Source organism: Camarhynchus parvulus, chromosome 3 (genome assembly GCF_901933205.1).
Source record: "Camarhynchus parvulus chromosome 3, STF_HiC, whole genome shotgun sequence".
NCBI classification, from domain to species: Eukaryota; Metazoa; Chordata; class Aves; order Passeriformes; family Thraupidae; genus Camarhynchus; species Camarhynchus parvulus.
The window spans coordinates 77,656,250-77,800,428 of NC_044573.1; the positions used below are offsets into that span (position 1 = coordinate 77,656,250).

General features: G+C 43.6%; 1 protein-coding gene across 3 annotated transcripts; it reads right to left on the minus strand.

Moving 5' to 3' along the window:
- Positions 1 to 9,741: 9,741 nt before the first annotated feature.
- HPCAL1 (hippocalcin like 1) lies at positions 9,742 to 74,606 on the minus strand. Of its 3 annotated transcripts, XM_030945778.1 has the most exons (5): positions 74,392 to 74,606; positions 58,694 to 58,740; positions 15,176 to 15,578; positions 13,955 to 14,060; positions 9,742 to 10,943 (listed from the first exon to the last, which is right to left on the minus strand). In XM_030945778.1, exons 3-5 carry the CDS (start codon positions 15,551 to 15,553, stop codon positions 10,846 to 10,848), a joined length of 582 nt encoding a protein of 193 aa, XP_030801638.1. In that variant the 5' UTR covers positions 15,554 to 15,578; positions 58,694 to 58,740; positions 74,392 to 74,606; the 3' UTR covers positions 9,742 to 10,845. The 3 variants fall into 3 exon arrangements, with proteins under 3 accessions (XP_030801638.1, XP_030801639.1, XP_030801640.1); XM_030945779.1 differs by lacking the exon at positions 58,694 to 58,740; XM_030945780.1 differs by lacking the exons at positions 58,694 to 58,740; positions 74,392 to 74,606 and adding an exon at positions 51,636 to 51,717.
- Between the last annotated feature and the right edge of the window lie 69,573 nt (positions 74,607 to 144,179).

The window sequence follows — 144,179 nt, forward strand, 5'->3', positions numbered from 1 at the left end:
ACATTGTATGTGATTTAGCCAGGTACCAGCTGCCATGTAGAGAGTTTAAATCGTCAAGCAAAGAGCTAAAGGCACGGAAACATGGGCATGAAGGCTGCACAGGGGGGGACATGCTGTGTCAGAGCAGGGGTGGCAGGTCCTAAAGGCCAGTGTAACCCCCATATGACAAATGCAATGCCCAGGGAACCATTTTACCCAGGTCAGTAACATCCTAAACTGTAAGGCTCTCCAAAAGCTTCTTTGTCTTGTAAGGTGAGCACTGATTTGATATTTTCAGACCTCTAGCCAAAGTAATCCCAATACCATTTAAATTTTGAATTTAAAGTGTATGAATAGTTACAACTACCGTTTTTAGAGACTTTTTTTCTTTTACTTAATATTAGGTAACTTAATTAAGCTTTAGTTAACGGGTAGTAGCTTTGCTGCCTCGGAATCAATATGGAGAAAAACTTCTGCAATATTTTGCCTAATCTCTAATGACCCTAAACAATCTTGTATCACCAGTAAACTTCTTTATATTTATCTATCTATCCATTCTTCCCTTTTCAGACCATTTAGGAATGTGTTACCTCTTCATTCCTGTAGAGATCACAGATTTATCAGGCACAACTTCCATTTTTATGAGCTCATTCTATCTCTTCCCTTTATATATCACATTTATCTAGCATCTGCAATGTCTGTACTTTGCTATAGTTTCTACTGATTTTTTCTGGTCCAGACATGAGGCTTACTGATTTGGAGTTCCTTAGACCATGCCCTGGAGTGACTAAAAGAAACTCCAGCTAATAATTTGGTATCATGTTTGCTGGAGGCTGATTTTAGAAAGATGTTACACTCTCATCCTTCTGTTCTTTGGGTGCACTCAGGTGGCTACCACCTGATCCAAGCAATTTCTTTCTGTTCATTTTAGCAGGCTGTTGGAAAGCTTTTCCTGTGGCATTTCAGGTGGCAGTAGCTCTCTGCCTGGATCACTGTCACCCATAGCAGTGGCTGCAACTTTGCTTAAGGGAAAGAAATGAAATAGCTTGGCTTTTTACCACCATGCTGGTGGCATAAAGAGTAAAATATCACTACTCTGGGATGAAAAAAAACCAAAACCGTGTTATTTTAAGATACATGGAAAAAGTTAAAAACCTGCCTGGGTCAAATGCATTTACTTCAGCTCTTCTCACCTGTATGATACTCCAGCTTACCCAGGTACTCACTGTCCAACTCCATCCTCTCTTCCAGGACACAACAGAGCATGTCTAAAGGCTCCAACTCCTTGTAAATCACTAATTAGTCATCCAAGATGGCCAGCCAGCCTGCTAAGGCTGTGGTCAATTCTCTGAAGTACCAATAAGTCTCCCAATCCCATGGGCAGAGCAAGTGAACTTTGAGCTTTGTTTCCAGAGGCAAGCCCACCAACCCCTGAAGCTGAGTCTTAACACCTCCCCAACATCACTCTTTGTCGTATTAAAAAAAAATTTCCCCTATTTTTAAGGAAAAGGCATGACCTGGAAGCAAGCTGGAGGGTAAATCTCATTGCTGTTCAACAATACAGGTGGCTACATACCACCAGTGGAATAGAGTCCCTCACCTTTCAGAGCTTGATTAAGCACTGACTTTCAGGGTGTGCTGGGCCACCCAGAAAAATCTATGCACTGTGGCAATGAGCTTCTGGTGCAGGTGAAGAGAGCACGCAGGCAGGAGTGACTACAGTGCTCCAGTAGCACCCCCTACAGCACTCAGAAACCCTTTCCTTCTGCATCATTGTCATGCACAACATGAGAATGTGCTATTTTTCCTGCTTGTGCCCTTTTCCTTCATACACCCACAGCAGAGAAACCAACTGATCCAAGCTTGGCAGCCACTTCTCAAAAACCCACTCTAAATTGAACCCATTTCCTAGAAGCAGGTTTCTCTTATTTATGCTGCTAATTTGTCCTTATTGCCACAAGGTGAGGAAATGACTAGTGATTGAAGAGTGATTTAAATCACATTACTGAGGAAGGAATCAACTTCAGCAGTCTATCTTCAGAAAAAGACTTTGAGACAGAGCTGTGGTGCTGATGGAGATGAAAATTTTGAAATTACTCAGACTTCAAGACAGAGGTGGAATTGCTCATTCTAGGGAAGAACAAGGCAACCCCAGAGGCAGGACATTTAGCCTTGTCCTTAGGAAAGTGCTTAAAGCAGTGCAGTAAGGAGCAACACTGTCAGTGCCATCAGCTTTGTGCACTGCCGGTGGCATAAGCTGATGGACATTTTCAAGAAAGTCCCCTTGCCACCAGTGCCTGCTGCCTGCCCACAAGTTCAGCTGTGAGGTGGCTTGCTGGGATTTGTGGGACACCCAAAGCAAGCAAGCATGGGCTGCTGGGGGAGGTACCATCAATTGGTGCTGGCTCAAGCATAAAAAGGAAGTTTAAAAACACGTGCCACATAAGAGCACTGAAACTTGTAGCTGGGTGGAAGGAGCGTAACAAAGGCAGCTGGTATTGAAGAAAATAAAATTAGAAAAATGATGGTACAAATGCAAGGAACAGCACAAACCTTGCTGGTTGATGGTAGAATCACAGAATATGCTGAGTTGGAAGGGACCCACAAGGATCCTCGAGTCCAGCTCCCAGCCTTGCAGAGGACAATTCCCAAGACTCACACCATGTGTTCAGCAGCATTGTCCAAACACTTCTTGGACTCTGTTAGGCTTGGTGCTGTGAGCTTTGTTTTGAGAATCAGCTACCAGAATATGGAAATTCATCATAATTGTCCTTCACAGTCCTCTTTGTCCCTTTCCTTGTATTCTAGGTGATGCCAAATTCCACCAAAAATGCAGGGAAGTGCAAAGCACAAGTGCCTTGAGAGTAACTTTGCCAGACAATTGCTAGATCAGAGAAGAGAAAGAGAAGATTTGGGTCCCTTCCACTGCCTTGGTTGCCAGACCATCCCATGCATAGTTGCACTCGTGCTGCTGGGCAGGGATGTTTTATTCCTTTCAGGCATCCTGCCCAGTGTGGATGCTGTGAACTGTGCAGAGAATGTGAACATGAGGGGCTGCAAAGTCACCCAAAATAGAAAGTGGGGTTTCAAGCAAGGGGCTTTGCTTTGAAAGAGAGAAAAAATTAAACTCCTGGTTCATTTTTTATGTTTCCATAGCAACTGAGGTGTCCCTGGCCTCTGCTGTGTGGACAGCATCATCTGGATACCGTGTGGTGGGCACAGGAGGGGCCACATGGAGATGCAACCAGGGTGGCAAGCATCTCCCTCACAGGCACCCCAGGAAAGCATCACACTCAAAGGTAAAGAGGGGAAAGACCTTTCTTAGGGGTTTTTTTGTTTGTTTTTTTTTTTTTTTTCACAGTTTCTAGCAGCAGTGCTGGCAGTTACTAAAGATCTAAGCAGACTTGGAGTTGTTGAGTTTCCTCAAAAGAGTAGTCCTGAAGGTTTAACCAATGTTAATGCCTTGGTCCCAAAAGACATTGGGATCCTCATGGGACAGCTGGAGTCCCACAGGGGGCTGCCTGAGGAGCCCTGCTATTCGCTGCAGCTGTCAGCAGGTCCCACAGGGGACTCGTAGTGACATGCCTGAAGCACCAGCAGCTCAGTGAAAAGTGGATGTGGAATTCCCTGCCAAGTAATTCAGAAGGGTTCAACAGCTGCTTTTAAAGCTGACTTAAGCCATTCCTGATTAAAAGTGAAGTTCTTCTTTTACACACAGTTATCTTTAGCCCCCAGGGCTACCCAGGTGGGGCACAGCAAGGCTATGAAAGCCAGTTTCCCCAAAGATCACATTTCTCCAGAGTGGTCAGGGTGTCTGCCAGCAGCAGCTCCCCCAGACCTTGCTGCACATGATGCTGGTGAGATGGAGGATGGTGCAGTGTGGGGTAAACCCTGGCACCTGAAACCCATTTCAAGCACCAACACTGTGCACAGTGTGCAGGCAGCCCTCCTCCTCAGTGTCACCACACACATGCAATGGCACTGCCTGTGTCCTTTAGCAGCTTGTCGTGAGCTTCACATGTGTTAATAGTTCATAAGGAAATCAGCAAAGGAATAACCATGGCTGTGCAACACTATCATCTAAATTAGCTGAGTTTATTTTATTTTCTCCAAGGAAAATGTCTGTAATGTTTGTGTTTTGTTCCTGATCATTAATGGCATATTAAGGCACAGTCCATGCACCCACCTTCTCCCTGAGGAACCAGCTGCCAGCACTGTGCCTGCTGCCCGTGCATCCACTCAGCAGTGGAATTCACCCTGAAAAGGGTCCAGGAAAATATTAAAGAAAAAAACAAAGAGAAAAAACACAAGTGTTCAGTCATTGCTGCAGCCCCAGGAGTGGTGTGTTTGTTCACACCACCTGGGTCTGCTGGGAGGAGGGGTCTCTTCTCCCACCCCCATTTTGTGACTGAACCTTTGCACCAGAGCGAGGAGGCTGAAGCTCCCACACAGCAACCCAGAGGCAGCTGGAGATGGGAAGCCTGCTGCTCTTACAAGCTGCACCAAATGAGGGCTCAGTGTCCCCAAGAGGATGATGCTCCCAGCTCCATGCTGTGAGGCTCAGCACATGGCATTTCCCCAGACTTTAAAAACCATTCACAAAGACAGCTTGCTCCCAAAAAACCCAAATGAAAGACTAATTCAGGCAGAGGATTATCTGTACCAGCTCTGTTTCTCCCTAACTCAGTTCTGTTTCTCCATAAGAGGGGATGAGCTAATATTCTATGAGTTAGCTGGCACTCTCCTCTGAGCTGGCCATCTCAGTGTTTCTTCAAACAAGCCTGATTTGTCTTATTGCTCATTATTCATGTTTGGCTTAAGACCTGGCAAGGAACACCCCCAGCCCTGCTCTGCAGATCTCCAGCACAGTCTCATAACTATGTGTAGAAAGTGTGGGATGGGCTGTCCCTGCAGCCACCACCACTGCGAGGATGCAGTAAGAAAATTCAAAGATGCAGTAAAACAGTTCTTAGAAGCAGGAACAAGGGTCCTACAGAGGTGAAAAGGAGAGGCTGCCTGCCAGACACCTCCTTTGGAGCTCACAACTGCTGGTGCAGGCTCAGCACAGTACTGACTTAGGCTGGGCTACAACCCAAACCCCACATGGGAGGAACAAAGTGTTTCTCCTTGCATATACCCAAAATGGAGACACCGGGTGGAATAGCAGTTTGCATCTTCTTCTCGTGCAAACAAGTCTCAAGGAAGGATTAGAGGTGTTTTAATACATAGAAGAAATACATGGCTGCTCTTGTGAGTGAGGAAAGATTGGAGCAGAACCATGCACAGCCAGAGCCCAGAATTACACAATCATTTATGTTGGAAAAGACCTGTAAGGTCATAGAGTCCACCACTAAACCATGGCCACATCTACACATCCTTTGCATACCTCCAGGGATGATGATTCAATCACTTCCCTGGGCAGCCTGTTCCAATGCTTGATTACCTTTTCAGTGAAGAAATTTTTCCTTCTATTCCTAAGCCTCCCCTAGTGCAACTTGAGGCCATTTCCTCTCATCCTGTTACTTGTTAGTCACCCCCACCTGGTTACAACCTCCTCTCAGGTAGTTGTAGAAACCAATAAGGTCTTCTCTCAGGCTACTTTTCTCCACATGTTGCTGATGAAAATCTAGATTCAATCCTGTCTCAACGTATATATACCCACATTAGGCTTTAAGGATAGTACTTACTTGGAAACTAAAAAGCAAAATGCAAATAGTGACTGGAAGGTTGTCTGTGTCCTGACCTGGGAAAATCAATGAAAATTTATGTTGTGGGTGACTTTGACATGATGAGACCCTTAGGCAGGACTTGTCCCTGCTCCTGTTCTCTGCTGCAGAGAACCCATCCCCAGTGCTGGGAAAGAGAAGGTACAGCCAAGTGCCAGAGAAAAATGGGCTCCCTTGCTTACACCTCATTTCCTGAAGAATGGCCTGGGTAACACTGCAAATTTCACCCAGCATGTAATTTGTCATAATTGCTGTAATATATCTGTGACCATCTTGGATTTTAGAGTGTGACCCACCTTCTGCACTAAGTTCCCATACTGCTTTATGAACAGTTTATTTAAAGAAAAAAAAAATGTTAAGGAACCTACCAAAGTCCTGGGCAAAGGATTTGCATTGTTTTGGAAAGGTAAAAAAAAATGCTGGGGTGGGTGCCCTGGAAGCACAGCTGTGAACTGGCAGTGGTCAGAGGTTTAGTGACACAGCTCCCAGTGCCAGGTACAGGGTAGGGAAGACACTAAAGATGTGTTCAAAGCAACAGTCCACAGGCAGGAGGGTTTGAGGGAGCTGATCATGACCCACCCAGGCCCCAGCAACACCTAACACCAAGGTGTGGGAATGTGTGTAGAGAGGAGCAAGGAAGAGATCCTGCTTCTCACCTTCATGTAAGAGATAGGTCCCTCTAGTGACAGCTCAATCAATACAGATTTTGTTTGTGATAAATTGTTCCTCCATCAGGAAGAACCAGCTAGCTCTTAAAATAACCCACCCATCTGGTGGTGGTGACCTTGCCTGTCTGTCCCCACAGACACCAGGCTGCTGCCATGACACTTCCTTGCCTCCTTCTGGCGGTGGTTTCTGACTAGCGTGACATGGCTGAAAGCCTGGGATTAACCTGACCCTCTGGTGATGCACTGGCTGCCCTTTAGGCACAGTGAACATGAGTGTGTTCAGAAGTGTGTCTGCATCCAAACCACCACACTGGATACGTGTAGGCACCAGGTAAGTTCTGCTTGCAGGCACACTGCTCCCAGCAATGCAGGCACGTCTCCAAAGCTCCTACACAGAGATGCTCTGCTCTCCTCTCCCACCCTTTTCCTTCTTTTCAATAAAGCATCTCTCCTCCCAAAAGAGATAACAGCAATTATCAGGTTCATCAGCACTATATCTACCCTGGTGCAGCACAGGGAGCTCAAAATGCCAGTCTGCCCACTGGACCATTAAAGTTGATGGCTGTTCCTAACCTTTAAATATGAATAGAGCCCTGCATAATGGATCGAGGACTATCCATGGAGACCATCTGCCCCGTGCTTGCAGAAACGTTCACGTTGTTCTTCACAGGAGTTTATTACTCAGAGGCTATTGCTAAAAATACATTGCAAAGGGCCTGATGTAAAAACAAAGGGCCAATTGAAACTTGGCAAGAGACACCCAAAACTGAACCCAAGCACCTCTGCCAACCATGCTGGAGTTAGGCTGCAACCAGACAGACTTTATCCAAAAGGTAATGACATAATTCTGAATTAGCTTAACAAGACCTGCAATTCATACAGAAAAGCCTGAATTTATGTAGTAATTAGCCAGAGCTTTCAGTGTTCAATATCTCCATGGCAAGAAAATAATCACATAGGTTATTAAAGTGAGGCAAAAATGGACACAATTATGAGATTTTTTTGTACTGAACTACTTTTGCTAAGTTTGACTCCATTTTTCACTAAAAATACAATTCACAAAAACACTTAAACCACTTTACAAGTTGAAGTTTCCTATGAATCACCTGGACTTGATTTCCCAAATGTTTAACCCCTCTACACAACAGTCCCTCTATGAAAGACATTCCTGGGAGCCCAACAAGCAGTAAAGCTCTCTTATCTTTTCATTGATTTCTGAGCTGGTTTTGAACTTTGCCTGTATCAACATGCAAATGACATCCTGGAGAAGGAGCCTGGAAATTGTTCTGAGTCCTTGTTACCAGCCAGGAAAGCAGAGACATCCTCCAAGGAGCTGCTCAAGCACAGCCAAGATGACCAAAGTCACCCAATGACTGTGAATGCACCTGTGAAGCAAGTCTGACTTTAAAAGAGCTGCTTGGCAGCAGCAGATAAAACCCTTTCCAGTACTTAGTTGGCCTTTTAATTAAAAGGTCCCCCATATCAGAAGCCACCTTTGAAAAGCTCAGCCTGGTTGGGCTTCAGAGCATCTCTCATTTTCCCTGGGATGCCATGCATGTCCACCTTTCCTGGGCATCTTCCTTCACTTCTCCCTGGAAGGCAAGCTGGGAGCATCTTACTCACACAATTTCTGCCAGTCCCAGTCTGAAATGAAATCATCTTGCCCTGAAAAGAAGAAACTCCTTAATAGCCATGAAAACAGTGAGAGATAACTGGGAAAACTCCCAAATCTAGGCTTGGATAGTTTAAAGAGGCAAAGGGAAAGACAGAAGAAATTGGGTCCGATGAAGCAGGACACATTCCCAGTGTCTGCACAGGGCTGTGCAGGGGCTTGTCAGACTGTGGCAGGCAGCAAACTCCATCATGGATACCTTGGCACACATCAGAGAAAAAACCGTAACATCAAAGAAATGGGAACTTTCTAACCTCTAAAATTTAGGTTCTTTTACTTTCTTTCTGCAAAAACAAGGTAAGCTTATTTATCAAAATGAGCTTCTGTAAGGAGTTTTTTTTCTCCATATGAGAAGAGTTTGGGCTTTATTGAACAGTTACTTAAACTTGCTATTCACTACAGTCAGCAAAGGAAACCAGAAGAAGTGAGATTCCAGGAAAAGGCAGTAAAATTTCCACTTAGAGAAGCAAATGAAAATGAGCTGCTGCATTTATGAATGCTGCAGCAAAACAATTTTTAAATCTTTGGTACCCAAGATATCATGCAATGCTTGACTGATTATGCCTGACTCATTTTAAGAATACAGAAACAAGAGTCAAATGTTGTGGTCCACCTCAGAGGTACCATCCCAGCACAAGGTCAATGACATTTTTTCACACTCAGAACGATACAGAAATGATAAAGCCCAGTGGCCAGTTCACATCTAAACAGCTGTTTTTGGCCCCAATCCATGCAAGAAGAGTCATTAGTGTAAGAACATCTACAGCATATCTAACACTCCAGCATCTCCTGGCAGACAGACTGACAACATGAACACAAGCAGGCTGGAAACAGATGATCAGCTACTGTGGAATTAGATTTTTTTCAGTAGTTGGGCTTTTTTTCTGGGCTTGCCCTGGGAAAGCAGGCAGGCTTCTGATTAACATCCCTTTCAGGGCTGCCTCATCAGCAGGGTGTTGTGGTTGAAAGGACTGTTGGTTTAATTGCTCAAATTTGAATTTCCAGGGGAAAAAATGAACACACTCTTTTGCTGGCAGGACTGACACAAGTTTGTATTGCAGACCAAGTCTGATTATATGTATTTCCACTTGGATATTGCAAACATTTCTCTCTCTTTCTTTTAATAAAGTATTATCATGTACTAGAACATTCTAGTTCACCACTACTAGAACATTCTACACAGCAAAAATCCCTTCATTACATGCTCAACATTAACTTCAGGCCAAATAATTTTTGATACTTTATTTTGCAGAGAGGGCAGGCTTATGCAGCTACTGGCAGACCTGATGAATGTGGAGAAAATTGCTTCCCATGCTACCAATGTCAAATGTTAATCCAGCAAGTACCTGACACCTGACAGGAACTTTATTTTAAAAAGCTGTGGCCATGGTAGCCCAGCCAGCAGGGCCAGCAGCTTCTCCTTCATTGCCTTGAGTTGCTCTGCATCCAGCAGAAACTGAGTTGTCACCTTTCTGCAATCTTTACCCTGGATTCAGCTGGGATGGAGCTGGATCCCACAGGCACCAAGACCACTGTGTTAACCCAGCCACAACAGTCAGCTCCCAAAACCCCTATGCATTTAAAGGCACTGTTTCTCAGACAAGACTGAGAGGTTTTGTGCAGGGAGCCATCCTTGCGCTTCCCCAAATACCTGACACTAGGAACTTGGTGCATGGCTTAGATCAAGACAGGCAGCGACAAGAAAAGTAGTCTTTTATTTCAATTAATATTTCTTGGCATTAGGCAGATATTAAATAACACTGGAATGCACAAGACTATTAACATATCGACAGCAAAAGGGAGGAGGTGTAGCCAAGTTGAGAACAGCAGTGCCAGTCACGTCACCTCAGGGCACTCAAAAGCCATTTAACGCAGCAACCACCAGAAAGTAGGACTCCACTGAGAAATACAAAATGAGGATGAACTCCTTTCAGGTCTTTTGTCAATACAGTAATACCGGAATGACTGACAGTAAAAATGAACAAATATTTGCATTCAGGAATTAAACAGAGTGAAATATCCACAAACTGCTAGTCATGCATTTCTTTTGGAACAGCAATTTGCTAATGCATAAATATCACAAAAAAACAATCTCCAAGATTTGAATAAATCACAGACGACTAGAAGAAACAAAGCTTGAATTCTATTTTATGCCTTAAATAGATGACCTAAATATTTAAAATTTTACTTCACCATATATATATAATTTATATATATATTAAAAGAAAGTAAAGACCATTAGATAAGTGCAAGCAATTTTCCTCAAAAAGAAAATTGGAACCATGCCCAGGAAAGCTGCTTTTTTTTTTTCCTTTTTTCTTTTTTTTTTTAACTTTCTACTCCATTCAGTCCACTTTTTTTTTCTTTTTTTCCCCTCCAACATAGTAATTTCTGAAGCAAAATAAATTATCTACCATCTGCTATTTTGGGTAAAAGTCCTACCTAGCATCTTCTCGGGAACTATGGGAACATCACCTTTCTCACGGACTAAGTGAAGTGGTATTTCGCCAGCCATTGAACTCTCTCATAGTTGCATGTAAACAAACCTTTCGATTAATGTTTCAAATGTGCAGAGTGAATGGTAACGTTACAGGGAAGCAGAACCGGAGCTGCCACAGGAGAACTGCACTGGTGTTAGTGGGGGAGCGAGGGCTGGTTCGCTCGGACACATACGCACACACACAATCTGGCAACGGGGTCTTATCCGCGAAGTGTGGAGGGATGGTTGAGAAGGCATCCGTTTGCGAGCAAAGCTTGAAGGACACAAGCCGAGGTTCTCTGAGCACACTGTCCGCTTTCATCAGAATTGGCTCGCACTACTGGGGTCGCACTGTAACAACCGCACGATGGAGGGATCACTCTTGGCACCTTTGATGAACTCTTCCAGCGACAGTTTACCTGAAAGGGAGGACAACCAAAATGGAAATCGTTTTTTAAAAGTCAGTTGTTCCTGTCACCATTGCTGTAGCAGAGAATCCCTCCTCACCGAGGCAACGTAACATCTATTTAATCTACCACAAAGGCATCGAGGGGAATTTAGCGCAATGCACGGCAGCTAAATCCTACTCAAGCCTTTAAGCCCAAATGCATTTTTCTTTTGCAAACCAATCCAGCATAATAATTGCTATTTCTTTATTTAAAAAGACAGTCCGAAATCTAAAAACAACTCTTACAATAAATCTAAAAACAACTATTCCAGTACCATTTGGCAGCTTTTTGCTCAGAACCAGACTATATGAATAACATGACAAATGAACATAAGGTATGGTACCTAAACACATGTATGCTTTGAAATTATGCTTTTATTACTACAACACTTGAAACCAAAATATTCCAAATATCCCCACTTTGTCCTCTTGTTCTTGTGACATGTAGGGATGAGCAGTCATGGCTTCTCTAGCACCTACAAGGTTGGATTGGGGTTTGAGCAACCTGATCTAGTTCAAGATGTCCCTGCTCAATGCAGGGGTGTTGGGCTATATGACCTTCAAAGGCCCCTTCCAACCCAAATTATTCCATGATTCCATGACTTTGCAAGTCACTTGCTGTGCCCTGCTGGGTGTACAGGAATAGGATGGCTTTACAAGCAAAGCCAGCCCTGGGGCACACCTACTGCTATGTATTGTTCCTGAGCATTTCTGTTTTATACATCTTTAATTTAGGCCGGAGGAACTGACTTGGATGGACCTTGTAACAGTCTGAGAATCTGAAAATTGATCTCTGAAGGAGCAACCACCCCAGTATCCCCTGGCTCCAACAGTCCCATGGAATGTCTTGATACAGCAAGGAGGAAATACTCCATCTGCTCCTTCAGATCTCATGGTGAGGTGACCCAGCCCCCCACCAAGTAGCTAGCACCAATACTCCCCTGCTCCAGCGCCCAGAACCATGGCAGAAATAGGACATGGTAATATTAATGAAAAATGAAATTTTCCCTATGAAAAGGAGGCAACAAGCATATGCTGCACCCCAGACACCATGTCTAGTAATCTCCCATCTAGCTTGTGCACTCACCTACCCTACCCTCATACAACACTCCAGGGCTATCCTTACCCACCCCAAACTGCTATGCTCGAGACAGGAGCCACGTACAAACATCTTGCACTTGGGAGCTGCCTGCTGCCACTTTTGGCCACATGCACCCAAAGAGAGAGAGGCACCAGCTCATTGTGCCAGTCTGCACCAGCCCCAGGATGCTACCAGCCTGTTGTGGGGATGGAAGAGGAATGACCCTGGTGGCCAGCACCATAAACAGGCTGAACAGGGAGGAACTCCTCTCCCAAGTAACACGCCACAGGGCAAGAGGAAATGGCCTCAAGTTGCACCAAGGAAGGTTTAGATTGGATATTAGGAAATATTTCTTCACCAAAGGGGTTGTCAAGCATTGGAACAGACTGCCCAGGGCATTTAAAAGATGTGTAGATGTGGCACTTAGGGACATAACTCTATAATTCCATGAATGAGCAAGTCTTCCTCTTGTAGAAATTACAGAAGCTCAAAAACCCGTGGCACACTAATTTCTGGCTTTTAAGCTAATGTTCCCAAACTAAGTGTTTTTAACAAAAGCAGAGGCCTCCTAATTACCGGGATATTTCTTGGTTTGCCCTTTGCCTTGTATTACTTAAAAGCAAAGCCCAAATCAAAATCTATTTGCAATGACCAACAGTCAGATGGGGAAGAAACATTTTCAGTCACCAGACACACATGTGCAGATGTTATTCCTTGGCATTGCATGAATTGCAGGGCTGATATTTTACTGGGAATAGGATGATTTTATTTCGGCAACAAAGTGCAACAGATGGAGGATGCATTTATATGGCAGATTTTGAGACCACTACTCTGTTACACATCTGCACACATTGCTACTTTCCGCAGACCAAAAATATTTTAATCATGTTACTTTAGGGCCGTCCACATGTTAAGCCAGGGGATGAAGTGTTAGTTTTGATGAAGTCAAAGGTAAAATACTTGAGGACTTCAGCAAGGCCAGGAATTTGCCCTGGGGACTGCAGCAGCAGACACCAAAATGCAGCCATAAAATCCTCTTAAATAAAACTGTTTATGTACATAAAAGGGTATTTTTTCAGGTCTCCATATCTCAGTGCTAGAATCAAATCTTTGCTCTCACTGAACACATCAATAGGACACAGCTCCTGACTGATGTGGGCAGCTGCCACGTCAGGGTAATTCCCAGGCAAAAGCTCCACCTCAACTGGGAATAGAGGAAACATGTCATCAAGCTGATGAGAAGAGGAAATTGATCATTTTTTGCTGTATTTTTCAAACCCAAGGAAATGAGCCAGCACAGGTGGAGGGGTTGTGATGTGTACACTGTCAGATAATTTATCAACGAACTCCACAACCTGGCTTGGGAGCTGCTACATCTCCCTGATGCTCATAGTGCAGCAGAGGTGTGTGACCATGTGTTTATACATGCTATAAACACACACAGAAAATAAGTGTTACGGATTTGGGGAATTTTTGCTTTCAGGTGCTCAACCACATTCAGGACTCATGTTACTGATGACAAACCCAGGAGTGCAACCCTATCAAGGGCAGTGGGAACAAAATCTTGTGCCAGGTTTGTGCTGTGCCCAGAGAAAATAGCCCAAAGACAGGGGGATTTCAGAGGAGCCTTTGCAGAAGGGGATTAACTCACGAAATGCCAGGGAAGGACTGCTCCCCTATCAGCCCCCCAGCAGGAGAATTCACCCTCTGTTCACTGCTCACTTATTCACCCTATTTATGATTGGACCAGAGATGCTTAACAAGGCCAGGCAGAAACCAGAGGCACTACTGAGGACATTCCTACCCTTTCTCCCCTCTCCCAGAATTCTGCCATCTACCAAGGCTAGGCTAGAAAACCTCTATTTCTAGAGCTTAGGAAGGGGTGCCAAGGGCAATCCTACCGTCATTGTTTGTGTCCATCTGTCTGAAGATCTTGTCTGTTCGCTTCTCAGGAGTGGATTCATCCTCTGGCATTTTCATTACTGATGAAACCATTTTGTAAATTGCCTGAGTATTAAAAAAAAGTTTAAAAAAAGAGATATAAGAAAAACACAATCCAAATGATAAAGCATGGGACAGAGACAAAGAATTTAAGTCTGTAGCAACAAAAAAAGACAGCTGACCCTGGCAGGCAGCTGCAGGACTTTATAAACCAAAATGAATGGGAATTTCTGACTGCAGCTTTTTTATTTTTCTTCCCTGTATTCATTTGTGCTTCAGAAGAAGAGCTGGGTCACTTTGACTGAAAGTCAGAGTCTAGATTAATGTATGAGCAGGACTGAGCTGAAATAGAGGAGACAATGGTGCAGCAGGGCTAAGCCAGCACCTCTTTGTCTGGCTCTCACCCTCCACCCAGTTGTATGTATGCATGTGGGGTGCTACATGGATTATGGTGAATATGAATACACAGCAATAGGGGTTGTTTGCCTTTGGGGATGGGTAAGGAAATGCTTCTTCTGACTTACAAGAACATGAATAATGATAAGGCCTCTTTAGAGCTTCTGTTGTCCTAGACTTCCACCTAAATTATCCCACCCCAGCCACGAGGACCAGTGTCAGGGCACTGGCTGATACATGACTCCCTTGCACTGCACAGGACACACATCCCAACTGCACAGTGGGTGACAAGCAGCCACTGCCAAGGCCAAACCCCTGCCAGCATGTAAGGTAGGGGCACAGGGGACTGCACTGCCTGCCCCCACTATAGCCTGTGGTATACATGTCCTCTGCCTTTGGGACACAAAGGCATGCTACAGCCTTTCATCCAGAGTTCACACTGACTCAGATTTGAAGATTCAAATAATTAATTCTGAGATTAATCAGGTCAACAGAATTTGCATTTAGGGTTTTTGATCCTGTGAACATCACACTAAGAAACTCCCAGGGAGAGCTGCAGAATTTTGGCTGCAGGCCAGCTGCACAAGTGCCTTGTTCATATCTCAGGCCTTTCCTCATTTGCATCTTATAGATCCCATCATGGGTCCTACAAAACCATGGGCTCAGGAACCTCCCTGGGGCAGGAGTGACCCAGCTCAGCACATCCCTCATCTCCAGCTCCAGCTGTCTCATGGTGAAGAGGCTACAGCAACACCAATAAGATGTCCAATAGAGATAATGCTCACCTGCACTATTTCTAGCATTTCCCCACGGCTGATGTACCCGTTGCCATCCAGGTCATACATACTGAACGCCCACTTCAGCTTCTGCTCCAGCTTGCCCCGGGAGGTGACGCTCAGGGCGATGATGAATTCCCTGAAGTCGATCGTCCCGTCGCCGTTAGTGTCAAAGGTGCGGAAGACGTGCTCCGCAAACTTTGACGCGTCGCCATAGGGAAAAAAATTTGCATATATTTTTTTAAACTCTTCTACAGTCAAATGGCCCGTGGGGCAATCTTTTAGGAAGCCCTTGTACCACTCCTGCAGCTCGTGGTCTGTGAACTCAGTGTTCTCACGCAGGTCCTGGAGCACCTCGGGGCGCAGCTTGCTGTTCTGCTTCCCCATCCTCTTCTGGGTCTGGGTTCAGCAGCTGCAAAGCAAGAGAAAATCTGTCTGAGCTCCAGCCATGCTAGGCAGAGGGGGGCTGGGGAGAGGTAGAACCCTGCTAGAAACAGAGGGTCCCCTTGGGGCAAGGGGGAAAGAGGAGAAAAAGGATGCTATAAATCACCAGGAAAAGACCTCATTTAATTTGGCTTCCTTTCCTCTTCTCTAGGCTCTCTCAGTGATTAATATGCTGTGGAGGAGAAGGTAGTTCAGGAGGAAGTATTTGGGAAATATTAATTCTTATTATTAATCCTTATTATATGGTAAACAATAAAGCTCAGTATTTTAGTTCTGTGCTGCAATCCCACTCCTCCATCACACGGCTTGCAATGCCCAGCTCTGGATTCCTACACAGGCTGATCTGCTGCCATGACTGAGCGGGAGCAGGCAGGGACAGCAGCAGTGATGAAAAGACAAATCCATCTGTTCAAAAGTGAAAGTAAATGCAGCTGAACAAGAAGCAAGAAGGGCAGGTGGCTCCGTGCCTGTCATGTTTGCATTGTCCAGATGTTCTTTGAAACCCTTTGGCTTATACAGCTTCTCCTCCCTCCCTGCATCACTTGCCCCACAGCAATGGGAGCTTGGTCCTGTACGGTGGGGCTTGGTTGGTGCTCCTTGTGGCACCGGAGAGTCGCAGGGGGGTGCAGCAAGGGTAAGCTCAGCACAGCCCATGCTCAACAGTAGCACCCCAAAAGACTTCTCCCTCTTTTTCTCAGCCTTGAAGGCAGCATGAGCAGATGGATCACTGCTACAGCAGCACTAGCACAAGTGATTTCATCCCTTCCAGCCCTCCCAGCAAATCAGAGAATAAGGCTTTTTGAAGCAAAATGTTTGGCAAAGCAACTCTTTTCAAGTTTACTTGGGTTTATACTTTTAGAGAAGCTTATTCAGAGGGTTCAATATTCCCTCACCAGGGCCAAAGCACATTTAAATCCAGGATTTCATCAGGATATCAGGAGAGGGCTGGGTCTGTCCTCTCTCTTGACAATGCCCATGTTGTGCCACACAAGGTGAGACTGCCCAGCAATAGGAGAGCTCCTTCAGCAAAATGAAAGATGGTCAATCTGCACTTAGGCAACAACAGGAGAAAAACCAAAACCTTGATAATTTCTTACTTTTATCCCTTGCAGTTTTTCATGGCTACCTAGCAATATCAAACTGTGCTGCTGAGCTAGAGGTTAAGCTGCATGTCCTTCCTCATATTCAAGAAGTTTATTCACAAGTGTACACAAACCCCTGTGACTGGTTTGCATAAATGATGTTTCTCTGCACAAACTGTTGTGCCTGTTGGGTTTGCTCAGAGCCAATGCAGAAGACAGGTTAATAATAGGCCAACATTGCAGACTACCTGGAAACTGCAAGAGCTGAGCTGCAAAGCATGCCGAAACCAGGAAAAACAGGGGCTAAGCACTTCCCAGAGAGTAAAAATTCCAAGCGTGCATAACAACCCAAAAAAATTTAAAATGTTAAAGGTCAGCAAAAAATAAGCTGCTCTACAGCAGAATGTAAGCTTGTTTTATTTGTATTCCATTTAGTCTGTGCACTGCCTCAGCAATGTAAAAAATCCACATCCTGCTCTGTGGCTTAATGCTCAGAGACAAACAGCTGCTCGTTAGTTCCGTGCATTAACGGACAACTGTGTTGTCATTAGTGCTTCTCTTTTCCAGAAAAGCTGCCAATACTTCAACTCCAAAGCTTTATTTTTGTCCACTATATTACAGTTTTCTCCACATACCTGACATGCCTCTGCTTGCTCCCAACGTGCAGGGATGTTACAGCTCCTGGTCCCTGCCATTATCACCCTTAGGAGAGCATCAGGCTGCCCTCCAGTTAAACCACTAACTCTCAGCTACTGCCTTTCCATCTTCGAATCTTCTCTGCTCCAGATAGTCATCCTTGCAGTGCCGAGGGCAGAAAACACAATATTCCAGTCTGCTGAAGTCAAATTGCAGAAAAGAGCAGCTTGGAGCAAATAATGGATCAGATGTGATCCATTTTTTTAAAGAGCAGAAATTGTAATAGTATGTTCCTCTCCTTGGGTGAGGAGGTGCCTGCAGTTTCCAGCCTTCAGTGAGCCCTTCCACTTCATGATTCCCAGACGCTTTGTAACAACTAGCATCTGGAAAAGCAGTCCCTGCCTCATCAACCACTGCCTCAGAATTCCCTGGGAGAGGGGCAGGAGGAACAGCAGAGCCCACTTAACACATAAGCAGAAATTGCCTCAGCTTTATTGACGCTCAGGGTTAAGGACTGCAAATCTTTCAACTGGTAGTTAAAAGAGGTTTGAAAAGGTTTAATATAATTTCTCCCTATTCCTGTAATATCTTTATCATTCCCGTTCCCTTAAAAAATAGAGACCCCTAGACAACGGAGAGGTAAGGTAATCATTCTAGATTAATAGAATAAATAAATAAATCTAGAACTAGATTTCACTACTTCTCCTAGTGGTAGATATATCTTGTTATTTGAAGAGATGCTCATTAAATATCAGCTTCAAAAGCTTTATATTCAAGCAATCTTTGCATTCAAAAGATTACAGACCCTTTCAACACTTCCTCCTCTTTCACATCACTTTATATCAGAAGATGTGCAATGCTCTGAACACAACCTTTTTTTTGCATTTGAGCTTTCTGAAAGGCTTCATAACGTGTTCAGCCCAAATGCAATCCTGCAGTTGTAACCAATTTCATGTGAATAATTAAATAACCAACATTAACATTAATTTATTAAAGCCCATCTGAAAAAACAGCTTTGATGTAAATTGTGTTGCAGGTAGCTCCTTCAAAATGAAATGCCTAAATATCTCATTAATCATGACAGCAACCCCTGCTGCTGGCATCCAACTGACATTTCATTCGATTGCTATAAAATGCTTTCATCAACTCACTTTCCAGAGGCTCAGCAGCTGATTTAGCCACAAGACCACTCAGAGGATGGCTGCTAATGGAAATCACAGGGAGCAGGGCTGGGATGCTCTGGTCAGTCCTGTGATTAGGGCTGTGTTTTGTTGTTCTTTTTTAACAAGCCTTTACCAGCTAAATCACTTGTCGGTGTAGAAAGCAAAGCAGAAGAGACATCTTGCACCCAACATTGCCCCAGGCAGTTAGCAGAGACCTAACTCCAGCATATCTTGCCTTTCCCTCAATTCCCATCACACCAGGGTGAAATCCAGGGAAGAGATATCACATACACTGCAGCAAGGTCTGTCCCTGCTTTCCTTGATGAGCAAAAGCCCTCAGAGCATCTGGCACTATCACAGCAGCAAGAAAAACAATCGAAGGAATGCCCTTGAGGTGATCAGACAAGGAGCATCTTGGTTGTCTAAATGCAGAGCTGAGGCCTTAGCAAGTCAATCACTGCTTGTGAAAGAGACCCTGGACCATGTAAGGCTTAAACAGGGGGAAATGCAGATGCACTTTTGTTCCAGTTTCACACCAAAATTTTTGTTAAAATTATGTGGCACCTGTTCTAATTCTAATTAATTCTAGCCAGGCTCAAAACAAAACTGCCAGAGAACTCCCACCTGAATGTAACCTCTGTCCTTCTAGGCTTACAGAAAAATCAGCAATAATCTCATAGCAAAAGCCTAACAATGAGCAAAAAGGTCTTTTACTGAGGCCAAGACACACACTGGTGTCCTGGTTTCAGCTGGGGCAGTGTTCATTTTCTTCCTAGTTGCTAGCCCATGGCTGTGTTTTGGATTTGAGAATGAAAATAATGTTGATAGCATGCTGAAGTTTTAGTTGTTGCTGAGCTGTGCTCACCCAAGTCAAAGGCTTTTGCAGTTTCCTGTGCTCTGCCAGTGAGAAGGTGCACAAGAAATTTGGAGGGAGCACAGCCAGGACAGGTGACCTGAACTGAACAAGGGGATACTCCATGCTGTCATGGTCAGAATATAACTTGGGGGGGATTGTCAGGGCAGGGGGCTGATCACTGCTCAGGGATGCACTGGGCACTGGTCAGCAGGTGACGAGCAATTGCACTGGGCATCCCTTGTTTCTCTTGCATGTTACCTCTCTCTCTCTTTTTATTATCTCCCTTTTCACTACAATTGTTATTATCATTATTATAATAATGTTTTATTTCAGTTATTAAACTTTTCTTATCTCAACCCACAGATTTACCTTTCCCTCCTCCAGATCTCATCCTCGTCTCTCTGCGGGCTGGGGTTAAACCACAAGACTGGGTTGTGGAGTAACTGTAGCAAAGTCTGAAACAGCTAAAGTAGCAATTCTGTGTTTTTACCAACAGATGGACTGGCTGTCAGCTTCCACACACTAAAGTACTTGAAATACTTGTAACAAAGCTCAGTGCATCCCACTTTCACAAGAGCTCTCAGTCAACCACCAGTCACAGCCAGTAGAAGTGTGCTTCGACCATGCAACCCAGAAAGCCAGAGACCAAACCAGCTTTTTACTGCAAAGCTTGTGAAAGCAAAACCGCCTTGAAATGAGCTCATCATGGGATCCTCTCATTGAATCAGTTACGGCTGCAAAAGGAGGAATAACTCCTTAGAGAAGTATTTCCTTGTGCAAACCCCCTTGGATACTAATTTAGTGCTAATAAAAAGAGGAAAATTGATGAAATGCCTGTCTATAGGACAGAGGTGCTTTCCAGCTGAGAAAGGCAGTGCACAGAGAAACAGAACAAATACTCTTCATATTATCAGAGCTATCTGCTTTGCAGGGGGGAAGTGTAGCACCATTTCTCTTGCAGTGCTCACTTATAAAGCAGAATAAGTGTGTCAAATCTGTTACAGTCATGAAGCTGCTCCATGACTGCAGGAGCCCAAAGAAAATGAACAGCATAAGCCAGGCAGCAAACATTGCTCTGGGTTGGTCTGAAATTCAAGAACCATTTCAACAGGGGTGGAATATTTTTTTATTAAAATATCTAAAGCATCAGATTTGTCACTAAGGCTCTATCTTTAAAAGTTTGATCCTTGTACTAAAAAAAAAAAACAAAACAAAAAACAACAACAACAACAAACCCCCACAGAAATAAGCAAACAAAAGCCCCACAAGAAAACAACAAAACAAACCAACCAAACAAAACACCACAAAAAACTCCCCCCAGGCAGTCCAAAGGCAAGCCTGAGCCACTGAAGATGCATGTTGGCACAGTTCGGGAGCGAGCCCTTGAGAGTACATTTCCTGCACGGGTAGCAGCAGCTCACACCAGCTCAGCCACACACAGAGGTGCTCAGGAAGCCTCCAGCTCCCGCGGGCCAAGCTGTAAGAGGGAGATGGGCTCCCACACACCCCAGCCAGTGACAAATGTTTAGGTAAAAAATGATCAGGCAGCAACATGCTGCAAAACAGGATTATAACAACATCCTCTGGACCATGCTTTGCCGAGAGCTGCTCAGGAGCTCTGATCTGAGATGGGGATGGGGGGAAATGCGCAGTTACATGGGCTGGGACAGATAATGAACTCCAGAGTGAAGACCAGATTGTGTTACATGTTTTAATGTCAGTATCCTAAGCAACGAGCAAGGCACAGGATATACAAATACGTTGCTATAGATATCTGGTCCTGCCTGGTAAACTCGTGTGAACTTCTTTCCTGCCCTGCGGCAAAAGCCAACACCCACATACCAGCCACTGCTGCACCTGTCGCATTTTCCCAGGCTGCAGACACAGGCCCAAAAGTAACACCTTTTGATAAAGTCTGAATTGCAAAAACGAGTTTCTTCACCTCTTGAAAAGCTAATAATAGAAGCAGTGAGATAAAAGAAATACCTTAATCAATAATGCTGCAAAAAATTCAAAGCCTGCAGGGTTTGAGATGCAAAAGGCTCCTGTCAAGAGGGCCTGAAGCTGCTGAAACTGCTGCCTTCAGGGAAACAGAAAGAAAAACGAAACCTGACAAGTGAAGAAAAGACCAGTCTAAATAAATAAGTGGTCTTTTTAAATTTTTCACTTTCAGTGACTAATTCTGCTTTTATTTATATAAGAAACATTGCTTATTTGCAACTTATTTTCAAGTTCAATCCTTTTCAGAAGTTTATTAAAAACAGCGGGCGAGGGGGAAGGACCACTCAATGTACCACCCACATTTCAGTTTCAGAAAACTCAGTAACAATTCACGTATGCTCATTGAATGTCCTTCGAAAGGTAGAGTGAATTGGTAAAGAGACCTCAAGCCACCTCACTGTGTAAGTTTATCCATAAACACACACTCAGGAACTATATGGTCTTGAAAACCTGATTCCATGTCTGGGATGAAAATCCATTATAAATAACCAGCTAGCCCTCACCTTGCCAAAGAATGATATAATTACAAATACTCCAACCCTGCAAACGGCTGTGTGAGACAAAGGCTGGCATGGTCATTTCACGGAGTCAGCTGCAAAGGCTGAAACAGAATAAATTCGCTTACAGGTGTCTGGGTTGCTCCCATCTATTGAAGTCACTTTATTCAGGACTATATTCGTGATTTACAGGGAAAAATCAGTTAGTCACTGACATGGAGCATCAGTACATTAACCTGAGAACCATTTTACATTCGGATCACAAGTGTGTGGTGAAGAGGCGCTTGCAGATCCCTGTGGCAGGATCTTCCCAGGTGCTGGAGTCACAGAGAAGAACCTGGGGATGCTGACACCTGCTGCACCCATTGCTGCCCACTGTGTCCACCAACACTGACCCCTACCAGCAGAGGAGAGCTTGCCATGGATGGTATGGTTACAAGCTACTGAAAAGAAGCCAAAGAACCACAAACCACCTCCAAACATCCATGAGTTTTTGCTAGTGAGTAATAAATGAGACCCATGTTGGGACCAGAAACGTGGCAATTCTTTGGGGAACTCTCCATGATGTTCTCCATCTCAGGGAGAAGAGCTTATTACTGTAAAGGGCAAATATTCCCAATGCAGTAAGAAAAGCACAGAAATATTTCAAGTAAATTAGGAAATTGGGTTAATTTGGGTGGGAGCAGTTTGGACAGTAATGCAGCCTGGGATTGCAGACAGGAAAAGAAAATCTTGAGTGGATTTTCCTCATCTCCTCCCTTTGTCCTTTTTTTTTTAAACAAAACCAAGGGAGAAGCAGCCAGTTCTATTTTTTTCAGATGCTGCACGAAGTTGGCAAGGCTTAAAAAAATTACAGTTTGTTTACACAATATTGCAGATCAAGGGAAACATGTCTGCACAATGTCTTAGTGCACAAGGCCTTTTTCTGAGAAGGCTGGGTTGCATGAGGAAAAACCCACATCATGTTCACTGAATATAGTATTGTAATACATAATTTTTAATAAAACTCATTGAGTGCTGGCCTGCAGGATAGGGGAAGGTTCTTCATGGGAACTGGGAAATCAGAGAGAACACTTTTAGAAAAAGAGAAGAAAAGTGACAAAAATTAGCACAAGGCACTGTGTTGTTAATATTAAAACCACAGAAGTAGCACAGTTGGGCTGTTTTGTCATTAGGTTTTAGAAGTTTCCTATGATGCATTTATTTAATTGATGAAGGTAAATCACAGAAAAATTCTCTACAGAATAATCACAGCCCTGAGAGAAAGAAATCCAGATTAAATTTCAGAAGAATTAGTCAAACTCTGGCAGTAACAAGAGCCAGCCAATGGCACCTGAGCAAATTCCACAGCATCAGAGCCACTCCTGTGGAGAAGATGGAGAGTTTGGGGACAAGGACACCAGCTAACTAGACAATGACAGATGATACCCAGCCCTCAGGCATGGTCTGCAAGATCATCCTTGCCGCTAATGACGCTAAATAAAAAAACAAGGAAAAGATCTGACATCCTTTCCTTCCCCAGCTGCAGGTACTGTGCTAAGAGATGGGGCTTAGAGGAATCAAGGGCATTTCAGGGTAGCGACTTTGAAAAAGAGCAGGGAAGACAGTTGGGTTTGCTTTCAGAGAGTGAAAAGAAACCTTTTTATTTAACTAAAAAAGCTTTCTTTAGCAGGTGTATCCTTAGTGAAAATGATGCCTTGAGAGACTACCTAGAACACAGGCTAGACAGTGTTAAAGGAATAAAGTAGGTACTTATTTAAAAGGCCTTTGAAGCATACACCCTGGGCAGTACAAGAGCCCAGCTGAAGCTACACCCAAGATGGACTCCAAATCACGAGTTTTTACACTTTTATAAGTTTTGGTCCATTTACAGATCGGGGTTAATTGTCCAATTACAGATTTAGGTTATGAAGTCCCATCCTCCCAGTTTGCTCTCCTCAGTTCGCTCTTGTTTACACTTTTTGGGCCCATGCTCAATGGTGTCCTTGGTTCTTGGCTGGAAAAGGATTGTTTTGTCTGACTAAACTGTGAGGAGAACTTGCTAACACTTTATATGAAGTTCAGAGTTACACACTAATGCAGTACAGAATCTGGATAATATGAAAGCTAAAACTTAAGGCATCAAAAATATGCTACAACATGTGGCTTTGGAGATATGCCAACCAGTTAGCTGTAACAAAATTTCAACATTAACTAAAAGTATTAAGATATACTGGGGGAAAAAACCAACCAAAAGAGAAAGATTCTTTGTTACCAACATGTCCAACCTCCAAATTCACAGCTATGGCTAACAATTCTTACTACTAATACACAGGTTGTTTTTGTTCCAAAAATATGACATCTAATATATATGCACCCATTTATTTTATTAATCTAGGTTTCTAAAGTACCTTTTTTAAAAAATTCATCATCACTTCAAAATAGCACAAAAACCACTAGTTAAATTCCTTGTAAAACTAGTAAAACAAAATCTTTCTCAAAACAGTATTTTATTTCCCCTTCAGTGGTAAATAATAGTAATCAAATTGTTCCACAGCTTTATTTTCCTGTTTGTTGAATGAAAAAAACACTGAAGTTTCAAATCTAATAGTAAACCTAGAGTTTAACTTTCCTGGATTTTTCTCCTTACAGAGATGTGAATTAAAAACTGAGAGTGAAATAACTACATCAGAACAGCATCCCACTCATAAGGAAGGAACCTAGTTCTGCTGGATGCAGCAATTCAAGGAGCAGAAGACCAAATCTGCTGGTAGGAATCAGCCCAAGCTCTAGAATAGCTAAGGATTTTACTCAAGTTGGTGCATGTGACTGTGCCAATCTCACAGGGATTTTTAAAATTCATTTTTAGAATCAAGGAGCCAAAATTACAGTGACTACTATCCTGTGCAGGAAAGCCATGGACCCTGGACAAAGTGTCACACCAGGAACATGATGCAAGGTTTGTCTTCAGGTTATTATCAGGGCAGCCTTCATGCCTTGAGAACACAATGGCAAGCACCTTGTGTTGGATTATAGCAACATTTATGGTGGGATGTGGGCATCCAGCTGTCCTGCACTGTCCTGCTGTCCTCCCTGCATGGCAAGGACTGCCCATGCCAAGGCACACCCAGGCTGGTGGCTCCCCACAGGCAACGACCTGCAAGGGCACTCGTGGGCATTTGCCCAAGGCAGTGCCTTGATGGTGTGAACTCCAGACCAAATGATCACAGGGATGAGCATGGTGCTCCTGTGAGGTAGATCCTGAACACATGGGCCCTTTTGAGCAGCAATGATACAACAGACCCTCTTTCTGGCCATGCATGATGCTCAGGGATCTAATAATATCTTCTCTCACCTCTCACTTCAGCTTTCATCATTAAAAATGGGAGAGTTATCTCCAGATAACAGCAAACCATATGATTTTCTGACTAGTTCCTCTAAAATCCCTACAAAAATGGGCACCATCCCTTCACTGAGCTGTCAGAGAGCACTGACTGGACTCTCCCAGCTGTCAATACTAAAGCAAGAGGAGGCTGGTGCAGCAGCATGGCAGGACACCTCCAGTCCCAGCCCACACATTTAGTAGCTGCAACTTCCATTAATCCTGAACACTCAAGAGTTTGATTTGCTCTTAAGTGCATTCACTATAAATTATGCAGAAGAGCAATATGACTGTCTGTCTCCAAGAAAGGGAGTGCTCCACATTAGAGGAGAAAGAAGAGATGTTGATAATTTTAGGGGCACCAAGAACAGCCCTATGAAAATCCTTTCTCTCTTCTGGCATTCCTGTGTAGCGTTTAACACTTCAATGCAAATCATCTTGGAAGCCAATCATGCAATCTGCACTCAAGATATGACTTTTCTCATTAACCTCCACCACAGGGCTCCATCCCCAGCAATACCCACACCAAATGTGTTTTTCTGAGCACTGTGGGTGAGTGCTGCCTGGAGCTGAGCCTTTGTTAGCAGGCCGGGTAAGAAACAAATGAATTTTATATTTATATCTGAATTTTATATTTATAAAATGCTGAATTTTATATTTATATCTAATTTATGCCAGTAGTGGCCAAATGGGTGTCTTTTCTTCCCTAACTGGGTATGGTAACAGGAAGGAGATGTGATAGTTTTGAAGCAGGAAGCATCCCAACAGGCATGGGATGAGAAGAGCTGACCTGCACCTGAGACCACATATGGGGCACATCCTGTCCCACCGCCTTGGTGCCGCATTGGTGAAGGTCTCAATTGCAAAAACAGGAAACGTGTCTTCTCTCAACAGTGATGCTGAAGATGGACTTTCATGTTCACATGAGGAGAAGGGGATGAGGGAGAAAATCTGCTCCTGATATCCCCTTAAAATTGCTCTCTCAGGTGGAAGGATCTTCATGAACTTCATTTTAGCAAATGCAAAAAGAGCGCCTAATCCATAAGGTTTTAACATATCAGGCCATGGACAGATAAGCTTTCCTGGGTATGGCCACAGCAGGTGGTCAGGATACTGACCTCAGCCACTTTGTAACCTCTTAATTTATCATTCTGGTCTCTGAAAAGACCCTAAGATACACCAGGTATCAACTACTAGTCTGCTCCACTTCTAATGGGACTAAAAAAATCCTACTAAACCAAATTCTGCATCTTTTGCAAACCAAGTTGCACACTAGAGCCACACCAGGCTGGCATTTTTGGTTTGTTTTTGGTTTTTTTCTTAGTTTCCCTTCCCCAAGGATAACATTATCTATTTCCCTGGAAGCTTTCAGCAACTTTTCTACAGGAGGAGAAGGTATCCTGTGCGAGAAACCATGTCAACAAGATCTTTCCGTAAATGCAACATTTGCGTAAGATCAACACAATAATTTATCATTTATTTTTTCCTCTTGAAAGGAACAGGAAAAAAGTGTTTAAAGGCTGTGGCAGTGGTTAAAAGGAGGGCTCTGCTGGTGGAGGATGGTGCAGGAATCGAAAGTTTCTGAAGTGATGCCTTCTCCTGGGGGGTGCACACACATCTTTCAGCACACAACAGCAAGGCTGCTTCCCTTTGCCTTCAAGCCTGCTGACAGCTCTTTGTTGGCACTACATACGTTAAAAAAGGGAAGGCCAGCAAATGTACCACCCTCAGGGTCAGAGGAGTCAGTTCTACAACTGATATAGATGTTTGGAGTCACACAGGCATTGGGGGAGAGGTTCCTGCCAGAGGAAGATGAAGTTTTATTTGCTCAGCTGAAGCGAGTCTGGACTATGGAAGAACCAGGTAAATCCTCCAACTGACACTCTCCCCTAACTGAGCCTGTCATTCAGACTCTTCTTACCCTCCTGCAAATACAGGCATGATCCTGCTGCTGGACTTCTCTGAGATAAATACAGCATAACAGAAATAATCCCACATTTCCCCGCCCCTGTGCTGAAGAGAGTAAGCAGTAGTACATTAAAAGCATTTTAGGCTCTTGCATTCTTGTGGTTAACGTTAATTTTTTAGCTTCTTGACCCTCTATTGCAGAGATCATGACTTGTCAGACCTATTTTGAGACCTCCTTTAAGTTTCACAACTAAAAGTCAGTGGCAAGAATCAAATAGCCTCCCAAAGGAAGGTTGACCCCCGTATTTCCTCTGCAACTGACATTTCCAACTGCAGGAGGATGGTGGGGCAGAATAGACAGATGGACATTTATACATGCCAAAGCCCAGGACATTCAGCATTTGGTGCCCAAACTGTGTTTTAGAAAAGGAGAGGAGCTACAGCTAAGGATGACCCTGCTGAACAATAGCATACAGCTCTGGCTGCGTGCTGGGTTTTGGAGCAACTCCAAGCAGGGTGGGACTGTAAGAAAGTGGACAAAAGCTTTGGATAGAGATCTACAGGGAGGAAGCGCTTCCTACTTCCTCCACAGAAAGGACCAGGGCTTTAAATAAACCTCCTCCTGAGCTCTGCTGAAGACCAAAAAGAAAGCCCTGTCTGACTGGGACCCAGCTGAAGGCTGATGGGGCTCTCCTAGGGAATTCTGCTGTTCTGCTGCAGTTTCCAGCAGGCTGGTGGGAAGTGGGGGAGGGCTGCCCTCAGTCCCATTGTGACTGGCATCAATTAGACAAAAAAGCCTGTAAAACCTCTGACTGGGCTTTCAGCTCTGCCACCAAAGGTGCAGAGCCAGACTTGCCCATCAAGCACATATTTTGAAGAAAAAGGTTTATCAAAGTGTACATTTACAACCTTTCTTGTATGGCCTATGAGGCTGCAGCAGCACATTAATTCTGATGGACAGAGACATTCAATCTGCTCCATCCCCCTCAGCTCCTTTGCACCTTCCCCACCTCTGCAGCTACATGGGATCTTCCAGCCTTGCCTCTCTCCTTTCTCTCACATGGTCCCACTCACAGACTATAAACACAGGAACCAGGATTGGGAGTAATACTGATGAGAAAATGACTGACAAAAAAACATCCCCCTCCTAACAAATACCAATGGAATATTTACTTTGCTTGGGTGGAACAGAATCAGACTCTAAATACAGCAACACATACTTGCAATCCATCCAGATCTTTCCTCTGTACAGTACCACATCAATTATCTTATCCATCCATTTTAGGATACATATTAGTTGTAATAACCCCCATCTTCCCTGTTCTCCATCCTGAGCATCAGCCCACAGCAAGAAGCCTGTTTGTTGTTTTTCAACCTGTCCTTAGTCTGCTAGAGCATCCATTGATTATAACCCAAAAGAAGACTTATGCTGTGCCAAAATTGCTAAAATTTACATCTCAGACATTTTCAGTGGTGTGGAAGACTTAATAACAGAAAATAAGAGAGAGAAGGAAGGAAACCACAGGTCTGAAAAATATCAGCCTAGACAGATTACAAGGCAATGTGGAAAAAATATACTCCAAATTATATTCTCACAACAAAAACAAAGCTACAGGCAGGTCAGCAAATTTCACATTCCTGGAGGAAAACAATTATTTCATTAATGTCTTTGCACAAAGCAATCACCCAGCAGTTTGGAACAGACATCTGTGATACTGAGCTGCCGAGACAGCCATTGAAATTGTACTTGGTCCAAATTTGGGAGAGAAAGTTCTCAACTGCTGTCCTGCTTTACAAAGGAGCAAAAGAGTCAAAACTAATTCTTGTAGCAATTATCTGCTAGGCTCTGGGTTCACTGGACAGCAAACTGCTCTCAATAAATGTACTGTTCTTATAAAATTCCTGGATTTTCCCTGCTAATTCACATCCCATAGCAATCTGACTAGCACTCTGCTGGGGGGGGAGGGGGGTGGTGCCTGTTGGGCTGAAATAAGACAAAGTGCAGTAAGAAGCAGCCCATGCCAACACCAAACTTACAGCCGAGAGTAAGAGAGGCAGAACTGCTCAACTGCTAGCCCTGGAAAGGCATATCCACCACTGGCATGAACTGAAGCAAAGATGCTGATTGCCACTATTCCTGCAAATTCAACACGGCTATTATAGGTTATTTCTCTATTTCTTGTTGTTTCCAAGCTGTCCTAATGTCCTACTAGCTTTTGTTACTCAGCTTTGTCCTAATGGCTTCTGTACAGAGCTATGTCAGAGTGGCTGTATCTTAATATACTTTAATGCAGTCAATAATCATTATTTCCAATATTCCTGAAGACAAGCTGCTCCTCTCAGTAAAACTATGTTCAGGCCCTGATATGGCAGATATAGTGTCAGTCACTGGCTTTTTTCCTGAGCTTTATCCCAAAAGCCAGCCAGGCTTTGCTCCCACCACTCCAGTCAAGGCGTCATTCCTCTACTGGCTCAAAAATCAACTTCTAACTTGACCTCAAATGTATTCAGTGCTGGTAACCACATTTGCTCTGGTCCCAACACCGTCTTCTCTGGAACTTCCCCTCTGCTGCACACAGGGATAGAGAGCCATCACTCCCGCATCAGCCTTGGCTTTCCTGATTTAACTGAGCAGGTTCTTCTTGCCTCCTCTTGGACACAAAGCGTCCTTTCCCCATGTCACAGAAATCCTCCCCTGCACTTCGTGCAGTGACAGCCTCCTGACCCCTGGCACCGCACGCACCATCTCAACACCGAGTTTCCTTATCTGCACTGGGAACTCTTCCAAGAAGGGGATTTGCCTTTTGACCTTAGTGCCTTGGGTCAATCTGTGTTCAGCTCTGCCTGGGCTCTCCTCCACACTTCCAGTGAGCAGCTTCTCCCCTGTTCAGGGACAGACTATCCCTGTGTCTCATGCCTTTTCTGTTCCTGACATCCAAAGGGGTGCCCTGCTCTCTCAGAATGACATCCTGATTTTTTTCCAAGCTGATGGCAAATGACAGTGTCATGGCACCAGATACGTGGCCTGTGCACCCCTGAATGTGGAGCTTCAAAACCCATCTGCTGAGAAGGTCTAATGGATGAGATGTAAAGCTCAGAGGAAAAACAATGCCAAGATGTAAGTGATCCAGCACATCACTGGATCTCCACATGTAAAACCTAGTAGTGAGAGTCATACAAGGATTTTTCCAGTTTCTTCTCTAGCTCTCAGTGGCAGGTGAATGAGGAGGACCACTTTTATCACTCATCCAGTGCATGAACAGAGAATAATAGCCTATTTGTTTTGAAAACAAAACAGTAGGGCTGTATAAAGCCAACCAAAGAACCAAATGTAACCACACCCTCAACTAGGGGAGACCACAATCACTCTCCATTTGTTATTCAGAATCTGTGTATTACACATATATATTTCTATTTTATTCAAGATAAAGGTTTTTTTTTTCCTCATAAAGGAACATCTGAGGAATAGCTGAAACAAGCAGAAATTCCATCAGGCAGTTTGTCTGAAAATACAGTAAAAAAATCCCCACTCACTAAGCAGTGAAAAGGTGACTGAAAATACCCCTGAATGCTACAAGCAGGCTGTAGGACCCTTGGAGTGTGAGGAGTTTCAGGATCCACTGTAGGGGCAGTAGAAACAGTTCAGCAGATATTCATGCACACTTACAGATCCATGTTGCTTGTAGTCAATGAGAGATTTGCTGCTGAGAAAAGCACTTTTTCCCTTTTTAAAGAAATTTTACATCAAAAGAAATGTGTCTTTGTTGTCCTAACCCATGGGTGGGCCAACAGAGATCTAGCACAACTCTTCCCCTAGCTCCAAGCAGGATTTGTACCAGAGCAACACATGATCTTCTGCAAACCTGAAAGTACCTCTGGACTGGATCACTGTGCAAGCCAATGGATGGGGAGAAACTGTGCAAAAATACCCCAAGTTTGCCAGAGATTTGGGCTATGCCACAATGGCATTTGGATGTACACTGGGGCATGCAGGCATCTTTGGCCAGGCACAGCTCTGCTCAGCTGGGCACTTACTCTGATGGCCCATCACTGCTGATATGTGACTCATTAAAAATGTCTCAGCATGCCACTGAAGAAAATTTGTGTGTGCATAAAACTCCCCATATTGAATTTTCCTATGGAAGTGACTGCTTCTCTACCATGTGCTCTTTTCAGCAGGGAGTAAGCTGCAGCAGTACTTTCTTCGAGGCTGCACCACAAACTCACAGGGCCTGCTGGGAGCACCTCAGGAAAATCTCACAGAGCTCCTGAAAAACAGCACCACTCTCTGCCCACAAATAACCCCACTAAAACACATCCAATTTCTTGATGATGGTGATACTGCCAGGATTTCCAAGCCTGCAGCTTTCCCGGAGAAATCCATGGAAATGCATGCACACACTCCAGACCGCACCAGATTTGATAAGAGTAGCCCAGTTTCAAGCATCCATGCAAGCAGTGCATTTTTTCACTAAGATCATATCCTAGGCTAGTAAAAGTTAAAATTAACTAATGGCAAAACCTACTGCTCCAGCTCTGCAAGGGAGAACACCTGCCAGTCACTGCCCCAAAACAAAAGCAAGATGCTGAAGAGCTCCTGCTGCAATGCAGAGAAGTGGCAGCTGAGATCTTGCTTCTGCTGTGCCAGACACTATGTACTGGGCCAAATAGAGCCTGTTGCTGTGCCAAAAAGTGGGTAATTCAAGCTGAAAGGCAGCTGATAGGGCTTCCCTGCTTTGCCAGGCAGCTGGCTGCAGAAACACATTTTGCAGCAGCAAACATCACCCTGCACTGATGAGGTGGAGAGTCCTTTCAAGTCAGTCCTTAGCAGGTCTAAAGGTGGGCTAAAGATAGAAGAGCTGCCTGATAAATGGCAATGCTTGGCAAGCAATAAAAAAAAAAAAAGGTTATGGTCCTTTTTCCTATGCAGCCTCCCAGTCCATTAAATATCACTACATTTACCCCGACTGAAAATATTAGAGGTCACATGTCTTAAACTTGAAGAACAGTTTTTCCACTCAGAGGAATTTTGCTTACCTTCATCAAGCAGTAGTGCCAACACTTGTTAAAGTACAGTATAAATATTAGTCCTTGCCAGTAAACAGATGCAAATTTTGGCACCAGATCAGACTGAAATAATCACATAATCACAGAACAGTTTGAGTCAGAAGGGACCTTTAAAGATCATCCAGTTCAACCCCTTGCCATGGTCAGGGACTGCTTACACCAGAACAGGTTGCTCAAAGCTCCATCCAACCTGGCTGTGATACATGGGGTATCCACAACTCTGGGCAACCTGTTCCAGGTTCTCACCACCCTCACATTAAATTTGTTCCTTATGTCCAATCTAAACTTACTCTCTTTCAGTCTAAAATCATTGTCCTTTTCCTGTCACTACAGGCCCCTGAAAATACCCCATCTTTCTCCATGTTTTTTTATAAGTCCCTTCATATTGAAAGACTGCAATGAGGTCTCCTTGGACCCTTCTCCCGGCTGAACAACTCCAACTCTCTCTGCCTTTCCTCATAGGAGAGGAGCTCCATCCACCCGACCATCTTCATGACCCTCCTCTGGACTCACTGCAACAAGTCCATGCCCCTGCCTGTGTTGAAGGTTCCTGAGCTGGACACAGTGCTCCAGGTGAGGTCCCACCAAAGTAGAGGGTCAGGAACACCTCCCTCATACCTGTCAACACCTCACACAGAAAAGCCCAGCTGGGGAATACCAACACGGATTGAGCAAACCTGCCTGACAGATTGAAGAATATATGCACAGCTACACTGGGCCACAATAGTTAAAAACTCCATTTCCATGCTTTATTTATTTGTATTTAACAAACTAAAACCCTAAGTGCCAAACTGAAGGTTCAGTGACAACTCATACTAAACAAATTAGCCACTCAGATCATTAAAGCACTCGAGAGATGCTTTCCTTCCTTCTGTGTATGCTCTACTAATCTCCACACTTCCCTCAGTCTGATAAAGCAATTAAAAAAATCCATTTCACTTTCAGTTTCTGACCAGAGAAAGCACTACAGGTTCACAAGCTACCAGGATTTTTTTTTTAATGAAAAATGTTATTCTCCATATACTTTTAGTAAATAATCCCAGTGTATTTAGGCATGAAACAGATCCCCAAAACAAAATAGGCAAGAATGTAAACTTGGTGCCTCTGCCTCAAAACACTTCCAGCCTCACCTAAGGTGTGACTCGGCTGTAAAGCAATTTATTGGAGCAGAGAGGCTGAGTGATGCAGGAGCGCTGCAGGCACGGCAAGGAGGGCAGGGAGTGCAGTTCCTAAGGCAGTTATGCAAGCGGGGAAGCACGGGGTGAAAGGACAGGAGGGCTCTGCGGGACAGCCAGCCTCGCAAAGCCCATAAGGAGCTTTGGCAGCGCCTGGCTGCCCCACTGCCAGGCAGGTGACAGCAGCCAGCCTCCAGTGCCCTGGCAGCAGAGCCCATCCCACAGACACAGCCACAGCCACAGGTGACAGCAGCCAGCCTCCAGTGCCCTGGCAGCAGAGCCCAACCCACAGCCACAGCCACAGGTGACAGCAGCCAGCCTCCAGTGCCCTGGCAGCAGAGCCCATCCCACAGACACAGCCACAGGTGACAGCAGCCAGCCTCCAGTGCCCTGGCAGCAGAGCGCATCCCACAGCCACAGACACAGACACAGGTGACAGCAGCCAGGCTGCAGTGCCCTGGCAGCAGAGCCCAACCCACAGCCACAGCCACAGACACAGGTGACAGCAGCCAGGCTGCAGTGCCCTGGCAGCAGAGCCCAACCCACAGCCATAGACATAGTCACAGCAACAGGTGACAGCAGCCAGGCTGGCAGCAGGGCCCAGCCCAGAGTCACAGACACAGTCACAGGTGCTTTGCTGCTGGCCTTTGCCCTCATGGCCCACAGAGTGAAGCCTGTGCGATGCTGGGGAAAACAACAAAAGGGATTTGGTGCTTCCTTTGCCATGTATTTCAGGTTTAATGGTGGTTTTGCTATCCCCACCTCCCGGATTCGCTGCAGAAATGCTCGTGGACAATGAGACTATTAAGCATTTACTACAGCATGAGATTAGTTTGGGTTTCAGTTTCTGCTGAGCCAGCTCATTTCCTTCCACGCTCTTACAGGAACAGATGCTAAAATATAAAAGGGCAGTAAGCATCATAAAGGCAAAAAAGGAAAACCCTTCATGCAACAGCATGAAGTTAAAAATACTTTTTCACAGCTTTAGCCAGAGCCATTCAATAGTTTGCTCTGCTGTCTAATTACATTACATAAAAGAGGCAAGAGATTATTATTTTTTCTTAAGAACAAAAAAACCACAAACACATACACACCTCAAAATAACAAAACCCCAACCAAACACCCAACAACTAAACTGGCCAAACTGGCTGGATTAAAATAAGTGTTCAAAGAAGCTAAACAGAAAAATTAGTTTTGTCCCCTCCCACCATGCATGACTGCAGTGCTGCCTTCAGACACCAAATTCAATTGCTGCAGCAATTAGTCATAACATTCAAGGCAAGCTGAAACTGTCAGATGCTCCAAGAGCATCCCTGTGCTGGAATCAATTCTTCCCCCACAGAGGCAAACCAAACAGATGGACATCCTGCAGCTCATAAAAAGCCACAAGCCATCCATGGGCTGCAACAGCAGCAAGGATGAGGTGATGGCAAACAAACTCCTGGCCCTTGTGCCACAGCTCCAGTCAATGCAGGAGCACCTCTTCCCTTGGAGCATCTCTTCCCTGGGTGCTTTGGTGCTTGGTGGCCACAGCCCAGACCATCCCCAGAGGACCATGCAACAGAGAAGGAGCCACCAGGACTGGGATTTGCTTTGGGGAAAGAATAGGTGGAAAGAAACCCAGATTGCCCAATTGCACCACACCAGCCATGTTTCTCTCTCCACAAAGTTACATTAATCAATTTTATTCTTTTTCAGGAAAGTCCCAAGTATGGCAACATGCTTCTCCATGCAGCTCTGACATTCAGATGCTTTGCCAGCTAGATGGGCAACCTGCAACGCCTCCTGACACTGTCTAAAGTACCTTTTATATACAGACATAATATCCATTATCCTCTGATGCTTTTAAAATGCTTCTCATTAGCCACCCCAGATGTGCAACCCACTGCTCAACAAGCCCACACCTTCCTGGTGCCACTCCACCAGCCCACCGCTGAACCTGCCAGCACCATCTCCTCCAAGCTGTGGGAAAAATACATTGATATAGACCAGAAAACTGAGATCACAAAAGACCAAAGCCACTGATTACCCATCAGGTTGCTTGACTGCTTGATACAAATTTTTCCAGGAGGTTTCTAAACCTCTGAGAACTACCAAGCTATGAAGTATAAATATGCAATGTAAATACAGAGACATTGGTAGGACTAATGACATGAAATCACTGATAAAATTTAGGAGGATTTTCAGACAAATCTTTCCAAATCATTCTTCTAGATTTAAGACAAGTAAGCAACAGCAGCAAGGATGAGGTTCAAACAAGGTGGAGTAAAACAAATTTAGCTCACACAGATAACATAAATGTCTCTGCTGGCAGCCTGGACCAGAACCAGACTCCACAACACCTTACTGATGACAATCTTGGGGAATTTCAATCCTGCTTGTAAAGAGCAGAGAACAAGATACAAGTTCCTATTGCTTTTGTCAACTTATTCATAAACATCTTCATATTATGAACATTTTAATCACCTGTGCATTGCCTGCACAGTGTCATTAGGTTTTCTTTCAAAACAAACAAACAACCAAAATGTAGTAACCTTAATGGAAAAATAAACTCCCAGGGCAACTCTTGACAAACACAGCTGCACCATCCCTTCAGCCAGGGGATGCCTTTCTCCCTTCCCTGCAGCTCTCCCAGAACCGGCTCAGCAAACCAGCCCAGCACACACTGCTCCTCCCTGGCTGGAGAGCCAAACCCTCTGCAGCTGGCACAGCTAGTGTCCCACAGTGCCCAGTGGCTCAGCTCTGGCATCAGTGACACCACCCTATCGCCACACTGCTGCGTCAGCACAAGGGGCTGCCATTACATTACACACTTTTGATGGCTTCATCATTTCTCTGCTTGCTCACCCATTTCACCTAGACCTCTAAGCCATTCTAGACCTCTAAGCTACTCTCTGGAATTTAGGGTTTAAAGCCAACCCCTTCCCTCACTGCCAAAACATACACTTGGGACGGATGTAGGACTAAACATTCACCCCACAACAAATATTTATGGGTGTAGAGGAACTTCGCACAGCCATCCCAGGTGGGACAGACACCAGCTGACTACAGTGTCACCCCCAGCAGCCAGAGAAGGAACAGCCCTACATCACCAGCCGCTCTCCTCACTGGCTGCCCAAGAGGGTGCTGGCTGCCTGTACTCACCCCCTCACCTCACCCTTTCAGATGCCCTGGGCTCATGCAGGAGGATCTCCAGGCTGGATTGGCCACCCCATCCCTTTGGCTGCTCTTTCACAGCCCTGTGTGAACCAGGAAGTGGAGGCAAGCCAGCAGTTTATTTTTAGCTTTTTTTTTTCTCCCTTAAATAAAAAGCAAAACCACATGCACAAACCACATGTTTGCACTCACCCCACCCAGTGACAGGTTTTACATTTCTCATCCTTCCAACGATCAGAAATTCCTGGGCAATGATGTAGAGCAGACATCACCCCACAGATTTCCATTATGCCCCTCAGCACCCCTGGTCCTACACTGGCAAAATAAGAGTCTCTCAAACACTGAATTAAGTCTCTCCACGAAGCAGGCAAGGCCTGAGGAGAGAGGTCAGTGAGGGTGACTCTGCTCTCAGCTTGTCTCCCCCTTTCCCTCCTTCCCAAAAACCATCCAGGACATCCAGGAACACTGGCAGAAGTTGCAGCTCACACTTCCAAAGCTTCATTGCAGACTCTTTGAAGAATGAAGAGCTAGCGTGGGATTATGAGTTCCTTCCCATGAGTTCAACCACAGCTTTGAATCCCCACTAACTAGAAGCTGGCTCTTGCTTCTCTTCTGCAGCTCCTGAGACGTCATTCCTTGTAACTTCTTTTAGTGTTTCAGATAAACAAGCTACAGGATCTCAAGTGACTCCTCAAACTTTAGTTTCAGAGGTGCAGCAGGTGGAAAGAGTTAAAGGGTTTCCCAGCAGCAGACAGTTTTACAGTCAACAGGTTGAACTTTTGAGCTAGGAGGAAACCACCCATTCACCTTAGGAACTTTTGGTACAGAACTTCGCTTCCCTCAAAGTTAAAATAAAAAGTTGAAAGTTCCCCTGTTTTTTTCCAAAATGTCTATTGAAACTTCACCTTCTTTAAAAGGAAGGGAGGCATTAGGTCAGTACACACATATCTACAACCTGAGCAGCAAGACTTCTGAATCTAAGCAACAAAAACTTCTAAGGAGCAAATATATTTAACAGAAGGCCCAGTTTGTGCCCACAGTTTGATGTGGCAACATTCAGGCTCTAATGGCAAAATTACCTGTTTTCAACTTCTGTTCAAAGAGAAACTCCATACCAGCAGAGTGCCACTTAGACATGAACGTTATTCATGCAGAAATGCCTGCTTCAGAGCTCTGAAAACACTAATTAATCACAGCACTGGCTTTATGAGTGATCATTTGCAAACGCCACGCTCTGCACCACCCTGAGATTGCTGGCAATGCCTCATCCCAAGCAGAAAAATGTCCTCACTACTTGCTGAATACCATACTGCTTGGACAGCAAGTGTAAGCCATCAGTTTTGATGAAAGCAAACTTGAGAGATAAAACGAGGCACTTGAAATCACAAGAAGGCATCTGCCTCAATTTTAATACCTCCCTAGTGACTTTTACCTCCAGGACAAGAATAATTTGGTGCGTTCGCACAGCAGCTCAAGGATGGAGTGGACAGCTTCAAGCATTACAAGACTTGAAGACATAAACTTTGCTCTACAACCTCAACAAAAACAATATGTTTGTGTTTATAAAAAGGTGGAAGCTAAGATGGTTGGGTCACTCCAACCACTGTGCTCCTCTACACTAGGATAAAGAGTAGATTCAATGCAGCCCTGCCGTTATCTTAATTAATTCAAAAATCTGTTGGAAAAGCTGGAGACCATTTTTGTATATTTTAGGAAGCAGAGCTGAAGTGGAACATCTTCTCCCAGTCTGACCTAACAAACATGTGGTAAGCTGTTGGCTTTAGGACAGCAGATTATGTTAGCTAATAACCATCCCTTGCTCCACTCTTGCTCAGGCCTCTTGGCCCATCTCAACCTGCCAAACTGGGTTTTCAAACCAGCTCATTGTTGGTTGTTGTGCATGTCATTAGCCACCTTGTCCATGCTTTATCCAATTATTTACTGTGCCCAACCAGCACCCTCTGAAAATGCACCAAGGTGCCTGGTGCCAAGGTTAATTATCCCCTTGCTTAAGAGCTGCAGATTATTTTCTGTGAAGTGATGGAGAGGTGCATTTGCTGGGCAAAGGAAAAGCCTTATACTGTGCCTGATTTCCTGAAGGAGCCTTGAATTTAAACCTCTTAACTAACTAACCACACTGTGCAAGGAGCAGCGTGCTCATTGTTAGCAAGCATCACAGAAGCACCACAGTCAGCTACAATTTCCTTGCTCTGCAGGAGCAGCATATTCCCTTTCCCACTGCCTGAGGCTCTGCCCCACCTCTTTGCCAACAGGGCAGATTTGAAACTGCAGTAACACCAGACTCCTGCTCCCCTGCCATAACAAGGGAGCTCCCTCTTGTCTCGCCACAAGGGTGGGCACCGACACCCCACAGAGTAGCACCGGAGGGCTGAAACATGCTGCCAGCCCCCTCAAGGAATGCTGGCACAGAACCCTCAGGCCAAACATCATCAAGTTCCCAAAGGAAAAGCATTCAAGTGTCTCCTTCCCAGCCTCCAAAGAATGCTGCAGATTCTCCCAGCAGCCCAGCTGGCTGTGTTTATTGCTGCATCCTTCACGTTATAGGTCAACATATACCAGAGAGACAGCAATTCTCAGCTAATCAGATTTCTGTGCAGACTGACAAATGGCTCCCAATAAGAACATAAAAACCCAGGAAAATCAAGAGTCTCTCTAATCAACTCACTTGATATGATGCAGTAAGCCTGCAGAAAGCTCACACACTTTGTTAACACATTGGATTGCACTTTGTGGCAGGATCTTGGGAGGCTGGTAGCAGTGGGGGGACCCCAGCCCAGGCCAGCTGCTGGAAGGAATGTGTTCCTCTTTGTTCTTTGTGCTCCACTCAATGCTGTGTTATTTTGAAACTAATTCATGGTAATTCCTTGACATACTGTTAGTGTGCTTGCCAAATGCCAAAGCTTAAAACTGGAGCGTGAACACACGCTCACAAAGGAGGTTCCTGCTCCACCTCTGGATTATTCCAGCCTGGAAACTTCTTATAGGTGAGTCCTTCCTATCTCCCCAGTCAGACTTATAAAAAATATGAACTGACATTGCCAGTGGGGTGCAAAAATCATCTTTCCCAGCAAGGCCAAGTACCTTGCCTTGTTACCAATCCTGCGGCTCTGCCACATTCTGTCCCTCCAACCTCCTGATCCTACACACTTTACCCCACAAAGCTCACTCATGACTGAGAAGAGCTTCAGAAATGTAATGATATCACTGACATACACATGGCACCCCTCCTCTTGCCACAGCAAGGCTGATGGTGACAGCAGGGCACTGCATGCCCCAGGAGCCAAATGGCTGAACCCAGTGAGTCAGGAGAGGAGGAGATGGTGTGCAGAGAGGCAGGTGGAAAATCATGGCCTCCTCCTCCACAATGGCCCTCAGCTGCTCTTAGAAGATGATGAGGATTTCCAGCTAAAACACTGCTGCTCTCAGAGGTCTGGCACCCGAGCTGCTGAGCAGGTAAAAGAGACTGTGAGTCTGTCAAGGTCCCTGATTAGGTGTGAAAGAAAAGCCCTGTGCACACAATACTCTTACTGAAGCTATAAATAGTCCCCTCTGCACCAAAGTTGTGCATACTGTACTGACACTTGTGACTTAATAGGATTTCCTAGGTAGCCTGAACCAGCTCGGGCTGCTGCAGGGCAGCCTTGCTGAGCCATTTTCACAACACATGCATGCCACTGTGACTGGGGGGAGCATAAGGGATTATCCTGTGTTTTCAGTGTCCTGATCACACTGAGGCAGGAAAAGACTCTGAGAAACTGCTAGAGGGTCGTAATGAGTTTGCATGCACAGCATAAGCAGGAGAAAACTTCCAGGATGGCCTTTTCCAAGCAGCAAGCTTATCTCCCAGCTACACATCAGAACGTACTACAAGTGAAATTTTTTTTCTTCTTTGTATTAATCCTTTTTCACAGTGGTACAGAGAGATAAGAAAAAATGCTCTAATAAAATATATAAGTTTTATATCAAATAATGTAAAAAATTATTTTCCTGTTCAAATATATCATGTTATTTCAGTTCCTGTAAGTAAATTCAACCAGTTCTCCCACTAATGGCTCATTATTGTCTTCAAATATGTAAGACAAGAATTTAAACATCTCTTACACTACTTTATTCCTTCTAAAGAAATCTCACCCTGTTTGAGTTACTCTCTGTTAACCTGGCAGGCTGACCTGAGAACTGTTAACAAAATAGTCTTTTGCTATAGTATTTCCACTACATCACCTTTGCCTTTGTGCTGTTTAGCAGCCTGCCAGTGGTGCTGGGAATCATCTCCAAGTTTTGCCCTGACCCTTCGACCATGTCCCAGATGTATGCCCTGCCCTTGGTCCTGAGGATGAGCCAGGCTGCTGAGCCTGTGCCACCTTCCAGGGTACAGCCACAGCATTGCTTCACCTCACCTGCCTCATCTCTTCTATCACCTGATAAAGCACTCCAAAACCTATCTGCTCATGTGCTGTGGAGAAGGCCAATGTTGACCCTTTCATGCCCAAAAGGCACAAGTACCAAGGTACCTGACTGCACAGGCAGCTATCCCACTTTGCACTGTAGCTGGAAGGTTTGGGCACCACCTGGCTGAAAATATCACCCCAGCACCTTGGGGCCTGAGTCCCAGACCAGGAGGCAGCAAGACTTTATGCTGTACAGATAAAGAATAAAAGGATGTTTTCTGATGCCTCGCATCATTCCCATCACCACTGCCTCACAGACAACTTACCTCAGCAAGGAATGATGTAGGACAGTTGCCTATCGCATATTCCCTGCCAGCCCCAGCTTCCTTCAGCTGCTCCATCACCACAAGCAACACAGAAACCACAGAGAGCAATTGTACACATCCATCCACATGCTAAGGACTGCACAGAGTGGAACAGAGTGGGTCCAACCTGCTCAAGATGAGCTCTCAATTGTGCCTGTCACCCTGGACATGCTGTGTCTCCAGGGCTTAGGGATGCAAACTCTCTGTGCAGCACTTCTGTGTTTTTCTGGAATGACATTTGGCTATCTGGAGCACTGGGAATTTGTAACACAAGAAGAAGAAATAATAAAGTTGACCTCAAGCTGGTTCAATACACTCCTTCTGAAACTAAAGTAGCTAGAACACGGCGCATCATTTTTTCCTACTACAGTCTTAGCTGTTATGGAAAATGCAGCAATGAAGAAAAGGGCTGACTCGTGAGCTAACACTACCTGTCTGCACCTCACCTGCTCCTTCAGTATGCTCTGTACATCACAGCAGTGATACACATAGTGCTTGCATGGCTATCTAAGAACCCCAGGCAGAAGTGATTGCAAGAGAGTCATGTAGTTCAAAATTTCATTAAAGAAATGGCTATAATACAATCACAAGCCACTCAATGCACTGGAGGCTGAATGTTGCTAAGGAAAACTATGAGCCTCCTCCTGCAAATATCTTTATCTACCCACAGCACAAAAAGAGCCAATAGTGTAGCAACATCTATATTCAGCACAAGGACTAGACCAGAATAAGGTGATCATTAAATAGTTTAAAACAAAGACGACAGCAAAATGTAATGAGCCTCAACAAACCAAGTGAAACAGGGCTAAGGGACTGTACCAGCTATGCCTTGCACTTAGGCACCTCTTAGGAAACCTTTTGTAGGAGAAGGAAGGACAATCAGCTCCCCAAGAGCTTCCACACTGGATGGATGATGGACAGGTGGCTCCTTTTGCAAAACCCATTTTCTTTAATCTGCACAGTGGATAATTCAGCTCAAAGATAAAGGGAAAAAAAAAGCAGAGGGGGAGGTAGGGAAAATGCTTGAATGCTAAAATAGGCAAATTACTGAACTAGAAAATCTAGATTAAATCAAGCATTCCTGCAAATGTGTAATAGAGAAACAAATGGCTCCCATCTGGAAGCTCAGCAAATTAACTTGGATCCTGGTTAAGACAACAGCACCAGAGTCTGCTTCCAGAAATGTAAATATCCAGTGTGCATTTGCAATCCAATCACAGGCTAAAAATATAAGACAACTTGGAGTGGAAATCTGATTTTGTGTCTACCCTCCTAATGGGAAATAAAACAAAAATTCTTTAGACACAGCAATCTGGACTAATTTTTCCTGCTTGGAGAGATGATGCAAGATGTCTTTGCACCAGGAAAGTCTTTCAGCTGCTTCTGATTGCAAGGCCACAGCTCACATGTTGGAGGCCTGACTCTTATCCATCATATTCCGGTTCCCCATCTTCTTTTCCATTCTGTGACCCCTAGCTGCTCCACTGTACTGTCCTCAGCTCTGTTTATTTATACCACTTCATTTGATTCTTCTTACTAAGAGTATTCTAGTTCCTTTTTCCCCCAGAGGTTTATCTCTGGCCTTCCAGTAAGAGAAGGGCTCTTGGTCTCAGTGTGCAGATGGAGAACTCAAACCACAGGCATGAAGCAGGCTCAGGACTAAATTTAGCCCAGAAGAGGATAGTCTTTCTGCCTGTAGACCAGGAAGGCAATTTGGAGCAGGAGCCTATTTTAGACCCTCTCTGGTGGTGTCTGCCTCCCTCTCGGCTACAGAGAATCTGGGGAGACCAGCCTTAGACTCTGAGCATCATCCCTGAGGACCTTTAGATGCTACAAAAGGAAGGAAAACTATTACAAGTTAATGTCATCCATATGGTTCAAGAGCTGACACTGAAAGAGAAGTTTTAGGGTGTTCCACCAGCAGAAGGCATTCATGGAAAAAAAAGGACATTTCTCTGTGTATGAGATACGTCCTTCTGTGATCACAGCAGGCACAGACAGGAGTTTTAAACTACAGAAAAAACACCTCTAGAGACAGGATAATCAGGAAAATCAGTTAATTCCCACATCCGGTTTTAATAAACAGATGGGGGGGATTGGTAAATGTGGACAAAAAAGCACATAATACCCAAACTTAGGACAGCAAAGAGCATATGAACATTAATAGCAGCAGTCAAATAGGATGTTAGATAATTAGCCAGAATTCAGAGATGATGAGTAAGAAACAAGAGCATGGATTAACATACTGATACCAAGAGGAAGGGCACTGCAAGAGATAACTCAGGTAGCAGAATAAGAAACTCCAAAGGACTGCAGTGGTATGGGGTCAACACTACTTGGAAGAAGGAGGGGTCACATCACAGGTTATCCTACACCCTACAGAGCCTACATGGCAATGCAGTGCAGATTCCCAGATTCACAGCAAGACAGAAGTGCCAACAGGGCTTATCTTTCTGTGGGACTGCAACTTCCCAAAATACTCAACTGAAGAACCCACTATTAACGTAAAGAGCTGACCACAGATATTCCTGGAAGCAGAAGACAATTGTAATCCTCCAGCTGCTGAACTAGAAAAGGGCAGCTCTAATTTAGACACTGTAAGTAGCTAAAAGTCCTCAATGAAAGCAACTCTGGAGGCAATTATAATCATGGAGAGGTGATTTAGGGAAACACAAAAAATCATCTTTTCAATTTCCCATAAGCTTTGAGGAATCTAAGGAACTCGGCATGGAAGTCAGATGGACAGAAGTGCTCAGGAACACACTTGAAAGAAGCTTAGAATATCTGTATGGCAAAGATGAGAAAAAAAAAAAGTTGGTACTGAGCAACTCCAACCAAAGCAGGGGAGATATGTAGGGAACGAGTCCTGATCTAAATGGAAAAAAAAAAAATCACCAAAAAGGGATTTTTAGGGCTAAGCAGAGTGTATGCGAGGAATGGAAAAGAAGGGCTGCTCATCAAAGACAGCTGTGTCAGAGGTCAGGAAAAAAGGGGGAAAGAGAAATTGCCAAAGTCAAGTTGAATTAGGTCATGCAAATAAAAATAAAGAGCAAAGATCAAAACATTCTTTAATAATACAATTTTTTTTTAAAAAAAGTACAGAAAGTGGAAACTAGCAGCACTTGGCTGATGTATCTTAAAATAAAAGCAGAAAGAGCTTTTGTTGTTACTGCATCAGGATGGGGAACAGCAGATGGAAAAAAATAAACCCATAGCACTGACAAAAAAAATCCTTCAAACTATTAAACAGCCCATGGTCAAGCTGAGTCAGGGTGGAGGTGAACAGCCTATCCCCAGGGCAAGCATCCAAGAGGGGAGCAATTTGTTTGGGCTGGAGTCTACCCCCTGCAACTCCAGGAGATTGGGCTTTGCAATCAACACAGCCTCATGAAATCTGCTATTTTGAAACGTGCTGACCACAACCATCTCACAGAGAAACCTAAACAAGAGGATGATGAGAGTGTGATGATGTGTGATTGTGAGAATGTAGCAAAATATCTTAAAAATGAGGTTAAATGGGATCATTCCACTTGCAGCCTCATCCCACAGCACCCAGAGGCAAGGGTGCTTTTGATGCTCCCCTTGCATCCCTTTTCTGACTTCAGCACAGGTCTCCCAAACTTGGAGGTTGAGAGGAAGGGAGGCTGCTTATTTCCAAGCACTGGTCATTTGAGTCCTTTCTGAAGAGACACCAAAGCTACCCCACAAAACAATAATAATTTGTTACTGGTTTTGAGCAGTCTGTCTCACCTTTATCTACTAAAATTTGGTAGCAAAGGCATTAAGACCAAAGACAAGCTTTACTCTGAATAACCTTAACATAGCACAGATATCTCCCTGAAGCTCACTCCCAAACTTCAGCATACTGAGCAAATGCAAAGTACATAATTTAAGAGCACTTCAGGACTGTTTCTTCCACTGTATGGAATTAAGAAAGGCAATTCATGTACCTGAGAAAGGTGAGACTGTAAAGGTGGGCAGTAGAAGCCAGTGTCAAAGTTTTCTCATTCTCCAATGAAAGCGTCACTGTCAGAGCACAGAGTTCCCTTTAAGGGACAAGAAAGTATTTCCAAGTGCAGATAAAATGTGCTATAGCTTCATCAAGTTGTGGTCGACCATGCACACAGCAACTGGCTTTGTGCCTGATGTTTACTGAGAGCTAAATGCAAAACCTCTGCAACAACAGAATTGGCATCACACAAGCCAGAGAAGCAAACCTATTATTGTCCAGAATTATTATTACATTGTATTATTAACCAAAACAACTTAAGGAAAATATTAAGAAGCTGTGAGTAACTCCATGACTTATGCCCAGCTCCACTGCTGCTCCTGGGCTCCAAGCTGGCTCAACGGGGCATTCAACCAAATGTATCATTGCTATTCAGAGTAATGAGGAACAGCTTAGCCTCTAACCTCAGGTCACATTTGAGGACATCTCTTAAAAAGGAAGACAATTAAAACCAGAACTAGCACAGAGGCAGGTCCACAGCATCAGCAGGTGTTGAGAGGGTTCCTCTGAGGCAGTTGTCTCGATGCAGCATAGTACACAGTGTTAAGACTTGTAGCTGTAAAAATGTTAAAAATGTACAAGTCTGTAGAATGCATGAAGAACCAAACTGGAATCTTTTCTGTGGTCTTGCCTTTTCTCTCACAAACTATTGGATTTTACAGTGTTTAGTCACCTCCCCAAATTCAGCTGCAGATTCATCTCCTTCACTAAGCATGAAAAGTTCTCCCTCCACACTACATAGCCAAAAGCAGAGACCTTCTGACAAGAAAGCCAGAATATAAGTAGGTATTCCCCTTACAAGGACTGCTCCAGACAAAGAGATGACCAATGAATATTTTCCCATGCTCTGCACCTACACCACTAACACAAAGCAAAACACTTGTGGGCCTCCCATCAACAAAATCTTTCAAGTGTCATTATTCACCTGGATTAAAACTGCGCTTGCACTTGAGTGCACAAACAAATCCAGCCAACCCCAAGATAATTTAAGCATGTGCCTCAAATGAAATACAAGACTGGATGTTCTGGCTCAGGGCAGTTTTCAGATCCTTTCATTACATACTTTTCAATGCAAGACAGAAGCACAATGCTGAAGCAAAGGAGAAGACTGAAAAAGAACCAGGCCACTCATCACAATTTATTTTATGGTCAGTGTTTTATCTTTAAATCAGACTTGGAGGGAAAGAACAGCAGGAAAGAGACATAAAAATTGTTTCAAAGAGACTACTGCACTGGCTGTCTGGTAGTAGATTAATCATTTAGTTGTCAACCTTGCAATAAATCTAATTGTTTTGGAAGACATTCATATTGCAAAATTTTAAGCACATATAGTAACAGTGAGTCAAGTTGAATCTAACCCTTCTTCATTTTACATTTGCTTTAGACACATTTTCTCCAGTACAGAAAGAACCAACTTAAAGGAAAAAACCCATCATGTAGATGAGAGTTTATTGATTACCCAGACACTAATTCCAGCCCAGCTCCTTGAGATCTCTCCAAGGGGAAAGGAAGAGATGGTATTTACAGAAACTGCTTCTAATGAGAAAACCTTAAGGCAAGGAAGGTGAACCTGAGAGCAATGAGTACCAATTTTATAGAATATAAACAACTGTTTGCTCTTGTAATTGCATTTGCCTTTCTAACTACAGTCCCTATTCTCTACCTTCCTTCAGAAACACCCACTGCTAGGCAAGGATGGCCAAAGCTGGCTTACATCACTGTAACTATGGGGAAAACATGTTATGATTTGCTTAAGCTCACTTTTTTTTAGGGAAAGCCTTAAAAAAGGCTTTTAAAAGTTTAAATCAGTTTAAAAAAATTTGCTATAAAAATCAGTGTCACAGAGGGACTGCCCCTTTTTCCACACTGATTTGAACATCACAGTATTGAATAGAGCTCTGTGATGAAGGAGTATTTTATTTCTAAAACAAAACCCAGTGTCCCAAGCAGCTAAGTTCACTTCAGAAAGGGTACCAAGACCAGGGAAATTACTTTCTGAAAAAGAAAAAGGAGCTACTTCTTTCAAGTCTTCTCCTGAAAAGACAATTTTGTTGACAGTAATGACAAAGTCTCCTTTGTTGGCTACAAACCCAAGCCAGCAGGACCTTCACACATTTTTCTGCAGGCAGAAGACACTCACTCCTGCAAAGCTAATCCCTGTTAAACTCCTGTGTTATAGCTAGTGGGTGCCAGGGCTGCTGAAGCTCCAACACCTGGGCCGAGCAAGGAGCCCTGACAATGTGAGTGTCACCCCTTCCCCAACAGCCCTTGGCTCTGCAGGTACCAGCTTTGCCTGCATCAGGTGTGCAGTGCCTGCATTTCCTCTATTGCCAAAGGAAGGGAGCTAAAAAACCCCAAATGAGCATAAAGCAACTACATTTTAAAGAATACTCTGAGCTGAGCTACAGTTCAGCTTGGATGCAAAGAGATTTGGGTTTCATGGACAAGCAGCAATGACAAGAGAGGAATTAACCAAACAGACATTTGCCAAATACAACTTTCAAAAACAATTTTTCAGAAAATGGCAACTTTGGTGGAGTGTAGGAATAGATGGAATGGACATTCTCATAACATCACATTTTTATTTAGAGAAGACAACTAGAGGAAAAAATAAATACATTTTGCAGATGGTCTGCCTCTGAGTGGCCCTGATAAAAGCTGCTGTGCCCTGACTCTGGGCCAGCCACATTCCATATCCAACTGCACAGCCTTCAGAAGCATTAGCAGTAATTAAGAAGAGGCAACCATAGTGATAAGCCAGATCTCTATAAAAGAAATACATGCTGCACTGATATTTTTCTTGCACTTTTAGTGGACTAACATGGTACACTCCTTATAAAGACATTTTTCAAGTCCTTCAGCTATTCTTCCAGTGTTGACTCACTGAATCCCAGATGGGACTCCTGGCATCACTCATCCCAGCAGGTCTCCAGGACAGCACCAAAGACTTTATGTATGGTCACCAAGCAGATACTGCTCTTTCAAATTGCCACACAAGTGCCTGAAGCACAGTTCTTGGGAATTCACTGTGATCTCACAAAAAGCATTGAGAACCACTGATCTAGTCCAATACCTTTTCATTCAAATAATTTCTCCAAGAATTTTGGTACCCAGTCACCACCCATTTGGTCTATACTATTTGTTTTTCAAAAGATATGCAACCCTGACCTAAAAGCCTCCAGAGCATGAGAACTCCCCATAGCCAGAAACTATTTTCTTCAAACAGTGATGTTCTTCTACTATTAAGCAAGCAAAGGATGCACAGGTTTTGCTGTGGTAGAGGTAGGATAGGGGAATTTGATCATTTTGTGTCATCTCCCTGTTTGTATCATATATAACTCAGGGCTCACTTGTGCAGCTCACTGAAAGATTAGTTGGCTCGTTCAGACAGGCAAGGGTAGACTCCTAAGGCGTTTAAGTGATTTGGGGCAGGATGATCATCTGTCTCCTCCCTGCCCACAATTAACTGTTCCATGGCCCCTGTCTGTGCTAGGGCTGAGCATGCTGGGGAAGTGAGAAAAACAGAGGAGCTGAGCTCCTTCTACCATGACCAGGAGCATCTCTTCTCCCTCAGCCTTCAGTGGTTCAAAGGAAGCTGTCACAAAGGGAACCAATCCCGTTGATGATCCAGGATCTTACTTATTCAACCTAAAGCTCAGCGTTTCAAACAGCAGGGAAATTAAACAACAAAGCTTTGCAGTAAGTTAATAAGTCGTTGTGTATCTGTGTTCAGATGGTTGTAAGGAGCACGACAAACTTGAAACAGCCTGCAAATTTCTAAAATTAAACAGTTCTTGGTGTTACAGAGGTCAGCCATCTGTTCAAATGTTCATGTTTTAGTTAATATAACTCTTCTTCTTCCACTCTTCTCTCCTGACTCAAGCATACTCCCTAGGAAGATGAGAGTACAAATCCCTAGGAGAGAATATGGCTGAAGTCACCACAACTAGACAGCCCTCCTCTTCTCCTCTTCCACGGAGAGCTGCCCACAGAAAGCACCTTTGTGGCTAGGACAGGCTACAGAGGCAAACAAGGAAAGTGGTGGAAAGAACAGTGTATTATCCAGGCCTCCCAGGAGCACCAAAGCCTGCAGAGAGACAGGATTTCTGGCGAGAAATTTGCAAGGTTTGCAAGAGAATTTGTCAGGTTCTGAAAGCTGCACACAACATCCCTGGCTTGTCAGGCGACCTCTGGCCATCCTCCATCCCATCCTTCCTGACCTCCACTCAGTCTTGCAGGGCTCCAAGGAACACTAGAGAGCACTTCAACATTCAGCTTTAAACTGCCATCTCATGACAGGAAGAAAGTGAAATTTGACTGCTCTCAACAGATTTCGAAGTACATTTGTAGTGGAACTGCTTGCTTTATAAAAAATTGGAATTATCTTGAGTTATTCAGCAAGCAAGGCCAGCACTGGGCTGAAGCTGGGTTTACAGAGCAAGAAGCGGGCTCCAAGTTGTTTATGGTAGGAAGAGATACAACGCAAAACAACCAAATTCTGCTGTTTGACATCCTGTCACAGTATGGGTTATTCTGCCCTCTCCTCTATCCCTGCTAATAAAAGGAGGAACAATAAACCCATGAGTTCTCATAAAGGTGAAGAAGGAGGGGGACAGGAAGCCAGAAGCCAAACAAGCACTTTCAGGAAGAAAACAAACTTGGGCAGGGGAAAAGCCAAAGTCAAAAAGATGTGGAAGTAGTTGACTGAGAATAGGTTGGTCTTCTGCAACCATCAATCTGTTTAAAATGTGGCTTCAAGGAAACTGGCCAATGCATTTCAGATATGGGTAGCCATAGTCCATCAGGACATCCGGCATGAAGGAAAAGACAAACCATGCATCTTTAAACCTTTCGCTTTAGGCTGGGAATGATGACCTCAAAGGAGACAAAGCAACATGCTGCTTTATTGTGTATCATTGTAAACCAGCAGGAGTTGAAAGAGGTTTTGATAAAGACATTTGGATAAAATTCTGTATAACAGAGATATTGTGCAGAACTACCTACTGAGTTAAACACTAAGCTGAATTTAGATGGAGAAAAGTGTCCCCATACTTCTAAACTCATTTTGGAACAGGTGTGAATCCCTGGTATTGCATATGGCTTAATTCAGGGGAATAACAGTGAATGAATTACTGGAAATATTGCCATTCATTATTTTCTAACACCTCCAGTTTAAAGCCTAGTGAATGCTTCACAGCTTGACCTTTGGGATGAATGTGAAAGCAGTACTACAGCATGAAAACAAAATATTTTTCTGGTTTTTTTAAAGTCAATAGGACCTGTATTATTTGAAGAATGGTAGCCTCAGGGAATCTGTTTCACTGTAAAGCCATTTAGGCAGCTGTCATTAGTTTAAAAGCCCATTTTTGTTTAATGACTGCTGTTTCACATACTCCCAATGTCATGTATCATAACTGTCATACCTAAACCCTAGATTTATGAAAGCATACAGCAGCAGCATTATACTCAGGGGTCTGCTGATATTCCCATTATTAAACCACTTCTTACAAGTTTTGACTTGTATTTAGGCATAACAAACCCTGTGTTCTGCGTGGGAGCTGTCATGGAGGTGAATGCTGCTCAGTTCCCCCAGGATGCCTGGCTGTCCAGGCAGAGACATCATCATCCCCAGCTGGGGCATCTTGCAGAGCTTGGGAGAAGGATGCTTTAGATGCAATGAGAAATAAAACAAAACTTATACATTTGTTTAGATATTCTTTATCATCTTGGGAAGGACTCACAAGGGGTGGAAAGCACGACAAGGCCCACTCTCCTACTAAGTCACACTTCATCCAGGGTGCAGAGAAAACGTGGCTGGAGGGGAACACTACCACGAAGTTGTTAAACATCTGGAAACAACTGAAGAACCAGATAACCTGCAAAACCAAACCCTTTTTTCTAGAGTCCCAGGCTATGATCTTTAAAACACACTGATTCAGGGGACATTCAGAAGTCACTTCCCAGGTACCACACAAAATGCATAATTTAGTACCTGTCAGCTGTGAAATTCCTTTTGCATCTGCTATCTTCTATCAGTCCTCCACTCAGCTGTCACTTTGCAGGTAAATTCACCTCCCACTATTTTTATAGTGGAGAACAGGGATCATTCAATCCTCTTACCTCACTCTGTGACTGAAGAGCTGAATCTATGAACTCTACTTGGTCAAATTTAAAACAGAGAACCAACCAAAATAAAAGAAAAAAAGCTTTTTTCTTTAGATTCAAAACAGTTAGAAAACATGTGAAAACTTGGGGAAGGTATTCCTGGCATATTCTGAAACCAGTGAGCACAGATTTTACATTCTCAATTTTATATTTTCAGGCACTTGTATTAACATACCTAGCTATTGTGCTCCTTGTTGCAGCGTTAAAATATTTCATTATCATTCAGAGAGAAGGTATTTTCACCTAGAAAAAAAAAGGATTTAAAAACAAGCTGCCTTAGTGATTCCAATATAAATTATCAGAACTAGATAATTAACTATTCTGACAAATAGGCAGTAATGTTAAATAACAACTAATGAGACACGATCTATACCCATAAGGATATGTATTAATACTGATGTGCCACAAAACAATTTCTGGATGGTAAATACCTAAAATGAAATTTCCTCCCCAAATTACAAAAAATAACATTTTTCCTAAATTATTTTGCCTGTGGCATTTCATTGAATAAAATGACAAACTATATCCCCTTTGAAATTCAATGAAGGCCAAATATGATTTTTTGGGTGGAATAAAAAGTTCTGTAGTTTAATCCACTTCATTTTTACTGTAACACATTTACTACACTCAATTTACTGATTAATTCAATATTGAGACAATGAATTCTTGGGCTTTAGGGTATAAGATAGTCAGCCAGCAAGTATCTAGCAAAGAAAATCTCTCCCACCACCCCTGCACAAAATCAGGAACACAGCTACAGCTGGGACCTACAGCCCAGTCTTCTTCCAGCTCTCCAATCCTGTCTGCGCTTGAATAGAACTAAGCAGGTCAGTTGGAAGAAGACCCAGAGTGATCATCTAGTCCAACTGCAGATCCCAATGCTTCTTTCCAGACAACAACAAAATCTAGACAAGGGATTGATGACCATGTCTGCTTTTCCTGGGAACTCATGTCAGCTCTCTGGAAAGGAACAGCTGGATTTTGACTGCTAAGAGACCAGATTTTATGGTAGCCCAAGGGTGATATTGATAAATACCAAAAGTATAGGGAGAAGGAAACAAAACTGCCTGGCTTAGCTGAGACTCTCTTTGTTCACACACAAAGTTGGCACCCCATCAGCCCCACTGATGCTCTGCTGGAACTTCACCAGAACACCATGCAGTATCTGCACATGACAGCAGATGTACATGCAACACTTGGTGCTGTTGGGGGAACTCCCCCCTCCCAAAAAAGTCCCAAATGAAGCCTGCCAAACAAAACCATTAACAAAGCAATGTGCATCCTATGTCAAAATTATCCATATATTTTGTAATGGCAAAATTGGCACTTTATGTTCCTTTACCCTAAATGGTGTAATGGAGAATTCACCAGCTGATTTCCACACCTGCTGCAACAGCCCATGGTCAGCAGGGAACAGGACTCTGCAAGAACCTGGCTGGGGACCTGCACTGGCAAACCCACAGCATCTTCTCCCCATTCACTGGACACTGTGCTGCCCACACAGAACCATGGAGCACCCAACCATTACCACATATTTCTTTTCTACTTAAGGCAGTAGTCAAGCAGTTATTGAATGTTATTCTGCATTCCTGGTAATTAAGGAGAAGGTCGTAAACCCCCCCATATTAAATGCCCCCTTCATTTCAAATGAAGGCTTGATGGGGATGGAAATGCTCCTTCTGTCTCTCTGTATGTCATACACAAGTGCAGACCACACTCAACACAGCCATGGCTGCCTCCTGCTGCCTTTGGGTGCCATGAGCCGCTTACAGCAATTAAGCTGCTCACCAGCCAGGCTGTCCCAGGATACAGAGCCCAGGAGGATGCCCACATTCAGCCTCTCTCTCCAGCACCCCTCCTTCCATATGCTCATGAAAGCCAGAAAGGCTCCCCCTCAGGAGACAGTGCTGCATTCCCAGCCCTGGAGCAACACCCATCCCAGTGAATCCTGGAGGTGGGAAGTCCAGGAGTGGCAATGTCCATTCTACTGAGCTCCCCAGAAAGGGAGCTGCATCCAAGCAGCTTTAGGGAAATATTTCCCTGGGCTACTGCAACTCTGCTATGCAATTCCTAGATCACCAAAGCAATGTAGTGAAGCAGTTTTTGCACCCACCATCTTTGCAAACCATGTTGACTTTTAGTGGTAACTCCACTCAGCAAAGGAACTTATTTTGATCACCTTCACATTTGTCCCAGTTGAGGAAAATCAGGCCTTATCTCATTGCATTCCCTTTCCAAGAAAGGCCATGATTTTTTTTTTCTTTCCCTCTGGAAACACAGTGGTTGGCAGTCTATCCAACCTGCAGGCATGCAGCTGGACAGACATGCTGTCTGTAGATATTTCTGACTGCATCCCTTAGCCAAGCTTAACCCTAGGATGGATGTTTATCTTTGCATTACCAGGGTACCAAGCTGCTGCAGGGTAATGAGAAGAAGCTGAGCAAGGTAAGGATCCACTCTAAATTACCATTTTTTAAAATTAAGACTGGTGGAGCCTGATATAAAAGCCAGCAAGGTGGATGGACAGAACTGCTGGTCATGACAGGTCTCATTTGCTTGAATTTGAAGGATCCTCAAGGCTTCAGGTGGGTGAAACCCACTGCACTCCCTTGGTGACTGCCCAGGAAACTCCACTGAGCATTCCCAAACCTTGCTCCCTCTTTCACCAAAGCCCCCCACTTACACCAAAGCTTCTCCCAGCAAGTCCCTGACAGCATAAGCCAAGGCACCACCTTATTTTATTCTGAGACTGGCTAGCATGGTAGAGGTCACAGGAACATTAAAAATGTAATAACTCACTGTAGAGGAGAAAGGGGAAAAAAAACTGTTGAGTTCATGACTAATCTTTGCAGCTCTTGCCATAGACAGGATTTGTACAGACATGTTGATTTTTTATAAAAATAGTAAATCGTATTACACCCATGCTGCAAGACCAAAGATTCACAACGATACCTTAATACAGCTTAAATAAAAATAGTACTACCTGAGTCAATCTGAGCATGATAATGCTTGGTAATCCCACACTCTTAGGGGATGAACAGTTGTATAGCAGTGAATCAACACGAGATACTTGCATTAGGAGCCACTCCTTTTTCATGCTACATAGCAACATCTCTACAAAATGGAGAAGGCAGGTGGAGTTTGGGGGAGACAGTGCACAGTGGGGAAAACAGGGCAATTACAGAGCCCCTTATCTTTCAGTTTGGAAATCTTGGCTGAGAGTTTACTTTTTTAGAAAGAAGGCCTGCTTTAATTTTTCCCCATCACAGTAAAGAATTAAGGAAAAAGTTTGAATTTCAAAAGTTTTTGAAAAGTGAGCAATCCCAAGCCTGTGAGCACTCAGGAGACTCATTCATAAAACAAACACAGCTGAACAGCAGTGTTGCACAGTCATTCTGGGGTTTTTTCTTAACATCCTTGAATGAGCAAACAGTGAATATGGAAAGTAAAAGTGCAGTGCAACACAGAAGGTCTAAACAGAGGAGACATCAGTAAAACCTCTTTATAATAAGAGTGTAAAAGCTGAAGACTCAAATAGCAATTTTTACAGGTGGCTAAGGAAAAAACTGGAAGCTTTGATTGAAGACACATTAAACCATAATGAATTATTTTCAATTACTTTGTTACATAAGCTACTCACAAAAGGTGCTTCATTTGCTATTGTGCTCCCATTTGTTCTTTTTTAAGACACATTTTACAGTTAATTGCACTTCCATCTCCCCTCCTTGTACCCACAGTATAGATTTATGTATGGCAGACATGTGGCCCTCACAGCTCCCTCCAGACAGGAGGGAAAGGTAACAGGAAAAGTTAACAGAACTGAAAGATCTTCCTTTCCCCAAGAGGACTTGAGTTTGAGTTCTGAAACAAGGCAGATTTTCAGGGCTGTAGTGCAGATGATGCCCAGGGGAAGGAGAATACAGCCTTAAATTCCCACTTATCTTGCCTGCTCCCTTCTCTGCCCTGGTGCTCAGCCTGGCACTGCTGCTGGGATTTTTTGTTCCTGCAGAGCCTGAATGTTCCCAGGAAGGGTGATCCCATGGGACCCTGGATATGGGGATACAGGTAGGCTGTAGAGAAGGCAGAGAAATGCTGACAAGGGCAGTAGAGGCAGAGCCAAGCTGAAAGGCACCAGGACTCAAGGATGAGGAGATCCTGGTGAGGAGGGATGTCTAGTGATGACCAGAGCCAGGTCATGGGGACATGCCCATGCCCTTGCTCTGTGCACAGAACATACAGCATATTTCCAACAAATTTCCCAACACCAATGGCAAGAACATTCCTGGACTTCCATGTCTTGCCACAGGTGATCCTGAGTTATGTTCAGAAGCTCAGCCCTTGAGTACTTCTAGCAACCTCCCACTCAAGGGGACCCCCTACCCACAAACACAAAGGCTGCAGAGGTCTTAACTCAGCTTTCAGTTTAAAAATAGAATGTTTATCAAAGTCAGTTTGGTAGGATAGATCTGTCAGTCTAGCTGCAAAAACTTTCACTTTCATGCATCAAACACACCAGCTTTGGACCAGAGAAGCAGGGAACCCTGTTCCAGACTCAGGGCCCCATGTCCATGCTAGCAGCAGGCAGTTTCTGAAATGATGTTCACACCACCTCTTGTCCCATCCTCTGCCTTCCCTGGCCATGGGTCACAGCCACTAATGTGCTCCTCCAGAGCAGCACAGGGGTTACAGCAATGCCACCACCACGGCCCCTGTACTGCACCCAGACAGAGACAGCCCTCCTGACCACATCCCAGCTCTGACCTCCCAGCACAGCCACCCAGCAGCATCCTGGAACAGGCCAAGGCAGGGGACCCCTGACCCAGCTGAGTATTCAGGTGTCCTGTGCAGGGTGGCCTTGATGGGTGCATGTCCCATCATGTGTCTGGCTCCCTGGGCTTCCCTGCCCAGAGCTGCTTATGTGCTTACAGGCAGAAACACAGGTAAGCAGCTTGCTGCATCAGACCTGTGGTATCCCAGCAGGAGAGCATCCAAATGTCAATACCCCCTTTCATGGCCAGCACCCTCACTTCCAGATGAGCTTAGCTGGGGTAAAAATCAAGCTACCTTCAGACAGGCTCATACACATTTTAGTGTCATACTTTGTTCTGAAGCCATCCATGTGCCACTGGCCACACATTACATTTTGGAAAACGCCCATCAGGCTCAGCACTGGTCTGCCATCAAGTCTGCCTCTTACTCCATGTTAAACATGAACTGATGCAGCCTGACCACTGTAAGGCTCCATGCAGAAGCTGTTACCCTCTGGAGATGTTCCTTCTGCTGGTATGGATCATATGAATTCCCAAACTGAAATCATGCACAACCTGAACTTGAAAACGTGAGGAATACAGACCATTGAAGCATTAAAAAATGTGATGTGCAACCACCCAACAACTCTAAGCTCTGTTACCAAAAGCGCATCAGGAGCCAAAGCTCCCAGGGAAGACCACAGGAGTTTTCCAAACCTCTACCCAAAGAGACTACCCAGGAGAAAGACATATTAAACACACAGTCTGGAGTATCAACAAGTGATTTTTTTACTCATACCCTGTTCAGGTATTACCTGAAACAAGAAAACAAGAAAATCCAATTTTAAGTACAATTTAAAGAGACAATTTAAAATTACTTGGATTTTGCACACATGGTATTACTGTCATCCATCTCATACTCCTCTCTGTCCTCAGAAGAAGAGCTTTGTTTCATTTTTCAACCTCTCAAAGAAGACCCACTGAATATTCAGGTCCCAATACAGAAATTAGCAATACAAACCATGCAGGTTTACAATACAGATCCCATCCTAGCTGCAGGGCTGGGGAAGAGGAGGGGTTCATAAGTTACTGCTCACAAGAGCATTCTTGAGAAAGGCACATGGGATTCGTGATTTGGGCTTGTAAAACTCGAGTTTTAGGAACATAAGCCTCAATATAGAAAATAAGGATAAGACAGCTTACTAAGGAAGGGATGTTTTCATTGCTGAAAGAGGGAGTTGATAAGACATACATTTAAGGGGCGTTAAGTCAGTCCCTTATAAATACAAAGTAACCATTTTCTAGCACAATGAACACATATTTAGGTTGACAGACACACCAAACTCCATCATCCTCCCCATATTAGGTTGACAGGCGCACCAAACTCCATCATCCTCCCCTGCCCTGAAAAATGACCAGTGCAGATGGCTACATTTCCCCTGTATGGACACTCCAAATCAGCCTGGGACCATGTGTATCAAAAGGCATCTGATCTATGGGAAGTGCACAGATTTGGAAGACAGAGGAGTCCATTAGAGGTTTGGGGCATTCGGCCACGGTTCATTAGTCAGTCGGAACACACAAGAGCTCTAATGGCTTGTATCCTGTGCACTAGGGAAATGCAACGAAAGAATGAACTTCCTGAGGAATTAATGGGTAATTATATAATTTGGTTCATCTCATGGGAAAGAAATCTAGAATTGAAAGAGGAAATAGAGTACGTATTTCTCTAGAAACAACGAAAACAAACAGCAAAGGGTGTTACAGAGCAGACTCTCAGCTGGCACCATTGGAGAGACCAGCTCCAGCAGAGGAAAAGAAATTGCACTGATTGACATCAGCATTTTGCACCTGCAATGGCACCAATTGGCAGTTCTTAGCAATCTCATCCTTCTGCAGCTCTTGACTGATTTAATGTTTCACTTACTCACAAATAAGAACCTAATGAAGTGCATAAAAATGAAATACATGGAAGCCTTGGGTGCAGGCAGAACAAAATCAGTCACATGTGGCAGAGATTAGCATGGGTTATGCAGCTCATGTAAGTCTCTGGAAGTTGCATTCCTTTAGATTAACACTTTGGACAAAACAGAAGGGAAAAAAAATCCCAAGGTTGCTTTCTGACAGAGAAAACACCGCCCTAGTGGGATGTGTAGGCTTTTAGTAAAAAATGCAGCATAATTTGTACAGATTATCCCTGAAGTCAAGTATTTTTTTAAATGTAACAGTTCACTTATGCAATCTCAGGAAATTATTTTTAGTGCAAAGGTTATTATTAAGTGCAAATCTGAACATTTTGACAACAAACCCCTGCTTAAAGATTAGCCTTGCCAGCTTTAAAATTAAAGCACGCCATTAACTCAGCAAATGCAAACTTCTGCACTCAATACAGAACAGAAAGCCTGCATTTTCTGCTTCTCATTTAGTTTTACTATTACTAAATTACAGAGTGCCTCAAAAGGAGCAGGGTCTGCAAAGTACTCACCACCTATTTTGGAATCTCTTCAGAGAAGGTCCACAGGGCTCGATTATCTGGAAGAGAAGGCACAAACCAAACATGCTTTACATTACAGCTTTTCTTTAAGTGACTGTCTTCACACTCTTGGCCTCTCCTGTAAAAGCTACTGTTCCCAGTTCAAAAAAAAACCCCAGAAATAGTCCAAACATGCAAAAACCCTGCTCCAGTTCTTACCCTACAATGGGAAACAGCTTTGTTGTGTATTTGCATTTTATTATTTGTCCTGAAATAAGAAATATTTCCATGTTGAAAAATGTACAGATTTGTCTTGAATTCAGACAGCAAATTCTTCTGATGTTCAATAATCTGTTGAAATCATCCTTTTTATTTTAAATATTTTTTTGTAAAAAGTCATCTTTCAAAATAAATAAGTATCAAGTTCAGATTCAGAAGGCTTGCTTAGCTCATACCTCAGAATATTACTACACAAAGATGTAAAAACTGGAACAAAATAAAGGAAGAATATGAGAGAGCCAGTTCCAAGTTTACTGCAGCCACTAAGCATTGCTCTGAAAGGTTAGAAATCACTTTTCTTTCACTGAGCATGTTTCTCAAGGAAAAAAAAAGGAAGTAATTTGCATCCCATCAGCATCTGTCAGCTCTGAATGCTGAGGGTTCATCAGCCTCCAAGGAGTCACAGATAAGAGCACCAGGAGCAAGGTTCACCTTCTCCCGTGATTCCTAATCTCTCAAAATCTGTGGATTAGAAAATCGAAAGCAAGTGACTTGCTCTGACTCCCTCTCTCACAGAGCTGACCATGATTCTCCTCCACCAGCAAGGCCAAGCTCAGATGGGAAGAATTCATCTTCTCCAACCCAATACACCAACTTCTTTCCTGCCAGATCCCTGTCTGACCCAGTAACCCTGTAACTTCTGCAAACAAAATCCCACTGTGTTTAGCTCCCAGGTGCCTCCAGCCCACACCTAGCACACACATGTGGCCAGCCCAATGCCAAACCCCAGCCACAGACATCCTAGACAAAGCCTCCCAACAGTCTCCTTTGACACTTCACCATCCCTACAAGCAGGAGTTCCTGCTTTTCATGATACCACTCACACTCATTTCCACTGGCCCTAACCCCTACAGACAAAGGGTTTCATATTTCTCCCCTTACAGCAAGCTGCTGCTGTTTGCTGACACTGTAAACTCCTCGTGCCGATCCTACACCTTCTCTCCAGACCAAACACCCTTATTGCTTCCCATCATTCCTCTTGAGTGCTGTTATTCAGATCCTTGCTGGCATTTTCCATTTTTTTACATCTTCCCTCAGGTGCAGTGCCCCAAGCAGGCTTTAGTACTCCAGCAATGCCAAAGCACCAGGAGATCCCAACACTGGACGCAAACTCCATCCCCCCTATTTATGGATGCTGTGGGGGCAGGATGATGCTCCAAAAGCAATGTATGACCCACCATGACCCCACAACACTTTCCAGTGGAGGCCCTCCAACCGCCCCTGAGTGTTCTGTACAGCCAATCCATTCACCAGAGATAAATGCAAGCCCACACTAAAAGCCTTTCGGTGGGAATGATGGACCCTCCAAGGTCATCTTCTGGTTCTGTCCAAAGCTACTTGAAAATCAAATAACTTTCTCCCCCCAAGTACTTGTAATATCCCCTAGTTTGCTGCTACTTGTTGAGTCTGAACCAACATATTATCAAATGCATCAGTAACAATGACCCATGCCATAGGGTCCACTTTTGGAAATTCTCACACAACACTACTTCTGAGCTTGATCACACACAGAAATTAAGTCTGGATCATGGTCAGCACACCTGCCTTGCACTATCCATAAGTTTCAACCAAATTTCTATTCCTAAGTTTTTTTTCTATGAATATCAAAACATCACCAAAAACTTAACTAGAATGGGAATAAATCATATCATTTGCTCTTTTTCTGTCTACAGGACATGTTAGCCTGCTCCAGAGAGTAATTAGGATGTCTGACATTATTTGTTCCAAACTAACCCATGCTAACTGTTACTCATAAGCACCCAGAAGATGACTAGGTGGGAAATAATTTATTAACTTCCAGAAAAACACTGTAATAAAAGTCAGAGTGACTGCACTGCAATTCCATCTCCTCCTTAAAAAAAAAATAGCACTATATATTTTGGTTTTTCATTGTTATGGTAACCTCACAAATTCTCCGCAGGTTTTCAGAAGTAAACACCAAGAAGAAATTGAAGTCAAGCAGCCAGCTGAAATACAGCTCCTTCTACAAATCACAAGAACAAAACAAGTGTCACAGAGGTGAGGCCAGAGTATCCTGCCCTGACATGGGGTCACCAGTCATCCCCTGAAGGTGCCTTCTCCTCTGATGACTGGTGAGTGATGCTGCTTGAATGGCTTGTACTGAACACCAACCTTCCCACGTGCATCTTCCCATCATATGGGGAGCAGTTTCAAACAAACCTCCCTAAGGCCCAAAAAGGCTAGAAGGAAAAATAAGGGCAAAGAGAAAACCCCTTAAACGTGTGCCCCCTAAATGACTGTGTTTCTATTTTATCCTGGTAGTTTCCCTCATCAGGGCAAGTTTTAATTACACCAGTCTTCTGCTCCCAGGAAGTAAATTCCAATATATTTTCTGTAACCATGAAATTTTCTGTTACTCTTGAGATCCCGGGGCAGGCACTCATAAATGTTGCAACCTGGCAGCAACAAAAACATTTAAGCAAATCATCTCAGATTCAACATCTTTTTATCATAAAAACTTTGTATCCTTATCTTACAGAGTGATGGGCATTATTTCTCCAAGCTGCAAAACAAACGAACTCCAATGGAAAAACAACATAGGGACTGAACTTGGTTGATGGCAAAATAGGAAACACAACTCACAAACTTTTACTTTCTCTTCTGCGTTGCTGCTACAAAATTGTTGTACTTTCCCCATCCAACAAGCCAAATAGTGCAATATTATTTGGCCATCTTTATATGCTCAAAGTAAATGGAATTTCACAGTCCAGATGCTAAATTTTGGCACCCCAGAAGACTTTCAGGGATGTCTGAAATCATATAAAACCTTTGTTCCAAACTGCAGGAGTAGAGGGTAGCTGCATAGCACACATTAATTTCTATGTTTACAGTGTATGCAGTATTCAAATTCACTGGCAATTAAAAGTATGCAATAAATGAATTAGCAAAAGAAACTCATGGCAGAAATTCAATTACAAAGCAGAATTAAAGGAAGAGATGTCAGAAACTTTTGGAGGCTGGACAGGAAGAGGTGAGCACGTCAGTCTACTATTTTCAGAGCTGCTAGCAAAAAGCTTAAGAAGACTGCTCCAAATAATCATATGTAAAGATCCTCCTTACAAAGAGAGCTTAATTGAGAGACGCGAGAAACCAAGGTGACAAATTATTTTTTCAAAACACATTTTGATCTGACAGGGGTAAAACTCCCTTTGAGGGGTCATACATCACCCACCCTTGCCTGCTCCACAGGCATTGCAGCTCTGCCATGTCCCGCAAAATCCAGGGACAGGCCTTGGCTTGTATCAGAGGCACTGCAGACACCTTTCCTTTTCTTTTGTCTTGTTTTCCAAAGTGATTTCAACCCCATTCCTTTACTTTGAGTCATAGGCATTACATTTTAAGCAAATTTCTTTCTACTCGATGGAGAAGCCTCAAGTGCTGTGGCCACTTTTCTTCCTGAACTGGTCACTGTTTCACCCTGCCCTGTTCTATCTTCCATTTGCTCCCCTTTGGTTGATACTATCCTTCATCAGACGTGATGCCAGTTACCAATAAAGCCCTCCCACACCTCTGAGGTTCAGCTTTCATAGCTGCATTAAGGCAAATCAATACTGTTATTAACATTGCCACCTTTTGGGTGGCGTGCCCTGCCTGCAAACACCACACGCAGCAGCCGAGATACTCCCAGGAATACACTAAGACTCTGTGCTCCCTTATTTGCAATTTCTTTTTCAAGTAGACTGTGCTATTTTATAAATATGGGGTGGGTTTTTAAAAATCATTTTCTTGCAAATACAAACTGATGAAGGCTTGTAGGACACACAGTTTTGCTGTTCCCTTCACGTGTGGGCAGCAATACTCCATGGACAGTCAAAAACTAATTGTCCTGTGGCTTTGCAGTTGGGCTCAATGATCATTATAGGATCTTCACAACTGAGCTGTTCTATTCTACTGTAACTTTCCTCCAGTCCTCCCCAGTCAGTTCACTCATCACCCAGCACTGCACCTCAGCTTTGGTTGTTCATTTCTGCACATGCCTGTGGATGCATCCAGACCGCACATGCAGCCATGCCAGCACTTGTGCTGGCTGACCAACTGCTCTGGAGTGCGTCCACTGACCTCTCCCTCTAATGCACGGTTTCTTCCCACTCACGTCTCACCCCCTTCTCCTCCCCAACTCTCACACCAGGCCCATAAGCCACATGCCTGGAACCCACCTCAACATATGATTCAACCCACAATGCCAGGAAATAAACTCCCTGGCAGAAACAGAGGCCCCAAGGTCCCCACATTCCAGCAGAGCTGTTGGTCACTTCACTCTGGCCACCAAAGGACAGTCAGTGCCCAAGAGCACCGCCAACCTGACTCAGGAGAGCCCAGACACCATCACAGCCCAGGGCAGGCTCCTGGGCAGGTTTTGCAGCCCTTCCTGACCTCCAGGGTGCTACAGTTAGGGAAACAGACACTGGCTAATGTAAAAGCTAATTCAAGTGTTCTTCTCAATACCCTGCTGCGGCTGCAGCGCAGAAACACCTCAGACTGAGCATCACCTGAGAGGTTGCTACTGCTGAGAGAGATTGATGCTGTGTCCACAGCTGCCCTCCTTTTTTCTGCCTCAGATTCCTCTAGTGGCACCTCTCCCATTACCATTTCACCTCAGCAATGTGCTTGCAACACCGTCAGTAACTACAATAATAGTAAGAATGCCAGAGCATGGAGGAAACACTAGGCACTGACAGTATCAGGAAATAGCAAAAGGGAGGTGTTCAAAACATTCTTTTGAGGCCATGTATTGCTTATTTGGAACACCTTCTACACCTATTGACTGAACAGCTTCAACGGATTCCCAGGCTGCTTTGATTTCACATGCTGTAAAGCAGCCTGCATTTTTAGCAGGCATCCAATTCCTACCAGCTCTCTGCCTCCAGGGTTTCCCTTCTGCAGTTTACTTAGACAACCTTCCAACATAAATTTTTGCAACCTGAAGCCTGTTGCTGTATCACTGGTTATTACATCTGTTCACAAAGCCACCCGGACACTGCTTGGTGAATTTAACCTGTAACAGTGAAGTGAAATGCAAAGCCAGGTCCACCCCTCAGCAGGGAAAAAAACCCAAAGAATTGTGGAGGTAGAATCATAGAATAGTTTGGCTTGGAATGCACCTTTAAAGGCGATACAGCCCAACACCCCTGCAACGAGCAGGGACATCTTCAACCAGATCAGGTTGCTCAGAATGCCTTCCAATGTCACCATGAATGTTCCCAGGGACGGGGCATCAATCACCTCTCTGAGCAACCTGTGTCCATGATTCACCACTCCCATAGCAAAAAACTTGTTCCTTACATCTAGGCTAAAGCAACCTTCCTTCTGTTTAAAACCATTACCCCTTATTGTACCATCAAAAACCAAACAAGAAACAAAGTAATTTAATTTCAAAAGCCAAACAAAAAACCAAACCAAACCAACAAACAAAAAACCAAACCAAACAAACAAAAACCCAGCTTAAAACCAAGGAGAGTGGGCCTGCTGGGTGTGGCAGGGATGGTGGTATAATCTCTGCCCTGCTTTCCTTCAGTTTCCCTTGGCAATCACTCTGTCAGGTAAGTCAACAAGTCCTTGAGAGCATAAGATATTCACCTGGGAGCTTAAATTAAACTCTCCAAGTGAGTAAGAGACCAACATCCTTCTCTGGAAGGCTGTGACTTATGCTCCTGCCCAAGCAGGAACACCATGCCTTAGCTGTGAGACATCAGAGGTGAGCTGACAGAAGTCACAGAAATCCTACCAAATGAACACATCTATTGCCTTAGATTTTTCCTGTGGGATTTTAGAAAATGCTCCATGCTGCCCTATATATATGTTCATTGCACATCTGCTCTGCTGGAGCTCTCCTTATAGCACAGAAACACTTGGAGCAGACTCCAAAATGGTAGGACCTACATTAGTACTTTAGGTCTGCAGTGACTAACTGTTGTTCCACACCTCCAAAACCCCCATTCTGAGAATTCCCAAAGGTTTATTTATTGAACACAGTTGCAACATGGTAGTTAAACCATTGACAGCCTGAAGCCTTCTGTACAAGAGTCTTATCTCTGACTGATGTTATCATAACAAGCAGTGATCCCTGCCAGGTTCAGGGAAACAGCAGGGAAATCAACAGGAGCCAGAAGAAGCTTGTGCAAAGGAGAAACCTGCATGCCAACCTGGCCTGTCATGATACACATCATGGGCTACTCCACCACAGATTCATCTCTGTGAAGGCAGAAGAAATTCTCCCAACTCAAATTTCCAGGTTGCATTTCTGGATTGTATGTCAGTTTTGTCTCTTGTCCCTCCTGACTTCCCTTACTGAATCTCAGAGCTGCTTAGATGTTGGGGTTTTTTTTCCCAAGAAGACTATTGACAAATGCCACATACTGCCTGGTCTGACTTGCACACTAGCAATCAGCCTTCAGCTAAACATGCTACAGACAGCTGGGGACAGAGCAGTGCCAGTTATTTATCCTATTTCCTCTTAAACTTTTTTCCAATACAATTAACTAAATTGTGCGATTACACATTCATTGGCCAGGAAGTTTCTCTCTTCCCCTTTTTAGCCCCTTTTTGAGTTGCATTTCCCTGCTTCACAGGATGCTCTAAAGTAAACATTACATTCAAGTTACACAATAAAGATTTGGGAGTGATAGAATCAATGAGGAAGGTCACAGGAAGGGAGGTATCTGCTAAAATAAGATTTGCTAAGCAGCTACACAGGACCTAATGTCAACTGCCTTTTATTACAGAAGACTAATTTATATTAGCTAAGATACCAGATGGAGGGATAAAAGAGATCAATAGTTGAAATAGTTCAAAAACTTTCCAAGGACTGAATGAAACCTGAATTAATTCAAACCCCAAATTATAGTGATATAAGCTGTTATGCCAGAGCCAAGGTGCCTCACATAACCTTAATCCTCTCTGCATATTGAGGCTCTTTTATGCTACACAAAACCACACTCCAGCTACAGAATATGCAGCTGCATTTAAATTAAGTTTATCACAAACCAGTGCTCCTGGGCAAATAATTTATTAATTAAAAAAAATCTACACACTCCCATCTTTATAAGGGGAAAACCATCTTGGAAGGGAAGCAAAAACCAGATGCACCAGTGTCTTGTTAACCTCCAGGGAGCTGGAAAAGCAACGTTAAGTGCAAAACTTCCAGCACACATCAACCGCAGTTTCAGAGGCTGTAAAATATCAACCTCAGGTGACAAAGATTTTTCTAAGCTGAGGGGTCTTCCCTGCTCTGCCAGGACAGGCTGTCCCTTCCTCACAGGCAGCCCTCCTGCAGCCCACAATTTACCTTGGCGCAGTCTGTCCCAGCACAGCCAGGGCACGGGCAGATGGGTTCAGCCAGCAGCAGGGCTCTCTGGAACACATCTGGGCAAACTCCTCCTCAGGAGCCACAGGGACACCAGGGTAACAATGCTGGAAGTCCCCTTGTCTTTTTACTCGGTGGGAGCCATGACCTGCAAGAAGCCAGGCTCCTGGAGAAGTCTGACAGTGACCACCGTGACGTCTTTGAGACCTGTCACCATTGCTGCTCCAGTCAGGGATTTCTCCCTCTCCTTGCACCCACTTCTGACTACCAGTTAAGAAATGGCTTTAAATGGAGGCTGATATCATGAGCAGGAGCCTGGCATCTCCATGGCTTGATGTGGGCAGCGGGGTGAGATGAGGGAGGAGAGGAGACGAGCAGTGACAAACTGGCACCTGCAAGCCCCACAGGTGCAGCCAGAGACACAGAACCTGGCACAGGGATGTCACTGTCACAGAGAGACATGGCAGTGGTGGCTGGCCTTGAGTGGCTCAGCCTGTGGCACTGCTCTGCCCCAGCACCCGCACACCTTCCTCAGGCCCCCCTGTATTTGAACACCAGGCATGACACAGGGAGTGTGCTGGTGTGGAGAGCTGCAGCACAGCATTAAACCCCTCGTGGTGCTCACATACCACAGCCTGTCTTTCCATCCTTCTGTCTAAGGCTACTCCACCTCAAGGCACACTTCTCACAAGCCACTCAAGAGCCATTAATATTCAATAGTCAGCCTGGACTTTTGCATGCATACACCTTAAGGATACCAAAACTTCCACCAAAATGTTTTTGCAATGCTCTCCTGGAACTGAGCAAGCAGTGCAGAGGTTTTTGTTAGAAACATGTCTCCTTACCAAGCATAAAAACCCATTAGTGATACATAGAAGACCCCAGCACCAGCAGTGGGCATCAAACATCTGGAAACAAAGCTCAGCACAGCTAATTCAAAATGTCCCAACACAAATGGGACTAACCAACACCTGGCTGTGAAGCCCCTGTGCTCAGAAGGTCATGGCTCAGCCAAATCTGAGGAAGATCATCTTTAAATGTGTCCTGCAACAAATCAGACCTCTGAAAATGGCCAGCAAGTGCACCTTCATTTCCAAACTGTGCCTTCTGAATTACACCCATAAAAGCAAGCACTCAGTAAATTCAGCTGTTTCTGGTGCTATCAGTTCAGAACAGCATGTCTTACTTAAGGGACAGGACTTCTGGGAAGCTACAGCACACACTATGAGAACAGCCTGCCACCAGCCCCCAGTAGGGGCCATGAAAGACACAGTCAAACACCAGGAAACCTGAGAGAAATGACAGTTGGTGTGACTGAACAGATCAGATCTGGCAAACCCTGTGTATACCAAGACATTTTGTCAGAAGAGAGACAGGGAGATCCCCCCCATGAGAGGCTCAGCAATTGCATCCATCCTCCGTTCTGGACAGTCCAGTGGTACCTCAGTGGGTGTCAGCAATGGAATTTCCCCTGCAAAGATTCCTCTCTTCTTTGTGACTGGTAAAGAAGCATTGCTGGAGTCACAGATTATTCAGCCAGAAACTGCAAACCGCTTTGGAGGGCTGCTCCATCTGAACAGGACAAGATGGATTCTTTGCTCCCTTGCAAATCCCACCACATCTTGGAGGCTTCCCAGGGGAGCAAACCTGGCTAGGAAATTCAGCCTACAGGTTCAGGCAATCCTTAAGGAAATGGGAGATGAGGGCTAAAGAATGAATTAAAGTGTGATCTTTTCCTGTCTCCTGAGACAAACAGAGCTCCTTGTAAGAGAGCTTTAGGGCCAGATTTAGGAATGAATGCCATTTTAAGAAGCATGACACCAGCAGAACAGAAAGTTGTGGCTGCAGTCTACAGAGCTGAATCTCATTTACTTTCAGACCATTACCACTGCTTCAATTACCCTCAGCTGGAATGAAATCTAATTTCCATAAAAAAATCATCTCTTGATGCATCTTCTGATAACCCTAAAGAAACTCTGACTGGTCCTGGCAGAGCTGCTGCTCCTGCGATGAGCCTGGCACGGAGGATCACAGCACCTCAGGCTCACACTGTGCTCTTTGTGGGGACAGGCAGGAGCAGTGACCAAACTTGACATCCAGAGGAGGGGCTTCAGCCATCCCTGAGAGTGCAGCACCCAGTGAACCATCCCCAGCTGATGAGCAGGGAGCCAACTGAAATTAAAAGGTCTCCCAAACTGATTTCAGCCAGTTTGCTTCATGACAAACCTAAGCCAAGGGAAATCTTTTGCCATGGGACTTGGGGAAATCAGGCTTCTTAAATCAGGGGTGGTCTTGGTCTGCCATCCTCCCCCTGGATGCAACCATCCAGGGTTCAGTGCACAACGCCACTAGAGAGGCTGGACACAAGTACATGCTCATTCCCATTTAAATGGTTCTGACTTTCAGAAACACATGTGATTCCACTACTGTCAAACATCTGTGTTTTCAACCCATGTTTTATTTGGCATAAGCGCCTCCTTTAATAAACTCTTACACACAGGAGCACCCATTTTCTGGAAAGCTTCCCAGAACCCCTCTGAAGCAAAGCTGACATACATGAGCTCAAGAGCAATAAAACTGAGCCCAGCAAGAACTCTGGTGACTAACCATGGAGGGCTTTATACTGATCCCACTTTCTTCCTCCCCTTCCCTTGTACAGTGACTCCAGCTCTCAGTACAAGAGCTTTAGGAGAGTGGACACCATGGAGGGGAAATCAGAGAGATGACACAAGACACAGGGGTATTGACTGTTGAAAAAGAACCTTGCATTGGATGGAAACTAGAAGGAAAAGCAGAAAGCCCAGCTTGTTCCAGGACAGTGCTTTGATCACCCTGCAGATGATGAAAGGCAGCTGCCTGTGACATGCACTGGCCAGGCAGCTCCTGCCAGGCTCCTGCTCCCAAGCCGTGGCTTCAAGCTGCTGCCTTCCCTTCAGCTCTGGCGAGGGAGATACAGAGTTTTCAAGCATCTTCTAACATACTGAACAGGTGTTGCTTCTAGGCCTTTCCTAAGCACTGCAAAGTTTGGTTGCTTTCATTTTTTGAACACACATTTCATAACCAAAGTTGGTGCTAATGGTTATGCATCCACAACATCTTCTCATGGAACTCCCACTCTCCTCTCACACACTGGCAGCTTCCAGCCAGCAACCCCCAGCTGCCCTACAAAGAAATTCTCCCCAAATAAGTTTTAAGAAAGAGAAAGTGATTGTGTTTGGAGAAACTAAATTTGCCTGCTAAATAAAAAAAAAAAAAAAAAAAAGAAAAAGCTTTATTTAAGAGAAAAAGGAAGGGATGCCCTGCCTATGCTAACTGGCTTTGACAGTGGCTATCTGCATTGTGACCAAACCAGTGAGCTTTCTCCCCTCACACAGTGGGCGAGCTGCCAAGAACAGAGCATCCTGCGCATAATGCCCTTTTGAAAGGAAAAAAGAAACCTGAAAAAAATTCCTGCTACCTCCGAGCAAGGAGAAGCTCCTTTCTGCAGAGCCAGGCCAGGCTGTGCGGAGCAGAGGTGAACGAGGAGCGCCGCGGAAGGCTGGCGAGGAAGGCTTGCAGCACGCCCACGCCCGGCTCCCAGCCCCCTGAAGGCATTTCTTTTCCTCCCTCCTCCCACCGCCGCCCCCGACTATTCTAAAATGACTTTGCATGAGCCACACGCCAACTTCTAGGCACAAGGCACCATGTATTCCTTATTCCATGCCCAAGCTATACCATCCATCACGTTTTTATTTTCAAGAGATTACAAGGATCTGGAGTTTACACACAAGGGATGCGCAAGTGTACACGCTCCCACTCCCAGGCAATTCGTGTGAAATGCTTCTTGCACTTCCATTGCTGGGAAGTACGTGCCCAAAGCAGGTATGCTGCATGGTTGGGGAATCAAAAACAAACCCCTCTGCCACTCTGACTAGTCCACCGGCTAATTCATTACGATAAACCCATTGTCCAAAACAAAAACATTATTTAATTGCTAAACCAGCTGCCCAAGTTTAGCTGTTGCTCTTGGCAAACATATCAGGATCTCAGTACGCCTGTTTTCAGCAAGTATCTCTGTAGGTGCAAGCCATGCCTTCCACCCTTGAAGTCTCTGTCACCAATCCAGCGTTTTCCAACCCAAGTGGATATTTAAAGGGATACCATCAGCTTAAACACCTCTCTGAATGCACTAAGATTACAGCAACTGAAACACTAGCAAGCATCCTTCTTTTTTTCCCCCCAGCTGTTACACATGCAATTATGCAGCTGCACTCTTCCCCATCAGACAGCCTGATTTCCTTTAAAAACAGAGGGCAGAAAAAGAAAAAACGGTTAGAACATATTTGAAGGAGTCACCAAAAAACTGCTAGAAGCTCTCAAAGGCTGATGCCTGAAGTGTATGCAACTACAGCTACGTCTAAGTTTTCTTGCTGCTTTTTCAAGTAGATTGTGCCCCTTCAGACAGGCAGCTCAATCACTGGGGAAGACGTTGCATGCAAGGGAAGAAAAAGGCTGGCCAGGTTGTAGCTGGCATCTTTTGAACAGAATACTGCTTGGCATGGGTTTCCAAGTATCTCAACTAACACAGATCACCAGGGAGAATTCCTTAAATTATTTGCTACTCTTTTTGAATTTAAAAAGATACACACCTACACAGGACAAGAAACACTGAAACAACCCAAGTAGCATTGCCATTTCTTTCACACTGGTTACTCACAGGTATCTAAAAACCTACTGTGCAAATGATAAGCAGCATTCCTTAGTAATAATAAAGGCATCTTTCGTGCAGTGCAATCCAGAAGAACTACCACATTTCTTAGATTACAAGACTGATCTGCCCTCCCCCCCTCAGCTCCTGCTTTCTAATTCCAGCACAATCAGAGCAGGAGAATGCATAATTCATCCTGCGGTGGACCCTATGGGTCTCCCAGTCATTAAACAACACCAGACTTCCAGAAAGGTCACATTTCCAGGAGAGTCAGATGAAAATTCTCTCCTATCCACTGAAAGACTCTGAGAGGTAAAGTAGGGAACTCCTCATGGAGCATTTGCACCCACTGTTCAAGGATTCACAATTACTCTGCCAGCAGAGCATGACAACAGGCAGGGGATATCTGTCAGGGTAAATCAAGAAATGTAGAAATCAATGGGTTAATTAGCAGGTTAGCAAAACAAAGCCGACTTGTAGAACCTTTTATGCAGCAAAAGACTGATGGAGTGAAGATAACTGTTTGCATTGCTTATACTCTTTGGCTGGTAGAGGGTTATTGGAACAATGGAAATTTTAGGCACTGATTGAAAACAAGTTCTTTTCATTAAAGCTAAACTTCAACAATTTTGCAAAAGCAAATCCTTTCATTATCCATGGCTAGGATCACACACAATACAGTAACACAGTTAACACAATGTAAGATAAGCCTCTTGCGAAAAGAAATTTAACTTGTATCCAAGTTAAGCTCAATGAAGATGCAGATGCTGGACACAAACAATTTTCTAATACAGATAATGAACAAAGAAGCCAATCCCATATATAAAAAAGCATCCTAGGAATATGATGGAAAACATTTAAAAAGAAGAGTCCATATATCTTCCATTAACTGGAAAACACATTGCATTTTTTTCCTGAATCTGACCTAAAAGTCATGCTTGAAGGAAATTCCAGCAGTTCTCTGGAAAAGTGTGAGATCCTCTTCCCATGCGTATCAGTGCATCTTGCACATGCAAACAGCACAACATCATTGCTTACAGTTTCACATCACTGAAAGGAAGTAAAAAACCCAATGATACAGAATTTTAATCCACACTGCCCCCTTGGTCTGCCAGCATTCTTGTCTCCCCTGTGTCAAATTAATCAACACTCAGAAGAATGTTGCCTTGCTTGTATAAAAAAATCATGTCACATGTGGATTTTTAATTGCAACATTTCTAAACCCAGATTACATGCTTTCTTTTTTTCTGTTTTTTTTTCTTTTTCTTTTTGTGGAGTCATAATCCAAGTTTAATGTTGTTTAGGCTACAAATTAATGCCTATCCCCATCTCCCAACAACTGCCCATGTTACTTCCATGGCCATGAGCTCGGGTGGAAGAATGGGGGCACCACAGTGCCAGCTGCGGCATGCAGCGAGCGAAGCATCGCCTGCATCGACAGAGTGGCAGCCTCATCTGAGAGCTAGAAAGGTTTGTCTACACAAGTTCCTGCCGGTGCAAGCAGCCAGCTGCAAGAGCAAACCCCACTCCAGCACTGTAGCAATTCCCTGAACAGACTAAGCTATGCCAACAAAAGCACTTTTTTTGCCAGCAGAGCTGACTCCTCAGCAGAGCTCCTGACAGGGCTGCAACAGCCACTCGACAGTGGCACCCATTTTTCCCCCTCACAGCTTCCTACACTTCCACCTCTACACAGAGAAAGGCAAGAAACAAAGAAATGCAGAGAATAGGTGTGAGGACAAGGTGATGCTGGCTGGCCAGCACCTCCTCACCAAACCTAAGGAAAATGTGAGATGATCTGCCTTCTTCCCCAAGCCCCACCACACTACATGAAGGCAAACACACTCAGCTCCAAGATCCATTCACCTGAATCACAGGGTTCCCAATCCAATCGCCTGAGAAGAGTTGAGGGGTCAGGAGTGAGGTACACACTCGGCCCTGGAACAAGCACTGAGGCTCCTCCTGGCTCTGCTCCCTGGCCCAAAGTACCCAACAATGCTGGTGGACCCCAGCATTGACAGCCTGATAGCAGTGGCTGCTGAAACAGTCCCCCAGCCTTTGCTCAAATTTCATCTCAGGCAAGAGCTTTTGAACCTGAAATTACAACAAATGGCTCCCATTAGGAAAAACGGAAAATATTTTGGGGAGGGAGTGATTGTTTCCTCCTTTCTTCCTCCCACAGAGAAAATCTGATCTTCCTATCAGATTTTTACTTACAAATGGGATTACAGGACATTGCCCTGCTATAGTGCTTGACTGCAAGTATTCCTGTGAAAAAGCTCAGGATTTTGTCACGTAGGTATAAATCACCCAGCCATGAGCAGGAGACACAGACCTACTGAGCACCCAGCTGTTTTTCTCAGCAAACCTTTCATTCCTGACAATGCATTAGATGACCTTTTCCCAAACCGAGCAGGAACTTATTTACATAGAAACTTTCTTGTAAACACACTTGCCTTGTTTTATTTCTTATTTCTTGCAATTCTCCCTACTTTGGCAGCTGGCAGTGTGTGCTGGAGCCATGTGCTCCAGCAGGTCCCCCAGCAGCCTGATGCAAACCACGGCTGGCAGATGCCTTTGCTGCCACAACCTCACAGGAGCAGGGTGTCCCCCCTTGCCCGGATTCCAGGGAACTGGGGTGACCTTGGCCGCAGCCATCCGGCGTCCAGCACAGCCCCAAACATCTCTCAGGCGAGGAGACAGATAAAAAAGCCAACTCACCAGAAGCAAACGCCAGCATTTTTAAAAGGCCGATTGGGAAGGTTGGCAATAGGAAGTCCGGGTCTGTAGGAGTTGACTCAAAGGGCCCTGCAACATTCATGCGTCGGGAACTTCTCCGGGTAAACCATTAACCACCATAAAGCAGAGCTGCGAAACGCCCCTCACCATCGGGGAGGCTCTCACACAGCCGAGCACACACGCGGGCTGCACGGGGATGTGCGCACACAGATGTACAGATATCCGTACACCCACAGACATGCAAGGACACAGCTACACACGGCTTGGGGTTTTTTAAGGGCAGGGGAAACGCTGGCAATTCCCTCCGCTCGGGGCGAGGCGAGCGCTGACACCGCAGCCCCGCGGCGGCAGAGCGGGGGATCCGCTCGCATCCCCCGGTCGCGAAGAGGGCGCCTGGATCCGCTCCGGATCTCCGGGCGGCGAAGGGAGCAGCCGCCCCGCTCCGCGCCCCGCGGGGATGTGAGAGATGCGCGGAGCGCCCCGCGCCCACAATCCAAACAGGACATTTTGAGCCCTCTCTCCCCGAAAATACGCCCGCCAAAAGCCAGGAATCTGCCCCTTCCCTCCAGCTTCGCTCTCCGACAGTCCCCGCGGCAGGAGAGAGCGCGCAGACCTCCCGCAGCCCCGCCGAAGTTTCCGCGCCGCTCCGCGGGCAGCGGCGGAGCAGCCCCGGCTTCTTACCCGGCTGGCGGAGCGGGGTCCCGGGGCGGCCTGGAAGCGGCGGCGGCGGCTGCGCGGGGGCGCGGCGGCTTCCTGGGAGCTACAACTCCGCGGCGGCGCCCGGACGAGCCGCGCGCCTGCGGAGCGGCGGCGAGCGGGGAGGAAAAGAGGAAATGAGCGGGAGGCGCATTGGAGGGAGGGAGGGGGAGGAAGGAGCCGTCGCCGAGGGACCAGGGAGAGCGAGGGACGGAGCGCAACTTCCCCCGGCGGGGCAGCGGGCGCGCCGGGGGCGGAGCGCGCCGCACCGCCGCTCCGCGGCCGCCCCGCGGCGTGCGCAGCGCCCAGCCCCGCGCTGGGGCCGCCCGCCGCCGCCGCTCCCGCCGCGCCGGACACTTGGTATCGCCCTGCCCGGCCCTGCAGGGCCCCGCCGCGGGCAGGAAGTGCGGGGCCGGGCGGGCAGCGCGGAGAGGGGGCTCCGCGCCCGCGGGGAGCTGCGCCCGCCCCGCTGGCGCTCGCTGCCGGCTCCACCGGCACCGCGGGCACCGGGAGCGGCGCGGGAAAAGTTCTGATTTTTGACGTTGGAGGGTTTCACTACCCCCCCCCTTTTTTTTTTTTTTGTGGTTTTTACCCCCAAAACAAATAAGGGAACGCCGGACAGGGACTTCTCCCGCGGCCGCAACTCGCCCCGGGCCCTGCTCGTATCCCGTAGCGCGGCTGAAGGTGCCCAGTGCTTCGCTGGGTGCGCGGGGACGGAGGGAGGACGGCGGCAGCGGTAGCCGCTTGGAGGGGCTGCTGGAAGCGAGCGCAGCCCCTTCCCAGCACATGGACCCCACGCTTCCCTCCGAACAGAGCAATGGGGCAAGCCCCCTGCCCCCGCAGTGCCCCCATCCCGTGTCGGTATGGGCCCCGGCAGGGTGGAGAGCGGCGCAGGTGAACTTGGTGCCGTCGGCTGAGTCTGGACGGGTCTCTCTGGCTGGAGACAGGCGCTCACCCTTCGCTCGCTGTTCTGTGCGAGACATGAACTTGCAGAGCCTCTCCCCGTACCCCTTCACAAAATGGAGGGGATTTAGGGATTGATGCTAATCTGCTTCCTGAGGGACGTGATTGGAAGCGTTGCTCAGAAATACGGCATGTAGCACAAAGTGAATCTTCCTGTTAGGATATTCCTCCCCACTTGCCCCCTCCAAGCTACTGCCCAGCACATTTTCAAGTCAAAAATATATGGAAAATTTAATGTAGTTGTCACTGTGCCTTATCAGTAGCTTTCACTCTGCCTCCCCTTATAGGATTCTCCACGAGCACCTTCAGTGCTGTCTGGAGATAAGAACTGAATAGAGCTGAAATCAAGGCCACACCGGGAAAAAAGATACTAAAAGATCTAAGCGACAAAACAGGGAGGGAAACAGAGAGAAAAATTTCAAAACCATCAAAGCAGTTTTTCAAAGCTTATCTTTGCATTAAGTCCAGCAGATTTCATAGGGACAGGGGAAAATAAAAAAAAAACAAACCAACAAACCAAAAATATGCAAAGGAACCAAACCTTTCACATGTATTCCAAAGCTGGAATACCTTGAAACTGGATACATAGATGCAAAGAGAAGAAAATGTTACAGAGATTAAAATGTTACTTAACAATAACCATTTTCTCCAAGGCCCTTCAAAAATAGTTGAACCATCCTGCCAGTTTAAAAAGAAAACAATAAAAATGTCAGCCAAGGAAAAAAACAAACTTGGAAATTAAAGCACCTGAACAGTTTAAACTAGAAGCAACTCAACTAGGAACATATAATGGAAAACTCTATCTAACCACCAGCACTGCCAACTTCACCTGCTTGAAGCTGGATTCTCCTCGCAGGAGACATGTGAGTAATGCCCATGATTTCCCAGCAAAGCCTTCCCTGTGCCAGCATTCGCAGTAAAGCCTTCCCCGTGCCAGCAGGCGCGGCTGGACTCGAGGATGGGGCTGTGGCTCCGGCCGTGCCTCTCGGCTGCTCTGCCAGCCAGGGCGCTGGCACAGGTGACGACACCACCCCGCCCAGGAATAGGTGGCAATGGCACAGGTACCTACTTGAGGCCTCCTCCAAGATTTACAGCCCTCAGGGCTCATGTCTGGCGAGAGAAAACAGTTTATGATGCTCTAGGCCAGTTTCATTATCAGCGTGGTTGTCACCCACAGCAGGTTTCCCTGTGTGTGGCGCTGCCCTGTGACCTGTGGTGGGCAGGTTTTGAGATGAGACCTGCAGCCCTTTCTGGGGCTGCAGTGGCTCTTTTCCAGGCTGCCCAGGTTCAATGGGGAGTGGCAGCTGTGAGTACTGTGTTCTGTGTGGGGAGACCCTCAGATGGGTCTCTGTGATGCTCTGCACCCTGCTCAGCCCAGCTCTGAATGTGTCTGTCAGGAACTGCCGGCGTTGGGAGGCTCAGGGACATTCCATGGGCAGTGGGGACTTCCTTAAGAAATGCCTGTGGCTGCTGCTCTCTTCAGACTCTCTAATGCTATGTGTATTATCCCACAAGAAATTGCATAGACACTGAAAATAATTCTGTATTCAACAACTATTGGGGAAAACACAACAAGATCCAAATGAGATGTTGCTATCATTTATGCCCAGCTCCTTGCTTCAAGAATCGCAGCTTTCCAGCGTGCAAGCTGGTTCAATCCAAACAGACAGCCAATCAGAGAAATAGCACCAAGATGACAGATGATTTAGAGCCTTAATGCTTGCTAAAGATCGATTCCTGAGTTACAGAATTCCCTGGGGAAATTAAGAAAAATGGCCATAGAAAGCTGACAACTGCTCACAAACAATCTGAGATGAAAAGAGGCTGCAGATCCATTCCTATTGGAGGCATCACACTGCAACACATTCCTACAATGAGTTTGTGAGGGCTGCTTCTCCCCTCCCAGAAGAGCAATGGAGCTGGGGAAGGATCTAGAAAACATGTCTTATGAGGAGCAGCTGAGGGAGATGGGGTGTTTAGCCTGGAGAAAAGGAGGTTCATGGGGGACCTTATCACTTCCTGCAACTACCTGACAGGAGGTTATAGCTAGGTGGATGTCGGTCTCTTCTCTAGGATAATAAGTGGTAGAGTAAGAGGAAACAACCTCAAGGGAAGGTGCTAGGGAAAGTTTAGATTGGACGTTAGGAAAAATTTATTTATAGAAAGCATTGTCAAGCATTGGAATGGGCTGCCCTTGGAGTGGTATAGTCACCATTCCTGGAGGAATTTAAGAGATGCATAGATGTAGCACTTAAGGACATGGTTTAGTGGTGGGCTTGGCACTGTTAGGTTAATTGTTGGACCTTATGATTTTAGAGGTCTTTTCCAACATAAATGATTCTCTGATTCTGTGAAAACATTTGCAAAATTGGTCCCACTGGGTATATTTGGCTTATTCAATGTTCTTCTTTTGATGGGATGTGTTTGCTAAGCCTATCTGTAATAATCCCATGATGACCCAGCATGGACCTTCAGAAACTTAAATCTACAACTGCTCTGGCATCTCACCTTTATGTTTGATTTTTCTTCCTGTTTTCCATTCTGTTTCCACAGTTAGGAGTGAGAAGCAAAGAGGGATTAAATTTGATTCATTTGCATCATTCCAACTATGCGGAATTTGAAGATAATGTGTGAATTTTTTTTTTTTTTTTTGCTGTCTGGGGTTTAATTATCAAAGGATTAGATGGAAACTAAGGTATTTGAGGTGTGTGGCTTTTAAAATTTCTTCTGTAATAATGTGAGCTTCATAAGGCTATTGCTAATCTTGAGTTACTATCTGCCTTCCTGTGGTTTGCCATGATTAACTGGAGGAAGAGATTAAAGTGGTATTTACCTTTTTTGAGCAGTTTATCGACTTGACCTGGCCAGCCCAGCACCAAAAAGCAAAGGAAGAAAATGCTGGCAAGGATTAAGGATTGAGGTCCTCTTTTACCATTGGTTTTCTGATATCTGCTATGATACTTGGGATGGACAGCACTGGTGGTGTCCTTGAAGGTGACAGATTGCTCCAGACATGGCCAGGCGCCGGCAGGGGAGATTGTTGTGGGTCAGGCTGGCTCTGATCTGCCTCTCCCAGAAAAGCCAGGACTTGCCTCCTCTGCAAACAGTGACAGCCAAAAGTCTTCTGACTTTGAGCTGGGACATGGTCACCCTGGTCACCCCCACACTGCAGACCTGGAAGCACACAGCACTTCCCCAAGGGAAGCCTCTGGCCAGCAGCTTGCCTGGGGAGGAGCTCCTGCCTGGCTGGGCCATCTGCAGAACAACCCCGCAGGAGGGTTGGAGGAGCAGCCCTGAGGCCCCCTCCATCACTGAGCTTCCTCACAATGTACGTTTGATGAAAAAGAAAGCAATGTTTCAAAAGACAATGTAATTTTTTTTAATCCTCTTTTAATCTTGTTTTTGGAAATCCTTTAATGAGGGATCACTTTAAAGAAATTTATATGAGAATGGTAATGGAGATATGAGCCTGTGTTATTTACCTATGATAAAACCAAGCTAGTTAGCAGGTTCTTGGGAAAATAAGAGGAAAAGATGTTTTTCAGAACATTATTTTCTTTCATAGATTTTGAATTCCAATGATAAACTAACGGATGCTCATCTTTAAAACCTCTTATTTTTGTTACCAGATGCTGGGGCTTGAACCCTTGCCCCCTCTTTGTTTAAGAGCTTTAACCCCTCTTTGTGCTCCTTTGCATTTCCAAGTCAGACCAACCAAGCAAACATAACTTGGGAAATGCCAGCTGCATCCATGGTTCTTATCTTCTGTGCAGGCAAGCAGCATCACCTGAACAGGCAGACCTAGTATTTAATGTACTACCCAAACAAATATGCCAAGGGGTTTTGCCAGTCATCTGGATCACAGAAACTGGGGAGTGAAAAAGAGCAGGTAGACTTTTACAATGCATTTTCCTGCCAAAGCAAGATTGTTCCCTGCAGTATTTTCTAGTGTACTTCTCTGGCCTATTTTAGATGACCTTGTAGGATGGGGAGAGGCAGGAGAAGGAAATCTGCTAGCTACCTCCAAAGGCTTTTTGTCTACTTTGACTAATATAACATAAAGCAAGGGAAAATGAGTGTTCAGAGAATGTAGCTACAACACAATATTTAATGTAATTTTTGCATGCTTTTTCATCTCCAACCTACTTACTATGCCTACCACTATGCCAGTAACATCAGATAGATGAAAAAAGAAAGTAACAAAAATAGTGTCAATAGTCCACCTTTGCATGGTTGCTCTTCTTTCTCTTAGCAGGATTGTCTTGGGTGCTTTCTTCCCCTGCGAGGAAAAATAAATGGTAAGAGCTGCAATGATTGGCAGCAAGCTTGAGAACAGCAGCTGTGAGCCTGCACAGCTGGACAAATACAAAAATGCACTTTCTACCTACATTTGTATTAAGGTTACCCCAGGGATACCCCAGTGCCTACGGGGGGGGGCTCAGTATTTGAACAGCCAAAGCCATCAGGCACATTTACATATATGAGAACACTTGGTATCCTTTTCAAAGTCAAAAAGAGCAACAATTAAACCAACATAAAGGAAAATTGGCTGCGTGGTTTTTATCTCCCATAATAGAAAGACTGAGGGTGGAGATATTAAAAAAAATAGGCTTGACAGAGGTGAAGAATTTATGAATTAAACTGACACGTTTTCATTTAATTTACTGTTGTCTACCCATTTATTACATGGAAACCTAAAAAGGACCTGATTTTGCCTCCCAGGCTGCAGTTGCTATGTCAGACACTAAAGTTAGGTGTTTTAGACAAGATTTTAATATTAAAGTTTCTTACGCAAAAGAGAAAGACTTTGCTAAATAAGGAAAATGTAAAAGCTTCATTTCTCGCTATGGTGCTTTGCTAGAGATTTTCACTTTGGGGTTTGCTACAATATTTGCTGGGAATCATCATCCAACAAAATTTGGGGCCAGGGGCATTTTAGCTGTATCTATTAGCAAAAAAATTGGAATTTCCTACACTCCATAGCCTGCTCATGATTATTTCCAGTTGCATCTACCAGCAGCCCTGCTGTGCCACAGGGTCTCTGCACAAACATATCCAACCATCAGGGCAGAGCCACAGGGCCTTGGGTGTCTGCCTGTGGTACCCTGGCATTCCCACCTGGGCTTGGCATTCCCACCCAGGCTATTTCCTCATGCTGGCAGCAGCAGCAATTTCTAAACACAAAATGACATGTCTAATTTGTCTGAGCAGAAAATAACAGAGAGCCCTTGAAATGGATGAGTTCCCACAGAGAGAAGTAGCCATTGAAAAACTCGTTTCTGTGAGATGTAACAGAGTGAACTCTGGTTTTGTCATTGAACATGGCAAATTTATGCTGAGAAAGGGGGAGTGGAGTAAGAAGACTCAAGTGTTTCACTGCAGCAGAAAGTACCAATACTGTTACTCTTTTCTATTTTGAAACACAACTGGAGAATGCAAAAGTCAGAAAATAAGTATGAAAAAAACACTGATGTGTCTAAATGAAAATTAGTTTTTGCCTTGCAAAGCTTTTCTAAAGCCAGGTATTTTTGTTCAATCAGAGCAATGAAAAATAATATTCTAAGCCTGGTGTTTCCCCACAGCAACTTTCAGTTTTGCTGAGACCGCTTTTTTCCATATGGCTGAACAAAATAGAAAGATAAGGAAATCTGACAGCGCTTCCTGGGATGCTAGAGCCAAGAAGATGGTGCTGTAGTGCCCTTCCAGCCTGCGTGCTCTGGGACACCTTCCAGAGCCCTGCAAAAGCCAGGGCATTGCACTGGCAGCAGGATGCTGCTTCCCCAGCACCCTGGGGTTAAGGGACTTGGCACCATGTTTGCACTTCTCATCCAGGGCTCAAACCCTACTGCTGGGCCATCCATGTCCTCATGCTGCTCCCATCTGCATGAAACCACCCTGAAATACTTATTATTGACATTATTTCCCATACTTAAGGTGGGCCTGTAGAAAGATGGCGGCAGACTTTTTAGCAGGGCCTGTTGTAGCAGGACTTGGGGTAATGGGTCTAAATTAAAAGAGGGCATATTTAGACATGACAGAATGAAAAATGTTTTACAGTGACGATGGTGAGACACTGGCACATCCACCAGAGACATGGTGGATGCCCCATCCCTGTAAACTTTTAAGGGCAGGTTGATTTGGGCTCTGAGAAACCTCTTCTTGTTGAAGATGTCCCTGCTTATTTCAGGGGGTTTGGCTAGATGACTCTTAAAGGTCCCTTCCAACCCCAATCAATTTGTGGTTCTGTGAAAACAGAGTGCCTTATAAAGCAGCACTTCCCATGGGATTGAGGTCTCCTGCTTAGTACCTGAAGGCACAGCCATGTGGATCAGTCAGTGCAATTTGGAGAAAGTCAGTTTAATTTTGGCACTGGCAGTGGAGCACTCTTGTATTGCTCATGTTGGTAATTAAGAGAAAGCAAATCACAGGGGAGGACACTAAAAGTATTAATTAACAACATTTTCAATGAGAAAAAAGTTAGTAATTTTGGAAAGGTTGCTTTATGCCTGAAGAAAGTACTGAAATAGGGTAATCACACTGTTGGACATTTGACAAATGCACACTAGTAAGTAAATGGGGGTATTGATTACACATTTAGATAATCACCAGATCCTCCATGCTCCTGCAGGCATGTCCTGATTCTCCTGCCTCAAGCTTTGACTTCAAGTAGTGAAAACCACACTTAATTCCAAGCATGCAGACAGCCATGTTCACTCCCTGGCCTGAAACATCCACGTGTGTTTCCCATCAGCTGGAGTGCCCAACAGGGGATCCCACAAAGCCACAGTGGCCAGTCTGGGGCAGGCACAGGGCAGCAGATCCCCCAGCTGGGGCTGCTCACCCAGGGGGATGTGGCAGCCAAGGGTAGGGGACTCCTGCTGGAATGGCAGGACCTCTCCCAAGGGCAGGCTGCTTTCCAGCCTTGCCCAGCATCCTGCACTACCTTTGCCACAGCACTACCAAAACATGCACTTTTTAAATAAAACCAACAGAGAGAGAGGCAGCAACTTTGCAACAAAAAAAAACCCCTCACAGTTTCCATGGATGTTTGATCACCTTTTATCACAACACAAACCATGAGGCAATCTGCTTCAAGCAGAGGATATTTTCCCCTCTCCAAACAGACAATAATCCAATAAAAGAGCCCACTAGCAGGATCCTGGACAATGTGTGACACTGTGTTATTATCAGCATCCCATTGGTGTCCTGGCAAGGCGCAGCCATGCTCAGCTGATCCTCCTGACAGCATTCAAAGGCACAAAGCTTATTGGAGTCACAGCAGCTCCTCTGCGCTCCAAATGCCATGCAAATACCACCAGATTTTTTTATATTATCATTATACCAGGTGTTTCATATCAAATTATATCCAGGCAAGTAAGAGAAATTCAGTTATTTACTCCATGCTGGTGGTATCTGAGCAAAATTTATTCTGACAGAGGTTTTAAAGGCATGCCTTTATGGTGACAGAAACTGAGAAATAATTAAGAGCAGCCAATAAGTTCCTAAACTAGATGTATTCCTAGAAGTGTTGGACTGGGTCACCTTTCCTGTAAGAGTTTCAGCACTGATTAATTAATACACAGTTTGGCTTCAACTAGGCAAAGAATGTTTCTGGCCTTCCACACATGAGCTCCCAAAAATGACACAACTGCTGCTTTTGTTTGGTATCCTGTCAGAAACAACTAGCCTTTAATGGCACATAAAATTTAATTTTTGGTAACAAAAAGATAGGTAAACAAATTACACTGGCAAGGGCAGAAAGCAAAAGTAGGGACTCCGGAGCTTTTGGGGTCTTCCAGTGTCTTCCTTTTCTGGCTTCTGCTAATTATGTTTTTCTTTCACACTGACAATGCATTTTTGCACTGGAAACAAGGCTGCTTGTTTTGAGTCATCACTGCAGGAGCTCTCCTGTTGTAGTGGGGTTCTCTGTGCCTGGCATGGGTGGCAGCCACCCCTTCCTCAGGGCAAGTCCCATCTCCCAGTGATGGCATTGAAGTAAAAACACAGACATCCTATTAATAGCTAAACTGTAGACAGCTCCAGATGTGGAATTTGGTTTCTGAAATTACAGATCCAACCAAGCCAGTCCCAAGCCAGTAAAATGCAGTTGTGTTTCCTCTGACTCATAACTGTTTTTTCAGAGAGGTTTTTAGCAAAATTTCTTCAGCAATTCCTCTGTTGTCGCCTGACTCATACTGAAACACCAAAATCATTATTAAAGTGAAATCATAGCAAAGGGGGCGGGAATACTTGCTGTTTATCAGTTCAAAATGCTTTAAAAAACGTTTTTTGCTATGGAACATGCTTTGTCCAATAATTAAATACTCTATTACTTACAAAAGCAAACAAAAATCTGTCATATAAGGCACAGAGGAAGTTTAGCACTTACAAAAAATTTAATGCAAGGTTAATTTATTCTTCAATAAGCCTTCATTTATCCTTCTGGCACCTGTGTAATATTTGTGCTCAGCATCCCACCTGCTTTCATTCTGAAGTCCTGTCCATGACAGTGGAAAGAGGATGCTCAGTGTGCAGTAGGAGCTGGTCAGATGTCCCAGGACAAGCAGTGGTACAAAGTACACAGCTGTGAGCAGGGATTCCTGATGATGGGAGCAGAAATAAATGCAGAGGTGGGGGCAGAGGTGTCCTCACAGCTCTCGTGACAGAGCAAAGGGATGGGAGAGAGGAGCCAGGCTAGTTAGCATCACTGAAGCCTCTGCTCCTGAGGAAAAGCTCCAAACCTGCTCTGTCAAAGGGAGATCTGCTGCAGGAGGGCTGGCATGGTGCAGGGGTCAGTCCCCCACCCTCACTGTGGGTTTGCAGCATGGAAGCCACAGCCCTTTACTGATGGAATGCTGTGCTGGGGATGGCCTGGCCCCAGCTGCAGTGGGGGCCCCACCAACCCACCTTGGGCTCTGCAGTGCCATCAGGCTCAGAGCCCTGTGGAGGTGGACCTCAAAGGTGTGTTTTGGTGGAAAAAACTGTTGCAACAACGATTTGTTTGCTTTTTGAATTAAAACTCAATCTGTTGTGGCAAAAGAAGGGACTGAAGAAAATCCCCAAGTCTAGGAGCTCATATTTACCTTCTCACCAGCTCTGCAGATACTTAATTTGAATGTTGCTTCATCTCCTGTCTCCCTCATATATCATCACTAATTAAAGTACACACTCTGCATTTACCCAGAGGAGGATGTGGGAGGCAGAAGAGGCTCAATCTCATTTGCTGCTGCTGCTGTTCTGCCTCTGCAGAGCCAAGTGCAGGGAAAGCAGGGTCCTGCTCAGAGCCTGGCAGGGCAGCACAGACCTTCCCCTTCCCTGCTCCGGGTGATGGAAACCCCCAGTATGTGAGTGGCCCTTCCAGGGGAAAGGGTCCAGTGCAAGAAGGGGCTGTAAGTCCCTGGGAAGATGGGGTGAGCCTGTTGAGGGCAGGAGCAGCCCCTCCATGTGGGCACATCTCCCCCCCACCTGCTCTGGGGACTGCTCAGGCCTAGCTGAGCCAGCCAGAGGAGCTGTGACAGTAGCAGCCCAATGGGTCTGTGATTTGATGCCTCCACAACCTCCAAATATTCCTACTAACTTCCTGCTCAAGTGAAATTCAAACAAAGCTTTATTTGGACACATCTTGCCCAGCCTGCATCCCAGAGACCCCTCTCACATGTCCCCGAGAACCTGGCCATCCCCAAACACACATCCATTCTCCCTCAGCAGCAAAATGAGATCGCTGGCTTCTCCCCAGCTTCTGGTTCCAGGCTAGAAACCTGTGTCCTCCAGTGTCCACTGCACCCCAGCTGCAGCTCAGCCCCATCCCAGCCAAAATGTGGAGGTGTTTTTGGCAGTGCTCAGCACTGCAGCCACCCCGCTCCTCATGCTCACAGCAGCCCCGCCTGCCCCACAGTGCTACAGGTGGCACCAACCTGTAACAGGGAAAGGGAGACTTTAAAGCCTAAAAAAGCCAGGGAGGGAATACAGGCACTTTTAGCCTCAGAGATTATCTATGCCTCAAAAGATTCAAGAAGATGGTGTCAGAGGAGAACATGCTGAACTCAGCGTGTTTAACATTTGGACAAAGTCTTTCCCTTGTCCCCATCTGAAGTTCTCTGCTCTATATGAGTGAAATGCATCCATGTCCATAAAAGCTATGGAAAAGCACTGCTGAGAACTTCTACAGCTCTGAATAATTAATTCACAGAACTATAAAAAGCTACAAGGGAATGAAATTTAGAAAAATCTAGTTTTAGGATAATTATAGTTCAAACCAGGAGAGCACTTGGACCCAAGACAGATGCATTAGTAGGACAACTGAGCATAGTGGATCCAATTCAGAGTTGGCAGAATTGCATAGTCTTACAGACAGCTCCTCCTGGGGTGGATTCAGCCCAGGGAGAGAAAGCAGCCCCTACCAGATAACTTGATGAAGTGAGAAGAAATCTAAAGTAACACTGCTTGGTAGGAAAAGCATAAAAGAAAGGAGTACAATTGTTTCAGGTTAGCATTTATGCCTCAGGTGTAAATAGGGAGTGATATTTTCTGAAATATTTTCTGAAATATTTTGTTACATGCTAGTTTAACCCGTTTCCCTTCTACTTCATCTTCCATGTCTACTGTGTATTCCTAAAAGTGTTGGACTGGGTCACCTTTCCTGTAAGAGTTTCAGCAGTGATTCAGCACATTGCTTCCACTGCCATGTCCACTGTGTTACCACTGGTTCATAAAATCCCAGTTTTTTTGCAGACCACATCACATGTAGGCTTTTTTCAAAGCCTCAGATGCTGGAATTAATGTGTTGCTTGCACACACAGACCTTCAATTTCCTAACCAGTTATATTTCCAGTCCATAGTTTGCATGGCAAGTTTGAAAACATTAACCCTGAGCCCTGAGTCATCAGCAAGCAAACACAGAAGTTTTCTTTCATTTTCCTAAGTTTAAAGCCAGTCATTTCTGTGCCCAGTTAGATGTTGAATCTTTGGGATTGCCCATTTAACTCACCCCTCTCAGGTAGGGAGATGTGGGATTTTTATGGTTTGTGTGCTAACACATGCAGCCAGGCTGTGTACTGGGCATGTTTTAATTGAGGGCTGGAGGAGCCAGTGTTGGGTGACTGGTTTATGGCAGATATGCAATCCCAGAGCCCTCAGCATCTCAGAGAGCTCCACAAGACTCTGCACAGGATCCCCCAGACCAACTCTGCCTTTATTTGCTGCTTTCTGGTAAAAGAGCATACTCAAGAGAGGCAGGGGTTTATTGCTTTTCCTTAGTAACAGCAGCAGATCACCTGAGAATTCAGTCTTATGCAAGCCAGAAGGGGCAGGCTGCTCACAAGGAGACCAACAAGGAGATTGTCACTACTTCAGAGGATCTGTTTAAATGCCCACTGTCCTGCTTGGCACAGGACCAGGCACTTTCAGTCATATCTCCTGACTGAGGACATATGTGAATTGGCAGAGGGTCTGTCCTGTGTCAGCTCCTGCTCCCACAAGCTCCCTGCTATGGCGTTCTTCATTACCCGTACAAAGTTACTGGGCACTGCCTTAGCGCATTATCAAACAAGGACTCTTTTCATAGTGGTGAACTGTGATTTTCTAGAGACTTCATTTACTAAGAGCATTGGTGTCTTCCAAAGTGAAAGGCTCTGCTCTCTGCCATTGCCATTCAATGTGCACAAGAGGGGTGTGTACTATAACCAGACATCCTCTCCTTCATTTGCAGGTGCAGGAGTTATTTGACTCGACATGAAGCAAATGGAGAGAGGAAGGAAGAATTACTGGATGAGCCAAAAATGCATCCAGCTCTGCTGTGGGGCTCCTGCTCCAAGGGGAACAAGATCCATTTCTCTGAAACTCAGTTTTTAGGGCTCTAAAGTGGGTGGCAGGTAAAGCATCGCATATTTTTCCCTTGTGTCTGAAAACATTAGGGTCGATTAAAGGGAAGAGCATCTGCTGAGGGTTCAGATGATGGAGAAATGGAAAGTATGCCTGTAAGCTTATGGATAAAGCAAAGCAGGTGGGAGCTGTGAGCAGGAAAAGGGCAGAATGACAATTCAAATCATAGATGTTCTAGTGTGGATATAGTAGGAGAAGAGCCCATACAATGGGAAATTACCCTTCCACACCAGACAGAGTGATGTACTGGGTCTTAAGGAGTGGAGCTTGCAGAGAGCCAGCTGCCAAACAGGGGCAGAAAACACCCCAGGAGCAGAGGCTGACTGAATATGGACTTAGCCTAAATATGTGAAGCCTGAAGGGAAATATAATCTCCCATCTACGTAAAATGTTGTCATAAATGGATGTCTACCATAAGCAGGAGCAATGAGCTTGAATTAAAGCAAGCAAAAATTCAGAGCATGCATGGGAAAAAAAATCCTGCAGGTAAGGACAGCAGTTAGGGAGATTGAAATTTCCATCATCCTACATACAGGTCAGACAGGGGTGGTTAGAAATGATGAAGTGGTACAACCTGCCTTGAGGCTGGAGAAAAAATTAAATGAGCCCTTGTGACTCTCTCTAGCCCTGTTCTTCTGTGATTTATCAGAGGATTCACAGCTGCAGTTTTCCACATTTTCATGGTTTAAAAATGTGGTTCAACACTGCAGTGGAGATGCTGGGAGAAAGTGGAAGCCCTCTTGTCTAAGCCCAGTGACACCTCTCCACTTTTGGAGCAAAGCCCCCATGAAATCACCAGCAGGCTTTGCCCTGGTCTCCTCTGGAGCTGAGAGAGTAATGCTCATTGCTTTTCTCTCCATTTGTGTGGAGCTGAAATATAAACAACAAATTACAGATGGGTCAAAATAAGAGCAGAGTTTCTGTTCAGCTTCCACATTGTTTAACCCTTCTTTTTCCATCATTCCTTGTCAATCTCTAAGTCTCTTCAAAATCAAGATTAAAGAAAACCCCCTCAAATTCCTGTTCTGGAAGTGCCAATGCCAAGCTGTTCACTTTTGTGAATTTGTTCTGCTTTTGCAGCAGAAATGATTCACAAATTGAGATTCATATGGCCTTTCAGTCTCCCAGAAGCTATTATGAATATATTGGCTCAGGCCTAATTTCTTCATTTGCTTTTTTGGAGGCAAGGAGCCTTCTGCTGCTGAATAGCACAGTGGGTTACAGGGAAGGACAGAGCATCTCAAAGGATATTTCACCTCTTCACAGATACACACCTCGAAAGGACAAGGGAGAGAAGTCAGAGATGCAGCAGGAGAATCAAGCAAGACATTTTCATCACGAGGGTGAATAGTCCAGCACTGGATGTGTTATCCAAGGAAGCAATGTTTTCTCCATCCTAGAGTTTCAAAATTCAGCAGAATGAGGGTGTGGACAATATCACCTAACTTTTAAGTTGGTCATATTGTGATCAGAGGTGGGACTAAGAGCTGAAGGACAGTTCTATGATGCCAAAAGAGTTAAATCAGAAACTTCCTACATGCCAGCAGGATTTCCCATGCTTTTTCATACCAAGAACATACTTTTCCACTGTATTTACATTGCCAATGCTAGCGTGTGTCTCCAGGCTGCCCCATTCATACCCAGTGCCACCAAGCAGCTGGCCCAGGGCTTGCTGCTGAATCTGTTCCACCCCACATCCCACCCCTCATCTCCCCTTGTCTCACTTCTCCTGCTGGATTCTGTCTGGAGGCTTGTTAATAAGGACAAACATTTCATTTCCTTGCTTTGTTTCATGATAACAGAATAGATACATATATCAATATGGTCTTTAAAATAAAATTCCAATAGAAGAAAAATGAACACCCTTTCTTTCATTGCTGTGCCACTGCAGCATGGGAGAGAACAATTTATGCCAACTCCTCTCACTTTCTTATAGCATTTGTTGGGGTTTTAGGGCCAAATGTCAGCCAGAGAAGACACACCATAGCAGTAATGGCTGTAGTCAGAACAATCTCAAAATGCACTTTGCAAGTACTGAAAAGCATTCTCTCTATCTGAAAGAAGAAAAAAACCCCAGTGAAATCACCAGTGTTTTACTCAGATCAAAATGAGCACGTATTTTTATGTAGGCTTTGCTCACAACAGATTTTGCTTTCACTGGATCTGCTGGATGTCTACCCATGATTACAGGTCACCAGGAAGAGTACAAGCCATTTTGACTTTCAGAGCCTGGGTGATTTGGCAAAATAGGGCTATTAGGAGATGACTGTCTTGTAAGCAAGCCAATTTTAGTGCAGCTCTGGAAGCTCTACACTGATGTAACCATGACATGGATGTAAGGAAACCACCCTGTCTTCTTGCAACACTTTTCTGCCTATTAGCGAGACAATAAATTTTTAGGAGTATTCTATTTCTTTGCATAGAGGTCAGATGCCTAAAGCCAGGATGATGTTTAAAACCAGGACTTCTTGGTTAAAGCAGTAAAAATGTGAGCAAAATGAACATACCTTTACATCCACCATTGTAAAGGAATGTGCAGGGCTGCCAGGGCTTCCATCACCTCCATGGTGTGGCTCCCCTGAAAAGAGGGGTGCTTGGTTGTAGGTGGTGCTAAAAGAGCCTTTCTGGGTGCTTGCATAGGCTAAGGATGGACGAGACAATCGATCTGCCTGGATTTAAAAAGACAGATTTATGAAGAATAATTGCCTTCTAACTTGGCAGACAAGTGTACTGCCTTGAAGGGACTCACAGCTGTGTCCTGTTCTCATGGAGTTAACTGAGCTTAGAAAAAAACATTTGATCTATTCTTCCTGCCTTAATTCAACATAGCTGAGAACCTCCCAGGATATTTCTATTTCAATTGCAGCAGGCTTTCCATTTTGATGCGTTGGCAGTGCATATCTGTCACACTGATGGAATTTTCTACATGGAAAGTATCACCAACACTTACAGTAGACAGTAGCTTATAGATCACCCAAATGGCTGGCTGTGTACTGTAGGAAAAGCAAGATGGGCTACCTTAGACTATTAATGCAGGTTGCCTTGAGCAACACGAGTTCTGCAGCCAGAATCTCGTATTTTGTACCATTTCTGAGCTAGATTGACAGCTGGCATTTAGCTTCATTTAAAGGTAAGCCACAAATTAAGTACATAACAAATAGATCAGGCAGCAGCACCACTCATGTTCATAACAACCTTCCAAACTTCATCTATCATTTCCTGCAACTCTGAGAAAGATGTCTGGCTCTCACCTTTTAAAAATACAGATTTTTCATTTTTAAATTTCATATTTGCTCAGTACTTGAACACAGCTGGAAAATTCCTGCATAACCTTCTTCCCAGGGAAGAGGAGGAGGCAAAATCCCCTGCAGGAGATATTGAAAAGTGACCACAGAATTAAATGAGTAATACAAATCCAATCAGACTAAAAGAAGAAAGAAAAGTAAATTTCATCTCCAAAATTTTTTCATCTCAAAAAAGCTTTTTTCCTTCTCTATTTCCTTCTCTTGACAAGAAAAGTAAATTTCATCTCCAAACTTTTTTCATCTCAAAAAGCTTTTTTCCTTCTCTATTTCCTTCTCTTGACACAGTGTTGCTTCATTAGGCCTATGTTGATGGTATCAGCAGTGAAAATGGCATTTATAGAAATATGATGCAGCCAGCCGGAGAACCAGTTTGCAAACCCTCTCAAGTGTTACCTATCTGCCCTGACTCAGACTCCAAAGCTCATAATTTATGTTCTTTTACTTGTATGAAAAACATGAGCAAAGTTGTAGAATTATATTTCCAAGGTAGATCATTAGTACTCAAAGAAAATGTCCCATGGAAACTGTCTACAGGAAAGTGTTACTTTGGGATGAATCCTAAATTCTCTGGGTATGTTGGGCACATTACTTCTTCATGGAAAATGTGTCTCGAGGCTGGCTTCTCTAATGCAGACCTTTGCAAGGCAAGAAAAAGCCCATAGTGCTACACATGATATTTGTAAGGCTCTGTTGCGTGTAGAGGGACCAAGACATTGCCCAGGTCCATGTTAGGACTCTGATCATGCCAACTTCTCCCTTCACTCTGCAGGACCCTGAGCTTGGTCCCAGCCTGGGGACTGAGACTAAAGGGGACAGGGCCAAGGAGCTGCTCTGTTTTAGTCTCTGTGCTGTCTCTCTGAGGCAGCACTCAATATGAAATTTACATTAATATATTCCTAACAATAAATTGTTACATTACGTGTTTCTGCTAAATCCAGTATTTGAGGGTTTTAAAACCTGCCCAGTTTTAAAAGTAAGACCCCAACACACTTTGTATTGATATGGTGATCAAAAAGGACAGTTTAGGCCATCTCTGCCAGAAAAGCATCTCCCTGGAGGGAAACTTTTCAGTCTTGCTTGAAATATCCATTCATTTTCCTAAATGAGAGGCCATCCAAAGGTCTGTTTCATGACCTGCATATTCAATTTCTTCTGGCACTTACAAGACATGCATATACTAAATGCATGCAGATCTCAAACAAGGCTTCAGGAAAAATTTCCAAATGAGTAAATTCAATTAACTGATTTTGCTCTTACAAAATCATAATTTTTTTAACAGTCTACAAACAACCATTCAGTGACCATGGGACAGTTTTTATTGCATCCCATCAAGGTGGTCAAACTCAGAATGTAATTGTCAGCACAGGAGAGGTTCCTTCCATGTGGGAATGTCATAACTGCATTCCAGAGAGGTCTGAGAGCCAACAGCCCCTCAATGCTGCTCTGGGGGCCTGCTGAAACTGCTCAGTAATCTTCTGGCCCTCATTCCCCAACAAGGGTGCACCTGATCTCCCTGCAAGATGAATCACCTTCCACAAAAGCCTCCTCAGCTGGATTTGAGAGCACTGATCTTGTATTGGAAATGTGCTGCTTTTGCAAATGTTACCTCCAAAAAATACTTTGCAGCGATTCAAGGCTACTTCTTCAAACCAAGCCTGCATCAGTCATTTACAAATGAAATACTGCTGCTCACATCTCCCTGGCACTGAATGGAAGCACAAAGCACTCCACACCCCCCCATCCTCCTTCCTTCGTGACTCACTGCATCCCTCACTTCTTTGCCAGCTTTTTACTTCTTCTCCCAGCCAAGGTATCACAGTCTGTGCTCCAGCTGCAGGACTGTCACTTTCCTGTGATCAATGCCCTGTATCTACCCACTAATTTTAATACCTGCCTTGTCCTTTAATTATGTCTCTGCATCAACCCTGCTCAAATGCTGTCAACCCTTCACAGTCCTTTCCTCGAGGAGAAAAGCAGACCCTTAACCCAGATGGCAATAGGTGCTAGGGTTCAGCATATATGGGGAATGGATCACTTCAGGTTTAGCATGGAAACACACAGAGCTCTATTTTCTGCTGTCAGGGTTAATACAAAAGGTATTAAATTCAGTCTATCCTGTCTCCTGTACTTCCCTCCTTCAAAGTGTCACGCATCCTGCAGTATGATGTGCTCTGCCAATCTGTCCCAGTTCTCTTGATGAAGCTTGGAAAAGCAATTCATTCCTTAGCTGATATTATACAAGATATTAGAGTGTTCTGAAACATGTCTGCCAGCATTTTGATGGTATTGTTCAAACGCTATCACTAGAGACTCGTCTGCTTAATATGGCAGCAGCGTTCCTCTGTGGTGGCTTGTCCCACACAGTGCCTGAGGAGACCTTGTACTGGAATGTCTCAGGGCTTTTCTGCTTCCCTCTGATGCACTAGCCATCATCTCTTGTGTGTGTGAGGCACCTCAATCACCTCTATGCTCCACCCCAAAGCAGTCCTTACCTCGTGGGCTGCTTCGATCCCTTCCATCTCAGCTCATGGAGCTGACAGCAAACTTTCACCTTCTATGTAGGACGACATTCACATTTTAATTGATGTTATTTCCAGTCCATTTCTTGGGGAACATGCTGAAGAAACTCACTCATCCTGAATTTGATCTTAGAAGGTCATATGTTCCATTGATTACCAACCCACCTGCCTCCCCACTGTCTTCTCTTTCTTCATATCCCAGCTTCTTGCTGTGCTTTTTACCCTGCTCCTATTCCTACCATCCAGATTACCCTGTCTATCCCTACATCTGTTCTCCACTCACTAGTCTGTCTCCACCTGCTTTTCACAGCTTTGCCTTATGCATCCATATGCCTGAACTGCAAGTGTGGCATTCCTTCATCCTTGGCTCCCATGCCCAATTACAGAGGAAGAGTTCCTGAAATTATGTTGGGCTGGACCATAAATCCAGAGATGAAATCACCTGAGAACTCACCCTCAGCACCATATATCTAAAGTGTAAGTGAAATAGTGGTTTTTGGTTTTGTTTTTGTTTTTCTTTTTAGAGGTTTATGTCTAGGCCAGATTTGAGGAGAGGGAAAAATGAAAACTGATCCAGTTGCAAATCAAAGCCTCCTACTGAACTTCATTTCCTGCTCCAAAATGAGGCACTGCAGTTCATGCTAAAGAGCTCCAAGAATTCTGACTTAAGGAAATTAAACTGGTTTGTGTCAGGCTTTTTCCAAATTTGATGGATCAAATTTGCTGAAGCTTGCAAAGCCACCAACCTCTGGGATAGGTAGTATAATATGCCATGAATTTGGATTCAATCTTATTTGATAAGGCAGAATCAACTGAAAACAGGAGTTGAGAATGGAAATTGTTTAGTAATTCTAAATTCACACAGCTGGGAAAATTTAAATGTTCTTCTCCTCCAAGAGTCTGGAAGCACAGAGAAAAGGTAATGAAATACACGTTACTAGTAATAATATTCGTATTTAGTAAAATAAAAGATTAGACACTAAACAAGGTTTATCTCTAGTGCCATTAAAAAAAAAGTCACATTTTGGTGCTAGCAGTCATCTTTAGCCCCTTTAAAATGCCCAGTTACAGTTTCTGAAAGTAGAAAATGCAAGATTAAGTTAGAAGCTGATGGAAGACCTTCCATGGTCATGTGTTACAGCTCCAGGTTTCCATGCTCAGTTACCCACAAAAGATGTTTCTCTATATTACCCTGCACCATACTGCAGAACATGACATTTTCAAGTAATTTGGGCCTTTCATGGCTTTAGTTTACCCTCATTTAAAGGGTGTTCTCACCTCAAAGCAAAGCTGATATTTGTCCTCATCTGTTGATGGCAATTACATGTTCACCCAGTATTGAGCAGACACCCAAAAGTTGCCCTCTGGATGTTACCACAGTATGAATGAACAGTATCACTGCTCTGTCACCAGCACAGCTTTTCCCCATCTCACTCTTTCCATCTCTGTGGCTCAGATAAAGCAGGTGCCATTTGTCCCTCTCCAGCAGCAGCAATAGCTGCACTCTCCGGCTCCATTCCCACCCCAATCCCAATCCCAATACCACAGGATGCTTTTCCCAGCCCAGTCCTCTTCCACATGTGCAGACAAAGACAATGGTCTCTGGACAAGAGTGGGAGCTCTGTCTTCCACTTAGTGAGTACCTGCAGCTCCTTTCCAGAGGAAGCTGGGCACTGGCTTTTCTGGATTTGGGGATCTACCCTACCCATCTGTCTATGGTAAATGTAGAAAACCCAACACCTCTGGGTTACAGATCCGCTGGACCTTCTTCCAGCTCTTTATGCAAAGCTTTCCCCTTGAAGATCACAAGTTGCTGGATCTCTTTGCACAACACAGTCCCCGGGCATACAGCTTCATCCCACCATCCTCATCCTCAGCCACACACGCTTTCTCCAGCTGCTGTCACAGCCTTGGAGAGGACTCCAGCACTGCAGAGGCCCCTTTGCCACTCCACCTTCACAACATCATCCTGACTGACATCACTGTGGTTGCGGGGCTGCTGTGGTTGAGGAGCCACAGACGGCCTCCTGCAGACCCTCACAGAGTTATGAAACTCACACAGCGTGACCACAATACCTGCACAGCACGTTAGCCGCATCTGCCACTGCACAAAATTTTAACACAGAGAGCACCTTCAGTCATTTACCACAAAGAATGACACAAACTTCAAAGAGAAAATACAGCTGTGAGTTTCAGTAACTCAGAAGAAAATATGCTCTTTCAAGACTCCATACATATATCTTCTCACATTATGTAAAATTAATTTCCGTATCAGACAAAGCCAAAGAATTATTAGGATGAAAGGTCACTTAAAATGATCTGTGTTACTGATTTTATCAGCCACTACTTACAGCTTTAAAAAAGTCAATGCCATCTAATAGTGTCCGTATTTCATCTGTTGAGAAATCTAATACTCTCAGAAAGGAAGCAATATCAGACTGCATGGCAGTCTTATGTGGAAATACAATTCTGAGAAACAATAAGAGGAAGAAAATCATGGAACCTAGATAATATACTGCACTTCTACACAGAAGGGGAGAAGAGGAAAGAGGGAAGAAACAAAATTATTGTGATGAATAGTGAGAACATCTTGCAAATAATGCAGATGCCAACATAAAATATCCTTTATTTCTGGAGTTGGTAATGAAAGAGATGAAGATTACTGCAATGTCACTCCAATACTGTGAGAGCACTGTCAGTTCTGCCAATAATCCCAGTTACAGAGCTGTGTGTGTATACAGAAGGTATTGGTTTCTGAAATTCAGGAGTGCAGCAGTAGATGTCCCATATTAACTTCTCTTTTTCCCAAATTTTATCTTGTGCACCTCCACCCATACACTGCTATGGTAGCATCCAGATGCCCTGACTTGGGGTCCCGTTGTGTGAGAAGCTGCAGTTTCAGCTGGCCAAGGCTGTGGCTACTCCCAGCAGGTACCAACACGTGGGTGAAGGGCAGGCAGAGACACACAGTGCCCAGGCAGCAAAGGAATCCTGGAAAAAGAAGTCTTTTCTTCATTCAAACATACTCATAAATGTAAGCACAAGGAAACCTAACTAGATTCATCTAATAGCCATGAAAATCTCTCTCCAAGGGATAATCTTACCTCTCTCAATGGGCAGCATTTGTGGCAGAGCTTGCTTACTCCCTCACCCAGTCCAAGGCACGGTCATGCTTATTTCCATGAACTGTATCAAGTGGCAATAAAAGCAAAGTAAAAGAGGTGCTTCTGCCTCCTGTAAGAAGGAATGCAGCTATGGAACATCAGGGCATCATACATGGAAAGACAGAGCATGTTTCTGCACAAAGACAGGTGAGCTCAGTACTGGGCACCAAGCTGCCCCAGTTCCTGGCTCCCAGCTGCTGTAGCAGATTGTCTCCTTTGATGTGCACACAGACACCTTATTCACCCTTGCCAAGCACTTCACCTTGTTATCCCCAAGGGCCAAGCCATATGCAGTGTGGCCAGCCTGGTCCCTTTGCTAGTTGCTGTCCCTTCCCTGCCACCAGCTGCCAGGCTGGGAGAGCTGGGCATGGGAAGTGTTTCCAGCAGTGCTCCTACCACAGCTGTGATTCCACCTGTCCCCACACTCATTCACACATCCTCATGCACCTGCAATTATCCAATTATCCCTTCCTGCTGCCTGGTGGGCATTGCCCCCAGTGAAGGGCATGGTTCTTTCTGAACTGCTCCAAGCAGGTAGAACCTGCACAGAAGTCTAGTCCTTACCTCTTATTTTATCCCATGCCGTTTCTTGTTCCTGTTTTGCATTAAGAGATTTTTTTTTCTCCTCCTCATCTCATCTTTTAAAAAATCAGCTTTGTCAGTGTTCTGCTGCCTGAGCTATTGCAGGAGCACTGCATTAACTCGGGGGGCAACGCTACCAACACAAGGCTTGTTTAGAAGCTGGTGACAGCATTACAGGTATTTTGCTTTGGCAAGTTTAGCACATGAGATTTCAGCATTTAACACCCTTCCTTTACATGGTAGTTCTAGTCACATTTTCTTTGCTTAAAAGGTGGGGTATTTTTTGGTTTTACATGTTTAATCTGCTTTTTAAGAGAAGCTCCATCTCCTTGATCTGGTCACAAAAATACCACAGTCAAAAGAAACTTTCCTGATTGTACTACATCACTGATCTGGGGCAAGCACATCTGCTCTCAAATTCTGCCTCAAATCAGCAATTGAGATACTATCTCCCTAATCAGTCAGTCCTTACATTTTGCTTTAAAAAGCTATATGTGACAAAAATAAGTCAGCTGGCTCCCTGAAACTTTTAAATTATTATCTACATATGCATCTAATGATCAAATCTAACGTGTCTTATCTGAATGCTTACCACTGTGCCTTGTTATCCCAACTTAAATCTAGTTAGGAATGTTATTCACTATTGTTATTTAAATAGGAATCCACTCCTAGAATTACCTGTTTGATCAGGACTTCTGTTCAGTGGATGAATTTCATGGTCTTACTGAATTAGGCCTTACATTATCACAATTATGTGCAGAAATTACATGACCTTGTTTTGTATTTCCCTGACATGAAATTTTGTGTTTCCCATTAGCTCCAGATTTTTATCTGGTAGCACAGTGATAATTTCTTCCTGAATGCCAAATATAGTGTACTTGGCAATTACAGACTCAAAAGAGAAGCAATTATTTTGCTTACAATGCTTCGTGAATTAAGTTCCCAAAGGTTGAGACAGAGGTGTCATCTATTCTCCATATAATCTGATATTTGCATGTTGATTGAATCCTCCTCCAGGAAGGCCACCCTGTTTAGCTCATCAGAGAAGAAGCAAGAAAGTTAATTCATACTTCAAAGGGGGTAGATGAAAAGGAGCAGCCATTACCAGAACGAACAATTACCAAAATGAACAATTACCACGTTTCTTTTACATTAGAGGTAAAACACACGTGCATAAACGAGGCCAGGCCTCCTTTGCAGTCAGTGGGTTTATGTGGATTTGTTCTGGCTGGGAACCAGATCAGTGCTGAAAGAGTCCAGGAGGAGCCTATGGAAATTAAGGAAGCTCTTAGTGCCAGACCTCACCCAGCAGAAGCTGCAGCATGAGGGCCATTTGCATGTCACTTACCAAGGTCCCTAAAAATCAAAATTTGCCCAAGTTTAGTGTGTCAGAGGCATCACCAAGAAGAATACCTGGTTTGTTCCAAATCAGGAGATCTCTGTTATCAACGACTAAGTTTAGCTGGAATAGCTGCTAAATTGCATCAAGATTTAGCCAGAATATACTCAAGTACCCAGACATTTACTTTTATTTACCCTATTGCCATAAACCAATATTGTGTATGACTCTCTGGCTCTCGTGGTATCTTGCTCAGAAACTTGGAAGGAAGATTATGAGATTAGGACACCTACAGTGGCAGCAGCTCTCTCCTAAAGGGTGGACTCTGACCACCTGCAATCTTTATCAGTTTCAATAGGTTCTGTCAGCTGCAGATTGAAACAAATGAATTTGATTCATATCTTGCATAAGTCACTCATATTTAAAAAATAAATCATTCTTATTTTCTAGCATTCACCAGGATACAACATTTTAAAACTTAACAAAAGACTGAGATACATGAGGTATGATCTGAGGGCTGGTGCATAAACTTTATCTGTACGTCTGGCTTGCAAATTTTTATTATAGCTCATAATTTCCTGATTTAAAATATAAGTTGAAGATTTATTCTTTGCATGTGATTTTTTCCCTAGGTAATTGGGATCAAGATTTTTTTGTCTAAAAATACAGATACAAAGCACAATAGCAACATAAAAATAAAAAACATACAACAATTATTTTGGTTGTATAGTCCTTAAATCCTTAATGAGACATGATTGCTATTCAAAAAGTTTCTTATTTATTAACTTAGGCATTGTCTATGGTAAATTAATTGAACTGGCCATCAGTAACCACAGGGTCAGTCAAGACATTGAAACCATTAAAGCTGCTCTCCTCACATCCCACTTCTATGAGAATGCAGAAAAATCACACTCATTTTTTCCTATTTTGAAACAGTTTTTCAGCTTTCAATTAATTTGGCTTTGAGCTCAACTAGATGAACTTGCTGAAAAAAACCCACTGCTGAATTCCTGCTGAGATGAAATAGCTGTAAAATTTCTTATTTTGACAAAAAATCCCCTGTTTTAGATGCTTGTGAGTTTTTATGAGCTTCATGGTCTTACTTTTTCTAGCTTTGAAAATAGGCTATGTCATTCTTAAATAGTCTATTTAATTTATATCAACTTAAATTCTCAGCTATTTTAATAAGGTCTGCCCTAATACACCTTTAATAATTTCATATCTCAAAACAGATCTTGTGTTTCATTATTTGCTTCTTTAAAAAATCTGGTTTAAATAAATATCTTCTGTTTTTTAAAGCAAGGTAATTTTCTATAATAGCAAATTAAATTCAATGTCGATAAATAGATAAGAACAGCTCTTGCTTTACTTCCATGATAGTGGTTTCTGAGCAATCTATTACTACTCAGGAAAAGGATGCTAAAGTTATAATAGATGTAATGAGCTGTAAAGAGATTGAATAATGATATCAAAAAATGTTGCTGCTGACATGGAGTTATTTAGAACAAAAAAAAAAGAAGAATTTCAGAAGGATCTCACTGAGCAGTACTTGGGCAGCAAGCTGGTAGGTAATTAATGGAAAAATACATAGTGACACACATGGAAAAAATCTAATCCTGCCTAAGATGAATTTTAAACTATTTTTTCCATATCATTAATAGATGGGATAGTTTAGAAAAATTCAGTTAGAAGTAGTGATAATAAAAATAAGGAGAGAAGCAAAGAACAGTAAAGAAATTGTCCTTGTGCTGCTGGGGCCATGCAGAGAGCACGTCCAGGTCACGGTGTGTGGGTCAGGTGCCCTCCATCTCCAGCAGTATCAATGAGCTGGGAGGGACACAGGGCAGGGCAAGGAAGGTTCAAGACTGGTCATCTTCAGGCCAGCGAGAGACAACAGATCAGAGGCGCCACAGAGAGCTCCAAAGTCCAGGTGGGACAGAGAAGACAAGCAGGATGATAATTTCTCAGCCTGTCTCCTATCAGTTTTATTTCATCCTCTCCAGCTGGACAAAATTTTGAGAGTCCAGAAAATACCTGATTACACAACATCTCTAGAGCTCCTTGCCACAGGTTACAAAAAGTCTGTGGGTGCAAAAAAATGAGTTACACAAATCTGGAGGAGGACAGGAGCCCACTGAAGAGTATCAACCTGGAGAAATACCACCTGTGCCTCTCGACAGATGGGAAGTGCAGATGGAAAGAAGGTGTGAACGTGTTACCACACGCTCACTCTCTTCCTTCACTCTTCTATAACTTTGAAAATAATCATGTTTCTGGGAAGGGCTGGATCATCACCTAGGCAGGTCTATGCACTTGAGCAATTCCTTGTGCCTGAAACTGTAACCTATATTATGCTCCTATTTTTCATGTTTTACCAGGCAAATCCATTCTCTAAGTATGATACCAGCATCATGCAGATACTGATGACATCTCAGAAATTAAATGGGAAATACTTCTAATGGAAAAGCAAGCAATATTTACTTTTCATTTCTATTTAATATGTTTAATTCTGGTATTGCAGATAACAAAATCTGTGAAGGTGCTTAAGCATTTGCAATTGCTGAATGATTTCAGAAAGTAATCAGAAAACTGAATATATTAGTCTGATTGCTGCAATAGGAAGAAAAGATTCAGTTATCAAATGAGTCATAAAAGATTCAAGTATCCTTGACCACTGCCTGCTTCCCTCACACAAAGCACATTTTAGTATCTCCATGGATCAGAAAATAACCCTGATACTCAGCATCCAAATAGGACCTCTACAGCTTGACTGGAGCTCTACCCACACATGGTATTTAAATTCCCAAACTTACAGCAACTTAGAAGGAGCTTAAAACAACAGAAACCCAACAGTGCCTTTCACCTACCCAGACATTAATATTACCCAAATGGACAGCAGTACATAAGAAGAGCTTTTAGCTATAGGAACATAACCCAGCAATATTACCATGGGTTTACATCTTTAAATTAGTGAGCTAATTCTACACCTTACCACAACAAGCAGTGGGACACTTTGCTGCTTAAGGATTTGCAGAGGTGTAAGTGCAGCTAGAGACGCAAGAAGAGCTTTCATATCTAGGTCTCATTATTTTTAAAGAATGTGATAAAGTCTTGATTGATGAAAGTGTTTTCACCCAGCCTCTTGGGATAGTGTGGCCAGCAGCAGCCCTGGCTGTCTCCAGCTGCAGCGGAGGAGGGCTGGGAAGGCAGCCAAAGCCTGCAGCTGCTCACTGGATGTGACAGGAGGGCATGATGAGCAGAGGCCAGCTAAAGATGGCAAAGAGAGAGGGTAAGGGACAAAAAGGAGCACCTTGGTCTCTCAATTTTTTCTGGTTCAACACCTCAATCACAACATTAACTATATCACCAGGCTCATATTTAGCCCTTTGTTTCATCAGTTCTCGAGCATTTGTGTAGAGGCAGAGCCATGTCTCCTCCAGCCCATCTTCTGCCAGTGCATTGCACCACCCTGCACCACCCAGCATTCAGTGACAGCCCAGCCTCACATCCTACTTTCTTAAAGACTTGTGCTAAGAACATCTGCCAGGAGCAAAACCAGTGTTTATCCAGCAGGTTTCAAGAGCCAAAAGGCTCCCGATTTAAATCTTCCCAAGTGTTTCCCTCCCCACAAAATTAGTGTTTTGCTGTCAGGGAAACAGACACTGAGCACTGATCTCTGCACTTTGGTCTGAAAAACAAGAAGCACTTGCCTCAAACCATTCAGATGAACTAGGCAGTCCACCACTGGACACAGTTCAGATGTTAATAATGTGGGGGTTGACAGATGGGATGAAAAACATTTCCTCCCCCTTCTTTGCCATGGCCTTGCGTTCCTGGCAGTTTGGGAAAGGGGGCCCCAGGACAGTTGGGATGTGAGGGAGCTGGTGTATGTGGCCCCCAAGGAGAGCAGGAAAGGGATGTTCATGGCATACCCAGCCCCAGAACAGAAATCAAACAGTTCATGGCATACCCAGCCCCAGAACAGAAATCAAACAGCTGAATGATACCTCTGAAAGCTGCAGAGGAGGGATTTCCCAGGTAGCCCAGCAGAGAATCATTCAGAGAAGCCTTTGCATGAAACCAGATGGCCCTAAAGAGTCCCTGTCTGTGGGACCATGCCATGAGAGCTGACCCAAAGCTGCAGACAGATGACCCCAGCACAGGGAAACTGCTTCCTGGCTCCAGATCAAGACAATGCCCCCTAAAATTTCTTAGTTAAATGTAGATGGCAGAATCCACCAAACCCTTAACCAGACAAAGGTCATTTATCTCCCAAGAGTTTTGTGCACATACTATAGTGAAAAGAGATGATATTTACGTTATTATTAAAGCCCTGATCATTGTCAACAAACCTGATGAGCAAAAAAGACCACAAGCAACTAAAATATTACAGGTAGAGAAAATGATTTTCTGGGGATATTTTTGAAAATGCTGGTGTGTAGAAACAAGACCCTTGTCCAGGAGCCTTCAGCATCTTTCCTGTTGCCAGTGAAACATTCCCTTGTTTGGAAGAATTTCAAGCAGCCATGATCAATCCCGCCACCAGCCGTGGCTGAGAATGGGTGTTTGGGAACCCATCTCCAAACCTGGCTGAAAACCAGCATGGGGTGCAGTGGAGCCAGTGGATTTGACTGTTCTACATCTTGCAGAATTGGACTCCCACTGACAGCCTATTTGATAGATTGCCAACAAAAGTGGGGACATCCCCACGAATGATGATCTCTGTAAATCATTTGAATTCCAAAAGGCTTGCTTCTTCCCAGTAATGACAGTCAGCAATAGGGGGGTAGCTCCAAAATACTGCATGATTACAAATATTTTGATTCACAAAATATCTTTCATCCAAAAGGGTCATTATAATTAAAATTACCATTAAATGACAGTCTAGCCTATAGCACTGTAGTCTTGGTTTGCTCCCCACTTTAAAGCCCCAATGAAGTTCTTGAAGAAAATAGTGATTCACAACCCTCATTTACTATTCTGTGCCAGAATTTCACTAATAATTAATAGCATTACTGTAGCAGTGTCCTATTATACAAATTTTTTCACATGCAGAAAAGAACACACCTGTCAGGTTTGGCAATAGGAAGCAAAGGATCCACATCTCTTAAACAGAGAAAATTTAGATCCCAATGCTTAAGTTCCACTGAAGTCAACCAGAAATTATCACTGCAAGTGGAGTCAGGCCTATAAAGTTATCTTTAGTGACATTGACCTACCTGACTTAGGAAAAAAAGTCTATGTCAAAGATAGGAAATGAAGTCTCTAATTTAATTCCAAGGTTTTAAGGACTTGGCAGCACAAGTCCACAGCACAAGACACACTTGGTGCTTATTTGACCAGAAAAGTTCACCCTTTCCTTCCTGGGGTAGAAGCTCCAGTGCTACTCCCCGATGTTCCCATCTGCTGCTAGAGCAGCCAAGCCCAGGGGCTTTAACAGTGTCATAGAAGCAGAAGGGACACCCCAGAGCTGGCCCAGGCTGACCATTCATTCCAAAGACAGTCCTAGGGATCAAGCCAACACAGCCTGGCTTTCAAAATAACACAAGGAATCTGTTGCTTATGTGGAGAATAAGAATTTGGAAAAAAATTCATTTGCTTCCACTGCGATTATTTTTGTATCCCAAGTCCCAAAGAGAAGCCCTGTCACTTTCCAAGGATGGAGAATAAATAAAAACAGAGAGATAGAGGAAAGAATTCAACATGTACAAGCTGAGGTAGGATGTAAAGACTCCTCCAGGGAGGCAAAAGAGCTGGAGAACTTTGGTAAAGCCAGTGAGATTTTCAGTGTGGAACATCACAGGACCACCCCTGAAGGACTCCCACTGGACACGGGAAAAGCCACTGAAGTTGCTACCATGACTGGCAGCGCTTTAGTGGGAGCAGTGCACATATGAATAGCACTGTATATATGAAAAGATATGGCCAGGATTTAGCTCTACTGGGAGGAAGTGAGGTGGAACCTGGGTAATTTTCATTAATTCAGGGATCTTCTATCTCTCATTATACCAATGCATGCACTAGTAAACCGTTCACTGTGCATAAAACTTTTTTCATCCAAATTAATTTTTTTTTTAAATCCTTTTTTTAAAAAAAACCTTCCATAGTTTGCTATATAAGAACCTGCCTATTTTATGATCTTATTCATTTTGGCAAGTGCTGAATTCAAGAGTTATGCTGATGTAGAAACCTTAACCAGTTTAATATTCCTGTGAGTCGGAGGATCTTTGATACAGCATGTCTACATTAAGAAGATCGTTATTATATTTTGCCTCTCAACTTAATTAAACCCTCTTTTTATGAAATGCTGCGTTTGTAACTACTTTTCCCTTCCTGAAATGAGCCATCTTGTCTGGTACAGTAATTACAACAACATCATTGAATCCGTATTCATAGGCTGTTTTTAAAATAGCTCCCATTTCTGAATAAAGACTAAAGATGTTGGTGGGTAGAAATGCTGATAAGATGGATCTCTGTGGCTACATTCAGTAATGGATCACTCAGCACACCCCTTAACAGGAACAGAAATTGTAAACCACCAAAGGATGACACCCCCAAAGTTTGCATTACAACAACGGTGTCCTCAGCCCTGCCAAGCAGCCACCATCCCCAGAAGCACAATAGGATACAGCCAACCACTTTTTTCCAGCTGGAAGGTAGAGTTAAAATCCATGAGCTGCATTGGTGAGACCCTCCAGGGCCGAGCACCCATGCCAGCTCTGCAACTGACTGATAGCACAACCACAAGTGACTTACTTCATCTCCTGGTGCAAGACTTTCCTCTCCAGTATTTGCTTCACATTTCATTATATGAGGAAATTGGAGACATTTTCTCATGAAGAGAGTGAGCTAGTTTTCTAAAACCTGCAAGCTACACCCACAAACAACTGTTGACATTAAGAAAGCATTGTGCCTTTAAAATGTCATTCTGGAAGTCTGAAGATTTCCATTTCAATGTTTAGAGAATTTAATAAATAAAAAATTAGTTTAAAAAGGAGCAGCACATTTTAGGTGAAAACTTTTGACCCAGCTCTTCTCTAAGAAAATTTAAATTAGTTGTCTTCATCAGTTTCTCAAGTTTAGGCAGGTTACAAAAAACCTCAGGATTTCAAAGACACCAGCAGAACACATTAAAAAAACTTTAATGTAAAGAAGCAAGAATTTGTCTGACATAAATCTGCAGCTGTCAGATTCAACTGACATGGATAGGAAAAATTATCAATGCTTAGAGAAATTGTTTTAAAAATAATTTCAAATTCCCCAACCAAATAGTTGAGGAAGAAAATTTATTTCTTTCTGCAAAAACTGCTGTTGGCCTGCAGTAACTGAATGAAAACCTAGATACCCTGAATTATTTTAATTGGCTCAGCATTATCAGGCCTTTAACAGAATGCTAACTGCTTACCCCTCAGCCACAGCCACATACACATTTATGGAAGACTTTTCATCTTCTTTGATGCAGAATTGCAAGTAAGGAGGGTAGAAATTCCTGGCATTTCAACCCTGCCATCTCAGATCAGCACCAGAATGTAACATCGCCCCAGTGAGGAAAGAGAAAGGAACATTTATAACAGAATCACACCATCAAAATTGAAACAGGAGTCACCTCAAGCCACAAACTGGGTTTGTTATGGTTTCCAACTATCATTTTATTATTCTTCCACATCTCTTTTCCATATTTCCAAGACTACAACTGCTCTGCTCTTTAAGAACAACGGTTTCAAAAGGAGCTGAGATGACCACAGTAACCACTCATATACCGGAATGTCAGCTCAGATTTGTACAAGAATGCCAACTCATATTAAGTGCAGTACATCTAAGAGCTGAAATCCTGCTGAAGATGGCAAAACAAGGGGCTTTACTGAGCAGAATGTGGTCCCAGAAGGTTTTAGTAATACATGGAAATGGATATTCAGCAAAAGCAATGGACAAGGCCCAAAATATGGAGATTTTGTCTGGGTTTTGTTTCCCTTTCTTTCCTCATTATTAAATAGTTCAGGGAAGACCCTACACAAGTTTTTCAGAAAATACCCTTCATACAGATCAAAGTAGAATCTTGTCCACTGAGTTGACAACCTGCATCTTCAATGGATAATCCTTTTTGCTCTGCACAGTGACCCAGCACATGCAGTGGTCAGGAGTGCAAAGGACACCCTCAGTGTGCAGAACAAGTTGAGACATTTTAGGACATATTGTGCTTGGCATGGGAAAATAATGTGGAAGGACCCAGAGGGAAAAAAATCTCTCCATAATGCCTCAGCATGCTGCCTGATACAACATGAAAACTTGGACACTGAAATATAATTTTCCAAAATACACAATGATGAAATATGCGAATTTGGCCTGAGTTTTTAGAAATTCTGCTCATTCTGGCCAACTTCCACTTGGTGTACCTCAATAAACCATGAGAAAAGTCCCCAGATTCCCAGGGACAGAGCATAATGACCGCAGGGCACCCATGCAGAATGTGTACACCAGGAACAGAGTCCTTCTCACCAAGGCACAGTGGAACCATTCCCTCTCCTGGCTCAAAGCAGCCATGCTCTGCTGCTGTGCATCTTTATGCTATAGCTGAGTGGTATGTGGAGTGAAACCCTGCAGTGCCAAAGCACTGGTTCACCACAAAACACTACAAACTAAAAGGTGGATCTCAAAGCCAATAAGAGAGTGTCACCTCTGAGACTTTGTTTCACATGCAAAATAAGATTGTATGTAGCAAAAATCAACTTTCAGGTAAGATGTCAGCCAGTATTTTCCTTGCCATCCATGACCTTGCAGGGCAGATGATTAGACGAATGGAGTGCCTCTCCTATAAAGAAAGGCTGAAAGAGTTGTGACTGTTCAGCCTGAAGAGAAGGTCCTGGTGTGACCTTACTGCAGCCTTCCAGAACCCAAAGGGGGCCTACAAGGGAATTGGAGGTCTTTTTACAAGGGCATGCAGTGATGGGACAAGAAGGAATGGCCTCAGACCGAAAGAGAGTAGGTTTAGGTTGGATGCTGGGAAGAAATTCTTTATTGTGAAGCTGATGAGGCACTGGAACAGGTTACCCAGAAAAATTGTGGATGCCCCATTCCTGGACGAGTTCAAGACCAGGTTGGATGGGACTTAGAGCAAGCAAGTGGTCCAGTGAAAGGTATCCTTGCCCATGGTAGGAGGGTTGTAAATGTGTAATCCTCCAATCCAGGCTGTTCTGTGTTTCTATTATTCTATCCCAGCCACTGGGCTATAATTTGGTCTCCTCATGGAGGCTCTTAGTTTGCAGTGTGTCCTGCACAGTCCCTCCAAGCCCTGAGGAGAAGTGTCTCTCTCTGAATCCAGCTGAAAGCTTATCTCAGTAGCCGCCTGGTCTCTTTGGCCTCTCCTGGCTCTCTGTGAGGCTGTGCTGAAAACATGCTTTCCTTCCCTGGTGCAGGCATGCAGTCCTTTTTCAAAATACAGTCCCCACCTCACCCAGGATCAGCAGCCAGAAGAAGGCAGCCAGGGGGGTATTCCTGGTGCCTAGTTTTGCCCTGCTGACAGCACACAAACTGAGCACATGAAGATACAAATCAGAGAGCACCTGCACACTCCCCTGCCTGTGGCCGAGCTCTCAGGAACTGCGAGCCGGCTCTCCCTGCCTGCCGTGTGACAACAAAAATGCTTTTTAGACAGGTTTCTATGGGAACAAGTCTTAATGCTTCCACACTTTCTTCTTGTCTCCTTCTAATAACTTCTGAACCCTTCGGCTCATCCCAGCCAGAAGCTGACAGAAGAAGAGAAGAAATGCAGAGATATTCTAGTTCCTCAAGTATTGTAAGCACAAGGGCTGAGCAAGTAGTGGAGAGAGAAAACATGCTGTAAGTGCTCTGACAAATGGAAAAGCTGTAGTCCAAGCCACAACTCAGTGCCAGCTACATGAGCCTTTTTACAAGGTCCCTCTGTTCCCTAAGGATAAGACATCCACTGGGCCAGGGGGCAACTGTCAGACATCACACTGGAAACTGGGCTTCATCCGTACCTGTGCACACAAAACTGCTTGTTCCTTCTTATCATCCATAGGTAGAAATAGAAATAGTACTTGATGCTGGAAATCGTGAGGGATGAAAGATCAGTCTGATTGTCACACACTGCTGGACAGAGTTTCTCCTGTGGTTTTAACTCCTGCTTTTCCTCAAGATTTGTATTCAAATTTTTGAATTCTGTTTTCTATATCAGTATCAACATCTGCAAGCAAACTTGTATACACACTTTCTTTTGCTATAATTATATGACCAAATTGTTAAAACTGGTAACATTGGGGTGAAAATCTGTATGTTGTTCCTGTTCCTATACTGTAAACCTAGCTCCAGCTGATTTGGAAATTTTATCTTAGTCTGTAATGGGCTTAGAATTGCAGCTCTGCTGCATAAGTTTCAGCCGTATTCACAGTTACTGCTTTGGAAATTGCAGAATTTAATCCCAAATGAAATAAATGTCATTACAAACTGCTGTAGAAATAAATTTGGCTTCACACAAAGGTTTCTAATTTTACCAACAGCTAAAATCTTATTTTCAGGTGAGTGAGCCATGTCATAAAGAAGATAGAAGGTCATACTGAGGGCTTTTTTAAACAGTGTTGTTCACCTGGGGATGCTACAGAGGAATAAGGACAGGGCATAAGTGGTGTTTTCCCCTATGGCAGGTTCTCAGCTGACAGAACAACTAGAGCATAACTGAACAAAGGCATAAAAGCTGCTCTAGGACCACTGAATATTCATCCTGTCAGTATTTTAGTGTGTTTGACATGAAGGATCCTTTCTACATTAAGAGAAAAAATGACCAGCTTGCCAAGCTAAAAGATTTGAGGCTTGACTGTACTGTGAACTCCGCCTGTGCTGGCCAAATGAGAGCACCCAGAGCACCAGAGCCACAGAAATTGCAACAGGAACTGCCCACAGCCCCCTCCATTAGCAGCCTCAGGCATAAAGACTTGCCTTTGGCTAGCAAGAGCCTAAACTGATGGCTTGTATTTTGCAGTTCTTCACTTTTTGACTGCTATTTGCACCATATGAGTTTCTGTACCAAGACGCTGCTGCCGAAGCCGCAGGTAAAGTGCTCAGAGCAGCCTTAGCAAGAGCCTTTCCCAGCCCACACGCCACAATTCATGTTCCTCATCTCAGCTGTGCCATGATTCACTCCTTCTCCTGCGCTCCCCCAAGAAATTGTATTAAGTCCTGTTGTGTATCTTGCTAAACTGTGACATCCCAGTCAGTGTGGGGTTTTATTCTTGAACCTTGATAGCAACTATAACAGTTTAGCAGGGATACACACTGTGCACAGCAAAAAACAAAGACCCCAAAAGGTTCTCCTCCATTCAATCATAAGAAACAAAACCCAGTCTTTCCTTGTAAATTTTGCTATATTATTGTGACACTGGGTTACAGATGTTAGTCTCCTCCTGGCATTCTCTCTTCCTACAGTTCACATTCAAATGATTCTCTGAGGTCTTGAGAAATCAGCACAACATGAAACAGTAGATATGAAATGTGATTTTTTTTTCCTTGGATTTACTCATTTCTACAATATCATCGGAGGAATATCTCAAAACAGCCCCAGATCTGTTTTTCCTTACTAGCTCATTTAAATTGTCTCTTGGGTACCCTAACCTACTTTCTGAGACTATATGACTGCCTTTCCTTGTAGCACGCTTGCTTTGCAAGTTTTCCCTTTAAAATAAGGTTGGGTATTTTACTCTCAACTACTTTAGCTTTTGTTATTTCCTTAAATAGTACTACAGTCATTGAAATACACAATCTGTATCCTGCCTTATGTCACAACCTAAATAAAAAAAGCAGTAGGCTGGTATAAAAACATAGATGTATTACAGAGCAAAACTGTCATTAGAGGGAGAGGAACTCAATTCTCCTGCAGTAACTCGGCAATGTTTCCTACTTCATAACCTTCCATAATATCTCCATTGAAGGAAAAATAAAGCAGTACATTTTGACCTGAGTATGAAAGAGGTTTACATTATTCTTACTCTGAAGATGGATGAAAGCACCTGAACAGCTGTAATTCAGAAACAACCACCTTGTAGCAGTGTTTTGCTGGACTGATTGTCTTCCCCAGACTTTCATGACCTACTGCACAAGTATTTGTTCTGTCTACCTCTAAGAATGCCTTTTCATTGGGCTTCACTTTATTACACTCTTGTCTTTCCCCTCAACTGTCTTTTGCCCAGATATTTTCATCCTTTGCAACTTCCTACTTTGTTTCCGCTGGAAAACGAAATCAACTGTTACATAGCTAGTAACAAAGATCAGGTATAACATTTTTCCCTTCTGCAAGTCTAATCCCTTATGAGCCAGACAATCATCAAATTAATTCTGTGGCATATGAAGTAACTGGAAGAATCTTTAGTTGAAGTTTAGTTGTCAGTTGCTTTACTCAACCAAGTTACCCCTCTAAAGGAATGAGATTTTAGTGTTGAGTAGCCAATGTCATGCAAAAGAACATGGCCTTTTTAGCAACCATAATACTGTAGTAACTTGTGCATTAAGGATACAACCACCAGTAGCGTTTGTAGAGGTTTTCACACTCTTACACACACTGCAAATATTCCTTAACAATGAACAAACCAAGACCAAGATTTGCCTTGTCCAAATTAAACTACATAACTAAAACAAGGTTATTGACAGTTTAGGATACACGCATTTTTAGAAAGGTTTTGCCAGTATTGGGAAAGGAAGCTGAGCATCTCAGTGAGATGGCAAAAATGTGAGGCCTCGTGACCCCTGCAACTTCATAAGAGAAAAATATAATATCTGGGGTGAGGATCAAGCAGAAAAGGGCAAGGAGGAGACAGGGGACATCTCACCCAGGGCCTACTGAGAGGAGAGCAGTGTGATGGGCTGTGAGGTAATTACCATTCAGACAGGGGGAATGAGCCCTCTTGTGTCACAAGGGCATGTGTGTATCTGGATCCTTTGGGGCAGCAGAAATGTTAAACACTTCAGGAACTGTAGAGTATCTGCTATTTTCCAAATTCAACTAGCTGGTCATAATGGTATAGCACCCAGCTCTGTGGAGTCATCTTGTACAGTCAGGGCTCACAGGCACTGGCACAAAATAAATACCATCCCTTTAGAGGTGTAGTAGTGCTCAGTCATGAAGGATTTCAGGATAACACTTAACTCAGTGGGAAAATTTTCTCACCCAGAATTTAGTGAAAGTGAACCAGGGACCTCAAGACTTGGAACAGCAGGTTTTAAGTAAACATGGATGCAGAAGGTCATGGAGATGTCTCCCTAGCCCTCAGTCTCACTGCAGAGAGGAGCTGAGAACAGGGATATAGTGGGTTAAACTTGATTTTTAAGCTCTGCTAACCCTTTCAGGCATTGCCTGAAGCCATTCCCTGGCTCAAGGACCATATATGGCTCTCAGCTGCCTGTTCTACAGCAAAGCTGTGTATTTTGGCACAGATATGCCACATCTGCACCTGTTCACAATTCTCTACTGCAGTGTATGCCACAGAGCTCTTCCAAGGCCACATCTGAGAAGGCTTCACTATCAGGACTGGTGTAATGTCCAACCTCTGCTTCTGTGGATGCATGATCCAAACCCCACAGGACTTATGCTGCGGAACTGGCAATTAACCTACCTCAGCTGGATGGCTGGAATTAGACCTTCTGCCAGAAAGAACACCTCCCCCTCACCATTTCATCTACAGGTAGATGACAATATGATTTCTTTGCTCAGGAACTGGCCAGGTTGTGGTTTTCAGCACCTGTATGGAGCCCATTCTCTCTTCGTAGTCTCTCAAATCCCTTTAGATCTTATCTGACCTTTTCCCTTAGCAGCTTCCTAAGCAGAGGCTTATTTTCCCTTTACTGTCATCTATAAGGAGATCTGACTTCAAATCTGCCAGCCAGGGGATCCAGGAAACAGGACTTAGAAACAAGCACCAAGGGAAGGGAGCCAATGCCATCATTGAGAGCAGTTGAAAAAGATGGACAATTGTGTATGCACTAAAGGAAAGGCAAGCCAAGGAGACATCTGGATCCCCAAATCCCCAGAGGCTGTGGCAAGAAAGAGGGCTGACTGGTCACCAGGGCAATGCAATGGTTTGACAGGACATGTGGACAGCCTGGTGCAGGGGCAGTGTCCACAGGTCTCTCTCAAACACCCTAACAAGTCTGCTGAGGCATGGTTCATTCTGCAGGCTCACGACAGACACAGAGAGCTGTGAGCACTGAGCTAGCAGGTGGATCTGATACAGTGGATGCCCCACCCCTGGAGGTGTTCCGGGCCAGGCTGGATGGGCATCTGAACAACCTGGTCTAGTGGAAGGTGTCCCTGCCCATGGCAGGGGGGTCAGAACTGGATGATCTTTAAGGTCCCTCACAACCCAAAGCATTCTATATTTCTATGATACTGTGCACCCACAAGGTTTGCAGCCCCAGCCTCTGCTCTGTCTCCATCTGTAACTTGCACTAGTACATTGCTTTGGACTTTTTTTGCAAACTGCCTCCGGCAGCAAGCAGAGCTGGATGGTCCTGCTCTCATTGGCAGGAGGGTCTCTCCTTGCTGGTGGCCAATTAAATTCTTTCCTCCAACTTTGAGTAAAGTACCAGTTTAAACTCAAACACTGACTAAAACCCTACTTCGATCTTAAATTTAAAAATCACATCAAGCTCTTTGAAAAAAACCCCAGGCCTTCATTATCATGAAGCGGGGAGTTAATCAAAGGATGTTTTACATTTTCCAGGAAAGGAACCTCTGAAGCGTTTCCACTTAACTTGCTGGAATTTAAGGAACAAGCTAATTAATTTGTGGCTTGTGGAAGGACTTGAGGGCTTACTGTAAATTCTTAAAGACCCTTTAAAGTGATTTAAATGCTACAAAAAGTACTGAGACGCCACCCTTGGAGACTGAAAATACTTTATTTTCTGCAGAGGGGCTCAAGTTTCCCTCTCAGGTTCAGTAAAGCAGCATGACTTGGACCAGCTAACCTGGGGTTGGAAGGCAGGGGTCACCCTACACTGGTCCAGGGTTGAACAGACATTTCCATGGACCCTTTCTCACACACACACACATCTGCCTTGAAGTTTGCCAGACTTCATTGGAAGACAAACTTTGCACTAAACTGCTATGCTGAATTAGGTCCTTGTACGTGGCTTCTCTGTGGAGAAGAGTAAATGTCAGCAGTTACAGCTGTGATTCTCTGCCACGTAAATTGAAATAATACCAGAATTAAGCCAGAATGCCATCTGCAAGAGATGATAGAAAGGTAATAACAGCTTTGGCCTTCACCTTCAGAAGACATGTAACTACTCAATGTTTTGAGGAGGAGCTGAGCTCACACAGGTCTGCCCAGCCTGGAGGAGACTGAGGGGAGATCTCATTGCAGTTATAACTTCCTCTTGAGGGGAAGAGGAGGAACAGACACTGATCTCTTCTCTGTGGTGACCAGTGACAGGACCTGAGGAAACAGTCTGAAATTGTGTGAAGGGAGGTTTAGGCTGGATATTAGGAAAAGGTTCTTCATTCAGAGGGGTGGGCAGTGGAACTGGCTCCCCAGGGAAGTGGTCACAGCACAAAGCCTGAGAGAATTGAAGAAGCTCTTGCACAACGCTCTCAGGGAGAGGGTGTAGGGTGTGGTTTTTTTGGGCTGACCTGTGCAGGGCCAGGAGTTGGACTTGATAATGCTTGTGAGACCCTTCCAATTCAGAATATTCTCAGAATATTCTGTTATTCCCAGAACCACTACTGAGCAGTAGTTAAAGCCACTATGAAGGCTTTACATTTGAGACTTGGGAATTCACGAGGGCACAATTCCTTTCCTGTGTTTGAGCACTTTACACCGTATCTCATTTTTCTCCTTGTGTGAGCTGCCATCTCCCTCCTCAGTCACTGAGCTCCAGATATTCTGGCCCCTGATTTTGGAGGGATCCATCACATTAGATGGATGTGAGAACAGCTGGCTCTTCTGACTGAGTCAAAAGATGCCTCTTTGCTCTTTAGCAGGAGTAGGCAAAGGTAAGTGACTACAACACAGCAAAAACTCAGCATTTCCTACTGTGCCTGCGCTTTAACTTAGAAATTCTACTTCATCCTTCACATCCTGCAGAATTTCTACACCAGTTTCCTTGGAATCCATATAGGAGAACCCTAGTCTTCTCCCTAGTACAAGCTCTAGTTAGGGACTGGTAAATGGTTCATTCCTTGTCAGCTGCCTGCGCCATTCCTGACATTGCCTCCCTGGACAGCTGGCTGTACTACAGGAAACCTCTTTCCCTCCCCTCAATTTCCTCCAAACCTGGGCTCCAGGAAGGTGGTGTCCACTCACCACAGGTGTCTCCATCTATAGTGAGAGCAGCACACTTAATTTTTTGTACTGCCAAAGTGAACTCACTGCTCCCAAAATTTGGAAAAGGGTTGAAGGCAGCTTTAGGAAGAACTAGCATATCTCTTTGAGGGTCCTCCCCTCTCTCTGCAGCGGGTACATGGGAATTCAACACACAGCTCCCACAGACCGTCTCCAAGACTCAAGAACCTAAATACACCCAAAAGTGCTCAGTAAGCACTTTAGTGCACACAATGCTCCGCTTTCAGCCTTGCAGGCAGTGCTTTCTTGTCAATCTGTGCACATTATATGCAACATTGAATACAGGGAGGAAAAAACCAGGTGATTTTATGAGAGGAAGGCTGGCAGCAGAACTTCTGACTGCAACTACACTTCAGAGCTCTGAGCTTACTCACTTGCATGAGCAAATCTGAACCACACTGAATAATTTATTTTTTCCCCTTTGCTTCACTCCTGTATTGATTCAAAGGGACATCTCACATGCCACGAACTTAGTATTGTCACAACATAATCACATGTGAAGGAGTCAGAAGAATATTATTTGGCCTGATAATATTGTTTCCATAAGAAAATTACAGTGGGGCATCAAGGGGAAAGGAATTATTCTGAATGGCAGTTCATTAAATCTTTTTATTTACTTAAGGAACAATGTTGTAGTAGATAGATAGAAACACAGGCATTAGGTGGAGGTGAAGGCTAGAAATGGGAGAATCTATTTTAATTATAAAGAAGTGAAAGCTAGAAAATATTTAACACAAAAAGGAAGTATATTTTTGTGAGGGTTTCTGTATAATCTAAACCCATTTCCTCTGCTTCACATGGACATGACATTCTAAAGGAGCACTTTGGTTCAAACCAGAACATCACTGCCAGACCAGTTTGCCAGACCTGCCAGTGGGCTGATATCCCAGTAGCTCTGCACAAATCAGAAAAGCCAGTGGCTAAACTCCACTGGCAGAAACATATTGCAGCCCTTCTTCTCCTGACTCATTAAGCAGCTGACAAGCCAAGTCAGGGAAGTATTTAACATTAGTTCCCACTTATAAAAGACCCACTCAAGAACTTTAAAGAGCACAAAGTCCTCAGTATCAAAGAGGAACCATAATACAAATGCACATCAGAGAGACCGTGACAGTAAGAGGACATAGCTTCACCAGCTTGAACAAATATCCTACACAGAGCAGTCAGGCTTATGCCTCGCCCTGCGCTTCATTACAGAGCCACCAAGAAGATAATTCAGACTCCTCCTGTCCTTGACTATGCCTACAATATCATTCACTAAGCAGCATCAGTTCTCTTGCACAGAGCACAAGAGGAGCATGAGGATCTGTCATGCCCAGGCAGGGGCACCCAGAGCCAGCCCTGCTGAGACCTGCCAGCTGATGCATTCCCTGTCACCCTCGTGCTGCACCATCTGTGCCAACAGGGAGCATGTGATGATCCCTGGGCAGCTCTAGCCCCTGTAGCTGCTAATGCAGACAGGTGCCAGCACGTGCCAACACTGTGCTTGCAGGTGCAGCACACACAGCCTTGCACTGAGAGCCAAGCATGACCTCACCCCAAAGGAGCCAGCTGTGCTCTCCAGCTCAGCTCAGCTCTGCCAGAAGGTGCATCCCAGAGATTCTGTGGTGCTGGAGCAGCTGGGTCCAGTGGTCACATCCAGGGGGACTACCCCAGCTCAGCTACTCAAGGAAATTTTATGCAACTGTTCATAGAAATGTAGATTTTTGCATCAAAAATTGAAATTGTGGCACATATGGGACTGTTTCTTATTGTTTTATAGAAAGGGCCCTGTCTTGCAGAGGAGTCCAGCTGGGCAAGCCTCTACAGCAGTGGGGACCTTCATGAATAGGGGCCAGGGCAGAGGCAGGGAGAGCTACACCCCTGCTGCTGAGAGCTGAGTGTGGACTTGAGCTTTGTAACCCTCTCCAGCCCAAAATGTGGCATGGACCATTCATCTGTAGCACCTTTAAATCTCTAGGGTGAAAATGAGGAACACCTCTTAAAATTAAAGCTGAACCGCTGCTCTTAAGAGAGTGTGCATTTTTAGAGCCATGCATGCTAGAAATGCTATATTAATAGATGCAATTGTACAAAGCTACAATTTATTAGTTTAAATGTCACTTAGTGTATTTAATCAGTGTACAAGCTCTTTAAAGGGGTAACTCAAATTAATTTGACACCCTTCATCTGCAAAATCAATATTTTGCAGGTTTATATAATCTGTCAAACTCTGCTAACACACAAGCAGAAAGGCCTCTCCATTGTCAAATTTCAAGAAAAAACGAGAAGAGCAACTTCCATTAGTTCTGAGAAGTGGAGACCGCCAGGAGCTGAAGATAAAAATACCTAATCACTTCTAACCCAAAGATTCCTGAAACATATGGACACTTTGAAAAGAAAATGTGAAGTCAGAATTGGAGAGTTAATATATGCCTCATTAAATGAATATTTTTCTAATATTTCTTTATTCAACCTAATTTTCATGTCAAATTCTAGCACATACATTCAGTTTTTTTTCTATATTTAATATGATAACAAGAAAGTACTCAGGTTATTGTAAAAAAGCTAACACTACTCAGGGATAAAGTATCTGTCCATCATCCCTATGGTTTTGTATGTGCTTAGAGAAGGAAGAAAATCCTTGAAGAACTTAATATTGTGGTGAGTAAGCTTCACCTAAAACCCTGTCTGATTAAAGACATTTAACAGCCATCTAGCTGGACATGCTTCAACATTTCCACAGGCTCAAGTACTGAAAAAATTCATTCCCTTCTGTAATTTCAAGGGGAGTGTCCTGCCAAGATGTTTGACTCAAGCTACTGTGAATATAGGAGGACCAATTTTAAATTTACTGCCACAGTCCAGTGCTACATATGTAAAAAAGCAGAGAAATCTGAGGCAGCCTTCCACTGTTTCTGCAAGGCATGATTATTTTGTACATTCGCATTGCTTAACAAAAAGATGCAAGAGTTTATGTCTTATATTACAATAGAATTATAATCTATCACTTTGGCATACTCTTACACTTGACAGTCCATAAGGAGCAAATTAGTAGGTAAAATTTGCATAAATTATATTATTCCTGTTTGTACAGGTCTGTATGAGATTTCTCAACTCACAGAAAAGAGTAAATCTCCTCTCCTTTTGGGGGTGTATCTTCAGATGCTGCACCAACTACCAGTGTCATGGTCATCATTTAGGTGGAGCTGTAATTTTAATGACTAGGAATATATAAATAACACTGGGACTCAAACCTAGATTGTGACTGCTCTCTCAGTTCAGCACCTTCATCATTCCAGGCCAGGAGATCCTGGAGACAGTCCCTTGTAAAGCCAGCATCCAGAATGTGGTACAGGGGTATGAATCAATAACACCTTCAGCTACCAATTGGTCACGCTGTCATGGTCATCCTTACAGGCAGATGATCCACCCTGTAAAAATATTTTAGGTGTATCTCTTTGCCTTTTGGTGGCTGTTAAAATAATTTCTACATAAAGCTGATTTTAAATATACTGCATACATGCAAACTGTTGTTTAAGGAAACAAAACATCCATCAGCAACAGTATTATAGACTGAGTTATTCAGAACTCTCCCAGTCTTTATCAGTCATCTCAGATCTGTGCTTCAGTCTGGTCACACTCCTCATCCTTCTAACAGCAGCCTTGGTGGACATTTGCCAGAACCTCTTCCCTAGTGTGTTTTGGCTTTCCAGAGACTTTTACCTCCCTTTTTCCTCCAGCCGTCACCCCAGACTTGTGGGGAGCTCCATCTGAAGGCTGTGGTACCATCCTGCTCCAATCTCCTTGGCTGTGATGGAGGCACCAGCAGCTCAACCATCTCCATGTTCATGGGCTGCTCATCTGGGAGGAAAGTTTATTGCAGCTCCATTAGCGCCCTCACCAGAAGGAGAGTTTGCTGCCATTAATCAAGGACCTGTCCAATACAGAACCACTAAACCTTTGCAGTGGAAACACAAGCATCTACTGACAGCAAGATTTTGCTGTTTGCACAGCCATGAATGGACCTCTTTAGTCATGTCCTTCCTCTTGATGCAGGTAAACAAACCACAAGCACCTCTCAGAAAACATTTCCCCCCTGGCCACATCTCCCATCTAAATCTACACTCTGAATTTTTGTGGATGTGCAGTGCAGGAGAATCTGAGGTAAGTTCAAAATGGGAATGTGGTTTTTGGGTTTTGTTCAAGCTCTGCTGTCCTTTATTAAAGGTTTGCTCAGGATGACATTAGAGAGGGAATCAGATTGCCTCAGGTTGCATAGCATAGTCATACTTTGCAGAAGGTATTTTGATTGATGCTGCACTCCTGAGAATGACTTAAAATATGGACCAGGTACCACCTTACTGGGAAATATTTACAGGAAAGAACACCGTCCCAAAAGGGGACAATTATTTTAAAATTATTTGAAATATTGGATAAGATAATTTTTACAACTGGAGACCTAAGTAATGCATTTGTGAAAGTAATGCTGAAATGCATCAATGGGCAAGCCTGGCAAAAGCACAGCTTTACATACTGGAGTCTTCCATCTCCTTAAGGATAAGCAGTTGCTTCCTGGCTGCTGTATGTACCATGCAGCCATTTGCTGGTGATATCAGAGTGACAGATGTCTTGGTCCAGACCAGGGGGTCCATGTGGAAATGGGCTTTCCTGTCTGCTCAGAGCCTCACAGGAATCTGTGGAGCCCAGCCAGGCACAGATCACATGGCAAGGACAATGTTCAGTTTCCTCACAGCAAAAGAGCTACTAATGGGAGCATGGAAAAACTATTGTACATCATACTGGGCAGCACACACAACTTGGTAGCTGCCACTGAGTCTGTGTGAGACTCCTCTGTAAAGTTTCCAGTTACCTTAAATTCTCTGTGTGTTGAGTTAGACACCCCACCCCCAACAGCTCTAAGCTGTGTTATTTCCCATTAATATTTCCATAGCTCACATGTCATGATCACAACCTTTGTTTGGGTTCTCTTTCATCCATTCACCCTATTTATTCTGAAGATCTATCCTAAAATGGTCTTCCAATCTTATTTATAGGCCATGCCAAAACCCTCAGCACACTGCAGTTTGTGTGGAGACCACTATTGCAAACATTGCTGCGAGTTTTCCCACAGGGACAGGCCCAGGGAAACTCCTCTAGGAAATTCCTGCTGCCAAAGCTTTCATCCTCACAGCATCCTCCCTCCCTGTAAGCCAGTTCCTCACAGGCAGTGCAGCTGCTACAGCAGCAGCAGTTCTGCCTGCCTGTCATTCCTCCCTGCAATACCACCTCATGTATGCACAGTGCAGTGGCACCTTGCCCTGTTCACCAGGTACAGGTAGCAGAATCCACCCTTACTTTATGCCTTATTCTATCCATTCTCCTTTGTTTCAAAAGTTGTCTTCAAGTCTTTTAGGCTGTTGAAGTCAGACTAATGAAACCTATTCTACTAGCACTCACCAGCCTCAAAAAATTATGTTATGAATGCTTAGGAAACCATCATGCATTTCCAGCAAGGATGAGGAATCTGTATCAACAGAAAATAGCTTTAATCTGCAACTTTGTTTTGCCCACTGCACACAAGAAAGGGGCTAAAAGCAGGATAGCTGTAAAGACAGGTTAACTGGTATGAGCAGGAGATTACAATTTGTCATGAAGAGTGAAAAAGGATGGTTCATTTTGCTCACCCTGGGCTGAGAAGAAATATGATTGCACTTTCTAAATAAATACATCACAAAACAAGGCATAAACAGAAGGAAAATATTTTATACTGTAAATGGGACACAAAAGTAAGTGATTACCAGTCCTGGAAACAGGGTAGCCAAGCTAAGGAGTATCCATCTCTATATAAAGCAGTCAATGTATTTAATAATAAGACACTACTGTCTGCTATAGGAAGAAATCCAACTCAGTGCTACTGAAGTTGGAAACAAGCTTCCAGAAAGTGTAGTTCCAAGCTTCCAAAATGGGAGCTCGCCCACCTCCCAAGGAGCATTCTGACAACCCACCTCTGAACTCTCCAAGTCCCTCTGTCGGAGCATGGGACCCTGGAGAGTGAGGAAACAGCAGCACTAAATTTTGTGTCCAGTGCTGCCTGCCTCTGCTGGAAGCAGCAGCAGCTCTGGGGTTTTCACTTACTCAGTAAAGCAAGTTCAGCCCCCTGATCAGTGCAATGTGCACACACACACAGGAATTATCCTATTCCTGGGCTGTCCAGCTCCCTCCATTCACCTCCCTTGGCTGTCTTTCCTAAGGGCTACCTCCTTTCTTCCCCCCCTCTGGCAGCACTGCCCATTTCCCTCACTTTTCTTCTTTCCATGGCCTCTGCAGTGTACTTCTGTCCCCCTCCCCCCTGTGATGTGCTGATTTGGGGGACAGGGCACCCCCTCTTTCCTGCCCCATGCCAGGTTCCTGCTCCCTCACTACACTGCACCTTCCTGCAGCTCCAGCCTACCAGCAGAAGCTGAGAAGTTCCCCTGCCTAGGGAGCCTCTGCTGCAAATACATCCTCCCAGAGCAGAAAGCAAGGCTGCATCAGCTCACTGTTAAACTGCAGTTTTTTGCCTGGGAAAGCCATTCAAACATCACAAACAACAAAGAGACCACCTGGATACTGTGCCATTTTTGTAGTCACCTTTTGAGTCCAGCCTCACACTGAGCCCATTATTCCTGTTCTGTCCTCACTCATTAACGGTGATACTCCATCCCTGACCTCTTCACTGTTTCCTGTTCTGTACCTGTAGCCATCACATTTCCTCTCAGACAATCTTATTTAAGCTCAGGATGTTGTGATCAATCCTGGATTTCTCAGCTTTTCCACCCAGGCTTAATTTTCAGACAATTTTGTGGGCTTGCTGCATGCTGAATTCCCTCCAATTTTGTCTGCTGGAGACAACCGAATTGTTTATCAAGGTGGACAGCAGAACTGTGCCTTCACACATGCTAAACCCCAATCCCCCCTAAAAACAAACAATTTGGCAGCATGGGTGGCATATGTTTGCTTTGGATCCATCTTTCACTCCCAGTCTCAATCTCTGATGCCTCCTTCCCCATCTCTGCCTCAATTTCTCCTAATTAGTAGTTCTTGAGCATAAAATTTTCTCAGAATAATTATTTGCACAAGTTGTCTGATTATGTCATTTGAAGGCTTGTTTTGATGGCCTGTCAGATGTATCAAGATGACCTCAAATGAGGGCAGCATGTGTGAAAATGCAGAAATTGCCATTGCAATGGGGTGTGAGGATAAGTGCTCCTGCAGCCTCAGCCAATAAATCCTAACAGTCAAGCCCCACCAGAGATGTGAATACTTCTCCTTGCACTGAGCTCCAGGGAAGAATACTTCCCCTGGTAAAGAAAATGCAACAGACACTATTGATTAGCTGGAACAAAGAAAGATGAGTGCTAAAACTAAAGAAGGCAGAGCTTCCTAAACATTTCCAAATCATCCCCCACATCACAGGGTGTGTCTTCCACATCCCTCCAACCCTGGTGTTGTACGAGCAGCATCTGGGCTAGGAACAGTCTGCTGAGGCTGCTGGATATAGCAGTGCCCCAGACCAGAGTAGCAGGCATCAACTCACCAAGGAGGCACCAGTAAGTGCTCTCTCTCTAGCTTTCATTTTTCTTTCCGACTCGTTAAATTTTATTTTATCCCATCATCTGTAAAACCACAATAAAACCTATAACAAAAGTAAAGGAAGGGCACTTCAAAACAAAATGTATCCACATACATACAGCAACCTACCTTCCTTAAAGAGAGAAAAACTGCCAAAAGAGCATTTAAATGAACTGAGATATTTCATACTTTATTTTTGCATTTATACTACATCTCAGCTGTTGGATCACAAAGAAAATTCAGGGGAATGTAATCCTGATGTTGTAAATTAGACGTCTCTGGGATGTCAATAACTCTAATACAACCTCTGCAGGTTCTCTCAACAGCTTTAGTCTTCACAGATGAAGGGGTTGACCTGGTAATTCCTAACAGGAAGAGGCTTCCCTCTGCTTTCACTGATCACTGCAGGAGACAATAACTCACAATAAAGCTTTCAGCCCAGCAAGATTTCTCTCTTCCCTCCCTGCTTTTATATTTGTACATTCAGACATGATCTCTGCAAGTATTCAGTCTGCATGCTGTGTATTCCAAAGGAAATAGATTTCCACACACACGTGAAAGGAGACACACAGGTAGATTTCTCTCAGGGGATGCTGAATTGCACCGTCCCTTTCAATGTGTTAAGGCATCTGCAAGATACATGCAGCTCCTGGAGCCAGTGGGAAATTTCAGACTCACAAAATGGATGAGGCTGGAATGGTCAGAAACCCAGGAGAAACCCTTGTAGCTGGGTTTCTCCTGGAGGACACCTCATCCAGCCTCACCTTTTCAGAGCAGGATGCTCAGGACTAAAACCGGTCAGGTTTTGGCATTCTATCAGCAGGGATTCCACAGCCTCCCTGGGTAACCTGTGCCAGAGTTTCACCACCCTCACAAGAGAAAAAAGTGTTTTCAGATGGAATTCCGTGCGATTTAACTTGGGCCCAGTGCCTCCTGCACTGTCAGCATCTGGCTCTCCCTTCCTTACTCCCCTCTCTCTTCCTTACTCCCCTCTCTCTTCCTTTCTATCAGGTCTTTATACACATGAAAATCCAAAAGAACCACCAGCAACTTTAGCCCCCAAATTCAGCATCAGGCAAGTGTTTTTTCCTCTGAGAGTGCTTTAGGGTCCAAAAGGCTCACAGGGGATTTCACAGTGAGTGACAATGCCATGAATCCTTTGGGCTGGAAGCCTGGAGAAGATTTGCTTCTGAGTTTTTGAAGGCAATATAACTTGGAAGAGTGGTGATGTATAATATCAGTTCCAAATATTTCTTTGGGAACACCTGAAAAGGACATATCTGAAAATGAATTTAACTCTGGCTTCTAACCTGTGCTTATTTTTAGCAAAGTGTAGGTGCGACAATAATAAAGATAGTGATGTCTTAAAAGAAATTATGAAGCATGACATTTATTTTCACCCTTCTTCAAAATCCTTTTTTATTGATCTGACTTGTACAATTTATAACCATGGCTGTATGAAGATAAGAAAAGGGACTGGGCATGCCTAGAAGTGAACTGTGAAAATCCTTTAAATGCTGCAGAGCTGAAAGGTAGCTTTAGCCACTGAAGTGATCTAAAATGATGATATATTATCTACTGAACAATTTCCAGCTAATCCCATACTAATAATATGTGTTGATCATCTGTGAGCCAGAGATGGTGTGCAGGACAGAAACCTTCACAAAAGAAAATTAGAAATTTCTATATGATGTTATTCAGTTCAGTAGCTTCACAGTAAAGCAGACAAAATCAATATAATAAATACAAGTGCTTTACTGAGGTCAAATGTGGGATAAATACTTTAAATATTTGACCAAAGGAAAAATATTGTCTCTTCAGATTAGTGAGGGAGTAGATTCTAAGAAATACAAATCATGTTTCCAATTTGAAGTTTACTTTATTTTACATTTGTTTTGTCTGATGGACTTTGTGTCTGCATAGAAAGGAAGCACAAATTCTGCAGCTGGGAATCTAAATTTGCAATGTTCAACAAAGCTTCAGTGGTAAGAAATGCATTTACCTAGAACAATTATACTTCTAGCATGGACCCATATTATGTCCATGCTTGGTGCTAAGCCAAAGGACTTGTTACCATCTACAGGACTTTCCTTCTCTATGCAAGAAAAATTCAGATTAGACTAGGTTTGCTTTAACTATGCTACTAATATCTTGGTATCTCTTCCCAGAATATTTTTGGTTGGTGCAAGGCAAGTCCTCCATAAACACCTTTCCTTGAGTATTTTCATGAAAATGTTGTCAATTTATTCATGACACCATCATCCCAGACGTTCCATGGTGTAACAGTTTATACTGGTATATGCAACAGCACAGGAAAGCTGCAAGATCATAAAGAGTTGAGACAACCCAAATAAAGAGGAATATTGCTGAAGGATCACAACAAATCTCTGATGCTGCTCTGTACCTCAGTAGACAATCTGGATAGATTTATTCAGCTGGTTTATAGTAGTAAGGCTAAGGATGGCTTTCATCAGTGTCTACAGCACAGCTCAGATTTGTTGTAGCCACAACTGAGACAGAATTTCATTCTGCAATATTCACTGAATGGAAAACAAAACAAGCCAAACTCAACAACTTCCCCCATACCAAACCCTAATGCCTCATGCTGCAGGTACCTCAGGGCACCTGAGCATCCTCCTGCAAGGCTCTGGGCTGAAGGTGAGCTGCTATTCACCTTCTTCCTCCAACCCAGAGAGCTTCCAGCCAGGGCATTTTCACTGGTGACAGCCTCATCTGTTGAAGAAAGGGAAGTTTCTGGGGCTAGTTTAGGACAAAATGAAGCCTTTATCAAAGCACCAACTCCACAGCCTGCACTGCCTGTGAAAGGCTTTCCAACAGCCTCACACTATGTATGCAACACATACATGCAAAACTCCTACTCTCTAAGTATCTTGCCTTAGAAAAGAACAGAAGAACCACTGAAGTGTGATACATATAAGTCACATCACTTAACAGAATCCCAAGTAGCACATGGTGGTTATAAGAAGCTGCAGCAAATGAAAGTGTCTAGAGCAGAATGAGAATATGTGCTATGGCTAGTAATGTATGCAGCACAAACGTTTTTAGAAAGAACCATCTGGGTGGTGTGTGTTACCACATTGCCACTACCACCACTCTTCCTTTTGAAAATTTGGGGGTCTTGATAACATTGCGGGGGAGGGAAAACAAAACCAGGAGATTTTCTGTTTTTTCAGCACCTACCTATTGCACAGGTCAGATCAATAGAATTTTCTGAAAACTAAATTGTAATAGAAACAGTTTTCATGCAATGTGTTTCAGTGATTCAGTAACTCTCACTATGACTGCTTTAAGCACAAAAAAGACAAACCAAACCAAAACAAAACCAGCTTGCTTCTCCCTACCTTTAGCCATTTACAGCCAAATTTTCACAAGGATGACAACCTCTGACCCCAGGCTTACACCTCTTAAGACATTGCATTTTTCTGGTGTTTTCATCAAATTCCTTTATTGTTTTCTTCTTTTGTCCCCCTTCTCTCTCTATATATGTATATTGATTAGATTATGTTTAATTTAAAAGCTATTTTTTTCCTCTTTCAAATTTCCCAGAAAGAAAAAAAAATGTTTTAACATTTCACAAGGAAGATTTTCAGAAAAGTTTTTTTTGAGAGGGAACTTCTTAATTTTTGACATCACCTGGGCTACTCCCCTTTCAGCTTTCCCATCCTATGTCACATGAACAGGGTGCATTTTTCCAGAGTTCATGGTCCTTACCTATTGATTTTTCAGACTTCTGAGAATATAACAAGCAAATTTGCAGTTAATGGGGTCATGCTAACAATTGTATCTTAAAACAAACAGCATGGTTGGTTGGTGTTTGAACAGCAGTCAAGTTTACTGAACCAAAAATATTTCTTATGCTTTCCAAAACTTGTTGCAACCTCTCAGGGAGGAATGCAAGGGGCATTGAGGAGCACAGTAATCTATGGTGCAGAGGGCATGAAAAATTCTAGCCAATATATGAAGCAGGACTGAACAGACAAGAATCTAAATGAAGTTAGGACAATACCTCTGGGGGGGAAAAATGAGGAAAGTACCCGCTGCATTTTAATCTAATTAATGTGAAGAGAAATCAATAATCCTACATTTTAAATAAACTTAAAAAACAAAAAGGGGGAGGAGCAGGAGAGGTTTTAATTAGACATGTATCTTTTGTCTACTTAGGCACAGAGTTTTGTTTGGAGAGCTCTTCATCAAGTGCCAGGGCTGACAGTAACAAGCAGTGCCAAGGCTGCTGCTTTTTGAGTCATAGGTCAAAGAGCTAAAGGGAATGGTAGGGCAATTTTTCAACAAGAAGGAAATATTGGCCCAAAATTAAGTCACAATGAGTTACAGCTGGTGGGAGGAATTTGGAGACATGCCAAAGTGATTTTTGTCACTCTTGGTTAACTTACTGGTAGCTTTAGTGCTCGGGAAACAGGAAGAACAGTGACAGAAACAAACAATGTGCAGTAGTTGCACCCACACTGCCCCTGTCGTACTCACCCACCTGGAAGCCAGTGCAGGCACTCGCAATGTAAGTCAGAGCAAATTTTATTGCTTAATGCAGTTTGATCTCCCAGTGAAAACTTCAATTTCACCTCTGTTTACTTGGAAACTGCTAGAGAATTATCCCTCTCAATATCTGCCAGGCAAAGAGCACATCCCACCCCTGTGCTGAGAGCATGAAACTCCCCTTTGATTGAAACATCTACACCCTGCATAATGCAGGTTTGACAATAGCAGTATTGTAGTTATTACACTGGTGGCAACCAAGTATTTCCCCTCCTTTCCCTTATTTTTCAAGCCTCTAAGCTTTGGTGACATCAAACAATTAATTTACACTAGTCACTCCTGCCCAAGAGAAATACAGTTTGAGGCTTTTTATTTCTACGTTAGTCAACCACATCCCTGGTTTTTGATACCTTGCTTTGCAGCAGGATAATCTGTGTTCACTGATCCCAAGGCAGCAGAAATTCCTGCTCTGTTTTAATCACCTGGACTCAGCCAGTACATCATGAGAAGATGAGTTTGTACATATTTTAGAGACATTGGGAGTAGCTAAATTCCTAGCACAGGTGGAGGCTTGCTGGCACAACCAAGAGGAGAAAGCCGTGGCTGCCGTCACAGCAGGCAGACACAGGTTATGTCTGGATACCAGCAAACTCAGGCCTTGCTTAGCTGGTTCAGCTACAGCAATTCTGTAAGTTGTAATTTAGGAGATTGAAACCAGATATTAGTTGCCAATTTTTATCTCTCTTCAGGACCTCTGAATTGACCTCCTTTTCCAGTTTCATGCCACAGACCTATTTCCAAAAGCTCAGTATTTTCAGAAGTTGACTTGCAGCTTAGCTTAGAATATCAGCTCTGAGGCCAACACAGCCACACCAACGTCCACACTTACTGGTATTTAGTTGACTCAGTTCACTGAGAACAGTTCTGATTCCTCCTGGCTGGTAATTACAGCATCTGTGATATGAACCTGGTGTGCTTCAGTGTGCTGATTAGCACTTGGACTCGCTTTAGGCTCATCCACACTAAGCTTGCCCTGTTTACAGCAACTTACACTGAGATTACTGAGTAATTGCACTTGTGGGAACTGTAGCAACTGTGTTAGAGCTCAGTATGTTGTCTGCATCACCACTGACCACATTCAAAGTTAACTCAAGCAATCTCCAAGGAAATCTCCTTGTCAGCTATCTGCGGTCAGAAAAACAGCTATAAATATGTCTTGAAAAAAAATGCACAGCTCCTTCTCTGTACATACACAAGTCAGAAATGAATGTGAATCAACACAGCCCAAATTGCAACTCTGCGAAAATTCAGCTAAATAATGTGCATGCTAAAATGATGTGGGAGAAGGGACCCTCACAAAGACGTTTGGTGTAACACAAAACCTGAGACACATCAATAGAAGGGCTCAGTGCTCATACTCTTTAGAAAGGACAAAAATAAACACTAGAAGAACCAGAAGGGGAAAAAATGGCATAAGTATAAAATTTCCATGGTACAGTCCAAAGAAATTGATGAAGACAAGAATGTCTTGCAGCTCATTAAAATAAAAGCCTACATTAAAATAACTGCTTATCCTCATGATTTCTTACTTGAAAGGCATAATAAAATAATGTATCATGAAAAACTAAAGGGTTGACTGCAGTGGATCCAGGCAAAGAGTACTTTTTAATGGGAGCATAGGGAAGGTAGGAGAAAGAGGGAACAAATTAAGACCATGGCTGTCTCCCTGGACTGCATAGCATGTGACATCATCTGATAAACTGAGCTGGAATTCAAGATGTACCAATATGGCATCAACAAGGATCAGTGAGGATATTTTCAGAGGACACCGGCCCACAAAATGAATGTCTAGGAATTATAGAATAGCAGCCCTCATGCTGGCACTTGCTGGATTTCACACTTTATTTCACAACGACCTACAGATCATCCTTTCCAAATGGCTTGTATATGCTGAGAACATCTGCCAGGACTCAACTCTATGGGGATAGTCCTAGCAGCAACTTGACTACCATGTGTCTTTGCTGGAAGAAACAGGATTGAAGCCTTTTATGAGAAATTTGTCAATATGTTCCCATTGATATCACACACATAACTAATCTGCTTTAATGTCTTTTTGGAAAGTCACCCAACCAAAGCAGTTCTCCTTACAAGTCTCACTGACCCCCGTATCAGCTAATTTAAAAGATGCAGGAACAATCTTTTAAACTGGACTAATAAAATTCAATTGGCTAAACTGAAGCCTGTTTGCAGCCTGCTTTTTACTTCCTGGGGGATGTACTCTTTCATATGTGGTAAGGTTGAACGCACGCTGAAGTGCATGTTCCTTACCCAGGAGAAGAGCAGCAGCCTGCTGACAGGGGGACAGCAGAGGTCCCCTGCCACAGACGGGGTTTTCAACACACCCCCACCAGACCAAACAAACATCTAGCTGGATTGCCATGGCCACCAGCTCATCACCATAGGAAAACCTGGAACATGCCTCAGAGCAGATTTTCTGCTGATGTCAAGGAAGCTGCTGTAGGCATTCTGGATGGGCTTATCCTCCTATGATAGACTCCCTGCAGCTTTTCTAAAACTAAACACTGTAAATGAAAGGCCCTTGGCAAGATGAGAGTAATTTAGTTATTAATTTTTTGCTTCTATGCTTGTCTTGCTTATTTTTATGGGTGATATTTAATCTTCATCTTTCCTACACTATCTAACCAAGGGTTGCAAAATTTTGCCCATTCTCTTCATTTTTCCAGATGAAAGAGGGTGCCCTTTGCTTCCCTCTTCCCTGCCATTATTTCCTGTTTCTGCACGATCTGCAGATGCTTATAGTGAATCTAGAGCAGATCCATTAGCAGGTAATTTTGCAGATGCTTATAGTGAATCTAGAGCAGATCCAGAAGTCCTATAGTTAGCAAAAGCTGGTAGACAAGGCTACTTTCAAGAAACAGAAAAACTATAGTTTAGTTTTTATTGTTTCTGCTTATCTTCCATCAAACACTGTTATCTGATATAAAAATAACCTCTCCACCCTCTGGCCAGCTTGATTTGTAGTGATGGAAGATGGGGAAGAATTCAATCCTTCCCTCAGAGTAATAAGTTGCAGCTGGCCCTGCTCCAGCTAATTCAAGGAGTCTTAGGAAAAGCATCGACTAGGCAATGGTGACCGAAGCAGGATATTTCACATCCCTGTTTTTAAAACTCTGAAGCAGTAACCTAATACTCCTTCAAGAGAAAAGCAGCAGCAGGAGCAGGTTGGAGCCTGGGGAAGAGGGAGGCCTCTGAAAGTCCCAGGAGCTGCACAACCACAAACCTCTGCTTTCTATCAAAGTACTGATTTCTTGTGTACATCTGCCCCCATCTTCCTCTCAGTCATTTTTATAGATGTACCTGAAAAAGGAGGCAAGTGTTGTAAGATGAAGTGGGATACAAGCCTGCCTTCCAAAGACTTGCTTATCCATGTTGCAATCTCTCTATTGGAGGACTTCTGGCAGAAGTAGAGTTCTGCAGCAGGATTTCCATGCCTAGAGCCATTTGCATATGTTTATTGTGAAGACTGAAGAAGGCAGGCAGTATGAGTTGTCATCCTTATCTGCCTGAAATCACTTCTTTGGTTTGTTTATTGTTTTGTTTTTCACTGTGATGTAGGATGACTCCAGGAAGAAACCTTTATTTGGAAGTGTAAATAAAATTATCTTATCCAAACTCAGTTTTCTTGTCTTACTCTTCTTATTCATTCTTCATTTCCATTTATTTCTTCTTCATTTGATCTGTGTTCTCCACGTCTACTCTGCTCTTTCCTGTACTCATGGCTTTACTCAGGGCTCTTTTATTTCTTTATCAGCTCTTTCCTGTTTTTAAAAGGCAATCTCTCTCTTTCTCTCATTCTAGCATTCACACCCACCCTTTCACTTCCACCCCCTAACTGTCACCCATGTATCTTCATCATTTCCTTTGCTCTCTTCCTTTTCTTACCTTCATTGATTTCTATAAACTCTACTAAAAAAATAAAGAAAAGAAGGAAAACTGCTGCCCAGCCCAGTAGGGGAGGCAGAAGTGAGTGGGTAGGGAGGTCTAGTGGCAGGCTGACAACTCAGGATGGGAGGATGGGCAGAAGTTATTTTTCTGCTGTTAGCAACAGTGCTTTCCTCTCTCGTTTGTGATCACTGTTGTTTTCTGCCTTTCAGCTTCTCCTAAAGGATGTGCTACGGTATCAGCACCGTAACAGAAATCTTTCATTCCTTAAAGGTGAAATGCTGTAACCAGAGAGAGAATGGAAATCAAGTCTAAATGCACCCAATGTAATCTTTAAGTACCTAAACTAGGGTTGCAAGTCTCATAGGCTCACAACTGAAACAATGGAGATAAAAGCAATTTCAGAAGGAGTCAAGTCTTTTCTTGTTCCACTGAGTATGTGGGAAGATTACGAAATTTACTTCTTACTAGATAGCACCTGTGGATAGGCAGAAAAATATCCAAACTCAAAGACATGGAAGTCAAAGATCCAATAGCACCCAAAGATTGAATGTCTCTTAAACTCACCTTTCTGCATTAGACTACACAGCCTCAGATATTCAGAGGTCACAGAGACTGATTCTAAAACACATGTGTAGGTCTCAGGTGTCCCTGTTGGGGCTGGGCATGATGTTTGATCCTCAGACTCCAACCCAGCTGAATGCAGGCAAAGCCATGAGATGGAGCTTGTGCTCATGATGACCAAAGAGATCCCACCATACAGCCTTTCCCCACCAAGAATCAGTAATAACCAGATGCATGCTGTAAAAAAAACCCTTCTGTGATGCACCTGAAATCCTCTTCATCAATATGCTAAATCTGCACAACAGATTCATCAGTGGATTATTTAATTTACATTTTCAAGATACTACAATGCATCTGCAGCTGTAGCAGAGAAGGTGATTAGATACATGATGATAAATGTACTTGGAAGGGATATTATTACACATACTAATTGCACTTACTTTTGTATTGTGTTTTCCACAAGTTGGGAGCGCTCCTTTTCCCAATGAAGAGTTTATTAAAAGAACACTAAAGATTTCCTATTGCAGTCCTGGAGTACTTGAAAATCAGAAGGTCAGAAGCAGAGAGGATTTTTCTTGCCATAAAACCTGGGCGGAGACCTTACATGGTTTTAACAGGCATAAAGCTATATTGAACCTAATCATTTTTAATGTCATCAAACACTCTCCCTGGCTGAAGAGCAGCTTGCATCAGGTTTCTGTGAGCTTAAGGAATTAAAGCCAACCCAGTGGCCCCATCAGAGGCAGCTCTGAAGCTCCCTCCTCAGTGCAGCCTTCTTCCAGGCATTCAGTGAGTGCATGCTTCTTGCCCAAACCACACATGAGTTCTGAAACAGCCAGGGTATGTACTGCCTCCATCCCCACCACAGCAAGGGTGGGCTCTGCCCCTGGCCTGGGGCTGGGGCTGAGGAAGGGAAAAAATGACACTGTAGAGAGAAATTGGTGTTTCTATAGCAATAGTAGGAAGGGCAGTGAGGATTTAGGAAGGGGAGAGATTAAGGACCTGAATCTGTTGAATTCTCTTCGTAGGAGACCATCACTGGCCCATGAGCTGCCAGAATAAAGACAAATGTGTCATTCTGTGAACTGTGCAGTTAATGAAGCTCAGATCCATACAGATTTGAAGCCTATGTGTCTGTCCTTTTCCAATGAATCAAACAGCTGAAGTAACTAAGTAGCTCAGGACAGAGAGCTGAGATTTGTGAGGAGAGGGTGAAAAACCCTGTAGAGGTATTGAGAGAGAGCAAGGAGAAGGCAGGAGCACCAGCAGCAGGAAACAATAGTGAGAAAAATAAAAGTAAGGTTTAGAGTTCTTGAGGTGTCTCTACATTGTATGGATACCCTGCAGAGAGGATTTGGAGGCAGACAGAAAACGGATGGAGAATTGGAGTGTGAGTAATAGAGCAAATGCAGTTCTCTCTTAATAAAATCCATGTCAGATCTTATTTTTGTTGACAGGAGACAGTGATTTCAAGCAAGTTTTTCACATTTATGCTATTATGAATAAGATCAAAATGCAGACCCAGAAGAAGCCAGGATACATTATAATCAACTCTTTGAAGTTCAGGGAACAAAACACAGCCTGATTGCAAACAAGGGTAGGAGCACTCTAATCAGTGTACCTTTTCAGATTAAGATGTATTTAAAGACTTCTAAATAAGTGGAATCATCAGGTGAGTAGAAAAGAATACATTCAGACATGGCAAAAAATAATATCCTAGTTTTACTAATGCTTTGTTGGAAAAAGCTCTATTTAGCTTCAGAAAGAAAGGTTGAGTGACATCAGATACACAGATTAGGAAGGAATAATTTTTATCGTTTGAAGAATTTTATTTTCTTTCAGAAAAGAACAGCAGCCTTTGAAGATTTCACTATGCATGCAAGGATATCAATCTATCATAAAAACAAAAGTAGAACTGAAAACAGCTCAGAGTAAAGAATTTTCTGGAATCTATCTGCTATTATAACTCACCCTTAAAAATCAGCAGTTAAGAAGGAAAGGATTTGCAAAGAGTAATTATAATTTACTATGAAAAGCAGAGATTAATAGGCAGTAACTGGAGCAATTTAAAGAGGGGAGAAGTATCAATACTATCTTTAAATGTGTAAAACTGGAAATTACATTTTTTAATTCATTCTCTACCAAAGTATGGAAACTGTCAGAATAACAACAATTGTAATTTTAGGTCAGATTCTAACCCAAACACAATCTTGGACAGTAAAAGATGATTGCCTAATGTTTTTTCAGCAAATAAACTTTAAATCCACTGTCATGCTTGCTGTGGAACTTCCCTGCAACAGTCCTTGGCTTGCATTTATGTGAATTGATTGAAAGTCCCCAAATGCTACATTAGTCAGTCTCCACATGCTGCATAAAGATGAGCACTCAGACAGCAATTAATAATAACTTACTTGGCATCAAGTAGAAGAGATAATATCTGAGGCTGATGCTGGCATGGAAATTAAATGTTATATTTGGCAAGAAGTTTCTAAACAGACCATAAAGGCTCAGGTGCTTTAATGCACATTTGTTTAAATGCCTGTTCCTTTTTCCCCCCTCTGCTGTGTTTTAGTCCTTGTAGTCTGTAGTTTGGTTCATTCAGAATTTCATGGCATATGTTTTTCCCTGGAAACACATCTCTGGGTAGCTTCCATTGCACACCCTTTCTCCACCCAACCAGATGACAATGAGTTGCTATGTTTTTTTTCTTGGAAAGACACTTGGAAACTAGGGGAGGGAGGAACTAATTTTTACTTAAGAAAGAAGGAAAAGGAGCAGACAACTATGGCAGTGTATCTCACTGACAATCCTAAGGGACTAAGAAGCAAGTATTTTGCAACTAATGCAAAATATTTATCATTACATTAGCTTATATGAAAATAGTACTAATAAAATTCATTGTCCAAATACAGTTTACATTTTGAAAAAAAAGCCTAAGGGATTAATCTCTCCTCCTTTTGTTGGGCTTTTGCTTAGCACAAGAATATGGGGAAATTTTATTTTCCAAATAATCTTCTTTCTATTCTGCCATTTTGAATTTCTCCTAAACACCTATTTTATAACAAAAATGTAATTAAAAACTAAATCCCTGATAACTTCTCTCTGGGATTTTGCTATTCATAACCATTTAACTCTCAGAAATTTCACTGGTCTTTTATTCACTGTTTGTTTTCTTCTCAAGATAATCCTCAGTGAAATTCTGGGGCCCCTTACCAGGATGTTTTACCATCATTTTCCCTTTTGATCTTTCTGCCTGCCTCAGTGCATTGAGCTGTAATGTTTTAGTTTGGATCATGGGTGCAGCTTTGCAAGGAGTTGTCTGCCAGTTGTCTCCACTTACCATACCCTAAGAGGAATTCAGTGCACAGGACCAGGAGCAGGACCTCACAAGCATTGAAATGCACTCCATGTGGAGCCAGGGTCATCACCACCACTTGCAGTACAAACTACTCCTATCAGCTCACACTGCTCCTCAGGACTGACGTAACCTGCACCAAGTCAGGGCACACCAGACTGAACAAGCCCGTGGGAACCCAGTTCCTGTACTGGCTGGCAGTGCAAAGTCCTGGGGTGGCAAAAATCAGTGAATATCTGGGCTTGAATATGAGGGCTGAAAGCCACCACAGCCTGCAGGGAGGGGGAACAGCAGTGATCAGCCTCATCCTTCCTCCCAAGAGCTCCTACCACCTCCCTGCCAGCCTGATTAGCCTTCAGCTTGGAACAGAAAACACTGCGCCACCTTTGGAGACTGCTCAGAGACCCACTAGTGCATCAAGCTCAGTGGAAACAGCACTGCAAAAATCAACCCACTGTTTCCTCATTTAATTGGAGGCAGACTTTGTTTCTTGATTGAAATTTGACATAGTAGATAGGAATATCAGAATAAGTCTACTATCTACAGCATTCTGGGAAGTCATTTTCACTGGTGCAAAGCAGGAAAGGAAAAAAAAAAACTCCCACATAGATCCAGCAGCATTTTGGAGCTGTTTTTTCACAGGTTTAAAGGGTTAAATTGCAAAGCACAGGAGGAAGAGCCCCTGTCTTTTCTTCCTAGATAAAGCACTTAGAAATATTTGAATTAATCTTTTCAAGAAACAAAACATGGGCTTACAGAAGATGTTAAAATGCTCATGCAGGCTTATGTCTCTAAAAATACTGAGAATTTTTGTCTGTGTGTTTTTTTGGTTTTTTTTTTAATAAGCAGGACTCTCATTATCAGTGTCATGCATAGCAGCTGTATTTTTATGAGTCAACAGAATTTCTACCGAAGCTTCTTTGACTGGATCCACCATATTATCAAACTGTTTTCAGCCATGGCAGTGCCAGTGAAGGCCAGGAAGGATTTCTGTCTCTAGCATCTGGGCACCATGACCCAAGCATTTTCATGCTCTACTCAATGCAGTGACACATCAATGAATTTTGAATGAAATCATGTTACAAATATGTAACCTCCTTAATTCTATGCAAACTGAATAAATAAATAAACAAAACCTTAAAAACAAGAAGACAAATATATCAACCTAATCAATAAATGGGTTGCTGGTACTGGAGAGAAAAAAAAAATCTTTTTCTGCTTTCAAAGATTGCTACTAAACCCAAAAATGCTCTATTTCTCAGTAAGGTGGTTTTAAAAATAATACTCTATTGCTAAATAAAGTGATTGTTACATAATAAGAATATGCTTAAATAACCAAGATTGTCCCTTTTATTTTGTACTGTGAAGCAATTATTCCGTCATGATGAATATTTTCCAAGAACGACTGTGATCCAAAATTAATCTTGCTGCAGTATTGTTCTATTGATCCATTCACTGTTTTAAAATAAAAGTAATGTGCTGTATTTTCAGAGCAGTAGGCCACACAGAGCTTCAAAGTATACCCAGGACAGTGTCTTCTGTCTGTCTTGTCCACAGTTCTGCTGGGAGACCATTGGCAATTCAATCCTTCACTCACTACTTGGAGGAACCTTCATGTGAAGTAAAGTTACTACACTTCAAGAATATTTCTCACATAAATGCAGTGAAGTTTAGTAACTCCTGTCTAGGATGAGCTGCAGGTTCAGGATGAGGTGTACCAGTGAACCAAACATTAACTATCAATCATGCTCTCTGAACATAAGCAAGAGCTATCTTCCTATTAAATAGAGCACAGTTAGGTAGAAAAGGGTATAAAAATTATTAAATGTTAAGTTGGCAGCATTCAAAATAATCTGCTCTAGGTTTTTATACTGAAAATATTTGAGAACTATGGGTTTGATGAAGGAAAAAACCAATAGTGTAACTTTTATGTAGGTATTACAGTGTCTTAAAGAGGAGACAGGCAATTGAGGTAGCAATACCAAACCACTGGGGCAAACCAACCATCCTCATGGTAGAAACCATTCTGGACAGAGTCAGTGTAATTGTCCAGGGTACAATATTGCGTAACATTTGCTCCCTGCAGCTGTAGCAATGAGCACTGAGGGGTTGCAGCAGAGGGGCAGCCTCCTGGTTCTGCAGCAGGGTGCAGGGAGGTAAAACCTCCTCTTCCTCACACCCTCAGCACCTCATGGGGTTCCCAGTCTGCAAGAGCTGCTGAGACCTTTGCTCATGGAGAGTTTTATCTCAGGGGGTGTATTTGTCTGAAGGGAACAGCCTCTCTGGCTCCAAAGCAGGGGCCAGCTGTGCTTTAAAAGAGGCTCCTGGCCCATGAACTCTGAAGCAAAAGGTCAGCCAGAGGTCCCTTTATTTCCAGAGTAAGATGAGCCATTGTAGGGGTGAATAAACCTGACTAGCTGATACGAAGCTCATTATGATGCCCATACCCATTTTTGTCCAGGAAAGTAAACCTGATCTCTTGGAAACAATATCTCGGGCTTTTATACAGTAATTATAGAGAACTAAGATCAGTATTTTTAAATGAAAGTGATGACAATGCTTTATGGAATGAGTAGCAACAGAGCTGATTTAGATCCTTTATACTGCTAATGAAATGTGAATAAGTAGGAGTCTCATTATCTGCACTTTAGTGTATGCCTTAGATTGTTCATTATCCTACCACTTAGTGAATTGGTATCTGTGCATATGAGTGATCCTAATGGTTTTTACACAAAAAGTTTCCAGCTTTGTTTAGAAAGTGGTGTTTTAATGATATTTTGGTTGTAAACATAATATCTGCATACTAGCTGTATACAATGCCTAATGGTTTGCAACTTCAAAGAAAAATTGTTTCAACAAAAACTAGATATTTTCTGAGAGAAAAAAATCCTGTAATATATACAAACCCTTTTTGCTATGCAATAATTAGCATTTTCCAAGAATTCACTTGAAAAATGAGACTTTCAAGCATTCTAAATCTCTTGTACTCATATTGCAGAGAAAGGAGATCAGAGACAGTAACCTCTTGACCACCTATGTTTGCAAAGAAAAGACCAGGAAAAAAAGGAAAAAATCATTAGAGAATGAGGTCTAACCCATGGGCTATTGCAGGAGGCAATAGCCCCTCTTATTCTCTAGGCCATAATTCAGCATCTTGCTTTTCCTGCCTCCTGTACACTTCACATTGGTTCTTCCTGAAGACCTATCAGCTGCCACTGATAGCATTTGCCATCCCAAGGAGGAGATGGCACAGATAAGTGTGTATTGGAGAGGCTAACCCCCCTGTCAACACACCTAATCAAATACATAATAATAACATGCCATTTTTTCCTAAAGCTCCAAGCAACCCCAACAGAACTTCTTCCAAGTGTGACACGACTGGACTTAAGTACATTTCCTTCATAGTTAACGTGATTCCTCACAGTTTAATTAGATCTGCTGGATGTCTCTCTGCCATCTGCTCTCTTCCAAGAGCCAGCACCTGTCAGGATAAGCTCCAGCAATGACTCTCCAATGACTGGCAGAATATATTTCCTCCTGTCCAAGAGGACATACATTGTTTCCTAAGAAACCATCACCTGAGGGTGTCATCCACAGCAGAAAATAGAGCACCCAAACTTTGATATTTTAATTGGATTCTCCTTGCTGTACAGTATCAGACAAGTGGGGAAAATGATAGGAGAGAGTAAAGACAAATATTTTAAGGCTCAAGGAAAATGCTAAAATTTAAAAGAAAAAAATGCTCTTAGGAATAAAACACAACCCTGTTTGTATTAAACAGGACTTTATATCTTCAAATGCTTAGCCTACAGCACAGGCAGGCAGCTGGAAGAGCCAGCATGCACAGTATCACTTTACCTCCAAGTAAATCTGCCCCTTGGAGGGATTCTCCTCAGCCACATTTCTGTCATGGTTAGGATTTGGACAGCAGTGCTGCTGGACAGGTACCTGGAGTCTCTTTCCACATCAGCCCACACGACACAGGTCCCTGGTGAGGGCCTCTCCTACCATCAGTGTCTCCAAAGCCTTGAGGGCATTTCTCCATTTCACATCTGCTGGCAAACAGACTTGTCCAGCTGGGCCTTCTCCCACTGAAGTCCCCAGGCAAGCTGGGGCCTCCAGCGTGTTTCCACCAGACCCCATATGTGACAGCAGCCATTTACTTTCTGCTAAGGCAGTGATGTGGTGCACTACCAAATCACACATGGCACTGCAGCTAAGCCAGGCAGCCACCAACATACACATCTTCAAACAGGACACCTTCTCTTCCCTCTTTTTTTTTTAATTTTTTCCCTGTAGTTTCTATGTCTCACATCTATATCCCTCTAAGCTTCCAGATGCCAGGAAAGCTCATTGAAGGACTGCATGAAGGGAAGATGTTTCCCTAACACCAAAAGCTAATTTGGAACCAGGAGGCAATAAGACTCATTTTAAGAGGAGAGATGACTTCCAGTTTGCATTTGTTGGCTGGAAACAAACCATTCATCTAAAATTCACTGGGGCTGTGATTTCTCAGGTGAATTCCCAGCCCCATCAAAATCAGTGAGCATTTTGCCACTGCCTACACATTCAACATTTCTTGCGCAGAGGACCTGGAAACTACCAGTGTTTTCACACACAACACATACACACCAAGGAAAAGATTTAGAGCAAAGGAGAAAATTAATGCAAGTTCTAATATATCATGCTTTATCTACAAATAAAACTTAAGAAAGACTCAGCCAACATTGGGATATCATGGTGATAGCTGGTGTTCTAATTAAATATCACCTTGGAGATCATCCCTCACAGTCAAAAAGAGCCAGCAGATACCAATTTCTCAAACATGTAGCACTTAGATGAAGCTCTGAACAACATTTGAAGGTTAAATAACATAATCTAGGAATTTGATCCATGATTGCTGATACCTCAAAAGAATTTTCTATTCCTTCTTCATATAGCATGAAACCACTACACCTTTTGTGCCTTTGAAAAAGGAGCATTATTGTGCCTTTAGCTTTTTGTATCACTTGAGCTTATTTTTCTTTTTTTTTAACATTTTACTGTTTCTACTAAACATTTGTTTAACCCACATTTTTTCATTTGTATAGCAAGTGTCATTTCATCTCTGTTCATTTGGTAGATCTGCTATGTGAGGGGGCTGCAAGTTGAAAAGTTAAACTTTCTAGATTTTCTAAAAATTAAAGAATTGAAACAAACAGACTATTTCCTCCCCCCACCCCCCTCAAATCTGTGCTTTCTTGGAAAAGTCAGTAAAACCATACAGCTCTATCTTGGTGAATGTATTTGTATTCTCAAATAGCAGAGCTGAATTCAGGTGTTGTTATGTGTCAATGCATTTTTGGGCACTAATCCAAGCTTAGAGGTAAAATGGAAGGAAGCAAAACTCCAATCTTTCCAGAATGCTGAAAGCACTGGCCTAATCTTATGAAAGGGAACAGGAAATGTGTCTTCAGCTTCAGCAAGCACTGGGTTATAGCACCACTTGCCATGATTGCTTATGAATATACCCAGGTGTTCAAAGGTACCTAGCAGGTTTTCAAAGGCTCTAGAAGTCTAAACACCATTGAAGGCAGTGTTGGAATGGGAATAGGACATTTCTTAAAAGCCACAGCAGACACCTGAAAGCAGCTGGTTTTCCAAGCACTCAAATTGAAAATCAGAGTTTTCTGGAAACTCTTCTCCTACAGGATTATGATCTTCAGTTGTCATTGAAGTTTCTACAGAGATCTTCAGGATTCTTTCTTCACCACATCACAATGAGGGCCTTGCAGGTAAACCTTGCATTTTTGGAAGCCACTATCTTTTGAAATATTAATGACATATCTTTTCAATCAATTCTCTGATCAGTATACATCATTTGCTGGTTTAATCTTCTCAAATACAATTTGATCAAATGTCCAGACATATTTTTGCTCCATGTTCCCTTCTGTCTTATCTTCTCTTAGTCCAACAGTATTGGAAATATCCAATATTAAATAGAGAGGAAATAATTACATCTGATTCTGTAAATTTTTTACTTGCAGATCACCTGTATAAGAATTAACCATGCAGAGATATTGTAGTTCACATTCTAGTGCTGTATATCACACTTACAGGAATTTCACTCTCCTTACACCCCAGGAGAAGCTAGGGCCTGCACATCCCTTGAGTTACAGGACATCAGGCACAGCTTCCCTTGCAAGAACTGGCCTGCAAGGTGTTTATTCACCTCCAGGATTGAGATATACATTTCACCTCCAGGACTGGGATATGCATTTTTACTTGTGACCATAGAGTATTCATTAGACACCTAAGACTTATCCTTCTGCTATTACCATTTTTTACCATTTGCCCTAAGCTGATAGGAAATGAGAAAAAGATGTCACATGGCAGCAGGCTGGTGGAAGGTGGGTATCCATCCCTACACAAACATTAGTCCACAAACACAGATCATTTCCTTGAGGGATCAAACTTCCAGCTCCCTCCAGCTACTTCCTGAGGGTTATTGTCAGCATCCAGATCCTGAAAGGAGATGCTGCAGCAATTAATTCAGAATTAAATTTTCTCCCATCTCCATTTCTGAAAGCTTGTTTTACGTCACAAAGCCTCCCATCCCAGACCTGTGGAGTTGTAAAGATGTACTTGGGATTATAGCTGCTTTATTATTCACAGACATGTTTTGACTCCATTTTAGCCCAGCTGCAGATGTAACAGGTTACACTCCATTTGTGAGAAAGAACATTTTCCCTCTACTTTGAGAGTTCAGATATATATTATTTGATGTTTTCATCTGTTCAGGCAATTATACCTGAATCATCTTGATGCATCTTACTGGAGAAAAAAAAATCAGATTCCATGGGGGCTGCTACTCAACAATGTAAATCATAGAATCATAGAAAGGTTTGGGTTGAAAGGGATCTTACAAATCAACTAGTTCCACTCCCCCTGCCATAGTCCCAGATGTCCCTCACTGGGTCAGGTTGCTTGAAGCCTCATTGATCCTGACCTTGCAGGATTCCCCAAAGAATCCTGACCTTGAAGGATCCTGACCTTGAAGGATTCCCAAGGGGGTACCGCAACTTTTCTGAAAGGGCTCTACTGGTGTTTGTTTTTTGTTCAATGAAAACTTCTGTGGCAAAAATAAGCCTCAACACTTGTCTCTGAGTCATGAACCAGTTTTCATTAGCTGAGAGTTTCAATGGAAAATTTTCAGCCAGCCTTAATCATACCTATCAGCAGGTCTGTAAGGCTCTCCCTGAGAGTTTGTGCCAGACTATCATTTTAATACTAGGAAACTGGCTGAAATTCTAACTAAAAATAGAACAATAAAATGCTCAAGTACAAATGCCATAAGGACTAAGCAGAAAGACTATTGTAAAGAAAATCAAGGCTTAGCAATCTATCTAAAATTTCACCAGTATATTAATAAAATAAGGGCTGAAACAGAACTAGGTGATGATATTTGATTGGAGGACCAGAAACAATTTGAGAAAAACCTTCATTATTTTGTAATTAAAATAACAGCAATAGGAATTTGAATAGAATCATAGAATCATTAAGGTTGGAAAAGACCCCCAAGATCATTGATTCCAACCTCTGACTGAACACCATCATGCCAACTAAACCATAGCATTAAGTGCCATGTCCAGTTGTTTCTTGAATACTTCCAGGGATGGTGACTCCACCACCACCCTGGACAGCCTGTTTCAATGCTTAACAAATGGGAAAAAATCTTTATTTCCAACCTGAACCTGCCCTGGTGCACCTTGAGGCCATTTCTCTTGTCCTGTTCCTGGTTGCATGGGAGAAGAGGCTGACTCCCACCTGGCTACAATCTCCTTTCAGGAGTAGCATGGAGTGATAAGGCTTCCCTCAGACCCTTTTTTCTCCAGGATATACACCCCCAGCTCCCTCAGCCACTCCTCATATGCCTCACTCTCTACATCCTTCTCCAGCCCATTGACCCTCTCTGGACATGCTCCAGCCCCTTTCGTGCAGTGGAGGGCCCAGAACTGGACACAGGACCTGAGTTGCAGCCTCACCAGTGCTGAGTGCAGGGGGTGATCACTGCTCTGGTACTGATGGCCAGGATGCCGCTGGCCTTTTTGGCCGCCTGGGCACACCCTGGCTCGTGTTCAGCTGGCTGTTGACCAGCACCCCCAGGTCCTTTTCCACCAGGCAGCTTTCCAGCCACTCTTTCAGCAGCCTGTAGCAATGCATGAGGTTATTGTAACCAAAATGCAGGAATATGAGGAAGAAAAAGTTGAATACTCTTGTGCAACAGAAAAAAAACTGTCAGTGGTAGGTAAAAATGTATTGCAGGCAGTGATATGTTCCAGGCCAAATAAATGGCATCTGAGCAGTCCATCCTAAAGATTTCAATATTTAGGTCAACATAAAGCTCTAGAGATATGGATGCAGATAAAGGGATGCAAATGCAACCTGATGCCACTGCACCTTGCATCATTCCTCTCCTGGTCCCTTGGTAGCATTTTACTTGTATCACACACTGCAGGTGTTAAAAGAGAAAGGAAATGAAAGGCGTGGTGTCCAAAAGCAGATTTATTCTTTAAGGAAAGGATTAAGACACAAAATGGAAAATTTACCTTCCTCTGAAACCTGGCACAAAAGAACTGTGTATTAAAGATTATGAGTTAGTGTTTCTTCAGCCGTGCTCCCACAAGATATCAAGCCCTGTAATGCCCAGGTTGCCATGGATATCCCTATTGATTAATAAATAGTGTTATTAGGTCCCATGTAAATAATGAATAACTGTCAGTTCTGAAAGAGATGTGGACTTTTTAGGTAATAGGATTTTTTTTTCCTTAATTAAACAGGGGCTAGCTGAACAATTGAACTTCAGCTTAAATTTCCTCCCCTGCTTCACTTCTTTGTGTTTTGTTAAGCAAGTATATCCCAATAGCTGGTGTACACAAGAAAAGAGGAAACATCAAATAAAACACAAATTAAAACTGAGATTGGTCCAGAGTCCAGGTTCATCTGGTCAAAAGTCAAAGAAAGGGATAACTGCTAAACTGTAAGAGAAATACTGGATTATTTCAGAAAAGCCTTCTAAAGATAGCAGCTCCAGGTCTCTAGGAATAAATTTGTCTCACTGGCAAGAACAGATTTGTCTCATAACAGCAGCTACAAATCTCACTGCTCAACATCACCATGTAAAAGCTCTGAAAATGTTCTTCAGACATGAACTGAGCAGCAAACTCCTGTGATATGATGGAGAATGGGCTTGTCATCTCATCAAGAGAAGCTGAGCATAAAATTTGCCTGATGCCACAGCAACTCTGTAGAAGTACAGCCAGGGTCAGGGCTCTTCCTCCTTTACAAAAAGTGACCTTTGTAGGTTACAAGATGAAACCAGCAGCAGTCTGAGATCTTGAGAACCTCAGCTGGTTGGAAGAGCTGGGTATGACCTGGCATGGTCCATACTCTAGTGCTTCCCCAGTTTCTGCATGCAAACAAGTGTGCTGGGGCTAATGAATGCATGACTGAATGTGAATGCAGGCATCCTGACTGGTTTTTCTGCAATATGTGTTTATTTTTTCCATAAAGATTATTGCAAGTGAGATGGTGCTGGCATGAAATTTATCCAATGGTTATCAAACTCAGACTCTAATATGCACACTCCTACTAGCAAAAAACATGCCTAATACCATGACTTACACCAGAGGTGCCAGCCACAGGCATT

Coding starts and splice junctions, on each gene's coding strand:
- HPCAL1 (XM_030945779.1), bottom strand. CDS start 15,553: ATGGGGAAGCAGAACAGCAAGCTGCGCCCCGAGGTGCTCCAGGACCTG. Junction 14,061..15,175: donor AAATGCTAGAAATAGTGCAG/GTGAGCATTATC, acceptor TTTAATACTCAG/GCAATTTACAAAATGGTTTC. Junction 10,944..13,954: donor GATGGACACAAACAATGACG/GTAGGATTGCCC, acceptor CCTCCCTTTCAG/GTAAACTGTCGCTGGAAGAG.